This window comes from Delphinus delphis, chromosome 8 (genome assembly GCF_949987515.2).
Source record: "Delphinus delphis chromosome 8, mDelDel1.2, whole genome shotgun sequence".
Taxonomy (NCBI): Eukaryota; Metazoa; Chordata; class Mammalia; order Artiodactyla; family Delphinidae; genus Delphinus; species Delphinus delphis.
The window spans coordinates 78,768,040-78,912,218 of NC_082690.1; positions in this window are offsets into that span (position 1 = coordinate 78,768,040).

Genomic DNA, 144,179 nt, shown 5'->3' on the forward strand with positions numbered 1-144,179 from the left:
ATTGGAAAGGAAGGAACACAATTATCTCCATTCACGATGGCACGATCTTTTTTGAGGGAAATCTTAAGAAATACAGACACACAAACTAGACCTTTTAAATTTCAGTACACTGCTTACCATGATACAAGATAAATATGCTAAATTGAATTTCTATATGCTAGCAATTAAAAATAATTGAAATTAAAAATTCCATTTTCTATAGCATTAAAAAGAACAAATATTTAAGAATAAATTTAATTAAGGGAGACACTGAAAATAATAAAATACTGTTGAAATAAATTCATCTTTGTTTACTCCAGTCTTTTATCTATGAATGTTTTAATAAGTGTACAATGAAGTGGAATCTAGTAGCTAATTTTCCCCTACTCTTTCCATTTTATAGTCATTTTGCATGACTGTTGTGAAATAAGAATAAGATTAAAACATTGACTAATTCTAAGTTAACATTATTAGAAACTAAAGATCACCACTGTAATTAAGGAAAATCTGAAAGAGGAAATTATCTTACTGAATTAATCAACTAGTTACTACATTTCCCAGAAAAATTCTAAAGAGTTAAAGGGTTAACGATTTCTGCAATCCTTGTATGACCAAAAATAACATGCCTTGATCCTAAGCCAAATATTTTTCTTTCCAAATGTGAAATTGCAGAACACAGTTTCCCAGTTTTCCTTACTCTTATGCATCTCCTTGTGAAAACAGGTCAATTATAACTAACCTCAGGGACATATTTCCCTTTGGCCCACATCACATTTGTTTCTTAGTATTCTTTTCTCATGATCATTCTAATGCTTGTAACATATAAAATATCTGCTTACTGCCAGAAGTCAAGATACCCTCACTTTGAACTATCCTCCTACTCAAGCAGCCGTAAAGCTTTACCTTTTTCATCTGTTTTCTAGTGGTTTTACTTTAGGACTTTCAATAAAGAGAATGGTAGAGTATATCCTTTCATTCTGATGATCACAAAAGTCAAAAACAATTTTGGAATTCAGCCAGTGAGGGTGAAGGTCTTTTTAAGGTTAAATCTGTAAATGTTTACTATCTTCTTGTTGCTGTGAGAGTTAATCTTAAGAGTTTTATTTATTACTCAACATAGAAAAATTTAATGTATATCATGAGGTTTATAATGAAGTGACACCAGTCAAACATTTCTGCGATAGGAAACTGTATCCTTGATCTGGCTACATAATGTTTGTTTCAAGAAGATGTACTTTTACCTTTATGCTGTAAACACATTCATCATATTTCTTAAAATTTACCCAACACTAGCATGTGACCTATCATATAATTGGTCTACTGCTACATCTTTGCCCTCTTACCAGTCAGAAAACATCATTTCTCTCTCTTTTTTTTTTTTTTGCTTTACATTCTTCCCAGAGAATACTAGAATTTGAGTCCTTCTAGTACATTCCAGTCCAAACACTGAAACTCCATGTTTGCATGAAAACAGCAGCAGACCAACCGACATTAAGGGTTTTTTTAATTTAATTTAATTTTTTTTAATGCTTTATAGGGGTTAGGACTTTGATGGACTAGGTAGCCTCAGGGGCCACTGAAACTTTGACCTGCAATCCCTCTAATTATTATTTTATTATTATTATTTGCTACATTTAGTGTTTATATTCTAACAAGTGTCTGCACCTCCCCAATTAAGAACACTGTTATTAAGAACACGGAGAGTGGTGGTGGTGATGAGGCTAGTGGTAGTTGTGGTCTAGAAAGTTGATTCTCTAATATGTCTGCACATCAGAATTATCTAGGGTAGTTTTTAGACTCAAATTTTGATTGCATCAGACACGGCTTATTCTATGTGTCTCAGTTAAGGCTTAGGAATTTCTTTGTTTTAAAACATCCATGGGAATTTTTGTGAAGCGAGTATATGAACTAGCATTTAGGAACATATTGTCTAGATCTCACTAAACCAGGAGTCTCTGATTAACTTACTAAATACATTTTAGCACATTTTATTGTATACTTTTCAAAAGAATTGTGTACTCTGGGACTTCCCTGGTGGCACAGTGGTTAAGAATCCGCCTGCCAATGCAGGGAACACGGGTTCAAGCCCTGGTCCGTGAAGATCCCACATGCCAGGGAGCAACTAAGCCCGTGCGTCGCAACTACTGAGCCTGCACTCTAGAGCCCGCAAGCCACAACTACTGAGCCCGCGTGCCACAACTACTGAAGTCCACACACCTAGAGCCCGTACCCCGCGACAAGAGAAGCCACTGCGATGAGAAGCCCGCGCACCACAACGAAGAGTAGCCCCTGCTCGCTGCAACTAGAGAAAGCCCGCATGCAGCAGTGAAGACCCAATGCAGCCAAAAATATAAATAAATAAATAAATAAACTTATTACAAAAAAAATTGTGTACTCTGCTCATTAAAAGTTGAAATTCACTTAGAGCCTTTACTATGAAATACTTTCTAGCTAATCATGAGTGTAATAAAAGAAAGACTAAAAACAAGGACTGCATCACCCTTTGGGTATTTTTTTTTTTTTTTTACAACTTTTATGAATGAACTGGTCTTTTTCAGGACCAAGTTATAAAGTCAATATTAATCAATATTAAAAGTAAAAGTGATGATATAATTTTTAAAATAATGTCCACCCAGAATAATTTATACATCAGCAATGCAGTCCAGAGAGATTATATGACTTTTCCAAAGTCACAGTCCTTCATGGCTTAAGAATCAGAATTTAAACTCTTTTGAATTTCAGTTCAACACATTTCTTATTATACCATACTGTTTATTATACAATTTAAAAAATTATGGGATTTATTTCTTGAGATTTTTCTGTGATATCAAAAAATCTAGTAATTCCTTTCAAAATATAATTGTCATGAATATCCTATCCAAAAGGAACAGAACAGTTTGGGTATTCAACGAATCTGTAATAACTCAAGATTTCAACCTTCACTATTTAGTTAAGTAAGTTTCCTTCCCAACTCCCTCCTGACACAGTGTCCTCAGGCCCATCAACCCTATACTTTAAAGCTCCAGCATAATTTATTAACATTACTATGGAGTAACTGAACATTATCTTATGTCATTCTTATCCCTTCAGAAATGACTTGCCATTTTTAGCAAGTATTTATAAGAAATATAAGTTTCTCAAAAGTGGTTCATTCTGTCAAAAGTATACTTCTTTTGCCTTTTATAGCCTTTTTAAACTTTACTGAGTAGTACCAAAAAGAATAATTCACACAATTACCATGCTATAGTTTCAAGAAATGGCAAAATGCTTCAGTGATCCATAAATATCATGTTGACAGAAATTTCTAATATTTGTTCCTAGAGTCATCTTGTGAAACTGTATTTTCATAGTAAAAGTTCTCTAGACTAGAAATTCTGACAAATGATTGCTTCTTCTCTACGTAGCATCATAAGACACAGAGATGTTCATGGCACTTGATAACTGACAATATTTGAAAACAATTTTCATGCACTTGGCATTTATAGTAGGCAAACTGCCCTCTGTGTATTGTATTGATATCTGGGACTGTTCTTAGAAAAGATAATTTCATATTTTTTCTCGACATATTACTTTTAATATTCCTTGGAAAATTAGAACCTGGTCAATAGTAATTACATTTTACCTAGGTCACACTAAATGGAGTGTTTGCAGCTTGGAACAGATGGAATAGATCTAACAAATATTTCACCGGAAGAAAATAAATTGACCCTACATGGGCTCAAGAGACACAAGGGGAATTTCAGGGAGTTGGTTCGTGTATGTGAACAAAACACATTTATATATATGACTTTTATAACTTATGAAGATATATATACATATATCCTATTGCTAGTATTATTAAATAGCAAAAGAAATTTATTTTATGAGAAAAGTAGTTGTTTGGGAAACGGTCAGTATTTATTTTCAATCACTTTAGACAGCAAATCTTGAAGGTGTAAGTTGACCCATGTACCGGAAATCTTCTGTTGGTCTCTCCAAATAAACACTAACCATTTTTTTTTCTCTATTCTGTGTCTAAGGTAGTTGAACAATATGAAAATATCAGTGACTTCCTGGCTTCTGGTTTCTGTTTGGGTTTGACCAATGGAGAATGCTAATAATGGAAAAGAGAGAAAAGAAATAAGGCTAGTGTATTTGTTTCCCCAGGTTCCTTCCTGCAGGGCTGCCTGGGAAAGCTTGATCAAAGCTTGATCATCCTTTGAGCAAAGATCATAGAACCTTTCAGATGGTTTTCTCCACAAAGATCTGTCTCTGTGTTCAGATAATTGCTGACAGCCTTTAGCCATAGGGGTGGTGACCATGACCTGCTGTTAGGATCCACTTTGTACTTCACTGTTGCTTGTAGCTTATCTACAACCTATCCACCCCTGTATAAGTTGTTCCTTTACCATGAATTGGCCACAAATTACCCAAATTTGAGTATGCCATCTGTTTTTTGCCATGAAAGTGAATGATACAAGCTATGTTCTTTGCTTTGTTTAATCCCTAAGTGGCTCTCATCATGTTACCCATTTTCCTGCCCTTCCCTCCCATAACTGTTCCTCCTCTAATTCTCCCTATCTTATTGCTCAGTTATGCACACAATATCAAAGTCTGAAACTGGTGTCATCCTAGATTTTTCTATCCCTTTCTCTTCCGTCTAATACTTATGATCGATTGAGCAGATTCCTCATCTTGGAACATCTTTTCTCCTTGCTTTCTTGGAAATTTTCCATTCTCATTTAAAATACAAACTCAGGTAAAATGTCTTCCAGTGAGTTGACCCTGAAACAGTCACCCATGCCAAGTCTAACTATTGACCCCCATCCTGCTTCAGAACCCCACTCTTGCTTCTATTTGTTTTGGGCTGTATTTTATTTGTTTGCATAGCATGTTTCCTGAACCAGACACAGAGCTCCTTCAAGCAAAAAACATTTATTCATTCCCTATCTGAGAGGTTTATCAAAGTACTTGAGAAAGCATGAGTGCTTGATGAATGTTTATTAATGAAATTAGAGTTACTTTAGTATCTTTTTTTTTTTTTTTTTTTTTTTGCGGTACGCATGCCTCTCACTGCTGTGGCCTCTCCTGTTGCAGAGCACAGGCTCTGGACGCACAGGCTCAGCGGCCATGGCTCATAGGCCCAGCCGCTCCACGGCACGTGGGATCTTCCCGGACCGGGGCACAAACCCGTGTCCCCTGCATCGGCAGGCGGACTCTCAACCACTGCGCCACCAGGGAAGCCCTACTTTAGTATCTTGTTTGTTGTTTTTCATGCAACATACTCAAGATGTCAGAATTCACAGGCCCTAGCTTCGAAGAATGAGGATATGCACTTCTTACCTATGGGAAGTGGTGGGAAGGGGACAATGTTTACAAAAGAGACAAATGACAAAACATGGGGGGTGAAGGATTCTTCCAAACTCTCCAGTTGTGACAAAATCTGAGTGCTATAAGTAATGCTATGAACAATTCTTATAGTAATAAGAACTGTATTCTTATAGTAATGCTATGAGCAAATCTCACCCTAACTTCAGCACTTCAACACCACTAAATCAGTTTAGTAAGTTTAGTCTCAAAATAAAATTCTGGTACTTCAAATGATGAGCTACCTTTATGAATAAGGTACACTCAACTCTATAGACAATATCTTGTCCAGGTGTTTTCACTGGGTCCTACTTTACATACTATTTTCCTCAAGTATTACAGGTTAAGTTGGTTTCATATTTTGACACCACGATTTAATTTGGCAACACACACTCTCCTTTGATGCTTTGTTCTGGCAGGCTCTACTTGGATGACATGCTCATGGGAAACACAACATCTTACATACAGATTTAACAGCCCTTTTGAGGTTTTTAAATAAATAGTTCTAAATTTTAAACAGTGCTCTATTTTTAACAACTAAAGCAAACAGTTTGCCTATGACACTTTGGCATTCCAGAGCCACAGGCCTATCTAAAACATTCAAAATCATCCTGTCTAAACAGGGGTAGCAATCATCTCTGACCATCTGCCCTGACCCTGCCCCATTTTAATACCCAGGACTATGCATTTTAATGTTGGCCTACAGATCATTTAATCCTTCTGTTTTTGTTCAATTAAGTTAAAATGAAACTAGCAAAGAGAAGGACTTTCTATAAGCTCCCTACTTCACAGTTCTGACCTGTGATGAGATCAGAAGTAACTATTTAATATCTATAAATAATTTTTGAAAATGTTACAGTATCAAAAACTAAGAATGCTTATTCCAGAGCATATTTTTTCTTTTGTTATATGATCTCAAAGGAAACATTTCTCCTCACCACAGACAGCTTAAGTAGCAGTGTAATTTAAAATTATGTTTTATCACTTTTTTTCACATTAAAACTAACATAATTAGAAACTTCCTCATCTCCTGCATTCAGTGAAATGAATATGAGAATGATCAATTCAACGCTTATTGGAACAGAGAGACATGCTTTCAACTAAACTCTACACACTATCTCCACAAACACACATACCTTACTTTGTAAGTTGAAATAAATTTTACTGGAGCTCTTATCTGATTTTTCTGTATGTTCTCATTTGAAAAACTTGATGAATTCAGTTATAAGCTTCTATTCCTATACTGACTTTTCCCAAGGCTCTTCTTCCCCAGTCCTCTCTTCAGCTTTACTCTTCATAAAATCTTGTTTTGAAAAAAAAAAAATCTATAAAATAGTCCAAAATTTTCTTGTTGATGACCCCAGGCTTTCAAAAGCATAATTCTCTTTTGCATTTTCCAGAAAACAAATGCAGATATTCATTAATAAGTGTTCTTAAAGACTTCATGCATGACATCTATTATCTTTAAAATTCTAAAGAAAACACTTTTCTTCTAGGTTACAAAAAAATTCCAGGGATGAAAGCCAACAGGAGCAGCAAGAAGGTGGAGATTAGATAGATGGAGAGGTAGACAGAGATGATATAGGTACAGACATAGATGGATAGATACAGTATACACACACACACACACATACATTTCCATTATTTATTTCTGAAAGCCAAAAGGACTTTGAAAAAACAAGTATAGTGAGTATCACACCTAAGTACGATGCATTTAATGGATGTGTAAAAGGGAACAACTAACATTATTTGAAGGAACTCACCATTCCTTTTGATTTTAGCAACAAGCTAATTGAGTTTGCATCTAAAATGGGAGAAATGTCATAATTAACTCATGAAGCAAACACCAATTTCAAATTCAAAATGGTCATTTGCTAATGGAGCATTTAATAGAAAGCAACAACAATATTTTGGCTTTTACTGCCACTGATTAACACATTGAAAATATCCTTTCAGTTGTTATTTTGTTAATATTTTATTATTAACAAAATAACAAAATATTTGTTATTAACAAAATAACAAAATTTATTATTAAATAATTATTATTATTTTAATCCAGGAAGCTCATCAAAGGGAGTAACTAAGAAAGATTACTGATTTTATGTTGGAAAGAAATGTAGATAAAGCTTTCTGTCATTATCTCTGTGTGAACCATACTGTTACTAAACCATTCCTCTGATACTAATTAATCAAATAATTAGCTTAAAGTAAACATCATTTGATGCTCAAAATTTGAGATTCACGCAGATCTCCCTAAACTTTTTTTGGTTTTCTATCTAATTCTTTACAAAACAGCAATCAGGGGAATAGGGAAGAAATTTGTTACACAACGATACAGTTTTATTTCAAGTATAATTTACAGTGAAAAGGTATCTTTAAGAAAATAGATATATAAGCATATATGTATATACCTGTATGTATATACACACACCAACATATATATTAGTATATATTGTCAATGTGTATCTCTTTATACAATGAAAATATCTTTCAAATTATGATAGGCCATAAATAAAACTAAGAGAACCAGATGGTGGCAAGCCTGCACTACACAAAATAATACAGAAAGTTTCTCAGGGAAATTATATAAGATGGAAACTCAGATCTTCAGGAACAAATGAAAAGTGCTGAAATGGTAAATATATGTGGAAATAAAAGTTTATTTTCTCTGTTAATTTATTTAAAATAACATGCAATTAATTAAAGGGCAATTTTGACATTGAATTGTGGGTTTTTATAGCGTATGTAGCTGTAATGCATATAACAAATATGCTGCAAAGAACAGGGAGTGTACGAGTGGAACTATGCCTTTTCAAGGATTTTACATTTAAGATAAGGTGGTACTGTATTAACTTTAAGTAGGTTTCCAAATTTTAAGGAAATATATTTTAGTTACTAGAACAACCACTAAAATAAAACAAATTAAGTAAAATAAAAGAATGCAAAGAGTTATGGCTAAAAAGTAAATAGAAAAACTAAAATGGCATTCTAAATAATATTTACTTACCCCAGAGAGGATAAGAATGGTGGAGATGTAAGTAAGGGTCAGATTTTGACAGATTTTCTGTGCACTGAAACAAGGTTGGAATTAGCATGAAGACCAGGGAGAGTCCCTGCAGGGTCTTGATCTTGGTTCAGGTTTGATTTGCCCTTAGAAGGATCACTCTGGGTCCCATGTGGAAAGTAGTTTAATAGAACATTTAGATGAGAGGAACAAAGACAAATGGAATCATTATTATAGAATCCAAGTAAATATCAGTAGAGTCTGAATTATGGCAATGGCAATAAATGAAAAAGAAAGAAGCAAGGTAAATAATTATGCAGCAAGCGGAACTCACTGGATTTAGTACTGATTGGATTTAGGATTTAGGAGACAGCAGAATCTGAAATAACTTTCAGCATCCTGATATAGGTGGCTCACCTAAATTATAAAATCCTGTAATAAAATTTGTGAACTTTAGTGAGAAAGAATGTTTTCCTGAGGAGCTATGTAAAGATGCATATTCAGGGATTCCATTTTTATCTCGTGAAATTCTTGAAAATTCTGATTCAGGTTGAGGAATACTCTCCTAGAATTTTGAGATGACAATTATAGCCAATTTTCAAGTCCAATTTACAAATAGTTCCTGAACATGGAGTGTGATTCCAGGCTTGATTAAGCAATCATGGGATGGATTATTGCCTGCACTTTTTCAAAGACATACAACTACACTCACAGACTTTAGAACCCCGCCAAGAACATGGGTAAAAATGAAACCCTTAGGTAATTACAAAAGACAATAAGTAATTAAATGTCATAGTAAGTGACTGTAAATAATGAAATCTACTACTACCCCTGGCATAAATGGCCAAAATACAAATGATGAGGATGGTCCTCTCCAAATATATTTTCCTGGCCTACAGTTACTGAGGTCAACAAAATCCATGAAAATACTTTCACAGTCTTAACACCATTTATAGGCTATTTCTTTTTTTAAGGAAACAATACAAATTTTCCGAGTATATAAATATTGATTCCACTTTGTTTTATTTTTGTTTTACTTTCCAAAATGTATAAAACCTGCTAATTAGAAACAAACCCATGCCTACATTAAAATGAAGATTTATGTTCATCAATACCTGCTGTTTCTGAATGATATATCATCAAGATTTTATTCTTTTCATTTTTACTTTCAAATATAACAGGGCACTAATATTATTTAAAGAGTTGTTTTGTAGGTATTTCTGTGTATCATGTGGTAGCATTATAAATATGCACATCCTGTTAAAATTTAATAGGATAAATTAAACATATTAAAAATGGGTAACAGCATAATTAGTTTTGCTGGCAATCTAAATGGCATTCACAGAGAGACTTTTTCTTTTCTCTGTGAGTGCTGATGGGAATTTTGGTGTCAAACAAATGCCTGCTAGAATCAAAAGAGCATGTCAAAGCATAGACAGCAGAAGCAAGAAGTACTACAATTCTGCAGCCTGTGGAACAAAAACCACATTCACAGAAAGACAGACAAAATGAAAAGGCAGAGGACTATGCACCAGATGAAGGAACAAGGTAAAACCCCAGAAAAACAATTAAAGGAAGTAGAGATAGAAAACTTTCCAGAAAAAAATTCAGAATAATGATAGTGAAGGTGATCCAGGACCTCGGAAAAAGAATGGAGGCAAAGATCAAGAAGATGCAAGAAATGTTTAACAAAGACCTAGAAGAATTAAAGAGCAAGCAACTAGAAGAATTAAAGAACAAACAAACAGAGATGAACAATACAGTAACTGAAATGAAAAATACCCTAGAAGGAATCCATAGCAGAATAACTAAGGCCAAAGAACGGATAAGTGACCTGGAAGACAGAATGGTGGAACTGAATGCCACAGAACAGAATAAAGAAAAAAAAAAGGAAAAGAAATGAAGACAGTCTAAGTGACCTCTGGGACAACATTACACGCACCAACATTCACATTATCGGGGTCCCAGAAGGAGAAAAGAGAGAGAAAGGACCCGACAAAATATTTGAAGAGATTATAATCAAAAAGTTCCCTAACATGGGAAAGGAAATAGTCACCCAAGTCCAGGAAGTGCAGAGAGTCCCAAGCAGGATAAACCCAATGAGAAACACGCTGAGACACATGGTAATCAAATTGACAGAAAATAAAGACAAAGAAAAATTATTAAAAGCAACAAGGGAAAAAAGAAAAATAACATACAAGGGAACTTCCATAAGGTTAACAGCTGATTTCTCAGCAGAAACTCTACAAGCCAGAAGGGAGTGGCACAATATATTTAAAGTGATGAAAGGGAAGAAACTACAACCAAGATTACTCTACCCAGCAAGGATCTCATTCACATTTGACAGAGAAATCAAAAGCTTTACAGACAAACAAAACCTAAGAGAATTCAGCACCACCAAACCAGCTCTACAAAAAATGCTAAAGGAACTTCTCTAAGTGGGAAACACAGGAAAAGAAAAAGGACCTACAAAAACAAACCCATAACAATTAAGAAAATGGTTATAGGAACATACATATCGATAATCATCTTAAATGTGAATGGATTAAATGCTCCAACCCAAAGACATAGCTTGCTGAAAGGATACAAAAACAAGACCCATATATATGCTGTCTACAAGAGACCCACTTCAGACCTAGGGACACATACAGATGGAAAGTGAGGGGATGGAAAAAGATATTCCATGCAAATGGAAATCAAGAGAAAGCTGGAGTAGCAATACTCAAATCAGATAAAATACCCTTTAAAATAAAGAATGTTACAAGAGACAAGTAAGGACACTACATAATAATCAAGGGATCAATCCAAGAAAAAGATATAATAATTCTAAATATATATGCACCCAACATGGGAGCACCTCAATACAGAAGGCAACTGCTAACAGCTATAAAAGAGAAAATCAGCAGTATTGGGGTATTTTAAGATATCACTTACACCAACTGACAGATCATGCAGTCAGAAAATTAATAAGGAAACACAAGCTTTAAATGACACAATAGACCAGGTAGATTTAACTGTTATTTATAGGACATTCCACCTGAAAAGAGCAGATTACACTTTCTTCTCAAGTGCAGACGGAACATTCTCCAGGATAGATCACATCTTGGGTCACAAATCAAGCCTCGGTAAATCTGAGATGACTGAAACTATATCAAGCATCTTTTCTGACCACAACACTATGAGATTAGAAATCAATTACGGGGAGAAAAAATGTAAAAACACAAACACATGGAGGCTAAACAATATGTTACTAAATAACCAGAGATCACTGACAAAATCAGAGAGTAAATAAAAAAATACCTAGAGACAAATGACAATGAAAACATGAGGATCCAAACTTATGGGATGCAGCAAAAGCAGTTCTAAGAGGGAAGTTTATAGCAACACAATCCTACCTCAAGAAACAAGAAAAATCTCAAATAAACAATCTAACCTTACAACTAAAGGAACTAGAGAAAGAACAAACAAATCCAAAATTAGTAGAAGGAAAGAAATCATAAAGATCAGAGCAGAAATAAATGAAATAGAAACAAAGAAAACAATAGCAAAGATCAATAAAACTAAAACCTGGTTCCTTGAGAAGATAAACAAAATTGATAAACCTTTAGCCATATCATCAGGAAAAAGAGGGAGAGGACTCAAATAAATAAAATTAGAAATGAAAAAGGAGAAGCTACAACAGACACCACAGAAATACAAAGCATCCTAAGAGACTACTAAAAGCAGCTCTATGCCAATGAATTGGACAATCTGGAAGGAATGGACAAATTCTTAGAAAGGTATAATCCTACAAGAGTGAACCAGGAAGAAATAGAAAATATGAGCAGGCCAATCAGAAGTAACGAAATTGAAATGGTGATTAGAAATCTTCCAACAAACAAAAGTCCAGGACCAGCTGGCTTCACATGTGAATTTGATCAAACATTTAGAGAAGAGCTAACATCCATGCTTCTCAAACTCTTCCAGAAAACTGCAGAGGAAGGAACATACCCAAACTCATTCCATGAGATCAGCATCACCCTGATACCAAAACCAGACAGAGATACTACAAAAAAAGAAAGTTACATTCCAATATCACTGATGAATATAGATGAAAAATCCTCAACAGAATACTAGCAAACAGAATCCAACAACAGAGTAAAGAATTATACACCACGATCAAGTGGTATTTATTTCAGGGATGCAAGGATTCTTCAAAATATGCAAATCAATCAATGTGAAACACCATATTAACAAACTGAAGAATAAAAACCATATGATCATCTCAATAGATACAGAAAAAGCTTTTGACAAAATTCAACACCCATTTATGATAAAAACTCTCCAGAAAGTGTGCATAGAGGGAACCTACCTCAACATAATAAAGGCCATATATGACAAACCCACAGCAAACATCATTCTCAATGGTGAAAAAAAGAAAGCAATTCCTCTATGATCAGGAACAACACAAGGATGTCCACTCTCACAACTATTATTCAACATACGTCTGGAAGTTCTAGCCATAGCAATCAGAGAAGAAAAAGAAATAAAAGGAATAAAAATTGGAAAAGAAGAAGTAAAACTGTCACTGTTTTCAGATGACATGATACTATACATAGAAAATCCTCAAGATGCCACCAGAAAACTACTAGAGCTAATCAATGAATTTGGTAAAGTTGCAGGATACAAAATTAATGTACAGAAATCTCTGGCATTCCTATACACTAACAATGAAAGATCAGAAAGAGAAATTAAGGAACAATCCCATTCACCATTGCAACAAAAAGAATAAAATACCAAGGAATAAACCTACCTAAGGAGGTAAAAGAACTATACTCAGAAAATTATAAGACACTGATGAAAGAAATTTAAGATGACACAAACAGACGGAGAGATATACCATGTTCTTGGATTACAAGAATCAACCCTGTAAAAATGACTAAATTACCCAAAGCAATCTACAGATTCGATGAAATCCCTATCAAATTACCAATGTCATTTTTTACAGAACTAGAACAAAAAATCTTAAAATTTGTATGGAGACATAAAAGACCCCGAATAGCCAAACCAATCTTGAGAAAGAAAAATGGAGGTGGAGGAATTGGACTCCCTGACTTCAGACTATACTACAAAGCTACAGTAATCAAGACAATATGGTACTGGCACAAAAATAGAAATGTGGATCAGTGGAACAGGATAGAAAGCCCAGAGATAAATCCATGCACCTATTGTCAACTAATCTATGATAAAGGAGGCAAGGATATACAATGGAGAAAAGACAGTCTCTTCAATAAATGGTGCTGGGAAAACTGGACAGCTACGTTTGAAAGAATGAAGTTAGAACACTCCCTAACACCATACAGTAAAATAAACTCAAAATGGATTAAAGACCTAAATCTAAGACCGGACACTAGAACACTCTTAGAAGAAAACATAGGAAGAACACTCTTTGACATAAATCACAGCAAGGTCTTTTTTTGACCCACCTCCTAGAGGAATGGAAATAAAAACAAAAATAAACAAATGGGACCTAATGAAACTTAAAATCTTTTGCACAGCAAAGGAAACTATAAACAAGACGAAAAGACAACCCTCAGAATGGGAGAAAATATTTACAAATGAATCAACAGACAGAGGATTAACCTCCAAAATATATAAACAGCTCATGCAACTCAATATTAAAAAGACAAACAACCCAATCCAAAAAAGAGCAGAAGACTTCAGTAGACATTTCTCCAAAGATACACAGATGGCCAAGAGGCACATGAAAAGATGCTCAACATCACTAATTATCAGAGAAATGCAAATCAAAACTACAATGAGGTATCACCTCACACCAGTTAGAATAGGCATCATAAGAAAATCTACAAACAGCAAATACTGGAGAGGGTGTGGAGAAAAGGGAACCCTCTTGCACTGTTGGTGGGAATGTAAATTGATACAGCCACTATGGAGAACAATATGAAGGTTCCTTAAAAAACTAAAAATAGAGTTCCCATATGACCCAGCAATCCCACTACTGACCATATACCCAGAGAAAACCATAATTCAAAAAGACACATGCACCCTAGTGTTCATTGCAGCAGTATTTACAATAGCCAGGTCATGGAAGCAACCTAAGTGTCCATTGAGAGATGAATGGATAAAGAAGATGTGGTACATATATACAATGGAATATTACTCAGCCATAAAAAGGAATGAAATTGGGTCACTTGTAGACACATGGATGGACCTAGAGACTGTCACACAGAGTGAAGTAAGTCAGAAAGAGAAAAACAAATACCATATATTAACACATGTATGTGGAATCTAGAAAAATGGTACAGATGAACCGGTTTGCAAGGCAGAAATAGAGACACAGATGTAGAGAACAAACGTATGGACACCAAGGGGGGAAAGTGGGGGGGGGATGGTGGTGGGATGAACTGGGAGATTGGGAATGACATGTATACACTAATATGTATAAAATAGATAACTAATAAAAACCTGCTGTATAATAAATAAATTAATTAAATTAAATTTTAAGAAAAGAGCATTTCATCATTAGGATATTGTTATAGCTCCCTAGATAGCCAACTCATGTCTCATTAGAAACTAAGTGTCAGCATTGATGATGAAGTTCACCTTGCCCAGGAATTGTCCTTTCTGACAAGAAGTTAAATGCTATGTGACAGAAGCCTCACTCAGATACAATTCAGGTAGATTTGAGGTTTCATGAAGCTCTGAACTCTACAGGTCATTGCTATGAAAGAGGTGCTACAGAGGTGCTGGATTACTGAGAGAAGTCCCTTAGTTCAACTACTAGGCAAAAGAAAGGACTGTTAGGGGCCCCAGATAGGACTTTTAGGGGCTAAGTTGTGTCTTAAAAAAGTCATATCTTGAAGTCTATTTCCTAGTACGTCAGCATGCCACTATATTTGAAGATAAGACCTTTAAACAGGTAATTATGGCAAAATGAAGCTGGATGAGTGGGTCCTAATCCGACATGACTGGTGTCTATATAAGAAGAGATTAGGACACGGACATGCACACAGGAAAGACCATGTGAAGACAAAGAAAAGATGGTCATTTACAAGCTAAGGAGAGAGGTGCTCAGAGGAAACCAACCCTGCAGACACCTTGATCTCGGACTTCCAGCCTCTCTTGAGAAAATAAATTTTTGTTATTTAAACCATCCAGTCTGTGGTACTTTGTTATGGCATTCCTACCGAATTAACTCATGAGCATAAGCTCCAGCCCAAGTGCAACTTCATACTGTCATTTAACCAAGTCTTTATAGAGTGTGTCTGCCAAAACAGCAGAGACTTTATCCCTTGAATTACAGGAAATTTGGTGTGACTCATCTAACTAAAATCATATGTGAGTGTCCTTATACCTGTTTCTTTTGCCAACGCTGTCTAGGCAGGACTTAATGCCACCTCTTTTTGACATTCTAAACAGGAAGAACAGTCATTCTTTGACTTTAATTACAATTAGCACAATTACAGTGTCTTTTATGCTCAAGGAATGATCCTGTATATCTTGGCAACCAAACCAGTCTTGAAATTTAAGAATGAATTGCAGTACTGTTCCAAAACTGTACTTTCATCAAAAGCAAGTTCCCAAGAATATTAACCTCTTTTTGATGTATAAGCATACTGGAAAATATATCCTCTCATTATAATGACCAGTGTTTTTGAATCCCAAATTGAAATGCATGGTATGAAAAAGATTTTTTTAAAATACTAATTGTGTGTGAATTCAAATCGATGAAAAGTTTTACAACTGTATAAACATTAAGTCCACTTTTTTTGGTCCATTTAATGAGTTGTCATTGCCATAAAGAGGAAAATCCTAGAAAATTAGAATAACAGAGAAAACTCGATATACATTGGTCATGCCTCTAGGGAGAAGCTTCCTAGCTCAGATATACTGTGGGAGTTTTAAATAAGAAAAATAAACATGCTTGAAGAGAGTACAGAAAGCTCTCCCTCCAATTTATGATTGATTCATATGGACCAAGCAAGCCCCAAGAGTATCAGCTTCAGGCAAGGATGCAGGTTTTGACTAATGAAAAGGCCCAGCTGGTATAATGCAGGACAACTTATAAATGTTCCCCCCCCATATAAAAACAGCCTGTGATCGATTTGCAAGTTGGGAAGAAGGAGCCATAGAGTCTTTTCAGAAGAGAAAGAGGAAGCAGGCTTTAAGATACCTCTCCTACTCCTTGATGTGGTATATGATCACGGTAGAGAGAATGTATAAGACAGGTAAATCTTCCAGAAAAGTTGTTCAGATGAGAGATCTTGAATCTACTCTTAATGAACAAGAGAAAAATAAATAAATAAATAATAAAAGGGAGCTGGGTTTCTCACAAGACCTACTTACAAGTCATTTATTTGAGACCGAGTTATTTAAAAAAAAAAAAAGACTTTTAGCTGTGCTGTCTCACTAATATCCTTTAGGGGTCCTCAAGCGGAAAAACAACATTCTAGCTCAGAGTCAACTTTATGTAAGAACCCATGGGATACAGGAGAAAATCAGAGGGACAAGTACAATGCAAAGAGAACTTCACAGTATTCTGAACAGAAATCATTTTCCATGGCCAGCAAAGAGACTTTACTAGAACCTGGCAATGAGGTCATAAAGGTCTACTATATCCTTCTTACAGTAACATCTTTGTAACTGTCAACTTTATCATTGCTAATGTTTTGCACGTAACCTCACACCAAAATTGTAATCAATGATTTTTACAAATGCACTTGGAACCAATGTAAATATCAAGAGTTATAAACATGTCTAGATACTATTAGATGTATGTAACTAGGCAGGTTAAGCTGACATGTATATCAAGATTCTGGTGCCCAGAGTTGCTAACCTAGATAACAATGCTTTTTTTTTTTTTTTAAGAACATTTTGTTAAATGGGTTGCCTAAGCTATTTATTACAGATGAGTACATTAAGACCAGGGTCTGTGAAGGAAGGAGTCAAACAAAAGGGGAACCAGTAATTTTACGCTGTATTAGGAAACAGTTATTTCTAGTGAGCTGTGGGAAATTTGGGATTGATACATAGAGAAATAACAAATTCAGAGGGTGTTGCCAAATTTGTAGAATGAAGAGTAGGTACTAAGACACAGATGAGGAATCTAAAGTATGTTTAAGAAGAAGCAGGTCTCACAATGCAGTCAAAAGCAATGGTATATTTAAGGAAGAACACATAACTTTGCATTGTAGAAGTACACGGAGGCAGTTTAGAATAGAGAAGAAGGCTAAGGCTATGATATTGAGAAATGAGTACCAGGTAGGAACAGAACACTGAAGGATATTAAGTGGGAAAAGATTAGCATCTGATTCATAGTTCAGCTAGATCATTTGAGCCAACGGGACAACTGAAAATTGGTTCCGAAATAGTAAAATCAACCACCACAATAGTAGCTTCAATTTCTAACCTAAAATGCATTTCTATTTGCATCCCTCAGCTCTTTGAGAAGAGGGTAGATAATGATATTTTTTATAATATTACCATTATTATTTTAACATTATTGAAGTAATTTACATACAATTTTGTGTACAATTTATCGCAATCTATCAATGTGTCTACTTGCTCCTCCACCTTCCCTATTGCTGTGGTGTGGTGATTGGGAGCATGTTTCTTCTCCTTAAGATTGCATAGGACCTTTGAAGCTCCTCTGCTCTGGTACAGATGCAAAAACTGAAGCCCAGAGTGAGACAGGGACCCATCTAGGCATAAGGGGCACAGCTGTCCTGGACTCCTGGAGTTTAAAGAGACTTTGCCAGTGGTGAATTTGCACCAGACAGTTGCTTAACCACCAACACTAATATCAGGTGACAGACTATTTTCTGTCAAAGGATCTTGGCATGAGAAAGTCCTAGCAAATTTGAGTTTTAAACACTTAGAGAAACATGACTTAAAAAAAAAAATCACAAAGTTGCAGAATCACTTTTTAATGGCATTTCTACATTCTTTTTGTAGATCCAATTTTATATATGGACTTTTCTTTCTGTTGAACACCATTGTTTTTTTTTGTTTGTTGGTTGGTTGGTTGGTTGACATGGCTTCTATTATAGATGTGCTTGTAAAAATTCTCTTAGCTTTTGTTGTTGGAATATAAACCATTTTGCTGTCGATTTAGAAAAATATTTTCATGTGATATAGAATTCAAAGTAGACTTTTTCCACTCATTTTGTTAGGATTTTCAATGTGTTTTAGATTATGCTTTTTCTAATAAGTTATTCTTTATTCTTCATTCTTATTTTCGTTTAATAGAAAAAATTTTTTTTTTCTATTATTGATCTAAAATTTTGGTTGTGAGATTTCTATTTTGTGGTTATCTCTTTATTCTCGTTTGGATTCACTCAGTTTTTCAGACCATGTTTAATATTACTCAAAAAAGATGGATTTTCTCTGGCCATTATTCACTCAAATATCTTTTCTGTCCTTCATTTATCCCACTATTTTTTTTCTTATTCTGCAAATCACTATAAATATCATTTCTATTGTCTTCAAATTTACTCATTACATTTTTTCCTAGAGTCTAATTTGGTATAAGTACCATTTAGCAAATTTTTTACTTCAGACATTCTATTTTAACTTATAGAAATGTTACTTGTCCTTTTGTGTTACTATTTCTCTCTTCATTATGTTAAAGTTTTCCTTTACATATTTGCACATATTTTCATATCTCTACCAGATTCTTTTTCCTCTAATTGCATTATTTCTGTCATTAAGTATACCATTTTCCTGATGCTTTGTATGCCCAGTGATGTTTTATTTTATCCTGGACATTATAAATGCTACATTATTTTTTTTTTTTTTTTTTTTTTTGGCGGTACGCGGGCCTCTCACTGTTGTGGCCTCTCCCGTTGAGGAGCACAGGCTCTGGAGGCGCAGGCTCAGCGGCCATGGCTCACGGGCCCAGCCGCTCCGTGGCATGTGGGATCTTCCCGGACCGGGGCACGAACCCATATCCCCTGCATCGGCAGGCGGACCCTCAACCACTGAGCCACCAGGGAAGCCCTAAATGCTACATTTTTGAGTGTCTAGATTTTGTTGTCTTCCTTAAGAGAGTTTGGGGCATTATTCTGCCAGGCAGATCAGCTTGGTCCTTTCAAGGCTTTTTTTTTTTTTTTTTTTTTTTAAGGCTTATTTTTGTTGTGTGAATTTTTGCTTTCCAGCCTTATGTGAAGGGACTGAGGTGTTAAGTAGAAATTAACACCTTATTGTGGAAACCAAGTCTTGCTTTTAAGCTTTTTTATTATTGGGCTAGAGTAGCCTATATTCTCAGGTTAGAATTTTCTCACTCCTAAGGTGTGGTCTTTATTCAAATCCTAAATACCCAGAATTTTCCAAGAAATCTCACCATTAAGATTCGTTAAAACTTTAATATTTCTCAACGCTATAGGAGCTCTGGGAATCGTTACCTGTACTGAGCATTTTCCCCTCTAAGCTTGTTCTTTGTTCACTCTCACGTGTTCCACCCTATGTATGCTCAGCTTAATATTCAGGCAGTAGTCTAAAGTAGTCCTTATACTAATTTATAGAGTTATTTCTGCTACTAGCACCCTTTCAGTATTCTACATGCAATTTCCATTCATTCTGGACTACTTAATCTTTGATCTCTCCTTTCGCAGCTCAAAAATACAACGTATCTGTTTGAATTCCACATTTCCACACTGTGGTTCAATAAATGCCTTGAAGCCAAAAAATAGGGCAATGATGGAGATTACCATCTGGTTCCCATTCTCTCAGGGATAACGGCTCTGCATTGTCTATTGTCTAATACATAAACACAGTTGCTTCAGGAATTCTGTCTAGTTTTCTAGATGCATACAACTGGATGGCTAATTAAAAGTACTGAAATCATCATATTGAAAAGAGGAAGTTATTTATGATTTTTGAATTGACAATAATTTTATATAATTTGCCACTTGCCAAATATTTCCTAATCCTGAAAGGCTTACAAATATAAATGATTAAGCTTTTCTGGCATTCAATAACCTGCAATATTACAGATATAATATTATGGTGTACACTTAAGGATAATTCAAAGTAAGATTTGATGATTTTTGTAACAGAGAAACAAAAAGCTTTGGGTTAATGAACAAGGAAAAAAATTAATTCTGCCATTCATTAATTCTGATATGTGATGTTCTCATGGAACACGTTATGGAAGAATGAGATGGGATCTTTGGAAGTAGACATAGTAGAGTGGAGAGTATTCTAAATGTTAGTGCCAGAAGATTTAATAGTGTAGGAAAATAAAATTTATATTTAGAATGGAGTTCAGTGCTATTGAGTCCTTAATTTCCTGTATGAAAATGAAGATAACCAGAAAGGCAGGATAGGAAAAGATGGTGAAATATTCTGAATGCAAATTCAGACATATTTTCTGTATGTTCTGTAACATAACGTATTCGATATATTCAGTAAGTTGAGAGCCCCTGAAAAAAAAAAGCACTGTTTTAGGAAGAGCAGTCTGACAGCTCTCCAGATCAATGGCTTGAATGGGAATAAAGTTAAAAGTGAGGATGCTGTTTAAGAGGTTAGCGTCACAGTCCATAGCAGTGAATACTCAGTGCCACCACTTTGACACTGGGTCTTTAAATATGAGGGAATTGCTACAAGAGCTATTGTAGAGGGTGAAGTGATAGAACCTGGCAACCTACTGGATATGGGAGTTAAAGCAGGTTGAAGTGTTGAATAATATGCTTAAATTTTCAGTATATTTTTATAGGTGTCTAATTTCTCTTTGTATAATGTATATGGGAAGACCTAGAAAGGATAATGGTCTGATGTACTGATACTGAGCCTGGGTCCTCAGTGTTACAATTGAAATAGGTGAGCCGGAAGTAAAGGATGGATGAATACAAAAGTGGGTTAAAGAATAAAGGCCCAGAGTCATAACCACAGAAACCAAATATGTTGTTAGATCTGAGGGACAAGTGCTTGTTTGGAAAAAGATGATAAGTCATGATCTAAAGAGACAGGACTAACAGATAAGGTATAAAGGGAAGCATATAGTCAGTAGACCCATACTTGTGTCCCTGAAGGGGCCTTGAATATCAAGCACAGTAAGCACTGGGTCTACCTCTTTATGTGCATGTCATGGTCTGGTTAAAGGTACAGTTTTAAATAGAAAAACAAGTGAGAGACTCTGGATGGAAAAAATAACCAAATTGCTCAGCTTATAGGACACCTATCTGCCATATTCATTAAACATTATGTGTGTTAAAAATGTAATGAAAAACTGAACACACTATAATTAACTTTAGTTTCCTCCTACATGTGGCTGATGTGGTAGGAGTATAAGGAATAAAATACAAGGAAGAAAACAAAAACCTTCTCTCCACATAAAAGGCAACATGACTCTTTGCTATTTCTCTCTCTCTTTTCCATCTCTTCCTTTCATTAGCTAGGATGAGTAAGATGTCCCTTGGCATTTACCAGTATGAGAAAAAGCCCTGCCACTTTGCTCTCTTTCCAACAATCCTCTTCCTCTTAGGACTGAAATTATACATTGAACCAGGTCTTGCCTCCTGAACATGCTTGGCTGCCTATGGCTGCTCATTCCTTCTTTTTATCAAACACTCATGTGAAAGCACTAATTGCTTCAGGAGCTTTTAGCAAGGGATCAGTTGGAGGTTAATAAGTTATTACTGTTTGGATATAGGTTTAGGACTATAAAGAGTGCACTGAGAATTTTAGGCATGCTCACATCTGTACTGCTACAGAGTTCTGCCCTGGGATTTATGAAGCAAAAGCCTATGTAATAACAGAATGAGGTACTGTTACATATGTGCCATTATTCCCTGAGCCTATGACTTATTTTGAGACATCGAAGTAAAGCCAAGGTAGAATTAGGGCATCCCTAATCAGCATAACATAGCTGGGGGAAACACGCAAACATATCTTCTGGTTTCAGTTTACATTCTTGATCTCCAACATCAAGTGGGCCCACAATTTCTTTACATGACTACCCCATATTTTCCTAATTCTTGAACTCCATTAGTCTGCTAGGCATTATTTCTTATGTACTCCTCTCTCCCAACACCCCTAAATACCACCTCTCCATCCTCATTCTCTGCTTGTCACCTTGCTTCACCACATCTACCCACAGACTTGCACCTTTACCCACGTTTTCTGCCTAGTCTTCTGCTGTAGGTAAACATTTTGTGCTCCTAGCAGAGCCAGTCACATCACTTGTGCAGTGGATCCCATGCCCTCTTGCCTATGAAAGGGTATTGCTTTGGTAATTACACTTTCCTTTGCCTGTATCATCAATTCTCTTCTATTTGTTATTTGCTTAGCACACATACTAGATGCGGTTTCTCACATCCTTGAATAAACCCTCCTCTCACCCTCTATATCTTTCTTTATGACAAACAAAAAACCCACTTTCCTCAAAGAGCTGTCTATATTGTGTCTTTGCCCATTTTATGTTTGACCCATTTTAATCAAGACAGCTGCTCTATCAAAATAACAGTTCTCAAGATCCTCAGTGTGGTCCACTTTGCTATATCTGATCATAATCTCATCATTAGTTAATGACTCAGTTAATCCTTTTATCCTCCTTGAAACACTAACTTTCTGTCTTCCAAGCCACCATGTTCTCTTTGTTCTTTTGTCCTACCAGTATCACTTCTTCTCATTCCCCTTTACTGGTCCTTCTCATATTTCTGATGCCTTAACAAAGGAAATCCTTTCATCTATATTAACTTTAATGGTGATCTTATCCAGGCTCTTGCCTTCAAATTCCATATATAGACTGATGAAGACATGTATCTCCAGACTGAACTCCAGACTCTTATATCCAATTGCTTATTCAAATCAACTTAAATGTCTAATAGCCATCTTGATCTTAACATTTCCAAAACTGAACTCTTCATCTTCTCCCTAATTCTACAACGCATTTGATCTTCCCTGCTCACATAATGGCATCTCCTTCTTTTCAGTTGCCCAGGCCAAAGCATTCTGAATCATTCTTTAAATTATTGTTATTTATTTGGTTGCACTGGGTCTTAGTTGTGGCAGGCGGGCTCCTTAGTTGTGATATGAGAACTTAGTTGCTGCATGTGGGATCTAGTTCCCTGACCAGGGATCGAACCTGGGCCCCCTGCAATGGGAGCTCGGAGTCTTAACCACTGCACCACCAGGGAAGCCATTTTTAACTCCTCTTTTCCCCCCTCTAAGTTACTACATCAGTCCATCGGTGACATTCTTACCATCAAAATATATCTGTCACTCATCACATTTACAGCTAACATTTCGTACAAACCACCACCATCTTCATCTTGCTTACTGCCCTAGCCTCCTAAATGACCTCACTGCTTCTGCATTTAACGTGTGTGTGTATTTATTTCTCAAAAGGGTAGTAAGAATGATCCTCAAAGCCCACTATACCACTCAGAATAAAAGTCACAGTCATTACTAAAAGGCCTACAAAACGCTATTATCTGGCTCCTTGTTAACTTTCTGACTTCTTCTCCTAAGCTCCTTCTGGTACTCATTCTTCGTGGGCCACATTCTACCTTGCCGGCCTCAACACATTACTCATGTTGCTACACAAAGCATTTTTCATTTATTCTGCCTGGAAGGCTCTCCCCACCAAATATCTGCTTCTTACTACCTAAAATTTTTAGGATTTTACTCAAATATCACCTTCTCAGTGGAGACTTCCTTGACTACCCTATTTAAAATTAGAAACCCTACTCCTGAAATTCTATAGTCATTTCCTTATTCGTTTTTATTTGTACACTTAAAACTCTCTGGAAGAACATTTATTTCACTTACTTTGTTTTTACTCTTTCTCTTTCTCACTTTCCTGGAATCTTGTGACTCACAGTATGGTTCCTGATCAGACCAGCAGCACTATTACTCCTTGGGAGCTTCTTACTAATGTAGAAAACCAGACAATATGCCAACCCTACTGAATCTGGATCTGCATTTTAACAAGATCCCCAAGAGAATACTACGCTGGAATTCTCACAAGGAATAACATGTTCGTCTGCGTTTTTCTGGCATATAGACAATGCTCGTTCAACATCTGTTAAGTGAACGGACACATTCCTTAGCTTTAATAACAACTCTCACATTCTACTCTAATAGGAAGGATGGATTGAGAGGATGAGAAATGATGGTACTGGGTGAAGTAGGGACAACAGGAGAATTATGAATGTTGAGTTCTGTCAAGTTTGATGTGGTTTTTGCCTTTTGTAGATTGAAAGCAAAATTCCAAAGCACACCCTTCAAACTTTAAGATCAGCTCACACTGTTATACAGCCAATCCCACATTATTTCTCTGTGAAATAACTAAAATTGTAGGATTTATAAGGACATGAGCTGAGGTTCCAATTAAAAGAAAAGTTGAAACAGAAATAAAACATTCTATACTGAAGCCACTAAGCTCAAAGGCAGCTAACCTGCAAAAGGCAAAGAATGATCTGAAAATAGTTTGAACCTTGGGAGAAATGTATTGGTTTACATACTCAAAACTGAACCTAATTTTCTTATAAATAACCAAACATGTAAATACACACAGTGATCATCTTAGGCCAATAACAAAATGGTTGAAACATATTATAGTAAAAGAAAAAATATACCCTTATGCTTGTTTTCCAAAAGTCCAAAATATAAACTTGCATTTTTTATTCAATGAGATTTTTATGCTGTGTAGAAGTTATTATGCTTATCTCTATCAGGTCTGCTAATTTTATCTTGTTGATAATTTGCACATGATTTTGCTGACAATTTGGAAATTCTGCCTGTGTGGTTGACACAAAATTCTAATAATTGCTCCCTCTTAGCACAGCACTAGCTTCTACTGTGGATAAACTGTCATCATTTTCAAGTGGGTCAACAATGGGTGGAAAATGAGATATCCTAAATTGTTACCACAATTTACTGAATTAAAGTGAGATTTGCAATTTTCGTTTGCATCATTATTAAGAAGTACTATCTTTCAGAATTATAAGCATCTTCAACTACAGGAAAATTAAAGCAAAGGAAAGCCTGGTACTAACTTGCAAAATGTGTTGATTTTGGCTATACACTGTAATTGGTGGGAGACAGAGGAAACTGAAATTACTGATATCAAAATCTTTCAGTGTGCTGACACTTGAAATATTTATAATTATATTTTGGTTGGTGTTTATGTCATTCAGAATAACAATACAGCCTGAAAAAGGATTAAATATAGAGGAAATACTGGGCTTCCTTGGTGGCGCAGTGGTTGAGAGTCCGCCTGCCGATGCAGGGGACACGGGTTCGTGCCCCAGTCTGGGAAGTTCCCACATGCCGCGGAGCGGCTGGGCCCGTGAGCCATGGCCGCTGAGCCTGCGCGTCGGGAGCCTGTGCTCCGCAATGGGAGAGGCCACAACAGTGAGAGGCCCGCGTACCGCAAAAAAAAAAAAAAAAAAAAAAAAATGAGGCTACTTTTAGACTATCTGTTATTTTTGAGATGAATACTCTTCCCAGAGTATATATCCCAAATTCTTTTTCCTGAAAAGAGACACAATGAATATACTTCTTTTATCATCTTGCAATTTTTTCCCGTATTTCATAGTGATCTGAATACCAGAGAAAGGCCATTTGACAACTGAGGTAGACAGCATAGTAAATATAAGTGTTTTTTTTAGTATAGTTTTTTTTTAAAGTTTAGAGCAATTATTTCAAGTTTAGTTTACTATTGGTTTAAAATTGAAGTATTTTGCCTATAAGAAATTATGAAATACATTTCTTGGCACATTAAATGATTAACACTGCAACTTTCTATGGGGGCAAGCTTCTTTTGACCTAGCTTGAAATGCACATAATGTCACTTCCAGCACATTGTACTGACTAGACAAATTACTAAGGTGGGAAGAGATGCAAGGAGAGGAGAATTAAGCCCTATCTCTTAGGGATGTCAAATAATTTTTCTGCCATCTTGATCTATCATAATCATCAAACACAATAACTTTTTCATTTAACAGAGTAGTTATTTTATGTCCCAAAGCATTCCTACTATGGTCTATTTTGAAAGTAACCTAGCATTTCCCAAGACAAAAATAAGTCAGTGAAAAAACTTTGATGTCAGTGAAAATAAAAGAGAATCACAAAATTTTGGCATGGACTATTCAGTACTGCCTAGAAACTCAACCTTTGAAGAGAATGGGCACAGGGGAGTGACAAATAATCACACATGCAAACATCAATCATATCTTGAAGGGGAAAAGAAGCAAAAGCAATCAAGGGCTCACATGCCAAGCTGTTTATATTCCTGTTTATATTCTCATTGTACACTGGATTAGAACACAATGTCTAGACATATTGGCTTCCAGAATTTTAGCATCATGCATCCTGTTCTGGAATGGGAAAGAGTTTATACTGTGTCTGGGAAAAATTATATGCCATGGTAGTTGATAATGGCAAACTGCCCTACCATCCTTCACAGAGAGCAGTTACAGATTTGTGGGGCATCGTTTCAAAGCCGTAAATACACTCAGTAGTATAAGAGACTGTATCTCCTTTAAACGAATAAGTTCATGAGTAAGAGAAGAATGGAGTACCTATACTGTCCTCTAGTCAGGCTGCCTAACTAATCACTTTGAGTAAATTCCAAAAAGAATAATAGAACAACTACTTTAAACCGTACTCAATGCCTGTCTCCAAGGAGACAAAGGTGAAAAGTGAGAAAGTGTATGCAAGGTGCCTGATACAGGGCCAGGCACAGAGTGTTAGCTCAATGGGAGCTACTCTTTTAAAACATGTTTGAAAAGTTACTAATTTTAAGTAATGGAATCAAACTCCTATTCAGACAGACATCTGCACTATATCATGGAGATGCTTTGATACACCATGTACAGTAACACCACAGATAATAAAAGAGTTATATACCTTCTAAGAACATATCATCAAATCATATACATTAAAATAACAAAAACATAGATTTTTTTCCCCTCTTTATGTTGACTAACTGGAATAAATGGACAGCCACTAGGTATTACTGTGTAATTTCCTTGCAGCTAGCACTATTATTAACACTATGGATTCCAAAAGAACTATAAGGTACAGCTCAGGCTTACAAGGGATTTACACTCTAGTAGGGAAAGAAAATGTTCACAAGAGGAATTCTTAAAATCAGTTAGAATAGCTGAAAAGCAGAGAATCATGGAATAAGAAAACACCATAAATTAATTCATTCTTCTAGCAAGCATCTGGGAAATGGAAATGCAAATTTCAGACAGACATGGTTATGTTGAGAGACAAAGCTGCATGAACATTTTCATATTTCTGCACAGTCTGGGCTTTATGAGTGAATAACAAACATGCCTTGGAAGTTAGAGATAATATATTGCTCTGGAGGGACTTAAATTCATATTCCCCTTGGAGTCATTTGCTTCTTTCCCAGATAGAAAAGCTTTCTCTTCCCAGAGAGGCTTTATGTTCCAAGGCAAAGATGTCTCTTTCTCTGGAGGAGAGGAAAGGCAGATGTGCCAGTGCCCTAAGTAAGCTACTGAGTTTTATAATTTACGAGTTCCTCTCCTCCTGTGGTACCTCTGGACCTCCATGGGTCACCCTGGGGAAACTGGGAGTGGAGAAATGGTAGGAAGATGCTCTGTGAGTAAATGGTGTGTTCTTTAGTATATATAAGAATGTGTATACATATATATGTGTATGTATATATATATATGTGTGTGTGTATATACGTACATAATATGCATGCATATATACCTCACACACATGCATACACTATACACTCTGACAGGTTAATTGTTAGCTTGAAAATTGCAAGTAGGGTAAAGTATCAGAGTCTTCATAGCTTCAAACTTAACATGTTACCTTCTGCAAAGAGATTATAGTTTGGCGGGGCTTTCAGTAGCTAAATATGAATATCAAAGTAGCTAAAAACTGCACCAGCCTTCACTGTGAATTCTGATAAATTCCTTGACCTTAAAAAACACAAGGAGTATGGGAAGTCAAATAGGGAATATGCCAATAACTCTAGAAGTGATTAAAGTTTTTGTTTTTGGCAGTTTTTTTTTTTTTTCTGAAGATTAAAAAAGAAATGAGTGAAAAGCAATGGAAACGGAAGAAAGCTTTCCTAATAAAATGAAATAGCATGCATTAAAAGCAGGGAGGGAATGATTGTGCAGTTCATTCAGATAACACTAGATTACCAATTATGAAGCAGAAGCAATGTTTGCAAAAAGAAGGGAATTAATATTTCTTGAGCTCCTGTGTGCCATGTACTAGTTACTTTACATATATTAACTCCTTTAATCTTTGCTCTATCCCTGTTTGGGGGATTATTATTATCCACATTTTACAGATGAGGAACTTAAAATAACATGCCAAGTAATACATAATTAAGAAACAGTGGAACTAGCATTCAAACCCATGTCTGCCTGACTCCAAAATCTGTATTCTTTCCATTAGTCCATGGCACTGAGTTCTTAAATATTAATAAGATACACAAGATATTTCTAATAGCAGATGATTTCTATTTTATATTAACCGGATATTCATTTGTTTCCTCTTTGCCCACTCTGAGAAGACTTAACCATAGTTTTATTTTTTATCCATTAACGTCAAATTTTGAACATAGCTCAAATAGGGCATAAAAAATATGTAGTGACTCTAAGGTTAATTCACATGTTCATCTAATTTTTTTTAAATTTGAGGTGATTTATGTGAAAGGTCTTTTCCATTACCATGAAAAATCAAGGGTTAAATACGAATATCAAAGCAACTAAAGTACCACCAAAATACATTAATTAAATAATTACAAAAAGTTATAGTTACAATCACAAAAAAGATGATCTTTTTTCAAAGGATATTACTTGGTTAATATAAAACTGAATCATGTATGAATGGACAAAAAATGTGATATATCTGTTCAATTAGGAAGAAATTACATACTGATATATGCTACTACGTGGATGAACCTTGAAAATATATTATGCTAAGTGGAAGAAACAATACATAAAAGATAACATATTGTGATGTCAGTTATATGAAACGTCTAGAATAGGCAAATCCATTGAGACAGAAAGTAGATTAGTGGTTTCTAGATGATGGGAATAAGGGAGGAGTTGAGAGGCATGGGGTTTCTTTAAAGATGATGAAAATGTTCTGGAATTAGATACTGATGATGATTACACAGCACTGCAAACATACTAAAAGCCACTTAATTGTACACTTTAAAATGTGCAAAGTTAAAATGGTGAATTGTATGTTATGTGAATTTTACATTAATTTTTTAATGGAATATGTGACAACAAATATCTGGGGCAAAGGTTACAAATATTCTCTTCTATGTCCTTAGGAGACATCATTAAACTTTCCCAAAATTCTGTTTTCCTAAGCCTAACAGAGTCCATTTCAGTATAGTATTCCAGGCAGCTCAGTGAATCAATTAGAGAATCTGTCTCTGTATCTACCTATCATCCCTGGACTAATTTACTTCTAGAGTATCATTCAAACCAAACATATCTGAATGGCATTTATTTGTACTGAAGTTCCAAGGCACATATAACTACACAGCAAATATTTAAGATGACTATTGACCTGGACAATACAAGGTAATGGAGGAATTTCTCAATGCCAGAGTTTCCAGTTTATCATAAAATGCCCAAGACTATGCCAGGAACTGTGAGAGTATAAGAGAAGTGTATCATATGTCTTCATTTCTTTTATATCTTACAGTATTTTTGCAGTAAATCATCTGCTCCATTTTGTAGTTTTGAAAATATAAGAATTCACACATTCAAGATAGAAATGCAATGTAAATGTATTTCTACATGAGAGTATCCATCCAAGGGAAACTTATGGGAACACAGGGCAGCCATTCCAAGCATTTTCCTCAAAATAGTCTTTCTATATTAGCTTCATTTATAATTGCTTTTTCCAGAGGACATTTTAATATGCTGGGAATGCTTTGGCCTCTGTCACTCAGTTAAAATAGTTTTATTTACTTATTTTCTCACTAGTATATTTTTCTGCTATCTACATGCATTTCCAACTTTACCTCCTGTGTTTTGTTTTTATTATATTGATATTATCTCTATTTATCCTCAAGGTATTTGAGAGACAACACATAATATAACCACAGACTAATCTAAAGTAAAACATATTATATAAACAAAGACCTGAAGAAATGTCTTCTTGAGTTTTCAAAAGGAAAGGTGTTAGCACTTGGAAAATGTTCTGTGATAACTGTAGCTGGGTTATGTACTTTGCATTACAGAATCGTTTTCTACCTTCTGTATGGATTATTGAACCAAGGTCAGAATTACTGAAGGCTGCTATGAAAGCCAGGTGCTTCCATCTTCCCATTTTAAAATAGAAAACCAATCAAATTGCATGACATTTTGGTGAATCTAAATGAATCCTTTATTGTTAAAGACAACAGGGGGTACAAACTGCACAGATAAGATCTGGAGCATAAAAGCCTAGGAGACAATGTCATCATTCAAAAACACAATATTCAGGCTTCCCTGGTGGGGCAGTGGTTGAGAGTCCGCCTGCCGATGCAGGGGACACGGGTTCGTGCCCCGGTCCGGGAAGATCCCACATGCCGCGGAGCGGCTAGGCCCGTGAGCAACGGCCGGCCGCTGAGCCTGCGCGTCCGGAGCCTGTGCTCCGCAATGGGAGAGGCCACAACAGTGAGAGGCCCGCATACCGAAAAAAAAAAAAAGAAAGAAGAAAAAACAACACAATATTCACTGATAATATAAAATCATTAATAGCAACTCTGTAAAGCATGACTACTTGGCTGAGAAGAGTAAGGGCTGTTACATCTCTCAGGGGTTTTTTCCTCTGTGTCAAAAGCTAAGAGTTTTTGGGTTTTTTTGTCTGTCAAAGACCACCGACTCCTTTTGGTTACTTGCTTTAAAGTACTTCTTCAAAAGGAAGTACTTTAATTCATTTCATGTTACGGATCATCTACAATGTACACACCAGTGTGTCTGGCTATTAGGATTACCACTATAATGCCACTAAGACATTTACTGCCCTCAAGGAACTCAGATGTGTGTTTTTGGATGGGATGTGGGATTCCAGTATGTTCTAAACTATCCATAATGCAAGGCATGAACTTTCTCCTTATTTTCACCATAGAGTGAACCAGGCTTAATGGTCCTATGGCTTGTACCAGCTACCTTCTTCAAGGAAAACAATTTCTTTTTCTCTTAAAAAACAATAGCATTCAGGGTTTGCCTCAATTTATGATAACATATCTAAGCAAAATTCCCATCTTTGTTAATGCAAAGCCAACTTGAAATTGATTTACTTTCTGTGGTAGAGAAGGAGTGCATAATCTGCGCTAATGAATGGACCTGGATCAGTGCTGATGGTTGCTGACTTTCCTCCTGAGGGTTCCATCTGAGTCACTGCCTTCACACTGTTACTAATGCCAACAGATCAGTGTTTCCTGGAATGCCCGGGTTTGTCTTTCAAAACTTTATTATGTCTAATCTTCTGTAAGCTCTTCACAGCTCATCTTTTAAACTTATTGTTTTGCACATGACTATGTCTTTCATTAACTTGAGTTGCTTCTTCAGTTTCTCCACGAAAAATTGTTTGTGTGGGTTGTGATTATGAACAGCATGTAGAAAGGCAGCTGGCCTGTCAGAACGATGAATCCTTCAGGCACTGAAATCAGATTACACGTATTTGGCTGGACAGGGTGAATTCATTTTTCTTTTTATACAATGAGACCAAGAAAAAGGAATCAGGTACCCCTTCCATTTTTTTTCAATAATCGTGTGGGTTTTCCAGCATTTGAATCATCCTGGAAAACCAAATATCTGTCAAATTCATTGTCTTCATCCAATTCATGATGAGCAGAAATAAATACTGAAGCAGAGATATTTATTTATAGCCAAACTTTCAAATAACTTCATGTGCAGGTCCCTAAAATTACTAAACAAGGGAAAGCTGCATGATCATGCTACCTTACAGCGATACATTTACTATCACTGAGCCAGAGTTGCTGTTTTTCCTTCTTGTCCTCTCCACTAACCTAAACCTTAATGACTTGCAAGGCCTACTCAATTTCTATCCTGACAAGGAGTTATTCTGATCATTTCAGTTCTCATCAGAAGTAATGGGATTTATGGATTTGGTTCTAGAGGCAGACAGACCTGGACTGAAACCTTGAGTTCACGTGTCATTAGCTGTGTAATTTTGGCACGTTTATTTTAACATTTTTTATCTCAGTTTCCTCATACGAACAAGGAGAACTCTCTCAACATATTTTTCATAAGGTTAAGAGAACTGCATGTAAAGCACATAGGAGAGTGTATAGTTCACTCTAAATACTCTATTTATACTATAGTCATCATCATGATTATCACAGTGCTTAAATTCTGCCTAGATCACATACATCACTCTCTGGATCTTTCTGGCTTATTTAATTATGCATACATTTGAACCTTATTTCTGTAACTATTTTTAAAAGATTCTCAAAGGCAGGAATTGAATTATTACATGTATTTGTTATATAGAGGGTTTAAGCGATTGGGCAAAAAACAGGATCAGGAATCTTGTCACTGTGAAGAGAAGTCTCAGTGAAACTAAAAGTTACTCTATGAAAGAAAGGAAGGAAAGGAGGAGGGAGGGAGGAAGAGAGGGAGAGAGAGCACGCGAAATAGAGAAAAAGAAAGAGAAAGAAAGGAAGGTAGGAAGGCAAAGACAGAAGAGAAAGGAAGAGAAACAGAAAGGAAGAGAGAAGTAAAGAAAGAAAAAAGGAAGAAGGAAGGAAGGGAGAGAGGGAGGGCGGGAAAAACAGGCACTTACACGTACACACACACACAAGCAAAACAGAAAAAGCGACCACAAGTGTTGTATTTCCCTTCCTCAGCAAAACAGACTGATGACCACTGAGCTAGCTACAGGTTTCAGAATGTGTGAAGGAGATCATGCCATATGAAGGAATCTGAGAATAAAATTTAGCTTACAAATCTTAGAAGCAGAGGAGGAAAAGCAAATATGGAATTCACATTGGGTTGAGACAACGATTGCAAGCATCAAGGTAGTTAGATATCAACCTTTCCCTTATCTCAGAACAAGGTAGTCAGAATATTAATCTTTCCATTATCTCAGACCTTCTTACCCTTATTAATAATGTGTAGCTTGTAGAAAGGGATTTTATTATGTTTACACACCTCCTGAATTAATATTCTTTTAATAGGTCAAATGCATAAATGTAACTACTCTAAGATTACCAGTTTGCTAATTAGTTCATTAAGTAATTTCCAATGAAATCCTGGAGGTGGAGATTGTGTGCGTATGCATGTGTGTGTGTACGCTGTGGAGAGTCAGTGTTGAAACACCAACACTGTATTTTCCCATGATATTGATACACAAGAAATTCATGTTTTGTGCTCTCAGTTTAGTTTCCTTAAAACAACCAACCTGTAGGAGAAGAAACACAAAAGAGGCTCAGATTAAATTGCTCTTACAGTTTTCATTTCCACTTTGTGCCTTTGCAAGAAGGAACCATTTCAGCAATGGGATTATAGTCTCTTTTTCAGTCCAGAAGTTACTGCCATTTTTCAGTGAAAGAATACTCTCTTATCTTAGATGCCACTGCTGTGGATTTTTCTTTGTATACCTCTTATCCTTGTCTGAAAGACTTCCAGGATGCAACCATTAGCTTATTATCTGGTTAGTACTTGCTGTTTGGTGGAAAGGAAAGCTATCCAGTACTTCCATCATTCAACAAATATTAATTGAGAGCCTACTGTGAACCTTGCAATGTTTTCAGAGTTTAGATACATCAATGAACAAAGTACATAAGAATCCAGGTACTGATGGAGCTTACATTCTAGCAAGGGGGTTTACTGTTTATACACAATAAACAATAAAAATGATAAGCTACAGTATATATTAGAACTCAATAAATGCTATGGAAAAATAAAAGTAGAGTAAGTTAAGGGGCAGGGTTCAGTTGCAACTTTAAATGGGTAGTCAGAGAAGGACGTCATTGCAAAGTTTAAATTTGAGCTCAGACTTGAAGAACACTGGCGAGTGAGTGGGACGGATGTCTGGGCAAAAGCGTTCCTGGCAGAGGGGAACAACAGAGTAAAGGCTTAAAACAAAGCATACCTGGTATATTCAGAAGGCAGCAAGGAAGGCAGTGTGTCCAGGACAGATTCAAAGAGGGGTTACTCGGTAGAAAATGTGGACAAAGTAGTAAGGGGTTTGCCATGTTAGATTTGTAGACCACTGGAAAGAATCTGACTATCTATCTATACCAGGTCCTTGTTGATCCAATTACTTAATTTTAGTGGTGAGCTCCATTCCATGCTAAGAATTATATTAAATACATGAAGACTCAGTGTGGGTGTTAAACAGGGAAGGTGAAGTCTTAGAAGAGATAACAGTTTTCTTCCACAACGTTGATCAATCTTTTTCCTCCCCTGTGGTCTGTGCCTTAGAGGGATGCCTATCTTTAGCAGACTAAGTGGATTCAGGTTGCATCACGAGGGAGAGAAAGCACACTATCTTCTGCTGATGTTTGCTTAGAGGAAAAAAGGTTTTATCAAAGGAAGCAAAAGGAATTTCCGTTGCTTCTAAATGATTCATATAAGGGTAAATGGCCTCAGATACATTTGAGACAAATGAAGGAAAAAGGCATCATTTTGCTATCATAGCATACCCTATTATAACCTTCAAAAAACAAGGTAGATGAAGGATCCTGGCTTTGAATTCATCAAATATTTCTAGTTCCATGTCAACCTTAACAGCAAGGTTGCACGGCTTAGCCCTACAGCAATCTGTCCTCTCTAGGAGGTAATCACTGATGTCTCCCACTGAGATTTGATGTAAGATTGGGATAATGTTTGCTGCAAGACAAGGATAAGCTATTCAGGATGCCTAGCATAGAGTAGTTTGCTCACTAATGGCACAGGAAACTATTATTTTCATTGTTACTTTTTTTTAGAAGCTATTTCCAGATTCTACCTTCCAGGCCTATGCACAGCAATCAAAAGTGCCAATTCCCTAGATGGATTTCACTCCAGCCTGGGTAAGGACAACACTGTTCCTCCCCTATACACCCTCACCACAGCTCCGCCAAGGAAGCATAAAACTTATTTGAAATATAGTTACCTAAATAACTATTAAGTCAATTTGGTTAATTTAGATAGCCAAGTTAGAGGATGCTAGTTAAAGGAACACCAGATCCATTTTCATCAACTGCCAAGTTTGTATCTTGATATATCTGTAATTCTCTACTTGAGAATATTAAAATGACAATAAACACATATACTTGTTCATTTTTTATTCAGCAATGACTAGTTGAACATTTACTGGGTACCAGATATTGTTCTAGGTGTGGGACATATTAATGTACAAGTTAGACAAGGTCCCTGCTTCAAGGAGTTTCCTTCTGGTACTGAGTAGAGGATAATAAACAAGTAAATTAATATTCAGCATTGACAGGTGCCATGAAGAAAATACACCAGTGACTTAGCAGGTAGTGCCTGGAGTTGGGAGGGGACATAGTGGGATTCTTTAGATGTGGTTTCTCAGCAAGAGGTGGTTTCTGTGCATATCCTGATCTTAAGGACATAGAAGATCCAGTCACATGGAGAACTGGGGAAACAGTAATCCAGACAAAAAGAAGAGTAAGAATAAGGCAGATACCTTGAGATGGAAGAGCCCTTAGTGTATTTGCGGAAGTGACTGAATATCGGTTTAGCAGGCTTGGCTAGAAGTGGTTAGGTAAAGGAGTAGTGATGAAGAGAGAGAGAAAACGAGGGTTTAGATCATAGAGCATATGGTAATATAGTTTCCCTATAGAAATGTTACACGTATTTTATATATGAAACAGAGGAAAGAGAAATAAAAGAAACAAGCAATTATACCAATAAGGTAACTATTAGTAATTCAGCATATAGTCATCCAGTCTGTTTCTGAATAATTTTGTCTTCTCTAATTCAAATTATTTTTCTGTTTCTCTCTACCTCTTCCCCCGTACGTACTTTGGGGATCACAGGTTCTTCAACTGTTCTCTCTCATAATTTACTTTTTCTCTGCTTCTACATTTCGCATGTCAATGGGACATAGAACTTAATTAATTCTGCTTCATGATCCCCTAGTTAAAGCTCTAAGTATGGTAACCAGCCATGAGCTAATTAGTATGGTAACCAGGCCTGAGCTCTAAGTATGGTAACCAGGCCTGAGCTAATTAGCCTGGGCCATAAAAAGGTGTAAGACACCATCACTGCTCTAAGAAGCCTGATGTCTAGTTATTTATCTCTTTCTTTCAGGCATAGCCCTTACTATCAGGCATAAGCCTTACTTACCAATTCTGGCACGAGCCAATGCCTGGGCTTCACATCCCCCCTCATTTCAGCCTAAAGCAGCGGTCCCCAACCTTTTTGGCACCAGGGACCAGTTTGGTGGAAGACAATTTTTCCATGGACGGGGCAGGGATGGGGGAGGGACGGGGGAGGATGGAATGGTTCAGGGGTAATGTGAGCCATGGGGAGTCGCTCACCTCCTGCTGTGTGGCCCCCGTTCCTAAGAGGCTGAGGACCCATACCGGTCCTCAGCTCAGGGGGTTGGAGACCACTGGCCTAAAGGACAGAACCAGATGGTATTGGCTTTATTGGATCATTAAGATCCTTAATTATATAGCCAGGGTTTTGAGTGAGGAATCCTCACATGACATTCAAATAAAATATTAAGATTATAAAAATAAAATGAGACTTGTTTATGAAGAGTGTTTTTCTCCTGAGTAATAGTTATTATAGAGCCAGAGCAGTAGAATACAACAGGAAAAGATTGAAGGAGTTTTTATATATCAGGTTAAAAATTTGGAGACTACATACTCTGCTTTCCAGATCCTAACCATTTTGATCTTACAGAGAGAATACAGCATTCAACCTCCTTTAAATTGAAGGTTGTACAACTCCTTACTCCATCCCCACTTTCAGCATTGTAAGACCGTCTAAGTAATAAAAAGTGAAATGACAGAATCATAAATTCTAAGATGTAGAAAGACTATTAAAGGTTGCCTTGTCCTAGATTTTATGTGTTGGATGAGTATCTTCTGTACTACAAAAGTTCAACAAAGTTGACTGAATGTTGGCAAAGAATTTGTGATCCAGTTTCACTCTTGCAACGTGTGCTAAAAGTAAGGCATTAGACAAACGGCTAAGGGTAGTTTTAAATTTTACCCTTTCGGTTTTACTGCCTTTTAAACATTTTAAGCACAGTTAATAAGGCAGCTCTATCAGAAGAGCTTCTGGAATCATGGAAGCACTCAGCATGCTCTAGGAATTTTGTACTCCAACATTCCCACAGATCTTTCAAATATCTGGCATTCTGTCATGATGTGTTATTTATTCAAATAGGTGCAGCAATGCTGCACATGGAAATACCAAGTGAACCTATTTTTTAAAACTCTTACAAATGGTTTGTAATTACCAAATACAGAGAAAATGTCTACCTTTAATCTCCCACACTTGGTGTTAAATTTTGAAAGTTAAATGAATGCAAAATGTTTAGTTAACATAAGAAAGGCAGATACTAAATACAGACAGTTAAAATGTTCACCTTTAAGAATGACAACGTTTATAATAGTACATGTCAGATCAAAAAACTGTAAAAATGCATATGGGGGCATTCCTTTTACACTAACAAATTGTAAACATTATAATTATTGTACCCATTGCTAGCAAGATGCAGTAAAACTGGAGCATAACTATGCTACTTTTGCATTGTAAAGCAGTATAAACTTTTTGAAAAAACAAGGTAATATGTGGCAATAGTTCTAATTATTTCATAATCTGTCCTGGGGAATTTATTCAACAAGTATAGCTCAACAGGAGCAGAAAGTTTAAGGCACAGAAAGGCTCATTACGGAATCATTTATTATTTTTAAAAAGACTATGAAAAATTGAATTGAACAATAGTATTAAAATCATACCTCAATACAACTGACATTGCATATGTATTAAATTACAGTTACTATAAAAAATAAAGAGAACCATGAGGGAAAAGCTTTTGTAATGTTTATATGAAATTATAATATAAAGTTCTATTTGTGTGCTAATTACAGTTGTATGTGCATATATATATATATATATATATACATATTTCTGTGCCTCCCTGTCCCCATCAGAAGAATGGAGATAAAATAATTACCTCAAATTTGTTGTAAAGATCAAATGTTAATTCAAACAAAGTGCTCAGCACTTTTTAGCTTACAATAAGGATTCTAGAGATGCAGTCTATTATTTTTGTCTGTTATAAACTGATATAAGCCAATTTGAACTTCAACACTGTGGGTTGTTTTGGGTAGATGTAGCAGACAGCCTCTAAAACCATATAAACTAAGCGACAGATACTAAAATGTTAATTTTATTTCATTTATATTTAAGTGACTGAATGTGGCTAGCTTCTATCAAATTGGATTGCACAGCTCTGCACAGGTGGTGGGTGGGATGCAGGACCAAACTGGAATCCTAGGTTAAGAGCTCCACTTGGGAGAATTGGCTACTACGCTCACCAGATTTTTATATTCTTAATAATATCAGAGTATACAATGTTTCTAACTAATTCCCGTATCTTAATACCATTTATTTCATCAATGCAAAAATGTTTATCATCATTTATAATTAGCAAACAGTCTAATGAAGATCACATAACCATATTAAAACTTTTGTAGAACAGCACCACTGGAGACTACACTGCTGATTAGAGAGCTTCCAAAATTTACTGTCCCAAGGTGGACATGAGAACTAACAGACACAGGTATCTCACCTCACTTATACTGAAGTGGCTTAAAGCAAATTACAAACAACACAATTAACAAATTAGTGTTATCACTTAAAATTTTATTTCACATGAAAGATTAGAAATAAGAAATACTATAAAATTCTAGGCTGTTGCAGTGAGAAGGATGGGAGCCTTATTATAACAGACAAAGTAATAGTATCAATAACTTCTGCACAAAATAAGATCATTTTATGGAGATAATTGTATTTAGACGTGATCCTCCTACTAACAATTAGCCTCTGTTACCTCTCCCAGAGCTGCTGAGCTGCAGAGCAGGTGCTCCAGGTGCGTGACAGGCATTTTTGAAGAAGAGTAGATTCTACTAAGTTTATGCTTTATTGAACCTGCACAGTAGCTAACAGGGACCAGACTAGACAAATCAATATAAGAGCCAACAGAGACCTTGACTGAGCTACTATACACAGAAAGACTGAGATCTCTTTATAAACAATATAGATACTCGAGGATAAAAAATAGCCATTTTCAATGCAAAAGTATGTGTCTGAAGATCAATGGATGACACAAGATTATGATGCATTAGAAAAGTAAGGGATATGGGTAGCTTTAGATCTGTGCTATTTTCCTTTGTTGTTACAGCTGCATAATGGTCTCAGCGATTACCCAGCGAGATGGCACTTAATATTAATATGAGGACTTACTAAACCGTATATTTAAAATTGAAGGTCTCTCTACACACACATGGACATACACACATACAAACAAGCATGCTTATGTTTGAATTAATGCAAAGGTATATAATATAAGCATATATATAATCACTGTATATGCTTTTATATGTTTGTATTAATTCTAATTCCATATTGGGGGATTCAATTATTCTTAATTGCCTGTTCCAATGATTTCATGTAACATTGAGCTTTTTGGTGTTGTTAAACATATGTTTAATCTACTGCCCATCAAAGCAGCAACACTGTTCTATTTGTGTCTGATTTCCTCATCTGTGAATTGAGGATAATAATAGTGCCTACTTTATAAGGTTTTCATTAGGAATAAATGAGATAGTATGTGTAAATTGCTTAAAACACAGTAATTACAATACTTTGTGAAAAATAGTTTATTACTTGACTAAATTGAAAATATGTTCAGTAAATATTTTATTTTCTAATATGAATACTTTGTTTTAAATATACATATACTTTATTTTCCATCGTAACTGTGATGTCTGTATAACATAATCTCTGCTTATTTTGACCACAGACTATTGAGAAATGTTATGGCACAACTTATCAAAGCTGATCACCTTTACGACTTGGCAGTAAAATGCTGAATAATAAATAAAGCATTTCATTTCACCTAAATTTATTTCATTAGAGGTAGTTAACTTGTAATATTCAACATTAATAAAATAAGGGAGTTAATTTCATGAAGATAAATGACTTTCTGGTGCTATGCAAATAAAAACAGCAACATTTAAAATTATTTTCTAAAATATGCATTAGTGTAAATTAAACATACAGGGTCAAAAACTGAGTAAAATATTTTCAACCCTGTTCTTGAATTGGTAAAATGTACGCCTTTTGTTAGTGCAACTTCAAAGCAGAGATATGATAATATTAAGCAGTCAATCATTTTGTAACATGTAGAGGAAATCAGGGCAACCAAATTGTAGAAGGAAGATTAAATAAAGTTACTGGGTCTCACTACCTCATTAGCTTTCATACAGTCTCACAATTCATAAACCATGCCTCTGTTCAGCAACTGTGGAAAATATGAGGCTAAATTCATTTTCTATTTCAAACATAATGTGTAAGTATGATTACATATATGTTTAGTATTTACACCTAATTTTCTCCCAATCAAAATAATTTGGAGCAGCTTACAGGGAAAACAAAATGTAAGATAGGGCAATCAGGGATATAAATCCACAAAGATTATTGAAATTGAGCTAAGAAGTCAGGAGGAGTGTCTAAGTGGCTAGTACCTTCTCCCAGGGGAAATTCATGACAGCTTAGCACAGGGAACCCACCTCACACTTTCCAGGATGATAAAGAAAAATAGGTGGAATTGTAGTATATTGTTTGTACTGCTTAACTAACTCATATTGTCTGAATAATTTTAGATAGAGAAAAGCCAAAAATTGATTAGAGAAAGGTTTGGCATGGAGGATATGGACTAACCACCCAAACTCACCTGCCTTCCACAGACTAGTCTGAAATTCTTCCCACTTTTAAGGCTTTATAAATGGGATATTGTTGTCATAACCATGTACTGAGCACCTACTTTTTGCCAGCCATTTGGGGGTGGCCAATTGCTGTGCAGGTTGTATAGGACACAACTCTTGGAGACACCATTCACTTGGTGATCATAAAAATTATTTATTATAACAATTTATGGGCACATGGCAGTAAAGTGTATTGAGGGAGAGGAGGCTTCTTTTGAACCACACAAAGTACTACATAGGATATCAGTTCCTAGAGCTGTGCTTAAATATTGTATATGTTATCATTTTACCTTTAAAATGCCCTTATTATAAAGAAATAGTTACTGAATTTTTCAGATTAGGAAACTAAGGCTTAGAAAAGTACATATTCCCTCAAGATAATAGTTGTTTACTTGACAGAGCCAGGATTTGAGATCAAGGTACTGCAGTTCCAAAACCCATACTTTCAACCAAAGTTCTACATTGAAAGGATGAATATGGAGGGTCTCAGCCATAAATATTTTAGTGTGAAGAAACAGTCTAGGATTATATTTAGAATATATGTGGTAGCATGTAGCTAGGTAGTTGACACACAGAGAAATTGGGAGGAGCATCAGCTATGTTGAAATACAGTGGTATGTCATTCCATATAAGAAAGAAAATCCACCAACAAGGTGGGCTCCCTCTCTGGAGAAATAGGTTGCTCCAAATAAATTATACTGAAGACATCATATTGTGAGAAGAAGTCACTGTGTGACTGCACATCACATTTACTTCCCCAATATGATTATTTGTTCCTAACCTATAAACATGGATTAATCCAAATGGGCTTTTGATAAATGTAATAATCAGTTTATGTAAGGAACATTTTTTTAAATAAAAAGACTCACTGATGGAAAAATATCATTTCGAATGACTTTCTTGCAGTTTCCAAAGTTCTTTTTTGAATGCATCTGCATTTTTACACCTTGCATCTGTAATTGACTATTTCATTCAAAATCCGCTAACTCCCAAACTACTGAAGTCTCAGGTAGCCAAAATGCTTCTGTAAGCATAAAGTGTACATTTGAACACTAAATGTACCCTATAATGTTCAAATCACATTGTAAAGAGCTGGAATATCTAATTCTCAGTTATATTGATTCAACTCAAGAATGTACTGTACTTGGGACTTCCAGAACACATTTATCTCTCATATTCATTATCTGATGTTCTTTATTACAGAATGATGAACAATTAAACTAATGTAATGAACCATATTACCTGAAAAACATGATTAAACCTTTTAAAATATTACTAGATATAATAATTTACAGCCTCCACTAAGTAAGTCCACTAAGTACTCTACCAGATTTATTCCTTTCAGAGGTCACAATAAAACTAGGTTTGGCTACAATTATTAATATTTAATTATAAGGAAATTAAGACAAAGAGGAACGCATGACATATTTAAGATCCCAAAGCTATCAAGTGCTGGAGTCAGGAAACAAATATGAGCCTTTATTACTTCATGGCCCTTGCTATTTAACATTATTCTATAATGTTAATTCATATTTGCTTTCTATTTTGTCTTTTTATCAAACATCAAATCACATAGAAACAAGTTATGAAATGTAATTTACGCTTCTGTTGTTTCATCAGTTCCCATATTAACCACTTTGTTTTAGGCCAGCATGATTCTTGCAGAAATGCAGCTTCTTCTCCACACTTTCCAAAACATGGTCAATGGGTTATTCTTCTGAAAACACAGCTCTAATCACACATAATTCCCTTGCTCAAAAGAATATCTCCCTATTCTCTCGTTAATAAAACTAGCATCCCTAACTCCATGGTTTCAATCCTTCATTGTCGAAATATTAGCTGAATGCTTATGGGAAACGTAAGACACATTCTTAGAAGTTTTGTTAAAGAACTTGTATTTTTAAATAACACTTTAAGGAATACTGCTCTAGTCTGGGATTCATTAATTGTGAGCTAAACATCTCTATGTCACAAACCAACTACTCCTTCCTTTAATTATATACTTTTTACTTTGTCCTGGGCTTCTAGGAGACAACACTCAAAAAAGACAAGAAGAATAACCCTCCCAGAATTCAGACAATACTACTAAGCTACAGTAAACAAAACAGCATGTCACTGGCACAAAAACAGACATATGAATCAATGGAACAGAATAGAGAGTCCAGAAATAAACCCACACACCAAAGGATAATTAATCTTCAACAAAGGAGGCAATACTGCAATGGGGAAAAACAGTTTCTTCAGCAAGTGGTATTGGAAAGTTGGACAGCGCATGTAAATCAATGAAGTTAGAACACACCCTCACACCATATGCAAAAATAATCTCAAAATGGCTTAAAGACATACAGATGGCGAATAGGCACATGAAAAGATACTCATCATCATTAATTATTAGAGAAATGCAAATCAAAACTACAATCAGATATCACCTCACACCAGTCAGAATGGCCATCATTATAAAGTCTACAAATAACAAATGCTGGAGAGGGTGTGGAGAAAAGGAAACTCTCCTACAGTGTTGGTGGGAATGTAAATTGTAGCAGCCACTATGGAAAACAATATGGAGGTTCCTCAAAAAACTAAAAATAGAGTTTCCATATGATCCAGCAATTCCTCTCCTGGGCATATATCCAGACAAAACTCTAATTCAAAAAGATACATGAAACCCTATGTTCACAGCAGCACTATTCACAATAGCCAAGACATGGAAGCAACCTAAATGTCTGTCAACAGATAAATGGATAAAGATGTGGTACATATATACAATGGAATACTACTTAGCCATAAAAAAGGAATGAAATAATGTCATTCACAGCAACATGGATGGACCTAGAGGTTTTCAAACTAAGTGAAGTAAGTCAGAAAGAGAAAGACAAATACCATATGATATCATCTATATGTAGAATCTAAAATGTGACATAAATGAACTTATCTATGAAACAGAAACAGACTCAGAGACATAGAGAACAGACTTGTGGTTGCCAAGGGGAGGGGGAGGGGGGATGGAGTGGGAGTTTGGCATTAGCAGATGCAAACTAGTATATACAGAATGGATAAACAACAAAGTCCTACTGTATAGCACAGGGAACTATATTCAATAACCTGTGATAAACCATAATGGAAAAGAATATAAAAACATATGTATATGTATAACTAAATCACTTTGCTGTACAGCAGAAATTAACACATTGTAAATCAACCATACTTCAATAAAAAAAAAAGGCAGAGCTCTAAATTCAGTGTCAGCCAGACTCAGACAAATACACCCACTCTAATACTAGCTCTATTTCCTTCAATATATACTCTGTAGCTTTCTTTTTTGCATAGATTTGGATAATATTTGTTTTCCTCTGCTAACTAAACATGCACATACCAAAGGGCTAATAATTTGTGCAAAACCCTTAATTCCACAGCCTCATGGCAGCCTGTTGTCCTAACCCATACTTTCCTGTTTTAATGGTACTCCATTCAGACTCCACAGTGTCCAGTGGTCTTCTGATTTCTAAATTCAGTTCTCACAATGACTCCACCATGCAACAGCTCCCCTAAAATGATGACCCTATCAATTTTTTCCTAGATTAGTGCCCTTTTTTCTCATGTTCAAGCCCAAGTCCCTATCTCATCATCATCTTTCAAATCACTTAGGCCTTCAGAGGATGTCATAAAACAACCTCCCACATTCATTACTTTTCTAATTTTTTGTGTGAATGTCTACAAGCTTTCAGATAAATCTCTTCTCTTGCTGGAATTTTACCCTCTCCCTAAAGAATTTGTCAAATCATAGTTGCCACCTGCATATGATTTTTTCTACAAAGGTAAATGTCACTGGCTTCCTCTCTTGCTCATATATTGTTACTAGAGTGAGGGGAGGGTGAGTCTCAGGGTCTGTAGTCTCCCAGGTAAGAGAGGGGAGTGTTGGTGGAGCTAATGGAGTTTGGGGATGAGGGTCAAGTTTTGAGGAAAATACGCTGAATCTGTCATTCTCACTGTCTTGCTATTTTTTACTGCTCACTTGCAGTATAATACTATTAAACCACAATGATTAATTTAGTTCTAAAATCTCACAGTACTCCAACATCAAGCATATTTGAGAAATTCATATCTTCTTTTCAAATAAATTTTGACTTCATATGGATCTATATACTATATGTGTCTTGCCCTAGCTACTTCACAAAACTTTTGCTTATTTGAAACTGGAGACACATGGACTTTGATATCCAAGGTTAAGTGTATTTTAATAGCCCTTTAAAATATTATCATATATAATGACAATGAAAACAAGGCAACCCAAAACCTCTGAAACAAGAAACATCTCAAATAAACAACCTTACAACTAAAGGACCTAGAGAAAGAAGAACAAAGAAAACCCAAAGTCAATAGAAGGAAAGAAATCATAAAGATCAGAGCAGAAATTAATGGTATAGAACTGAAGAAAACAATAGCAAAGATCAATAAAACTAAAAGCTGGTCCTTTGAGAAGATAAACAAAATTGAAAAACCATTAGCCAGACTCGTCAAGAAAAAAAGGGAGAGGACTAAAATCAATAAAATTAGAAATGAAAAAGGAGAAGTTACAACGGACACAGCAGAAATAGAAAGGATCGTAAGAGACAACTACAAGCAACTGCACGCCAATAAAATGGACAATCTGGAAGAAATGGACAAACTCTTAGAAAGGTACAACCTTCCGAGACTGAAACAGGAAGAAATAGAATATACGAACAGACCAATCACAAGTAATGAAATTAAAACTGTGGTTAAAAATCTTTCAACAAACAAAAGTCCAGGATCAGATGGCTTCACAGGCGAATTCTACCAAGCATTTAGAGAAGACCTAACACCTATCCTTCTCAAACTCTTCCAAAAAATGGCAGATGAAGGAACATTCCCAAGCTCATTCGATGAGGCCACCATCACCCTCATACCAAAAACAAAGATACTGCAAAAAAAGGAAATTACAGGCCAATATCACTGATGAACATAGATGCAAAAATCCTCAACAAAATACTAGCAAACAGAATCCACAACACATTAAAAGGATCATACACCATGATCAAGTGGGATTTATCCCAGGGATGCCAGCATTCTTCAGTATATGCAAAACAATCAATGTGATACACCATACTAACAAACAAGAATAAAAACCACATGATCATCTCAATAGATGCAGAAAAAGCTTTTGACAAAATTCAATACCCATTTATGACTAAAACTCTCCAGAAAGTGGGCATAGAGGGAACCTAACTCAACATAATAAAGGCCATATATGACAAACCCACAGGAAACATCATTCTCAATGGTGAAAAACTGAAAGCATTTCTTCTAAGATCAGGAACAAGACAAGGAGATGTCCACTCTCACCACTATTATTCAACATAGTTTTGCAAGTCCTAGCCATGACTATCAGAGAAGAAAAAGAAATAAAAGGAATACAAACTGGAAAAGAAGAAGTAAAACTGTCACTGTTTGCAGATGACATGATACTATACATAGAAAATCCTAAAGATGCCACCAGAAAACTACTAGAGCTAATCAATGAATTTGGTAAAGCTGTAGGATACAAAATTAATACACAGAAATCGCTTGCATCCCTATACACTAACAATGAAAGATCAGAAAGAGAAATTAAGGAAACAATCCCATTTACCATCGCAACAGAAAGAATAAAATACATAGGAATAAACCTACCTAAGGAGACAAAAGATCTGTACTCAGAAAACTATAGGATACTGATGAAAGTAATCAAAGACGACACAAACAGATGGAGAGATATACCATGTTCTTGAACTGGAAGAATCAATATTGTGAAAGTGATCTACAGATTCAATGCAATCTCTATCAAATAAGCAGTGGCCTTTTTCAAAGAACTAGAACAAAAAAATTTACAATTTGTATGGAAACACAAAAGACCCCGAATAGCCAAAGCAATTTTAAGAAAGAAAAATGGAGCTGGAGGAATCAGGCTTCCTGACTTCAGACTATACTACAAAGCTACAGTAGTCAAGACAGTGTGGTAGCTGCACAAAAAACAGAAATATACATCAATGGAACAGGATAGAAAGCCCAGAGATAAACCCACACACCTATGGTCAACTAATCTATGACAAAGGAGGCAAGGATATTCAATGGAGAAAAGACAGCCTCTTCAATAAGTGGTGCTGTGAAAACTGGACAGCTACATGTAAAAGAATGAAATTAGAACACTCCTTAACACCATACACAAAAATAAACTCAAAGTGGATTAGAGACCTAAATGTAAGACTGGACACTATAAAACTCTTGAAGGAAAACATAGGCAGAACACTGTGACATAAATCTCAGCAAGGTCTTTTTTGACCCACCTCCTAGAATAACGGAAATAAGATAAAAAATAAACAAATGGGACCTGATGAAACTTAAAAGCTTTTGCACAGCAAAGGAAACCATGAACAAAACAAAAAGACAACCCTCAGAATGGGAGAAAATATTTGCAAATGAAGCAACTGACAAGGGATTAATCTCCAAAATGTACAAACAGCTCATGCAGCTCAATATTAAAAAAGAAACAGGCAACCCAATGAAAAAATGGGCAGAAGACCTAAATAGACATTTCTCCAAAGAAGACATACAGATGGCCAACAAACACATGAAAAGACGCTCAACATCACTAATTATTAGAGAAATGCAAATCAAAACTACAATGAGGTAACACCTCACACCAGTCAGAATGGCCCTCACCAAAAAATTCTACGAACAATAAATGCTGCAGAGGATGTAAAGAACAGGGAACCCTCCTATACTGTTGGTGGGAATGTAAATTGGTACAGCCACTATGGAGAACAGTATGGAGGTTCCTTAAGCAACTAAAAATAGAATTACCATATGTCCCAGCAATCCCACTCCTGGGCATATACTCAGAGAAAACCATAATTCAAAAAGATACATGCACCTCAATATTCACTGCAGCACTATTTACAATAGCCAGGGCATGGGTGCAACCTAATGTCCATCAACAGAGGAATGGATAAAGAAGATGTGGTATATGTGTATGTGTGTGTGTGTGTGTGTGTGTGTGTGTGTGTGTGTATATATATATATATACACACATATATATATACATACAATGGAATATTAGCCATAAAAAGCAACAAAATAGTGCCATTTGCAGAGACATGGATAGACATAGAGGCTGTCATACAGAGTGAAGTAAGTCAGAAAGAAACAAAACAAATATCATATAATATCACTTACATGTGGAATCTGGAAAAATGGTACAGATGAACTTACTTGCAAAGCAGAAAAATAGAGACACAGATGTATAGAACAAACTTAGGGATACCAAGGGGGGAAGGCGGGATGGGATGAATTGGGAGATTGGGATTGACATACATACACTACTATGTATACAACAGATAACTAATGAGAACCTACTGCATAGCACAGGGAACTCTACTCAATGTTCTGTGGTGACCCAAATGGGAAGGAAACCTAAAAAAGAGTGGGTATATGTATAACTGATTCACTTTGCTGTACAGTAGAAACTAAGACAACATTGTAAAGCAACTATACTCCAATAAACATTTTAAAAAATAAAATATTTTCCTATAAAGTCACATTTTTTAAACCTTTGTAGACAATCCTCATTACTTTAATTAGCTACATAGTTTAGGACACATAAATATATTTCAAACATCATTATTGCCTATTTTGGGGAGGGGGCTCTAAAATAGTGTATCTTCCAACTAATTTCCATTTTTTCAGATAAAGTATTAGAGATAAAAAAATAGTCACAGAGTAAACTTTTCACATGAAATTCTTTATCCCCTTCTTTCCTTCCATCTTTCCTGTCACATTTGTAGTATCTTATTATGTACTGTCTATATTTAGATGAGTCAAGATTAGGAAGCCAAGGACCATAGAAGGAGAAAGAAATTTATGCTATTAATAAACAGTTACACAGAGATATGGAAATATTCCTTTCCCTGAAGCCAGTCTTTCATCTATTGAACACTCATTATGCTTTCTCAATCCACTCATATTATATCTATAATAACAACGTATGAAATTGTGCTTTCTAATATATAGAATATATTACGTTAATAGTACAGGTACACATTAATAACTCTGGCTACAGACCAAGGCTACCAATATTTGCTGTGGTGCTATGTCCCAACACATAATTTTGTCAAAACTGAAATCCATGGTATGGTAAAGGTAAACTGGTTCCCTGGTTAGACATGGCATAATTTTATCTATTTTTCCTTAAAATATAAGTTAAATATTTTTCTCCATGAACACAATTTATATTGGTCTTCTTAGAGTATTTACCAGTCATGTGAAGAATAACTTATGAGTATAGGTTCTGATGAATAGAATCTTTCATGATTAGTGCTTTTTTAAAATGAGTAAACCATCTTCTCAAAACAGTTTGCAGGCTTGGTACTGTCTTCCTTCCTTCCTGTGTTCTTTCTCCTTTCTCTCTCTATGTTCTAGTTCTCTCTCTCTCTCTCCCTCCCTCTCTCCCTCCTTCCCTCCCATAGAGATTTGGAAGGCATCATAAGTGTTTATGGGAACTCTACTTTGAAATTAGGGTAGACTGGATGCAAATCCTAGACCTGACATGAAGCTTTATGGCACTGATTACATTAGTTTTTACTGCTGTGTGATGATTTACCACAAATTATAAGTTTAAGACAACATCTATTTTTTAATCTCACAGTTTCCACACACTGGAAGTCTAGGCATGGCATAGACCTCTGCTCATGGTCTCACAAAGCTGAATTTTAAGATGTCAGCCAGAGCTGAAGTCCCATCTAAGACTAGGGGTCCACTTCCAAGCTTCTGTTGTTTTTAGAAGAATTAATTTTCTTGCACCTGTAGAACTCATGGAGGATGCGTTTCGAAAAGAAAACCTCTTTGACCTCTAGACTTCCTATTAAGAACTCACTTCATTAGGTCAGGGACACCAGATAATATAAAACTTGATTATCAAAACTGATTAAGGACCTTAATTCCATCTGTAAAATTTCCTTTTACCATATAGCATAACATAATCACAAGACTGATATTCCCTTACGTTCAAAGGTCTTATTTGCACTAAAATGGAGGGTATTATATCAGGCTGTGGGTCACTGGGAATTATATTAGAATCTGCCTTCCACCCTAAGTAAACTGTATAATTAATTTGTGTTTTTAGCTTCCTGACAATCTGAAAGGTTACTGAAAGAATTGAAAACTGTAATTCATATAAGCCACCCTGCATATTGCTGCCTTATCTGCAGTAATGATCTCTTATTTGAAAATAATGATTTTCAAAACTAGTATCTCCACTGTAGATTTATAAAAGTCAGACGAGAACATAAAGACTATAACAATTTGACTCTTTGTTTTAATTTGAATATCCCCTTCCCCTGGGCAACAAGCCTCAAGTTTAGGTTTAAGTAAGTAGAAGAAAAATTAGTAATAAAAAAGTAAAAATAAACTGAGTAATATCACTAATACTATGCATCAAAAGTAACAATTTATAAGACAGAGAAAAAGAAAAAATGATTGGACTTGGAAAATATATACTGCCTAATTTATAATTTTTTGCACATTTGTGTTAGGGTTTGCTCAAAGAAGGAGAATCACTATAAATATTATGGAAATAATGGATTCATATGAGAATTAGATCTTATACACACATGGGAGTTGATAGGGAAGGGACGTTATGGTAGAGAGTTGGAGGATTATGGAAAGAGTCCTTAATTTGTCCATCTGAAACAGTGGCTTGAGTGGACAAGTTGGAGCATGCAAGGAAATCTGAAAAAGAGAAGTACATCTGTCTAATAAAATGAAATCACAAAGGAGGAGTTTGTGTATAAGTCTGTGAGAAGCTGTTCCCCCTCTGCAAGTGCTGCCTCTGTGAGACTCTAGCCAAGCATCTGGTGGTACACCTGGGGTTGTTATTCCTGAAGATGAGAAAATGAGTTGGATACAAAGTCAGGAACATGAGTGCAAATGGAACCCAGTGAGCTCCTCTGTGATAGTCAGTCCTGCATCTAACTGCGATGGCCTTCCAAGTGCAATGATTCAGTTTCACCTCTGCCTTGCAAATCTCATGGAAGTTCCTTTTTTGGCCAACCTAACTTGGAGCCATAAGGCAAAACTGGTACCAGGAACATAGTTCCCAGCTTCACAAATCAACATTGTAGAATCCATCAAAACATCAGCTTAATAGAAATTAATCATGAACGAAAGTAACACTAACCATAAAATCAGTAAAATCAGTAAATTATAGTCAACTATTTAGAGGTCTATGATATGGAAGGACTATGGATTTATTTTTATCATTTAAGAAGAAACTGTCAAAGGAAAATAGTATATATTGAATCTTACAATAGATAAGTTAATATACTAGGAGATCTGCATATACTGTCTCCTTCAAATCTAAAAACAAACTTCCACAATTTGATATTAATATATTTTTTAGAAGATCTCAAAACTGAGCCTAATAATCACATATGAATTTTGATTTAATATTGTTTGCTGCAAGATAGGCAAAAAAAAAAAAAAAGTTTGAGAACAGAATTGCATATCAGTAGATTACTGTGGATCCTCCGTACTGAAATAAGGACAATAGAAATAGAATTGTTGTAAAGCTTGTCCGTTATATAATTCAATGCTCTTATGTAAAATCCTCCTACAATTTTCTCCCCAGTGGATAAAAACTCAAACATCATGACAACAAAATACTCTGAATTTGGAACCTGTTTTTGGCCTTTAGATACTGATGATCTTGGATAAGTACCATAAACCTTTATAAATCTCTATGTTCCTGTCTGTATGAAAAAGATATTACACCTCACATTTGTCATGAGAATTAAATGAGGATGATTATTTCTCACAATATCCAGGCAATGTTAAACATCCAGATAATGCCAGCCACTATGAGTAAAATGAAAATATGAAAACTTTATTAGTCTATATCTACCCATCCACCCATCCATCTTTGACTGCCAAGTAGCTTAGCAGACGTAAATGTAAAGCCATACTGCAGTTATCACATCAGCCCAGCCGTTTTTGGATCAACAACACCCATATATCCTCTATGTCATTTTGTTTTATTTCCATCTCATCAATACTACTCCACATAACTTTTATGACAACTTCTTCGAAAAGTTTTAGAAAGAAGAATGGTAATAACTCAATAATTAAAGAAATACCATTAGCCTTGTCTCTAGTGGGCAATGACTTTGCCCACTGAATATGCCATTACTACTATTTTTAATTTGGAATACTTATTATGCTTGGGGTATTACCTTACAATCAAAATGTTAGAAGCCTTCATAACTCTCTGAACCATATAAAACCCAATGAAGAATTTCTCATAATGGCAAGGACAATTTTTTGTGAATCTCCACTAAACTGGCTTAGAAATACTTTGCCTGCCTTCTGAGAGCTGATCTAAACAGTCTGTGCATATCAAAACTTTGAATTGTGAGTCACTGGAACAATGTAAAAAGTCAGCAATCTATGCAATGATGCCAACAGCCCTTTAAGCAAATTCAACTAAATCAGGAAGAAAACTCAGATGATCTACTAGTGATGGTGGGAATTGCTTTTCATTAAATTTAGTATCAGACAAGATTGATCTTATTCATAATCATTAAATAGACTTATTTTCTATAGTTTTCTAGTAACATTACATACTGGGGACCCTTGTCCTTTAATGAAGCAACGGTCTGGAAAAACTAGTCATACTATTTCATGGCTCAGTGCTACAAAACTGCTGTACCTAATAGAGTAGTAATTGAGGCAAGCCGATATACAAAACTAACAGCTGGGAATGGTCCCAGGACACCTGAGAAGTTATGTGGCATTACATTTTAGATTTTTGGAAAGTGTGCATACAATTCCCTTAAGAGTTGTTGTCACACTATTTCAAGCTGCTCCCTTAGAATAAAAATGCTGACAAACATCTAAAGGCAATCGAGAGCTCCTAGAAACAGAAGTTCCTCTGGCCTTAACAGAGCCAACAGAGTACAAAGGGACTCTTTCGGCAAGATAATTTTTTCCTTTAATCTATGGATGAAACATGTCCTTCTAATTGCTTTCTATGGCATATGTTGTAAACAAGCTACTTCCTTGATCATCTCTTGAATGCTCCGTATTAGAGTTATTTTTCTCTTGTATAAAATGAGAATAAGAAAGGATAATCTAGAAATTTATGTCAACAATTAAGTAAGCTAAAACTGATTAATGTCAACTTTTCATAGGTGCTCAGTAAATAGTCATTATTTTAGCTGGACTTTTTTTAAAGACTGTTTTAAATCAAAAGATCAAGGTGTTTTGATTTTTGTTTGTTTTTCCTATCAGTGACTCCAGGCAAACTAAGGAGAACTCTGGAGACAAATTTGGCAATTAGTTGGAGAAAGCAGAACAAATAATATATCTTTCTTTATGTAAGGAATTTTCAACAAACTGATATTATAGCAATGTAAAATAAAACTCAGATTCTAAATTGTTTTTTCCGCCGAGTCAAAACCGAGCAAACTCAGGAAACGTAACTAGAATACTTTCTGATTATCAACTATTATACTGCCTATTCAAATGTTATGTCAATTTGTACTTAGTGTTTTCATATACTTTATTACATCATTAAAACTGTATTCAGTACAGCCTTAATTTTAAATTAATTCTGTAAAAAATTATATAGCCCCAATTTTCTTGTGTTTAAGTTCTCCAACATTTTGAGATCATCTTTTCCTTTAAATTTTTTTTTGTTTTTTTTTTTGTTTTTTTGTTTTTTTTTTTGCGGTATGCGGGCCTCTCACTGCTGTGGCCTCTCCCGTTGTGGAGCACAGGCTCTGGACACACAGGCTCAGCGGCCATGGCTCACGGGCCCAGCCACTCCGTGGCATGTGGGATCTTCCAGGACCGGAGCGCGAATCCGTGTCCCCTGCATCGGCAGGCGGACTCTCAACCACTGCGCCACCAGGGAAGCCCCTCCTTTAATTTTTAAACAGAACAAAGCTGTGGAGAACTGCTTCCACATTTATTGTTAATTCCAGGTCTTTCTGTAAGTTCCCAGAGAGAATCCATTGGATAAATCTCACTCTAATTCTGTGCTCTTTTTGAATTTGGGGAATTATTTTTTTCTCAACTACTCCCCATGTTCTCTTTTCTCTGCCTAATATTAATGCAAATGTGGGCTTTTTTAATGATCCCCAAAAGCTCATCAACTCAACAGATTTGTGCATAGTGTATTTTACTGAAGGTTTGAAATCATGATGGAATTGGGAGAGATATATTATTAAATCATTTTCATAAGAGTATATAACAGATCAACAAGAATTTATGTAGTTATATAGGCACAGATATATGAGTGTGTGTATGTTCATCCTAAAGACACTCCTGTCATGAAAATTTCTCATTTGTAAACTTTTTCCAACATATCTCCTAGGACTCCCTTATTACTATGATTGTAATTCCCCTACTCTCCTCATACTAGTAAATACTGACTACACAATGCTGCAAGGAAGTACATTCTATCGTGCAAGTCTGTTCATATAATGCTTGTTCAAAATGTTTTCATGTTCCTCATTGCTTTCAGAATAAAATCTATATCTTGCCTAACACAAAAAAAAAATCCTGAATAATTCTGCTTATGATAACTATTTCAATCCCAGTAACTCTACTATCAAAATTAAGTTTCTGGGCTTCCCTGGTGGCGCAGTGGTTGAGAGTCCGCCTGTCAATGCAGGGGACACGGGTTCGTGCCCCGGTCCGGGAGGATCCCGCATGCTGCGGGGCGGCTGGGCCCGTGGGCCATGGCCGCTGAGCCTGCGCGTCCGGAGCCTGTGCTCTGCAACGGGAGAGGCCACAGCAGCGAGAGGCCCGCGAACCGCAAAAAAAAAAGAAAAAAAAGAAAAAAAATTAAGTTTCTTTCAATTAATACTTTTATCTAAACCTAAAAACAATATCTTACGAGTTATGTTATATATTGAACACAGAATTTTAAGTAAGTGCATCATAGATTCTTTGCAGTACTTAGGACTTGGGCTCTGTGCCTGCCTCTGACCTACAACAGAGGCAGCAGCAGAGCTTGGCCACAACAAAATGCATGGATTCCGGGCTTCCCTGGCGGCGCAGTGGTTGAGAGTCTGCCTGCCGATGCAGGGGACGCGGGTTTGTGCCCCGGTCCGGAAAGATCCCACATGCCGCGGAGCGGCTAGGCCCGTGAGCCATGGCCGCTGGGCCTGAGCGTCCGGAGCCTGTGCTCCGCAATGGGAGAGGCCACAACAGTGAGATGCCCACGTACCGCAAAAAAAAAAAAAAAAAAAAAAAAAAAAAAGCATGGATTCCAAAAGGAATATTCCATTATAGAAATTTAAACAGAATCCTTCTTTTAATACCAAGGAGCAAAGTGACCCACAGTCATAAATGAGTTATTAGCGTTAGTTGCTAAAAGTTAGGATGAGAGCAGCTGTTCATAATATATAATAAGGAAATATGACAGTTAAATGTGTCAAACTGACTATGATATTAAGATGATTATTCTTAAATGTATTAAACTAACACAAAACTGTCATTAGTTATTTATAACTAATGACAAGTTAATAGCAATCTAGTAATATCTATGCTCATTTTATCAAGTGATATAACATTTTATCTTCTTGATATTTTATAAGTAGAAATTGCATGCAGTCCAGATAGGAGTACACGAGTGCAAACATTATACTGTAGGGTAGGAATAGTTCACGTGGCTTTTGAAGATAACTAAAAACTACCCACTTGCATAGTGCCGTGTACATCAAACAACGATGTAATGACTAATCATCCTTCTTAAGCACTTCAATACTAGGAAAGGAGAGTTCATTTTTAAGGTCATCTCAGTCACTGAAAGGGAATATCCTTTCATTTTTTGTTAACATATTTATTGAGGTTTAATTACACAATATATTGTACGTAAAAAGTACACAACTAAACATCTTGACATATGTATATGTCCATGAATCTATCACCACAATCAAGAAAATGAGCATACATGTCACTCCAAAAGTTTCCCTGTGCCCCTTGTAATCCACTTGTTCTGCACCCATCTGGACTTTCAGCTCCACATTCTCAATTCAGGGAGTCCACTGACCACACCTGGGCTCCCATTTCCTAAACACTGACCTGGAAATGTTCTCCAGACAGAAATATGAAAATATTTTTTAGAGATTTATTCATTTGTTTCCCACTTCTTAGGGATCACTGATGTCCAGTATCATGAAAACTATTGTTTCACTTATTCTATATGTTTTGTTGCTGTTGTTATTATTGCTTCAGATGGGAGCTTAAATACAGTCTGTTACTTTAGCTTGTCCAGAAGACTATGCTTTTATTTTTAATTATATAGCCTTTTTGGTTTTTGAACAACTCATGTTACACAGGAGCAGAAACATTCTTGTTACTCAAGAAATTACAAAGGTATATATAGCAGTTACCTCCCAAGAGCCTGGGACAAAGGCTAGCCAAATTCATTATTACATAATAGCCATATTAATTTATGTTTTCCTGACAGTAAATATGACGTTTTTGGATCAGAGGCAGATCAGCTATTTGCATACAGAATACCTTAGTGCCAGGTCCCATGCCCCATTTCCTCCTTGTCATAACACAGTGTGTATCATACAGACCTTGCACATATAGGGGAACAATCCCAAAATCATGAACCTCAAAGCTTATACAGGAGTTAATCCATCTCCCCTTCTTCCTCTTCAGAGAAAAGGAGAGAGAGCTTGGAATGTGAATAAATCTCTTGGGGGAAGAGGGATGGTCTCTACCCTAAAATGTAAGCAATTTGGCTCCAGGGGAGGTAAAAAATGTATTAGTAATCTGTTTTAGTCTGCTCAATCTAGTATAACAAAATCCCATAAAACGTGTGGCTTAAGCAACAGGGACTCCTCTATACAAACACCTCTGTATGTACAAGGTCTGTCTGGCATGCACTGTGTTTGAGCTGCAAACATGGTTTTATAGCACCATATGTTGACTGCTTACTCTGTAACTGGCACGGTGTTGTACATCCCGCAACACGTACATGTGCATGCACACATACTGATATACACTCACACATAAGCATTCCAGTGCAAGGAGACCCTTCCTGCCTTTTTTCACTGGGAACTGACCATATCACAGTTACTGATCCTGATAATTAGGATTTTATTCTAACTTAATCATGACATAGGGTTATCTGTAATGTCAATAATGACCTTAATCGAGTTGGTTACAAGTTATTGACATACGGTGTATATTTTAAAGACATATGTATAAACTATGTATACTATGGAATATATTTGTGAGTGCAGTAACATTCGATTTCTGCATTCTAAAGTGGCAATTAAAGTATTTTACCAGTGTTGTCAAGAGACTTGAACCTTTATGCCTGCTCTATGTTCTCATTCTTCTAGTTTTTACAGATGTTCTCTTGGCTTTCTCACGATTCTTGTTCTACATTATTCTGTGCTAGAATTCTTAATATTTTAATTCTTAAAATCTAGTTCTATTTGTAATCATTTTTAATCTGTAAATTGGTAAACGCTCAAAATTCAGTTAAATAAAGGATTAACTGGTATTTTTAGAAATGTTGCTTTTTTCAAATATACGCAGCTCTTCTGTATTCCTAAGAATAACTCCTGTCTTTAATCTGAACATTATATGTTGGGAAAAAAATGTAAATAATTTCTACATGATCATGGCTTTAAGAGCAATGGAAATTGACTTGCACTTACACATCACTGGCCAGAATCTGGCCGCATAGCCACGTCTAGAAGTAAGACGACTGAAAAATCAGGAAATATGACTCATGGTAGACTCAGACCAACCATGATCCAAGACATAAGAAAGACACATTGGAGAGGGAAGCGGGTATTGTGCAGGTCCCTAATTGGATACTCCTAAGTATTTTGCAGAATTGCTGAGAAAATTAAATGAGAATGTATGCAAGTACCTATATCAAGGGGAATATTTAATAAATACTAGTTCTAAAATATTAGATATAGTTGTTGTTCCTAGTACTATTCATGTATATATTCTTTGAGAGCAGGAACTCCTTTAAATTCACTTTTTGATATGTCTCACAACCAAGGGAACCTGATATTAACACCTTAGCAATTAGTACATTTACTTTTTTTTTCATTTTAATTCAACTGTCATTGTTCATCACGTTACTATTTATTGAAAAATCCAAAATTAGATTGTAATACAAACTTAATGAGACCTGGTACCATTTTTTTAAAAAATTCCTGAGTAAATTCTTCATAAACGTCTTCAACCTGTTTCTGAATAAAATGTCAAATCAAGTGGGCAGGTATGTCTTAACACTCAACATAATTTATGTTTGGCATCTTTAAACAGAATATCAGGTTGATTGACTAGATTTCCCAAAGTTGTTTTGATGAACTCATAGCTTTTGATTTCTTATTTGCAGTATAGAAGGTCTACCACGACTTTCTAGTTCATACTTCTAAGATATTCTTTATATACACTTCTTCTGACCTTTAAAGAAAAACATCCTCTACCTAACACACAATGGAAGAATTATAAACTAAAAAAAGACATTTCCCTAGAGATCTTCAAATTGATTATGAATTGCCATTGGATTGCTAATATTTTTGATCAAGATGAAATCCTAGTAGATGAAGCACACATAATCATAGACTCTGTATTATAAGATGGATATTGTGAAAGGAATTCTTGGAACAGAAGGACATAGACAACTTGCAAGATAGATCTCTCTTGACAACAAAAAATTATTTGTCATGACTAGCTTTTCTAAAAACTTTCTAACAAAAGACATCTTGAATGCCATTTAAAAAGGGATCTTGAGGCCCATCAAGTCTGGGAAAATTGGGTGACAAATTTGTTTATTGAAAGGTTCTTAAAAAATTATTACTCTAATATAAATGACAATGTGGAACCCCAGGATGACTGGAAAAATATAGTTAAATGAAATTACTTCCTGAGGTGTTATGGGTTATTTTTTGTCAGTTATGCTTCAACATTTTACACTTAAGAAATACATCAGACACAATTATAGAAAAACTAAAATCATAACCCATACAGATATTTTTCCAGTGACTGCTAATGATTGCTAATATAACAACCATATAATACACTTCTTATGATTTCAATTCTTTTAAACTTGTTGAGATTCGTTATATAGCTCAGCATATATATTTTAATAAATGTATCATTAGTATTTAATGATACATTTAATAAATGTATCATTATACGTTTAATAAATGTATCATTAGTATTTTTTTTTTTTTTTTTTTTGCAGTACGCGGGCCTCTCACTGTTGTGGCCTCTCCCGTTGCAGAGCACAGGCTCCGGACGCGCAGGCTCAGCGGCCATGGCTCACGGGCCTAGCCGCTCCGCGGCATGTGGGATCTTCCCGGACCGGGGCATGAACCCCTGCATCGGGGTTTTTGCACGAACCCGTGCAAAAGTCCCCTGCATCGGCAGGCGGACTCTCAACCACTGCACCACCAGGGAAGCCCTATAATTAGTATTTTTAAAGAATGTGTATTCTTCTGTTTTTGTGTGGAAGTTCTATAATTTTCAACTAGGTCAAGTTGCTTTATGTTTTCTACTTTCTTTTCTATTCATACTGAATTCTGTATACTTTTCCTACAGTACTGAGAAAGGAGTTTGCAGTCTCCAACTAAAATGGAATATTTGTCTGTTTCTCCCTTCAGTTAGGTGAGTTTTGCTTACCTCTATTACAGCTCTTTTATTAAGTTCATGTTCATGTAAGGTTGTTCTATCTCACATTGAATTGACCTTATCATTTGATATGTATCTTTTTATCATAAAGAATATGATTTAATTTGAAGTATACTTTGTATGATATTAATATACCTCTGCATTTATCTTTGGTTTATATTTTATCTAGTCTGACGATCTCTGATCTTTTTTTTTTTAATCTGATCACCAGTCTTGTCACCATAAACTACAAAGCTTCATCTCTTCACCTATGTGGACCACTGGAGTGATTTCAAAAATACATTTAGATAAAATTCCTCTCTGATGTGACTGTAGGTCACATTTTGGCAATTATGCTGGAATAATCTTTTAATTTAAAAGTATACCAAACATATAATTTCAGAAAATAATAAAACCATGACCAAGATGTAGTACTTTTAATATTTTGCCCTTTGCTATAGACTTTTTCAGATTTTTTTAAATTTTAGAGAAATAGGTAAATTTCCCACCACACAATCCTTTTCTTCTTCCTTCTGTGTTGCAATATCTACCATTCTGAAGGGTATGAGAAATAGAAAAGTTGAAAGCTAGTTCTATAGCCGGAAACTGCTGGTTTCCATGATCTCTTTTGAGTACTCTCAGAAGTATAAAGTCATGGGCCTATGTTCTGTTAACCAACTTGAGAGGCCATACTAAGTTTGATCTAGTGTGATGCAATGTATCTGGACCAATCCTGTAATTTTAAAGAGGAAACAGACCAAGAGAGGAGAATTTACTCACTCAATGCCATCCAAACAGTGACATACTAGAGACTAGACCTCAAGTGTCATGAGAACTAGTCTATGTTCATTGCTCTGACTACCATAGATCTGTGTGTTAAGGGTAATAATATCCCAAGTAGCATTCTTTCTTATTCTCCTTACAGCAAAAAGTAGGCATTATAGTTGGGGATTTATTTTCTTCTCCTCCCTAAAGAAACATGGAAAACTTTAGAGTTTGGTGTCCTAGAGGGTTGAACTTATAAGCAGGTTGGATTTATAAGCCCTGGGGAGACAGTGCTATGGTAGGAATTTGGCATCCTTATATCCAGACATCAAAAACCAGCCTGGGATCTCTGTTCTGGGTCAGATTTTGCTTGGTGGGTCAGCAGATAGCAACAATTCCAGTTTTCCCAGGTTTTCGTATTACATATATGATGGCTGTGTTCATGTAACTGCTCCTCCTTAAAAGTTTCTTCTTCCTCATTTGCATCCCTCTGAGCTCTTGCCTAAATCCTTATTTATGAAAAAATAAATAAGAGATACAGCAAATGTCAGCTAACCAAAGGCATATTTTTCCTCTTACTACATCCTTGAGTCCATGAAGTGAACAAATTTTATATTAAATGCTATCTGGATGTCAGGAGATAGTGGCAAAGATCTGACATATTGTGAGTAATGACACAGGAATTACAGAGGATAAGTAGTTGAATACAGACTGGTCTTCGTGAAGTAGAAAGAACTTGAAATGAATGTTGAAGAAATGAGGGAGAAAAGGAGAAAGGGCAGTATAAGGTAAAAGCACAGTGCAAATCTCCCCGAGCTCTGGTTGCTTGTCTCATAAGCACCTTTGGTCATTTCAGGAGTTCCAGCTTTCAGCCCTCCTTACCATCCCAACCACTGCACTTCTTGTTGATCCTGATGTCCCTAACCACACATTTCTTACTGGTATAAGGAGGATCCTCTGAGCCTTCCCATGGAACACAGTCCTCTGGTGGTTTTTCTTACATAATATCAAATTTAATAAGCCCATTTCTATGAGCATTTTAATCTTTTCTTCCACCATCTACCACGACAACTTGGCATTTTGCCTCATTAGTGTGGGCCATTGCTTTTTCTACATTTTTTGGAGCCACCATAGCATCATATCTCTATCATCTCCCAGGGGTCATGGTGCTGAAGTCTGTAATCCATGTGAGTACTCCTATATTGATAAAATTTATTTTATCTAAATCTATGTTTCACCTTAGTTGGTCCATCATCCTCAGAATCCAGTTTCATGTGCACTTCCCTCAGCTCTTGACAGTGTACTTTGGCTAAGTCGCTTAGAGCCTTGGGTTGGTTAGCCATTAGATAAGGGCTACCTTTAGAAGTGGTGGTGTCAGCACATGACCACCATACGGCTTTAGTGTCAGCTTCATACAAAGCAGTGCAGTAATTAAACAGAAGCGGAATAGGTAGATCAATATAAACATACGATGAAGACCATGCTCGTGCTACCAAACAGATTGAAATTTATTTATAATATAAAAGGCCTAATAAAATGTATAGACATTTCAATACAAAATGATATAAAAATCAGGAGCCTGAGGATGCATGGAATTAAGGAAAAGTTAGAGGAGAAATAATAAGTGTATGATCAGCTTTTGCTGTTTCCCTTAACCTCATCCCCCGACAGCCTCACCAATTTCCTAAGGAGAAGGTACAAGATGGTAATTTCAGAACTTTACTGCACTTAAAATGTAGTCTCTTTTTTCTCCCCTTTTACATATACGTGTGTGTATGTGTATGTGTGTGCCTATGTTCATATCATTTAAATATATGCTTGCATTAACTCAAATTCTATAGAGGGGCTTGTTATTCTCCTAGTTCAGTCTAGAGATTTTACATAATACTGAATTAAAAACCCTGTTTTAATACAGTTGAAGATTTATATTAAAATTGCTGATCACCAATATTCTGATGCCTCCAGTGACAGAAGAGTCAACCCTGCTTCATCCAATTCAACTCACCCCTTGCAGAGTGTTGCTCCATCAGCAATATTCCTCTTTGGTTTGTCTCTTATTATAAGACCATGAAAATAAGATTAGAACACTGGCCTCCAATTGGCCAGTGAAGAGAGTTTAATCTCCATTGCCTGTGGAGCTTTTTAGAACTGCACATGTCTTGTCTTCTTCCCTCCCCTTCCCAAGGATCAGGTACATCACTCCATCCCTAGTAGGGTGGAGGCAAGGGTGAGATTATCATTAGAATCTCAGCGTCCATGTAGAAAACTTTAGATTATGAAAGTATGAGCTCTTACCCTACAGCTTTGATGTGTTTTTTTTTTCTTAAGACAATTTTTATTTTTCTAAAATGTAAAGACAATAATATTATTAAAAGTTATATAACTGCAAGAGTAGGTAATCCTTACTCAGAAAAATGCTTTGCTTCCAACTACATGAGGTTGTAAATGATTTTATTCTTTAGATTGATGATACCTTAACTAAAAGGCAACAGAATTCTTAAATTTGAGGAAACTGGCATCAACTTTGGTGTTGAAGACCTTTGGATTGAAATCTGGGTTCTTTAACTTACTAGCTATGTGACATGGGGAGAAATTACTCTTCATGCCTCTGTTCCCTTATCTGTAAATTAGAGATAATGTCTGCCACATGGGACTACTATGGATGAAATGAGATACTGTACGTCATTGTTGGTATATAGTGATCCCTTTGTAAATTATAGCTTTACTAGTATTTTGAGTAAATTTAAAATATCTTACAAGTCTAATACAATCATTGTAATGACAATCATTGATGCTCTGTCAAACATGTGGCACTGCATCTCCAATAACAAAGTGGAGATATATCAACAGACATTTTTTTCATATAAAATTTTCAGAAAAGATTACAATCTTAATAGGGATCAATTTGAGAATGCATGACTCATTTTCTTATAAAACAAAGGTACTTATTGCTAAATTACATATAAAAATCATTCCTACTGAGCTGAAATGGCAAATTATTTTAATTCAAGGATATGCTGGTAGATAAAATAATTTCAACTAATTTTTGATGCCAGCCTGGAGTTCCCAAATGTTCACTTGTGAATATGTCTACATTTTCATATCTTACATCCATTACTGACCATTTTCTTCTGAAAGTCTGCTGAGTCCTGGACAATTGAGGACTCCATTTCTTCTCTAAGCATAAAGTATACACTGAAAACCTGGAAAATGTCCCCTAATAGATTTAATCCAGTTTTTCTGCATCTCAAATATCTAATTCTCAACCACAGTAATGTGACTGCAGAATGTATATACTTGGGAATGCATTTAAATATCACACCAAACCAAGTAATTGGGCTTTATAACCACTGTTTTGAGGAAAACAAAATTAAGAAAGGTACATAACCTATTCAAGATCACACAGCTATTACACACGGAGTCAGATAACTAACCCAAGTCTTCCTAAAATCAGAGTTTTTTTCCCCCCAAAGCCCTTTTTAGGTTACCTCCTCAAATTTGTTTTCTTTCATTCTTGGCCCAAATCAACTACCAAGTAATATAGAATCAAGTTCCAAAATGTAATCTTTCACCTATGTGCTAACATCCATTCCTATAGTAACTGTTCTAGTTCAGGTCAACATCATCCTTCCCTGAACCATATACATGGCCTCCTGAATGGTGTCCTTGCTTCTGTTTCCTTCCCCTTCCAACTCTCCTAAAAATAACCAACGATTATTCTTTCTAAGGTATAGTTCTTATCATGTCACACTCCTGCTCAAGAAGTCTGACTTCCCAATGCCTACTAAATAAAGTCAATTGTCCCTGGAATAAAATCCAGAACCTCTTACTATGGCTTTCACAGTCCTTCTTGAGCTGGCCTGTTCCTACCACTAGAGCCTTCCTTAATAGGGTTGGTATTCCCCAACCTTCTCTAAGTAATACTCAAGTTTGTTTTCATCCATAAATGGCTCATCCTCCCAAAGTAAATGTCACTTGACCATTGACTGCCATTAAGCTGAGGGAGGGGCTGCTTGGTATTGGATTCCTTAGGGTGGGAATAAAACGCTGGTGGAGATTGGGTGCAAGCCTGGGCTTTTAAGAAATAATGCTAGCTTTCCCTCCTGTGTGGGTGTTTTCCTCATATTCAGTACCTAAATGAAAACAGAAATGTACTGCAAGGAACATTTGTTTTCTGAACTCTTCACCTTCATCTCTTATTTTTTTCTCAATTAGGTATTCATAGTCCTACTATTAAAGAAACTTTGACTGTATTTCCTGTGAATTAACATCTTAATCAATATTTAATATGCTAAGAATGAGAACTATCTCTCCTGACTCTGAGTTACATTACAAAGCTGAGGATGCTCCCTTTGGCCTCTATTATTGAAGAGATCATATACATCGCAATAGTTCTTTAAAATGTAGGTACCTGTTAACATCTTCCTCTGGCCATTTTCATGTCGGGCAGTACCAGAAAAGTATCCCCAAAAGTCATCAATAAAACCAAATAAACTTTAATGTGTATTTTTTTGTTGTTGCTATTTTTTGGTTTGGTAAAATACTCAAGTAAATTACCTCTGAGCAAGGGGAGACAAAAATGAGTGACAGAACATATATTTCACATGGAATTTCATTTCTTTCCCCTGTTACATATGTGCCCTTATGTCATTTTGCACATTGTTTATTTTTGCAAGAGTCAGAACAGGGATCGAGGGCTGAAAAGGGTGAAGAGAAATTTGTTCTATTATGAAAGATCCCATCGCCATACAGAAAGCCTCTTTCCCTAAAGCTAACCTTTCTGATAGTGAATATTTATGTTTGCCAAGCTATTCAGGCAACACTTTATAATACTTTAGGACAACACATTTTCCTAATATACAGAAAGACATATAACTTTAGGACAATGTTAATTTATTAGTAACTCTCAATGCCTAGGGTATAGAAAAGGATTTACTATTGATGGTGGAGACTGTTTGTCATTACATTTAATATAGACAATATTGACTCTGACAATTATAATTGATAAGACATAGAGTCTATATTTTCTTGTTACACGTGCAAAGGGTCCCCTTGTTCTTTACTGAAACTACAGAATGAGACATCTAGTCATATCATTTCATGACTGAGTGCTACAAAACTGGTGCAACTAATGACATGTTGATGAGGCAAATAGAAATATATACAAAGAGTTTGGAGTATTCCCTGGACATTGTGGAAGTTTCCCTTGATCATTTTTTTAAATACTGTTAGAACTCAATTTTTCCATCTAAAAGAAGAGAATAACAAACCCTACTCTATAAGGTTTATGGGAAGTTTAATGCTATCAAAATTAATAATTGGCATTCAGTAGCTGCTCAGTAAATGATCACTATAATTATTTCATCTGGTTATCCCTCCATATCATAGCTCCAGAGTCACTGTCTTTCTACCAGAGGCTTAATGCACACTTAGCCAGGTTTAGAGACATAGCAGGGAATTATATAAAGAAAGAGGGACACATACCATGTTCATCTTCTGTGTTCTCATAGCTTTTAGGAAGTAACCATTTTGTAGTATTTATAATCATAACACTTTGGAATATAAAAGATATGTAAAATGAGACAGTCTAATTTGTCCCAAGTTCTACACTGAACAAGCATCACAGAACTAGAACTCATGTCTGATTCCCAACATATTACACACATTATTTTGAGAATCTCATAGTTCGTACAAAGCTTTTTCCTGAAAAATTCTTTCAAATTATTCTTAAAATTGTAACTTAAATAGCTCTAGTTTGTATGTCCACATGTTAGCTAGGATTTGGGGATCACTATCTTCCTAATATTTAGGGAAAAAAATAGAAAGCTAAGGGGAGCTCCTCCCATATACGATGATAAATCCAGGACCTCACCCATAGTTCTGTGAACTCTCCAAGAGTCTCTTGGTCAACTCCCACTTCCAATGTCCTACTCCTTTTGACTTCTTAGAAGGATTCCATCTTGACTCATGGATAGTCTCTTCTCTCTTCTCCATGTCAACCCAAATGCCAATAACTCAAGGCAGTGGTGCATTGCATATTTTATACAGATAGCAATGGGTAATGATGGAATGCCATTCCATCTCATATTGGAATTCCAGTATTCCAATATCATTCCAATCTCATAATGGAATTATGAGATTATGTGAATCAGAGAAAGGAATAGAAAAAAATGTAGTTGATTGCTAAAAATCATTTGCCTCAAGTTTCCCAGTCACTTCTGTCACCAGCAATTCCTTACTCGTCAGTTTCCCACTTGTGATGGTTATTTTTATGTGTCAACTTGACAGGATAATGGGGTACCCAGATATTCGGCTAAACCTTATTTCCGGGTTTGTGTAAGGGTGTTTCTGGGTGAAATTAACACTGGAATCCATAGACTCAGTAAACTGGTTTGCCATCCCCAATGTGGGTGGGCACAATCCAATCCAATAAGGGCCTGAATAGAACAAACAGGCAGAAGATGAAAATTCAGCTTTTTTTGCTTCACTGCTTGAGCTGGAATACCTATCTTCTGCTCTCAGTGCTCCTGGATCTCAGGACTTCAAACCCAGACTACAATCTATATCATTGGCTCCCCTGTTTCTTGGGCTTTTGGACTTGGACTAGTTACACCACCAGCCTTCCAGGATCTCCAGTTTGCAAATGGTGGAACTTCTCAGCCTCCATAATTTCATGAGCCAATTTCTTTTAATAAATATCTTTCTATATACATCCTATTGGACCTGTTTCTCTAGAGAATCTTAATACACCCCTTCCAAACTTGTCCCAGGATTCCCTCGATGCTGTGATTCTGTGTTCACATTAGTTATTCACCAGATCATTGCAACAGACACTTACCCTTTGCTTTCTCCTCTCATCACTTCCAAATTTTACTCTGTATTTCTGCTATGTGCCCTTTCTAAAATATAAGCATGTCAGAAAGGTTCAGTGGCCTCCTTTGCTTCCAGGACAACATCTGCGTTTTCTGAATAATACGTGAAACACTCCTGCTATTTGATCTTTATCAGTTAAAGTCACTGCCCTCTCAAACACTCATACATATTTTATCTAGAAATAACATACACCCCATGAGGTATCTTATATTAATATACTGAATACAAATTTTAAGTAATACTATCTTACTTATCTTCAGTAGACTGAGATGTGAACTCCATAATTGACTCAAGTATATAAAAGGGAGCCTGGTTCCCAAAAGGCTAATTCATTAAAGCAACACATATATGTGATTCCCAGTCACAAGTAATTATATTTATCACTAAAGTTTAAACGAGATGTGAGCAGATGTCAATGGAAATTAACCTAACCCACACCCACAGAATAGTGAAGAGATATAACAGCAAAATGCAGTAAATTGGCTATAAGCCAAGGAAAACATAGTTATACATATATGAAGCTATAATACAAAGAAGGTAAAATATAATAAGTTATAGCTTGATCACAACCGTTAATAATAATTAGGTCCAGGCTATGACCAAATAAACTGTATGCCATATTTATGTATTAAAATTTTCATCAAAAGAGAGGTTTCATGAAATTTTCATCAAAGCAAAGCATCCCTGGGATTGAGATATCGAAACTGGTGTGCGGTGGAGTAGGAATGGCTCATATGGCTTTCTCAGAATCCAGGCAAAACATTCTACCTTCTTCTGGTATATTTATAAAATGATATTCTGGTTGTTAGTGGGATTTCCAGATTTTTAAAGAACTCAAACATTTCAGTTACTGAAAAGGAAAAACACTGACTCCTTTGTTCTCCCATCGTCATGTTCCCTTGATTCAAATACTTTGAAATGACTGAGGAAAACTATCCTCAATCCTGAAGGCTGAGAAACAGATTTGTATTATAGTGAATCAATTAATGTTCTGACCCAAGAAAGTTCTGCATGAATAGACAGCTACCAAAAATGACCTCTTATTTCCCTCCTCTTCCTCAATGTCCTTTCAGGGGCTTATTTGATTTGTTCTTTCAACTTATCGGCAGAGCCCTTAGAAAGCCTTTGGAAACGATGGAACATTGTTCACGCCTGTTCATGAGGATGTGAATGGTGTTGCTATGCAGCAGTAAACTAATGATAGTTCATTGCATTGAGAATCATGCAATTAATTCTCCTAAGAAAACGGAGGAGCCCGTCTGAAATCTTCCACAAGTGTCAGAAATCAAATCACATGCATGTTAGCTTATGTTTTCAGTATACTTTTTAGGAAATAGTGAACATTCAAAACTCTTCCTTACATTTTTTAGAGTTACTGATATTAAACTTCTCTTAACTAGTCAACAGATGCTATCCTCACATACCTGTTCTTTCACACATTTAACAAATAGCTACCAAACAACCCTTGTCCTCAGGGCAAAAGTTGAAGCTTGAAGATTTAGTGTGAATGGTTAAAAGAAGTGCTGCTGAGTTTCCGTTAAAAACTAGCACTGAATGGTGTTATATAGAGTTAGTCATGACAATAAAGCAAAAGGAGAAAAATTTCTGGAATACATACCAATCCAGATGCGACTCTCTCAAATATACCAGTACGTGGCGCACTTTTCCATCGAAGAGCCTCAGAGAATAGAATGAGGACTGCAGGAGGGAACAGAGACAAAATGGCTTGATCATGAAGATTAAGAAGTCACTTCTCGGTGAATGGAAAAGTTAGCATCTTGTTAAATGCATTACAGAGAAGCATTTATAGAAACTAACTGATCAAGTCAGATCCGAAAGTAAATTTTGAGCATTTGCAAATTATCAGATTTTGTGCAATTTGCAGAGAAATATAAATAAGGATATTGCAAATCCTTCACAGTTGATGTGGGAAAAGAATTGTAAGCTATCCAGAAGAGCGTCAGCACACACTGAAAGGAGAGGACTTTGACCAGACAAAAATATTGGCTAAAAAATGTATTCACTTCTAAGAAATGAAGAAGCTACAAGCTTCTGTACAGATAGTATGTATCCCTATATTAATGTATAAAACAGGTACCCCGCATTTTTAACTAACTTAAGTACAACTCAACCTATTTGATTAACTGAAAGGGGATTTCAGATCACCCCAAGTCACAGTTAGTTTGGAACAAATTCAAAGTTATGAGAGGCAGATTGATTGTGACACAGTGACTTTCCCAGCCCTGGTTATGCATAGAGAGCAAATGCCTAAATTTAGCTGAATCTCTTATATGCACACGGCGGTACTGGCAGGTGTTGGGTGGGAAAACAATATATTGTCTATTACAAACACTCCATAAATGGTAGTTATAGAAAATATACTTGAAGCTCATTCTGTAACTATAGAATCATATGACCTATGGATGAAAATTCTATCTATCCTCAAGTCTTTATTTTCTAATTCACATTCTGATGCTAATATTACACTTAAAATTTTCTACTTTAGGCTATTTTACTGAATTGAAAGCTCGTCCAATTTTTTATTCTATAAAAAATGTCTCAAACCCTCCCAAACACAAGTATTGGTGAAGAGAGATGCTATAACATTCAATTCCTTGAATTTTTTTCAAATTTTGTATTGACTTAAAAAAATTAAGACCTTATATAGAGTAATTTTAGGTTTACAACAAAATTGACAGGGAGGTATAGAGATTTCCCAGATACCCCTTGCCCCCGCACATGCATAGTCTCCCCCATCATCAACATCACTCACTAGAATGGTGACTTTTTTTAAACAAGTATGAACCCACACTGACACATCATAATCACCCAAAGTCCATAGTTTACCTTAAGGTTCACTCTTGGTATTGTACATCCTATGGGTTTGGAGAAATGTATAATGACATATGTCCATCATCATAATATCATGCAGCATATCTTCACTGAGCTAAAAATCCTGTGCTCGGCCTATTGCAGCCTTCCCACCCCTAGAAATCACTGATCTTTTCAATGTTTCCAAAGTTTTGCATTTTCAAAAATGTCATAGAGTTGGAATCAAACAGTACGTGTCCTCTTCAAAATACTTTTACTTAGTAATGTATTTAGGGTTTCTGTGTGTTTTTCATGCCTTGATAGCTCATTTCTTTTTAGTGCCGATGAATAAATTTTTTAGTAGAAAAATAATCTCAGATATCCATAAGGTAACTAGAGACAGTCCCTGACTTACAATGGTTCGAGTTATGATTTTCTGACTTCAGGGTAGAGCAAAAGCAATAAGCATTCTGTAGAAACCAAACTTTGAATTTTGATCTTTTCCTGGGCTATCAATATGTGGTCCCATCTTGTGATGGGGGGTAGCAGTAGAGAACCGAAATTCCCAGTCAGCCGTGCAGTCATAAGGGTAACTAAGTGATACACTTAGAAACATTTTGCACCCATTCAACCATTCTGTGTTTCACTTTAAGTATTCAATACATTTCATGAGATATTAAGCACTTTTTTATAAAGTTGGCTTTGTGTTAGATGATTTTGCCCACTTATAAGCTAATGTATGTATTCTGAGCATATTTAAAGTAGGCTAGGCTAAGCTATGATGGTTAGGTGCATTAAATGTATTTTTGACTCACAATATCCTCAACTTACAATGGGTTTATTAAGATGTAACCACACCACACTGTAAGTTAAGGAAGATTGGTAAATACAAATAAAATGAATAATCTTAATGAAAGGGAACGGGAGAGGGAAAAAAAAAACAAAAAAATTAAAAAAACAAAAACGTTGTAAGGCTTGCTGAGAATTGTAGAAAGCTGACTCAAACAAAATAAGGTTTTCAACAATTACATCAACAGAGCCCTTTTAAACTCAAAGAAAAATCACAGATCCACACAGATCCATGATGGGAATGACCTGAGGTCATACAATCTATTCTTCAGCTATTATAGACGGCTTTACTTTGCTTCACAATTTATTTTGCTCATCTGGCTTACCAAGTCAATATGAACAGACACAGGGTAAAACGGCCTTCACTGAGCACAGTCAGCAACACACCAGTGCTCAGCCTCACCAAGGCTGGCTCAGGGACAAGCTCACACAAATTGTCAGCAAATCATTCACTGGCTGCAGAGAAGTCAGAGAGATAGTGTCCAAAGAGATGTCCAGTTGTCTTCATAGATAGGAGATGATTTTTCACCATCATTTTAAAGAAGCTTAGATAAGAGTATTCACTAAGCAAAGAAAATCTTTAATTTTGGCAAAATAAATTTAAAGAGATCGAAGTACACCCAGCTTGAGCACTTCTTTACCTCATCCCTAATCTTTAGTAACACTTTTTTTTTTAAGTGTCCCAGATTTCTGGATAATACTGGACCTCAGTAATGTCTTCTAATGACAATAATTTTCTCAATATTAGCAGTGGAATTTTCCCATGGGATGATCTTGCCATTCTATTTCTGTGAAATCCTCCTTGATCTCCTGGATGAACTGTTGTTATATCCTCTTAAAATACAGTATATGTGATGGGATAAGTATGGATTTTAGACTCAGCTCAAATCTTAGCTCCCTCATTTATTTTCGTGTCACCTTGCATCACTTACTGTCTCTAGACCTTAGTTCTCCCTTTACCCTCCTACAAAAACATATTAATTAGAAACATGTTCAGCTGCATGTAACAAGAAGCTATCACTGATGTAAGCAAACAGAGGTCAATTTTCTCACAAGAAATCCAGATATAAGGCACTGCACCTGTTGACTGAGCTTCTTTTTAGTACAAGCAGAAATTCAAACCGTTTTTGTGTTCCTACCCTATCATCCTCAGTGTGCTGAATTTTATCCTGTTTGTGGTTTCAAGGTCTGCCACTCCACATTTTATTATTAGAGTTCAAGGCAGGAAGCAGAGAAGGAGAGATAGTGCCAAGTGTGTCTGTTTGGAATTCCCTTTATTAGAAAAGCAGAAGTTTTGTAAAATTCTCCCTACTACCCAGAAGTTTTCCTCTTAGTTATTACTGTCCAGAAGTGAAACATGTGAAACAGCCCCTGGCTTCAAGGAAGCCTCAGAAATCACAGACCATGATCGTCTTGACTGGCTATGACTAATCATGGTACATCACAAGACTGGACAGACTGGAAGAAGGAACTTATGTATGGGTTAGTAGCAGTATATGCCACTTACAGACTTTGATGATTTGTTGTGAGGATTAAATGAAAATGTAAATACCAATCCAAAATAAATACTAAATAAATGTTAGTCCCATAGTATTACTTATAGTTGTGTATCTGCCTTGTTCTACCATATCTTAGGGTATTAATTGCTCTCTGAGGACAAATATCATATTTAATTCATCCACAGACACCACACACTACCAAAAATAGTAAATCTGGAAGCAACATCTTGGGAATTACTATATTTACAATTAAGCCTTTAACTTCTGTGGCTATTATTATATATCACTCTATGTCAACTTCTGTTTGAAAACATTCAAATTAGACTTAAGCTTTGTGAAGCCTGGGACTACAGGATTTCTTTTGTCAGCTTTCCAGATTATGAATCTTTATGTCTATTTGAATAAAATATTAAGAATATGACCAGTCATGTCTTATAATCAATTCTAAATTATAGAATTTATGTCTTGTCATGACTAGACTTAAAAAAAATCTGTATATACACATAACCTTTTGTTTCTTGCTGGATCAATAATGCACTGGTTCCTCACTTCCAATATCATCTTCATATGACCTTTGAGATACTTAAGGAAAAATGATTCTGTATCTGACACAGCTATTAATGTAATGAATTAAAATTAAGTGACTTTTTATATCTTCAGGATAAATACTACCACTGTTTCTAAATATTTTTATCCAAGAATAAATTCTAATAGCAAGTAGTAAGCAAAATCATAACTTGCCTGAAATAGAAACAAAACTATGAAAGGTACCTGGGTTGAAAAAGAAATGACAAGCATCAAAAAAAGTGAAATGACTCTATGACAAACAAAATACCAGTCATGAGCATTTTCGAAAGTCCATTCCACTGAAAATGTTTGAGATGTCATTCATGTTACATTAAAAATGTATTCTGCTTAATGAATTCTAGGAAAAATTGGTTGGGACAACAAAGATTTTTGAGTTTGTTATTACTGTTTTGCTTTTGCATGACTCCTAGAACCTTTAATACATTAATACACTGTGAGTCTCAGGAGGAAGAGATGCCATACAGTGTCTCCCAGAGTGATTCTGTCAAAGAACTCCTGTACAAATGCTGCACAGGCCTAGTGCATAGAGGAACACACTTTGGATATTAATGGCTAAATAACTCTGTACAGAAATACTACTACCTGAGAGACCGTTCACCTTATTGAGCAAAAGGGGTACATTTTTAATTATAGCTCTAAGCAAAAGGGGTGCTTCTAGACAAAAAGGGGACATTTAATCCCATTGTGTGGACCAAGAAAATGGAATCAACTAGCACCAGAACAGAAACATCTGATCCCGTAGAGAAAATGCAGTTTCTGGAACTTAAGGAGATTACTTTTCTGGCATAGGGCAGAAACTGCAGCAACATGGTACTGTTACCAGGGGTAATAAATAGTGAGAATTGTCAGCAGTAAGATCCCTAAAGTGAGGAACAGGCCTTCGAATATAGAGCAGAACATAAGAGACAAGACTACACAGTCTGTGTGTGTCGGGTACACAGGCACAGGTTTAGACTGAACCAAAACTAACTCTTTATCCATAACCAGACATGCTGGAGACATAGCAGAGTCCACTATGTGCTGTTGTCATTTTAGTTTGTTATATATTATTTGAATACCATTATATCTATACACATATATATATATTCTTAATACAAAATGTGGATTCAAATATTCTTATAAATTCTTTGGCTATTTTCATACAATATAAATAATCCTCTAGAAATTGCCATAATACACAGGTGCTGGACTGTTTCAATCTTACTTGGTTATTAGATGTAAGAATCTTGAAATCTAATGTGCAAAACCTAAGAGCTTCCCACAGGATTCTGTCTGTATTCCTAAACATTGCAAAATCCCTACTTAGATTACAATTTCTCACTAGAAAAAAATGTATAAATGTTTAGGTGACTCTGACGTTTCTTTCCCCCTATAATCCATGAAATTCACTAGGATAGTGTGGACTATGAACAATAAAATGGAGTCACTTACGTCAAAGGGATCTACAATGGAAAAAGGAGGCCACTGGGGACACAGCACTTACACACAACCACACCCAAATGCAGTATGAACTTTGGACCAGGCCATCCACAGGCCACCTGGAACTCATTTTCTTCACTCCCTGGAAACTACAGGTTAGCAAGCAATCAGTTGCTGACAAGTGACTGAATGCCTGCCAGCACCAACCACAGCTGTGTAAAACAACCTATGTAACTTCTCTAGAATGTCTTTGTCTGTGGTCTTTGTAACCCCCCACTATTTTCTATTTTCCTCAGAGCACGTTTAAGTTGCTACTCAAATCCATGCCTCCTGAATTGCAACTCCTAAGATACCAAATAAACTCTTCTCTTACTTGCAGCCTTCTTTATTTTTTCTTTTTGGTAGACAGTAGAAACTGCATGAGGTCATGGATCTTTACTGTGCTCACTAACTCTGCTCTAAGTAATTCCAAGAAACCAGAACAGAGGTGTTCATTAAGTTTTTTTCAAACAGATAAGGTGATAAAATTTCAATCACTGCTTAATAGCAAGTTAAAGAGACATGCACACCCGTACATTCACATAACTGAGAAATCCCTGCTTTTTAAGATCCCTATATTCTAGGTTTCCAAATACGCACACGCAGTGAGTAAACCTACATTAAATACTGTCACACACACAAATATTTCGCAATTTGGGAAAAGTGTGTTGAAGAGGAAAAAATTTTCCTCTATCCTTCTAGGTTCTTCTGGCTGGTCTAAAACGTAAATTGACATGAGACAGATTAACAGGAGAAAATCAAACTAAAGCTTAGTAACAGGTATACCTGGGAGAAACCCAGGAAAACTAAGTAACTCACCAAAAGGACAAAACCCTCACCTTAAGTACCACTTTCAGCTAAAGACTAAAGAGGATGTTGGGAGTAGTGGTTTGGGACTTCAAAGGGGGAGGAAGGCAATTGACATAGAGATGGAAAAGCAACTGTTTGGTAAACCAATGTTTGCTGGGACTAGCAGAGGAAATGGGACACAGAGTGGACTCTGATCTCTAGGCCCTGCCTAGTTTCCCCCCTCAAATATCACCTCCCTGGTGAAAGCTCTATTCCAGAAAAAGGCCCTCTATCTAAATTCTTTCAGGCAGTTAGAAGTAAGGTCAAAGTTTCTTCCTGAGTCTTCTGGGCCTTGATTGTTTTCAACTTGAAATGACCCACATGCCAAAGAGACATTTTGGGGTGGCAAATTTTGCTCCCTTACAAGTGCCAACTCCAATTTATGAAAAAAAAAAAAAAAAAGCAATTGTTTCCAGAGAAAGACCTTTCATATTTAAGCAAGTAAACATTAAAAATTTAGGTAACTGTCTACGATGTATAAAATAGATAACAAATGAGAAACTGTTGTATAGCACAGAGAACTCTGCTCAATGCTCTATGGTGACCTAAATGGGAAGGAAATACAAAAAAAAGGGGCTACAGGTATACATATAGTTGATTCACTTTGCTGTACAGCAGAAACTAACACAGCATTGTAAGGCAACTATACCCCAATTTTTAAAAAATGCAATGGCAATTAGAGGAAAATATGGGGCAAAGGAATGATAACATTTGGGCTCTTGCTGTAATCCATACTGCTACCTGAGAAATTTTATTCATTATACGTTTTTCAGAGAGAGAAGAATGTATAGTTGTTAGGGTAAGGGCTTTGAAAGTAGACAGCTGGGCCAGATCTTGCACAAGACACTTAACCATCCTAAAACTCAGGCTCTTTATCTGTCATTTATATATCATGTCTACCTCACAGTTTCTTGTAAGAATGTGTGTGGAACATTTAGCACAGACCCTGATAAACAGCAAATGCTCAATAAAGTTTGCTTCTCTCTTTTATTAAAAAAAAAACTTAGGTGTCTTGTGAATACTAAAGGCAATTAAAAATGTTAATGAATTAATGACAATAATTACACAAGGCAGGAAACTCTTAATGTAAATAAATTCAATACTCTCCAGGAGATTTAAAGAAGTGATCTCTAGAGCTATCAATTCAAAATAAGTTGTGAGAGAAAAACATGAGATTTCAGATAATTAATGAGTTAGCAATTCTCATTCTTGGCCTGGCCTTAGACTAACTTAGAACATCAATCCCAATATATGCTTGAATTCTGACTCAGACAGATGAGTCACTGGATCTCCATTTAAACACTGCTTGAAAGGTTACTGAGTCAGATATTACTTTTCTTGGACTGGACTGGACTCTTAAAGTCAACCCCAAAGATGAAAAGATTCTATAGGAAAGCTACCTGATAAAATTATTTCTGCTTGTGCTACAAATAATGTAACCACTGTCAACAAAAGAATCTGTCAATCTAAGAAAGAAATGAAAAATTTTATTCAAGCTAAATTTGAGGATGATACCCTGGGAAGAGCATCCAGAAAGCTCTGAGAACTGTTCTGCCAGTCAGAAGTCAAGGCAGTTATATAAGTTTTTTGACACAGAAGGCTGTACATGAAATGATGTATTATTGACAGTTTCCACAATCCAGATCTAAGTGGCCCCTTACAAGATCAAGAAGGAAGGTTAGGGGCTCGGCGGAAGATGGCGGAAGAGTAAGACGCGGAGATCACCTTCCTCCCCACAGATACACCAGAAATACAGCTACACGTGGAACAACTCCTACAGAACACCTACTGAAGGCTGGCAGAAGACCTCAGACCTCCCAAAAGGCAAGAAACTCCCCACGTACCTGGGTAGGGCAAAAGAAAAAAAGAAAAAACAGAGACAAAAGAATAGGGACGGCACCTGCACCAGTGGGAGGAGCTGTGAAGGAGGAAAAGTTTCCACACACTAGGAAGCCCCTTCGCGGCCGGAGACTGCGGGAGGCGGAGGGGGGAGCTTCGAAGCCGCGGAGGAGAGCACAGCAACGGGTGCGGAGGGCAAAGCGCGGAGATTCCCGCACAGAGGATCGGTGCCGACCGGCACTCACCAGCCCGAGAGGCTTGTCTGCTCACCCGCCGGGGCGGGCGGGGCTGCGAGCTGAGGCTCTGAGGCTCGGGTTTCGGTTTCCGACGGAGCGCAGGGAGAGGACTGGGGTTGGCGGCTTGAACATAGCCTGAAGGGGTTAGTGCACCACAGCTAGCCTGGAGGGAGTCCAGGGAAAAGTCTGCACCTGCCGAAGAGGCAGGATACTTTTCCTTCCCTCTTTGTTTCCTGGGGCGTGAGGAGAGGGGTTTAAGAACGCTGCTTAAAGGAACTCCAGTGACGGGCGCGAGCCGCGGCTGAAAGCGCGGACCCCAGAGACGGGCGCGAGCCGCGGCTGAAAGCGCGGAATCCAGAGACGGGCGCAAGCCGTGGCTAAAAGCACGGACCCCAGAGGCGGGCGGGAGACGCTAAGGCTGCTGCTGCCGCCACCAAGGGGCCTGTGTGCAAGCACACGTCACTCTCCACACCCCTCTTCCGCGGAGCCTGTGCAGCCCGCCACTGCCAGGTTCCCGGGATCCAGGGACAACTTACCCGGGAGAACACACAGCACGCCTCAGGCTGGTGCAAAGTCACGCCGGCCTTTGCCGCCGCAGGCCCGCCCCGCACTCCGTGCCCCTCCGTCCCCGCCGGCCTGAGTGCGCCAGAGCCCCCGAATCAGCAGCTCTTTTAACCCCATCCTGTCTGAGCAAAAAAACAGACGCCCTCCAGCGACCTACACGCAGTGGCAGGGCCAAATCCAAAGCTGAGCCCTGGGAGCTGTGAGAACAAAGAAGAGAAAGGGAAATCTCTCCCAGCAGCCTCAGAAGCAGTGGATTAAAGCTCCACAATCAACTTGATATACCCTGCATCTGTGGAATACCTGAATAGACAACCAATCATCCCAAATTAAGGAAGTGGACTTTAGGAGCAAGATCTATGATTTTTTCCCTTTTCCTCTTTTTGTGAATGTGTATGTGTATGCTTCTGTGTGAGATCTTGTCTGTATAGTCTTGCTTCCACCATTTGTCCTAGGGTTCTATCCGTCCATCTTTCTTTTTAAATTTTTTTTCTTAATAATTAATTTTAATAACGTTATTATACTTTACCTTCATTCTTTCTTTCTTTCTTTCCTTCCTTCCTTCCCTCCTTTAGACAACGAATCATCCCAAATTGAGGAGGTGGTCTCTGACAGCAAGATTTATGATTTTTCCCCATTTACCTCTTTTAGTGAGGGTGTATGTGTATGCTTCTGTGTAAGATTTTGTCTGTATAGCTTTGCTTCCAACATTTGTCCTAAGGTTCTATCCGTCCCTTTTTTTTTCTAAATAAGAATTTTTTAATTCAATAACTTTATTATACTTTATTTTATTTTTACTGTATCTTCTTTCTTTCTGTCTTTTTTCCTTCTTTCCCTCCTTCTTTCCTTCCTCCCTCCCTCCTTTCTTTCCTTCTTGCCTTCTTTCCTTCTTTGCTTCTTTCTTTCTTTCTTCCTTCCTTCCTACCCTCCTTTCCTTCTTTCTTTCCTCATACTTCTACTAATTCCCTCTACTTTTTCTCCCTTTTATCCTGAGCCGTGTGGATGAAAAGCTCTTGGTGCTCCAGCCAGGAGGCAGGGCTCTGCCTCTGAGGTAGGAGAGCCAACTTCAGGACACTGGTCAACAAGAGACCTCCCAGCTCCACATAATATCAAACGGCGAAAATCTCCCAGAGACCTCCATCTTAACACCAGCACCCAGCTTCACTCAACGACCAGCAAGCCACAGTGCTGGAAAACCTATACCAAACAACTAGCAAAACAGGAACACAAGCCCACCCATTAGCAGAGAGGCTGCCTAAAATCATAATAAGGCCACAGACACCCCAAAACACACCACCAGACGTGAACCTGCCCACTAGAGAGACAAGATCCAGCCTCATCCACCACAACACAGGCACTAGTCCCCTCCACCAGGAAGCCTACACAACCCACTGAACCAACCTTAGCCACTGGAGACAGACATCAAAAACAGGAGGAACTACGAACCTGTAGCCTGCAAAAAGGAGACCCCAAACACAGTAAGATAAGCAAAATGAGAAGACAGAAAAACACACAGCAGATAAAGGAGCAAGATAAAAATGCACCAGACCTAACAAATGAAGAGGAAATAGGCAGTCTACCTGAAAAAGAATTCAGAATAATGATAGTAAGGTTGATCCGAAATCTTGGAGATAGAATGGACAATAGAATGGACAAAATGCAAGAATCAGTTAACAAGGACCTAGAAGAACTAAAGATGAAACAAGCAACGATGAACAACACAATAAATGAAATTAAAAGTACTCTAGATGGGATCAATAGCAGAATAACTGAGGCAGAAGAACGGATAAGTGACCTGGAAGATACAATAGTGGAAATAACTACTGCAGAGCAGAATAAAGAAAAAAGAATGAAAAGAACTGAGGACAGTCTCAGAGACCTCTGGGACAACATTAAACGCATCAACATTCGAATTATAGGGGTTCCAGAAGAAGAAGAGAAAAAGAAAGGGACTGAGAAAATATTTGAAGAGATTATAGTTGAAAACTTCCCTAATATGGGAAAGGAAATAGTTAATCAAGTCCAGGAAGCACAGAGAGTCCCATACAGGATAAATACAAGGAGAAATACGCCAAGACACATATTAATCAAACTGTCAAAAATTAAATACAAAGAAAGCATATTAAAAGCAGCAAGGGAAAGACAACAAATAACACATAAGGGAATCCCCATAAGGTTAACAGCTGATCTCTCAGCAGAAACCCTACAAGCCAGAAGGGAGTGGCAGGACATACTGAAAGTGATGAAGGAGAAAAACCTGCAGCCAAGACTACTCTACCCAGCAAGGATCTCATTCAGATTTGATGGAGAAATTAAAACATTTACAGACAAGCAAAAGCTGAGAGAGTTCAGCACCACCAAACCAGCTTTACAACAAATGCTAAAGGATCTTCTCTAGGCAAGAGAAGGAAAAGAATATAATAATGAACCCAAAACAATTTAGAAAATGGGAATAGGAACATACATATCGAAAATTACCTTAAATGTAAATGGACTAAATGCTCCCACCAAAAGACACAGATTAGCTGAATGGATACAAAAACAAGACCCTTATATATGCTGTCTACAAGAGACCCAGGTCAGACCTAGAGACACATACAGACTGAAAGTAAGGGGATGGAAAAAGATATTCCATGCAAATGGAAACCAAAAGAAAGCTGGCGTAGCAATTCTCATATCAGACAAAATAGACTTTAAAATACGGACTATTAAAAGAGACAAAGAAGGACACTACATAATGATCAAGGGATCGATGCAAGAAGAAGATATAACAATTGTAAATATTTATGCACCCAACATAGGAGCACCTCAATACATAAGGCAAATACTAACAGCCATAAAAGGGGAAATCGACAGTAACACATTCATAGTAGGGGACTTAAACACCCCACTTTCACCCATGGACAGATCATCCAAAATGAAAATAAATAAGGAAACACAAGCTTTAAATGATACATTAAACAAGATGGACTTAATTGATATTTATAGGACACTCCATCCAAGAACAACAGAATACACATTTTTCTCAAGTGCTCATGGAACATTCTCCAGGATAGATCATATCTTAGGTCACAAATCAAGCCTTGGTAAATTTAAGAAAATTGAAATTGTATCAAGTATCTTTTCTGACCACAACGCCATGAGACTAGATATCAATTACAGGAAAAGATCTGTAAAAAATACAAACACATGGAGGCTAAACAATACACTACTTAATAATGAGGTGATCACTGAAGAAATCAAAGAGGAAATCAAAAAATACCTAGAAACAAATGACAATGGAGACACAACGACCCAAAACCTGTGGGATGCAGCAAAAGCAGTTCTAAGGGGGAAGTTTATAGCAATACAAGCCCACCTTAAGAAGCAGGAAACATCTCGAATAAACAACCTAACCTTGCACCTCAAGCAATTAGAGAAAGAAGAACAAAAAACCCCAAAGCTAGCAGAAGGAAAGAAATCATAAAAATCAGATCAGAAATAAATGAAAAAGAAATGAAGGAAACAGTAGCAAAGATCAATAAGACTAAAAGCTGGTTCTTTGAGAAGATAAACAAAATAGATAAACCACTAGCCAGACTCATCAAGAAAAAAAGGAAGAAGACTCAAATCAATAGAATTAGAAATGAAAAAGGAGAGGTAAGAACTGACACTGCAGAAATAAAAGAGATCATGAGAGATTACTACAAGCAACTCTATGTCAATAAAATGGACAACCTGGAAGAAATGGACAAATTCTTAGAAAGGCACAACCTGCCAAGACTGAATCAGGAAGAAATAGAAAATATGAACAGACCAATCACAAGCACTGAAATTGAAACTGTGATTAAAAATCTTCCAACAAAGAAAAGCCCAGGACCAGATGGCTTCACAGGCGAATTCTATCAAACATTTAGAGAAGAGCTAACACCTATCCTTCTCAAACTCTTCCAAAATATAGCAGAGGGAGGAACACTCCCGAACTCCTTCTACGAGGCCACCATCACCTTGATACCAAAACCAGACAAGGATGTCACAAAGAAAGAAAACTACAGGCCAATATCACTGATGAACATAGATGCAAAAATCCTCAACAAAATACTAGCAAACAGAATCCAACAGCACATTAAAAGGATCATACACCATGATCAAGTGGGGTTTATTCCAGGAATGCAAGGATTCTTCAATATACACAAATCTATCAATGTGATAAACCATATTAACAAATTGAAGGAGAAAAACCATATGATCATCTCAATAGATGCAGAGAAAGCTTTTGACAAAATTCAACACCCATTTATGATAAAAACCCTGCAGAAAGTAGGCATAGAGGGAACTTTTCTCAACGTAATAAAGGCCATATATGACAAGCCCACAGCAAACATCATCCTCCATGGTGAAAAACTGAAAGCATTTCCACTAAGATCAGGAACAAGACAAGGTTGCCCACTCTCACTACTCTTATTCAACATAGTTTTGGAAGTTTTAGCCACAGCAATCAGAGAAGAAAAGGAAATAAAAGGAATCCAAATCGGAAAAGAAGTAAAGCTGTCACTCTTTGCAGATGACATGATCCTATACATAGAGAACCCTAAAGATGCTACCAGAAAACTACTAGAGCTAATCAGTGAATTTGGTAAAGTGGCAGGATACAAAATTAATGCGCAGAAATCTCTGGCATTCCTATATACTAATGATGAAAAATCTGAAAGTGAAATCAAGAAAACACTCCCATTTACCATTGCAACAAAAAGAATAAAATATCTAGGAATAAACCTACCTAAGGAGACAAAAGACCTGTATGCAGAAAATTATAAGACACTGATGAAAGAAATTAAAGATGATACAAATAGATGGAGAGATATACCATGTTCTTGGATTGGAAGAATCAACATTGTGAAAATGACTCTACTACCCAAAGCAATCTATAGATTCAATGCAATCCCTATCAAACTACCACTGGCATTTTTCACAGAACTAGAACAAAAAATTTTGCAATTTGTATGGAAACACAAAAGACCCCGAATAGCCAAAGCAATCTTGAGAACAAAAGAAGGAACTGGCGGAATCAGGCTCCCTGACTTCAGACTATACTACAAAGCTACAGTTATCAAGACAGTATGGTAATGGCACAAAAACAGAAATATAGATCAATGGAACAGGATAGAAAGCCCAGAAATAAACCCATGCACATATGGACACCTTATCTTTGATAAAGGTGGCAGTAATGTACAGTGGAAAAAGGACAGCCTCTTCAATAAGTGGTGCTGGGAAAACTGGACAGGTACATGTAAAAGTATGAGATTAGATCACTCCCTAACACCATACACAAAAATAAGCTCAAAATGGATAAAGACCTAAATGTAAGGCCAGAAACTATCAAACTCTTAGAGGAAAACATAGGCAGAACACTCTATGACATAAATCACAGCAAGATCCTTTCTGACCCACCTCCTAGAGTAATGGAAATAAAAACAAAAATAAACAAATGGGACCTAATGAAACTTCAAAGCGTTTGCACAGCAAAGGAAACCATAAACAAGACCAAAAGACAACCCTCAGAATGGGAGAAAATATTTGCAAATGAAGCAACCGACAAAGGATTAATCTCCAAAATTTACAAGCAGCTCATGCAGCTCAATAACAAGAAAACAAACAACCCAATCCAAAAATGGGCAGAAGACCTAAATAGACATTTCTCCAAAGAAGATATACAGACTGCCAACAAACACATGAAAGAATGCTCAACATCATTAATCATTAGAGAAATGCAAATCAAAACTACAATGAGATATCCTCTCACACCAGTCAGAATGGCCATCATCAAAAAATCTAGAAACAATAAATGCTGGAGAGGGTGTGGAGAAAAGGGAACACTCTTGCACTGCTGGTGGGAATGTGAATTGGTTCAGCCACTATGGAGAACAGTATGGAGGTTCCTTAAAAAACTACAAATAGAACTACCATATGACCCAGCAATCCCACTACTGGGCATATACCCTGAGAAAACCAAAATTCAAAAAGAGTCATGTACTAAAATGTTCATTGCAGCTCTATTTACAATAGCCCGGAGATGGAAACAACCTAAGTGCCCATCATCGGATGAATGGATAAAGAAGATGTGGCACATATATACAATGGAATATTACTCAGCCATAAAAAGAAACGAAATTGAGCTATTTGTAATGAGGTGGATGGACCTAGAGTCTGTCATACAGAGTGAAGTAAGTCAGAAAGAAAAAAACAAATACCGTATGCTAACAATATATATGGAATTTAAGAAAAAAAATGTTATGAAGAACCTAGGGGTAAGACAGGAATAAAGACGCAGACCTCCTAGAGAACGGACTTGAGGTTATGGGGAGGGGGAAGGGTGAGCTGTGACAGGGCGAGAGAGAGTCATGGGCATATACACACTAACAAACGTAGTAAGGTAGATAGCTAGTGGGAAGCAGCCGCATGGCACAGGGATATTGGCTCGGTGCTTTGCGACAGCCTGGAGGGGTGGGATACGGAGGGTGGGAGGGAGGGAGACGCAGGAGGGAAGACATATGGAACATATGTTTATGTATGACTGATTCACTTTGTTATGGGGCAGAAACTAGCACTCCATTGTAAAGCAATTATACCCCAATAAAGATGTTAAAAAAATAAAAAATAAAAAAAATAAAATATAGATGTTGAAAAAAAAAAGAAGGAATGTTATCTTTAAGGAGCTGTCTTGTTGATGCTAGGAGAATGTTGCTCTTTAAGGCTGAGCAGGTATTTCTGCCAATGCGGGAGGTTTGGTCAATGTATAATGTAGATATACAATGCACAATAGGGGGGAGAGAGGAGGCCATAGGGCAGAGAAAATTTCTTATGTTTAAATTTTTCTTGTCTTGCCATAAAATATGAATTTTATTTCATACCACATACATAAACATGTTTTTCCCCTCTCAGGATACAACAATTAGATGATTTTATAAGATTTATTTTTTGCATCAGTTATAAATTATTCTGATGAGTATGGAAGCCAAATAATGGGGGGGGGGAAGAAAACAGAAGCTTTTACTTCTAAGAGACTGTTGGTCACCAAAGGAGTCCAGACAGACCATAAATCAAAGGCTTTAGCCCTTCCTATATAAACCCTTAAGTTGCTGGGATAAGTGCCAAAGATAATTCAGAATAGTCGTATTTACTCTGCTGCAAACATACTTCAAATTTTCATATTTTTAGCTTAAGTAGTCACTAGTAATAACCATTATTCTCCAAAAGGAAACTGAGCAGGACCCTTTGAGGCCCTCTCAGGTAGAGAAGCCTTTCCCTGTCCCCTGTTTCTCATTTGTAGAAAAGGGCTTTAGTCTCCCAGGGCTTCCCTGAGTTCCAAAGAGCAGGTTCAAGCACAAGCAGTTAACCAATTAGGGAAGTGAGGGAGCACAGAAACAAAGGAAAAGCAGTCAGGAGACAATAGTTCAGCAATAAAACAGAGTCTTAGTTCCTCTTCAAGGGAAATACATAACAATCTGATATATATCTTTGAGTCTGTCTGCAGGAACTAAGGCCCCCACCCAAGTGTAGGATGGTAACTACATGCTGAGACCCCAGAATGGGTGGAACCAGAAGTCTGATAATTGAGATTCCTGGAACACCACCCTGTTACCTCACCACCAACCAATCAGAAGAAAGTCATGTGCCCTGCAGCCCTCACCCCAAATGTTGCCTTTAAAAACATCTTCCCTTTAAAAACTTCTCCTTTTGAGCATGAGCCACCCATTCTCCTTGCTTGGCCCTGCAATAAACCTCTCTCTGCTTCAAACTCTGATGTTTCAGTTTCTTTGGCCTCACTGCGTATTGGGCACACAAACTTGGGTTCAAGAAAAAGAAACTCACACACATGGAGACAATAAATACTAATTGAAAATAAAATTAAAAATAATAAAATTAAGTAACTAAACACTAATTGATGAAATATGGCAATCAAAGAAGTCAGGAATCTCTTAATGAAAAGCAAAGATACCAAAGTTCTTTAAAATCCTGAGCTATTTATAAGAAGAAAATCACTAAATTACGGAATCTCATGATTGAAAGGGCCCATGGATATGATCCAGTCTACCTTTAATAAAATGTTTAAAGCCTGCCTCTAATCTACCTGATGGATGATCATCTAGCCTTTTTTTTTAAATAAACACTCAACATCTATTTTGCACTGATAAGATGATCCAAAAACACAATCAAGAAAGAGGCAAAATGCATGTTAAAGACGCATCAAAGGTGAAAGGCAGTGAATCTAGGATGGCAGAGCAAAGGGAGAGTGTAATACAAGTTTTTTCAGAGGCTTTTACTTAAGAAATTTACCTAACAATTATTTTTAATGTTTAAGACTAGCTTTCAATTCTCAGTGTTCATTTGAACATAGAAAATAAGTGAATATGTTTCAGAAGATTCTTTGTAGGATGAGGTACTAATATATTCTTTTACTATTACTAGCTTACTTTCTTTAGAAACTATTTTCAAGTAAAACTGATCTTCAAAGCAGCTAGAAGGATGTTGCATAAAGCCCATCAGAGAATATATTGCAAATTGAAGTGACACGTCTTAAATTTGCTTCCTGAGCCATGAAAGCATCTGGCCATACACACACATGACCAGTGTATTTTGACAATTCTACAGGATAATAGGACCGACCATATAGTTAAGAGGGAAATTAAAAACACTCTATAAAAACTACCACTTAAAACAGTTGTGACAAGTACTAAAAACATTAAAGGATAATTATTCATGACCTTTTCCTTCATCCTATGACTTCTAGTCAAATACCCTTTGGGTGTGTCTGTGTGTGTGTGTGGGGGGCACTTGTGCTTACTTGCTCCTGGGTCATTTTAAAGTAACAATATGTGTTAAAGGTAAAGAAACAAAGCAAAAGAAAAATGCAGAAAAATTTAAAAGTATATAAAACAAAAAATGCATTACTAGATAGGCAGACTAAAGAACAAAAAGATGGTATATATACATATATATGCATATATATATGTAGAGAGAGATATGCATGCATATATACATAAATTAGTTGTTACATATATACATTATTATATATTTGTATATATCTAGCAATTTTATGTAGGATTTTTTTTTTTTTTGCTTATTTTAATTCTCTTTACCCATTAACACTTACCTTTAAGATGACCCAAGAACAAAAAAGCAGGAAAAAAAAAAAAAAAAAAGGTGTGGTATTTGACTAGAAGTCAGAGAATCAAGGAAAAGGCCATGGATATTATACTTAAAAGTTTTCAGTATCTGTCATAACTGTTTTACATGGTAGTGTCTATAGAGTATATAGTATCTACCTACTTACCTACCTTGAGTTAGTCACAGAAAGAGGTAACAGAATAGTGAGAAATTACCACAAGAAAGATAAAGAACAAAAATCCAGAAGGACAGGTATTGAATTTGAGGCTACATTTGTCCTGGGTGTTCCTTTGCCAGTGTGAGAAAGATAGTTCAAGGCTGAGCATTGCTTCTGACAGCATTGTTTCTGACAGTCTCAAGGATACAGGGGAACAAAATTTTGAACTCAGTACAGGAGCCTGCATTACATTCCTTCCCCACAGTTTGAGGTGAAACACAAGAGGTTGAATCCCAGAAGTTAGGGCAAAACTGATGGAAAAAAACTATCCCTTACAAGGAATGCAGTCCAACCTAGTGGCAAGAGATTGGCTCAGAAAAGCTCAGTTCTTAAAACTGGAGTAATGTTAACCTGCCTTGCTAGTGCCTAGAGTCACCTAGAGTCACGGGCAGAAGTAAGTGAAAATCCTCTCTGGCGTAAGTTATAAATATCCTTGGTCTTGAGTTATTTCCACATACAATCTGTAAATATCATTTCATGACATTTATTCAAAGATAACCTAGTAAACAAGGGTACAGGACAAGCCAGACACATCATTAAGTAATTAATTTTCCTAGTTGACTCCAATTAATCAATTCCATTTTTGTTTCTTACAAATCCATATTTCCATATCCCTCCTGACACAATGTACCTTGTTTGATACTGTGCATTAAAATGTTAATCAAATGCAGCTTGTTTGGGAGAGTAAAGAGCACTTATGTTATTATATGAGGGGAGACAGAGCACCCAGGTAAACTCTTTTTTTTTTTTTTTTTTTTTTGCAGTACGCGGGCCTCTCACTGTTGTGGCCTCTCCCGTTGCGGAGCACAGGCTCCGGACGCGCAGGCCCAGCAGCCATGGCTCACAGGCCCAGCCGCTCCGCGGCACGTGGGATCTTCCCGGACCGGGACACGAACCCGCGTCCCCTGCATCGGCAGGTGGACTCTCAACCACTGCGCCACCAGGGAAGCCCCAGGTAAACTCTTAACTGGGGCTTAGAGGTAGGTGGGCAGTGGCTTATTTACAGGTTACAATTCATTTTGTAATTCTTCACATCAACAGGGATAGTATAAAATAAGTCTTCCTCTTGCCACAATTTACAGAAATACTAGAACTCAATGCAAAGAGAACAGAATACTCAGTTTGAGGATAAATCGTATGCATCAAGCAAACAGCTAGAGAGGCATCAATGAGAATTTATCAGCACGTACTGTAAGGAAACACAATCCTTAAAAATGTCTTACACACACATTATACTTATAGAGGATGAAGAAAAAAATCAAAGACTGAAGTTCACAAAGAAGATTCCAGACTAGACAAGAAGAGAAAATTCCCTAGCCACAGTGGATATTTTTTACAAAATTTTATTGATAAAAATATCATAAGTCTACATCTTTAATTTTCAAAAAGTTCTTAGAGTTAATATCAATATCAAATTACTTCTGGAAAAATATAGAAAACTTGCAGCAATATATTTCTGCTGTCACCCATCATTTATATATTTGCTCTCATATATTACATATATGTACATTATAAACCCAACAATATAATCAAGGAAGCTATAAAGACTAAATGAGGATACAACTCAAAATCAAAAACACAAACAACCCAATTAAAAAGCAAGCAAAGGACTTGAATAGCATTTTTCCAAAGAAGATACAAATGACTACTAAGCACATAAAAGATTATAATCATGAGGAAAAATATAAATCAAAACCACAATGAGGGACTTCCCTGGTGGTCCAGTGGTTAAGAGTCCGCCTTCCAATGAAGGGTACATGGGTTCAATTCTTGGTCAGGGAACTAAGATCCCACATGCCACGGGGCAACTAAGCCCGCACGCTGCAACTACTAAGCCCGCAAGCTCTGCAGCCTGCACGCCACAACTGTTGAGCCAGCACACTGCAACTAAGACCTGACACAGCCAAATAAATTAATTAAAACAAACAAATAAAACCACAATGAGATAACCACTTCACACCCCTTAAAACAGCTACTATAGGAAGGAAGGGAGGGACTGAGGGAGGGAGAAAAAAGAAAATAACCAGTGTTGGCAAGATTGGAGAAAATGGAACCCTTGTACATTGCTGCTGGGAATGTAAAATGGCAAAGCCACTATGAAAAAAAGTATGGCAGTTCCTCAAAAAATAAAAAAAATTACTATCATATGACCCAACAATTCCACTTCCGGATATACAGCCAAAAGAACTGAAACCAGAGACTTGAAGAGATATTTGTACAGCCATGTTCACAATAGCCAAGGGGTGGAAACAACCCAAGTGGTCATCGACAGATGAATGGATAAATAAAATATTATATGTATGTATGTGTGTGTGTGTGTATATATACACATACACACACACACACACATATATGTACATACATACACACAAAGAAAATGGAGAATGGAGTACTGGAGTATTATTTAGCCTTAAAATGAAAGGAAATTCTGACACATGCTATAACATGGATGGACCTCCCTGAGGATATTATGTTGAGTTACATAAGCTAGTCACAAAGAGACAAATACTGTATGATTTGACTTATATGAGGTACCTAAAGTAATAAAACTCGTATAAACCAAAAACAGAATAGTGAAATGGGGAGTTACTGTAGTTTAAAGGGTAGAGTTTTAGTTTTGCAAGATGATGAGTTCTGAAGACGAACCATGGTAATGGTTGCGCAATAGCGTGAATGTACTTAATGTCACTGAACTGTACACTTAAAATTGTTAAAATTCTAAATTCTATGACGTGTTTTATATTTTTTTTAAAGAGGGAATGAGCACATACGTGAAGATTAAATTGGGGATTTCATAGCAGGCAAATATCTGCTCTGATGCAACTTGATGTAGAAGACATTCTATTCCCTACTACCAGTTAGTTGTGCAGCATGTAACACATCCATGTGAGGCATCCTAGGAAACACTGAGATCTATATATGGTTACTTCAAATTCATTTTTCCATTAGCAGGAAACACTTCTGACTCACAATACTGTCTCCACTAGAATGCATTTGTTCCGAACTGTTTTTAATTGACTCACTGCAGAAGTTAAACACCTGCTAGAACCCTTCTCACTGAAATATTTTCCCTACTTTGGGAATCTACACATTTATGCCTATTCTGATATTCCTGTCAGGGTGGCTATATTTCCTTCAAATAAGAAATATCTTTTGAATTCAAAATTTACAAAAGCATTTTCTGAGTATATTCAAGAGAAATAAAAAATAGAAAATTTTAGAAGTAAGCAGGAGACATCTCTGTAACTTAATAATTTTTTTGAATCATGCCATAACATTTTTGAATGATAATTAAAAAGATGAATTCATATTAAAATGGTATGACTATTTCTTCCTTCTGGAAAGCAATAACAAGGGGAAAATATTATGATCTTATTCTCAAATAAAAAGGAAATTTAAACTAATTTTATTATTTTCATTATCAGAACTTTAAGCACTTAAAATCATAAAACAGTGATAAATAATAAAACTTATGCATCTTTTTGCATTCTTTTTGACACCTTGCTTTCAAAAATCAATCACAGCTTGAGCAATGAAGATGATTAAATACTGCATCTAGAATCATGAGTTTATCACAGACACCAGCCACGCACAGATATTGTAAAATAGTCTCCAGGCAGAGAACAGCCAGGGCAAAACACCTGAGGTGGAGATAAGCCAGTCCCATTTCAGTTACAGAAAGAAAGTCAGTGTGACAGCACATAGGAGCAGAGGGTCAAAGTGAAGCCAGAGATAGAGACAGAGGTCAAATAACGTCACCATAAAGGTTTGTTGCTTGAGAATCTGGGCTATGTAATAATAAAATAATGGACCTCTTAGCAGTGGCACCTAAGGTTAAAAAGTCCCTCTATCATGTGTTTTTATGAGGAACCATGTGCAAACACTCCAAATAATAAGCAGAGGGAGATGATCAGCAGACTAAGGAAAAAAGACTGAACACTAGTGAGAATTAAAGACACTGTGAAATGTAAACCATGTTACAAATGAAGGACAGGGCATAAGCAGCATGTCTCTAGATCTACCCTGAGTCCTGCCCAATTCTGTTTCCCAGTTCTAATAATGTGGGTCCTTATGAGAACAAATATTTGCTTTCCTGATTTAAGATGAATAAATACGTAAGGAAGGACAGAGCGTATAAGACAGGAGTAGGAAGGAGCCTTTCGATACTTAGTGTTTGGCAGAGGCTGAGGAGAAAACGACAATGGCTGAGTATAAAACTGTCAGAGAGAAAACTGAAGAGGTTTTGCCATGAAACCAAGAAAAAACAATATTACCAAAATAAATAAAGACATAGATTATTAAATAAACACCTAAAGCTCCTATCAGGAGTAACAACAACAACCACAAAATGGAGGTAGAATATGCCAAAAATGAGATAAAAATCAATCACCAGAGAGAAAATACTAAAGGAGAGATATTTACACCACAGCCTGCAATGAACAGATGCAGTGGACTGTGGATGACCATTCATAAGCATCCTTCTGTGTGAGTTGAGAAGATGGAGAAGAGAGAGTCTACTATTTATTGATCACATACTTTGGACCATATATTTTGCACTGAAGCCTAGTTAAGGACGCAGATCTGGAGCCTGATTTACCAGCTGTGTGTCCTTGGGCAATTTACTTCCATCCTGTGCTTCAGTTTCCTCACTATAACCTGGGGTTTCAGTACCTGACTCACAGGATTGTGGTGTTTTACTGTGTTTAACATGATACCTGACACACAGTGAGTACCGCCTAAGTGTCAACCATTTTATATATATATATACTTTCTTAATCTTCACTGTAACCCATGAGGTAAGTAGTATCATCTTGATTTTAGAGATGAGGAAAAGGAAGTTCAAGAAATCTGGTCTGACGTGCTGATTTTATACAAGTGCATAGTAGCTCAAAGATTAATGTCTAGGTCTTCCAGTTCAGTAGCCCATGATTTTCTCACTCAGACTTGCTTCCTAAGAGCTTCTCCTGTGCACTGAGTTGGTATGTAGACACAGTTCCAAGACGATATGAAAATTTTCAAAGGAAACTGCCAAGAATTGTTCCAAGTGGCAATTCCACATACTACTAAGTAAGCCTATTAAATGCACAGCTTTGTTTCAGAGCCTGGGTTGGGGATATAAAGAAATACCCAAAATAATAACCCGATAGATTAAATGTTAAGGCTAAAGTTGGAGGGGAGAAGAGAATTACTCTCTTCCAAGAGGCATCACGGCAGTGAACTTACTGCATTTCAAAGTCTGTCCCATAGCCTCAACTTTTGTCAATATCTCAAAAGGAAATCTCCATTTCGGACAAACTAACATTGACCAAGATTTTGAAAACACATTAAAATCTATCCAACCCTCAAAGGAAATATCTTTGAAATATTAAATGCACTTACACCAAATTCTCCTTAATCCTTTATATCAGATTCTTAAGTCAGAGCAAGAAAAATGCAGTTGTTATGAATTTTACATCATAACTCATTAATGCCTTCAACAGAAGGAAGATATTTTCAAGCTTAATGAAAACATCTGGATAGCTAAACGAGGCCCTTACAATTTTAATTTGCACTAATACTTTATGTATCAGGAGATTATGTAAAAAACTCTTTACAGAAGGTCAGCTATATATAATTTTCTTTTAAAAAAAAAAGCAAAACCTCGACATGACCAAAAAATCTTAAGAATTCTATTAAATGATTGTAGAGGAAACAACCACACGTTAAAAATTTAGGCACATGATCACAAAATAAAATCTTTAATGAAGAAATCAAAAATCATGTGTCCAATAACATTTGGTTGGGGACTTAGTACAGAAGGAAGCCAAAGAACAAAACGATCACATGGCAATTAATTTTGTACAAAATGTTAATGATCCAATTAGTTAAATGCAGAAACCATTTTGGAAATCCTGTCATGATTTAAAAATCGAGGAGCTAGTCATTAAAAAACCCTTGCTAGGTGATAGGCTGTTTCTGGCAGAAAGCAAAAAGTATCACACATAGCATTACATCATGAGTTACCAATCATCATTAAAGAACACACATGTACAAATATTTTCATGGCTATAGGAACGGAACAGAGATCAGCCTAAACACTTTCACTTTTTAGAGGTGAGCGGTGGAGAAAGAAAGGAATACTAACCTTTTCAATATCTACCTTGAACTAAGCGATAAATTCTTTAAATATCCTATTTTTAATATGTTGGATATTTGAAAGTTTTAATGGAAGGAGAACCTACCTCATATACACTTCTAAAATGAGATGTAATTAAACATATAATTATTTAATTCAGTACAGGTTATATGATAATTTACAGTCTGAACTATGAAAGGTTATATTTTCTTCTAAAATGTTTATTGACTGCTTTGGGCATCAGCTAAAACCTTATTTTCCTGGAAAGACTGCATTTCTGGCAGTTGATTAGAAAGGAAAAAAAAAAAAAAAAGGAAGGCGCATCTGAATATCAGAAGGTCCTAAAACTCTGCTCTAGGCTATTAATCCAAATAATCATTCACAAAATTAAATTATAATAGGCTATATAGAATAAACCTGTATTTTCTAATTTATCTGTTTCACTGGATTCTGTTAGTTGAAAATTCAGTTAAAAAAAAAAAAAGCTGATCTTTAAACTCCGTTTCCAAATATTACACCTACGTAGTTGTAATGTGCATGGATCTGCTGCCTTTTTCTTCTATATTGAAATATACATCTTGGAGTTCTCTGGCAATAAAATGTTTCCAAAGCAAAACACAATCTATAAAATTCAAACATCATTTACGGTTATTTTAGACAGATTAAAATCACAGAAAAGGGAAATTTTTTCCAATATATTAGTTAAGAAATCCTATGATTTCCTAGCATCTAACCGTAACATGTTCCTGGTTTATACTTTATATGCATACCCAGGTTTTTAAAAGTCTCATCTTTTTAGTTCAACAGCTAATGAGGCATGTATAGACAGAAAAGAGTGAAAAATTAGAGACATAGCCTAGTAGTGTCATGAGAAAAATTAACATGGCTTCTACATGTCTGAAGCCAATATAAGTCCACAGGATATAAGGCGCATTCACCTTTGCCTTGTCCTATACTGATTTACATTTTCTAAAATAGTTCATTATCCTCTGCCTGATAAGCCTAATGCAACTTTAAGACTCAGTTCAAACTACTATCCTCACTTGTGTTGACTTCTCTGTGCTTGTTTTTCCTTCCTACTATAATGCCACATCACTTAATATAAACCTCTACCATGTCTATAATCATTTTTATAACAATTATGTCAAAACCACCATTCCCCTCAACTATTTTACCTGGGGATAGAGATCATCTTCACTGACTAGCAAAGATGTCGCATATCTCATGACCGAGAACTATTTCTTTTAACCATACAGAGAATTCAGTCACAAGTGAGCATTAGGTTCAAAATTATTTTTGAGACTCATGTAAGGTCATGTTCACTAGCAGAGAGGGAAAATGCCTCTTAATTCACCTTTAGTTATTTAGTCCCCTTCTCTGAACCACTGCATGTCTTATGGTCGTCCTTCATTCTTAGGCCATCCCTTTTGCACAAAGTCAAGATAAGAAATAGTGTATCATTACTCATGAGCTCATTTCCAAAACCACAAATAGTGAATTTCCTAACCTTGAAAGAACAGAAGAAACAATGGCCCATCAAATGTGACAGAATGTGAAACACAGCATTAAGTAACAAGAACCATAGATACTGTGGAAACAATTGTTTTGTCTCACGAAAATATAAATTTTTTAAATCTTAGAGTTTTTGATATATAAAATGAGTTAATTTTGTGAGGAGAAGATTTTTTGTACAGAAATTTATCTAATATTCCTAGGCATTCATGTGTCAGTGGAGGCTGATTTATTTTATCATTACTATCCTTACTGTTCACTACAATTTCTTGCATTGTTGAGTTTGCTTAGACCGTAAAACATTGCAGGGTTGGGTTCAAGGATACTGTCTCCTGGAAGCCTTTATGGCTTCATGGTTAATGGCAGTGACTTTGAGTGAATCCTTACTGCTGGCTACCAGGTTTTGCATCATTGAGCTTGCTTAGACCATGTAAGTAAAAAACTTATGAATGGGACCCCACAGGGTATAGATATTACTGTGGGGTCCAACAACTGTTTTCAGGATAGTTTGGCCAGGAGGTCCCACACTACTTCCTCCAAGATGGGGTCTGCTCAGCCCAGGAGTTTTCAGTAAAAGCCCTCTCTTTGCAGGTGCTGGTTTTGAGAAAACCTGAGGGCCTGAGCAACTCTCCTTTGGTGATCTCCCCAACTTTCCTTATTGGGGGCAATTTCTTAGCCTACCACAATTTCACTGTTGAATAAATAGTGTTGAGAAAATTGACTAACCATTTGGGAAAAAAATTAGATAACTGACTTAAACACTACATGAATTTGGAGTTATAAAGCCCCACTGAGAATGTGCTGAAGCCAATGGACCTTCTCCCCAGAAGGTATAAAGGAATTTGGTTGTTGAATGAATGAATGAACAGAACACAGATTAGATGGACTTCAGTAACTCTCATCACTGCTTAAGTACTTAGTCTTGCTCTCAAGCTCAAGCCCTGCTGACTGAGTGTGCCAGATTTACAGTCAGTAATTCTTGCCCACAATCATATCTTTTTTTCTCCAAGATGGAAGACTGGAACTTCCCGGCCATACTATCCTAAAATCAATTCCAGGACCCCACAGTAATATCTATACCCTTTATATATCAAAAACTCTGTAAGTTAATTATATAATGATTATGTAATTTATATTTCTTTGTGCAGATGAAGAAAATGAGACACAAGTAATGTATCCAAATAATAATGGCCTCTCCCAGGCTTTTGATTGTATCTGTTTTCCTTGCCCAGAACGTCCTTCCTCTTCCTCTCTGATTATCCAAATCTAAAACACCTTAGTGCCTTAGATTTAAGTAAGCAGAAGTGAATTATATAATGATTATATAATTTATATTCCTTTTTACAGATGAAGAAAATGAGACACAAAGAAGTAAGTTATCCAAAAAATAATGGCTAACAGAAGGGCTTTCAAAGCATAACTGCCCGAAGGAACCAAAAACAATTCATAATCGACTCTTACTTCATAGATGAGTGGCATGAAATGGGCCAACTTTGCCACCATACAGAAGTGGGTTCAAAACATATCTTTCAGTTCCTTGAGATTCAGGAAAGAAATTTAAAATACACTTTCCTAAATTTCAAGAGGGTAATATCACCTACCTTTTAGAGTGGAGAAGATTTATTTCGAATTTATGTTAAATACTTGTAAACTCAAGCTTTTCAAGAAACAACTGTTTCTTCCTTCAAAGTTGTTGTCATTACAATAGTTCCATGAGGTGAAATAATAACCTGTCTTAACATGAACTCAAATTTTCATTAATATTCAAAGATGTTAACATGATGTCAAGAGGGGAATGCAAGAAGTGGTAACAAATCTCTTAAATTCTACTACCTTACATTTCAATAATGGATGTGTACTAGCATTTTACTTGACTGCCAATTTATTCTAAATAGAAAACAGAGGTAATCATCACTCACATTTATGCAGCTACAGAATAGAACTGAGACCTAAAGTAAACTTTAGAGTTAATGTCCTACTTATACAGATGAGGATACTGAAGCCCAAAGAGGTTAACAGAGTTCCCTAAAATCTTACAGCTGATTAGCAATTGAGCCAGGATTTGACTTAGTTTTATGTCAGGAATGTACACTGGAAAAATATTGTCTTTGGAATATAACTAATAGCAACATAAGAGGGATAAAAAACACAAAGAAAAAGTACAAAACAAAAAACTTTTAAATGTGGAAATTTTTAGAGTGGGGTAAGAATAACCCATTTGCTCCAGGGTGCAAAGTCTTAAATAAAAGTTATTATTTATTTATTTATTTATTTTGCGGTACGCAGGCCTCTCACTGCTGTGGCCTCTCCCGTTGCGGAGCACAGGCTCCGGACGCGCAGGCTCAGCAGCCATGGCTCACGGGCCCAGCCGCTCCGTGGCATGTGGGATCTTCCCGGACCGGGGCACAAACCCGTGTCCCCTGAATCGGCAGGCAGACTCTCAACCACTGCGCCACCAGGGAAGCCCATAAAAGTTATTTTATTCATCACTGTCCTATAGTTCAGTCACTTCATATATAGAAATAATAATAATGTTGTATGCTAATTTGGAAGAAACAAATCTAGTCAGCAGCCTAGCAGAGTCTTAATTCCATACCTACTTAAATGTGGTGAGAGAAAGGAGGGAAGAGAAAGGAGGAAAAGAGAGGAAGACGGAGGGAAGGAGGGAGACAGAGAGACAGAATATTTCTGTGAGTGCACGGAGTGGATAATTAATTTCTCTAAACTACTCACCATTCCAGAAACATAGTATATATTTATGCACAAGTCCCACGGTACATAACGTTCCATTGCCAGGATGTCAAACTATTTCAGAGAGAGTTGTTCCTAGTTGTCCTTCCATATCCAGCTTAAACTCCCCTCTATGTGATACTACTTACCCTTAAACTCCCAGATGAACACAAAGACTACTGGCCTTTTATAATTAAGCTTAAAGTTCCCTATACCTCTGGCCTGGTTTGTCTAAATGTGAGAAACCAAAAACCTTTCTAAAGTTAACATGCAATCAGCAATATATTTTGTTTTTAGGGTGAAACTGAATATATTAAGCATATACATCACTGATAATCTATTTGGTTATGACTGCCTGAAAGGTCAGGATAGACCCAAGGATTCTAGAACTAAACAGAGCAGCTGCAGAATGCAAAAAACGGAGCTCTGTGTTGAAGATAGGTAGAAGGCTAACTTGAGTGTTCTTCCAAATACACTTGTTTTACGTGACAACTTCAATTCATGAAAATTCAAAGTCTTGAGTTTCTGTTCTACAACCATTTCTAAGCTCTCACTTCTAAGAAGCACATTTACCCACTATTCTCTATAAATACTTCATATTCCATTCCTAGAAGGAAGAAAGTATGTCACTTGCTTCAATCTCAGCCACTGCCTGCACTAAAGAACCAGATAATTTGCTTATCTTTAAGACACTATTTTTCATAGTATGTACTTTCCCATTAAAGGAGAATTATCTCTGTAGAAATTACAAAAAATTAAAAAAACAAACCATGGATTAGGGAGGAAAATATGAAGACTAATTCTACCTTAAAAATCAAGAAATAGTTTATGGTTATGCAGTATTCTTTTATCTTTCAAAAATGAGTTGTTACATTCATTCAGTTAAATTTTTTGAGCACTAGAATAGAAAACCTCTGGGATTCTACAGTTTAGTTTCAATAAAACACTCATAGCTTGCTTTATTGGAAAAGCAGTGCTCATGAATGTATTTCAGATATGTAAATATTATCTAAAACCATAGGATGCCATTTTCACAGCAGTTTGGTGGAATAATATGCAATTTGGATATCAGTAACAGTCCCTAATTAATGTCGGAGTTGCCTTACCAAAGTTTCTCTTGACTCCACTTTATTATTAATGGCTTATGGTATATGAGCCACAGGGCAAAGAGCCTTTTAAAAGATTTAGCTTCTTGTTGAAGAAGAATAAACTGATGTAGTCCTATTTAAAACAAACTACTTGACGTTCATAACAGTCCCCTGAAGAATAATAACACACACACACACACATATATATACAAAGTATCCAATTATTTTTTTCTATTTTAAAGGAGACCTGCCTGAATATTCTCTTTATGAGGAAAATGATTTAGGCCAAGGAGCAGTATAATATTAACATTTTATTTTTAATAACCGATAAGGATTTTGCCAGAGAAAAAGCTACTTGTCACTAATAATAAAATTAGGTTGTCTAAATAGTCACAACTTCTCAGAGCTAGAAGGCATCTTACATATTAATTCAAACAACTGATTACTTTTATTGTCAAGGAAACTGAGGACCACGGAGTTAAGAAATTTGCTGAGTTAGGCTATAGCAACATTAATCTCTCATATCCCACAGGAAAAAAACACTTTCAATTATGGTAATGCTTTTCTACCATTTTTAGTGGGTGCTACGCCATACGTCTTCAGCCAGTGATGTGTTTAATCTGCAGAGCATGAGCCATGAGTATTTTTCCTTTTTTTTTTTTTAACTTAAATAAAAATAAGGTTTGAAATTAGAGTCAAAAAATTTTATTCATATTTTTCTTGATTTATTCAAAGAGATAACCCCTCAATTACCTATCAAATGTAGGCTGAGTTATTCTGAAGAAGAGTTTTCTCTTAATGTCTTCCTTCCAAATAACATTTGTTTTTATGGTTTCCAGTTAAAAATGGATAAATTAGTGTCACACACATACCGTTTTCTCAGCTGCAATTTTCAAAGAAATTGGTTCCATAAAAATCATTCCCAAAACGAATGTATTTCTTAAAGTCAGCCTACATATAGTTTTTAAAATACACTATTGAATTATTACCTGTCTCTTCATTGGTTCACAACCAGAGTGACATTTATAGGATCTCCCACTTATTAAACCTTCACTCTCTAGCAATTTTAGGCTCCTCTGTGTGGAACTATAGTGATTAATGGCTTCATTCTGACATGACCCTCAATCACAATGGAACAAAGTTCATTGGTTGCAAGATTGTGCTCTAAGTTTTCAAATCAGTACAGAAATAGAATTAAAGTATCTTTCAAACAAACTTTTAAAATATATAAAGTTTTATTACATGCAAAATCTAGGGGAACATTAGTCAACTCTATGGCAGCTAAGCTACTTAAAAGAAACATGGTACTTGGAATAATAAATTCTATCTTCAGATAACATTTGTGCCACTTGCAATCTTTTGACCACGTACAATTCCTTTGCTGCCTATAAATTTCAGGTTTCTTAAGTACATCAACATTCCAATGTAATATATACAATTAAATGATATAATTAATGCAATATAAATGTCTTCAAACTATATAAAACCCACCCAGCAAATGAAAATTGCACAATAAATAAAACCTCATTAACCAGCAAGGATCACATAATATATATGAAATTACTCATTCATCCATGAATGTCTAAAAAACTACCTTTGTCCTCAGGGGACTAATTTATTAACAAATTCTCAATAAATAATAATTGTTTTAAGCTAATGAGATAATACCTCACATCTTATGGAATCAATATTCCAAAACACAAGGGTAGAAATAATTATGAAGAGAACAAGATGTAAATGAGAGAAAAAGGTTAGAAAGACAGAGAGAGGGAGACGCATAGCAAATGAAGAGTAGATATTTCCACTGTGGTAAAAGAGAACAGAAAGTAGTAGGGACAAAATCTCATAACCTTGTGAAATAAATCCTGGAGTAGTAGGCATTGACAGCTGGCACTTGTGTCAGGTGAATGTCAGGTTAGAGCAATATGGCAGATTAGCTCTGGCATGATAATACCATGATGAGAACTATAGCTACACACACACACACACACACGCATATGGTGTGGGACAGGATGAGATTTGGAATTGTAATTTTCAGACAGAAAGAGAGCTCATTCATTTAGACTTGGGAAATGTGATAAATTCCTGCATAAAATTCTTAACTCAGTACTCCCCAAAATAAATACACTCTATGGAAAACATATTCCATCCTAACAGTTAATGGGCTCAACCAAGTGGCTGGTCTGGCTTCATGATGGGAAGTGTGTGCATTCCCTGTTTAGCTTGAAACATGCCCTTTTGACTTGTTTTGGTTAATGAGATAGTAGCAGATATGAAAAAACAGTATTGTGTTTGTGTGGATGGACATGTTCAGAATACCTCCTTCAACATTATGAGCAGAGCTTCCCCTGTGTACTGCTGACCATCTGCCAGCCAAGAAGAGAGTCCTTACTAGGAAATGAATCCCCCAGAACCTTGATCTTGGATTTCTAGCCTCCAGAACTGTGAAAAAATAAATGTGTTGCTTAAGCCACCCAGTCTATGCAATTTTGTGATGGCAGCCTTGACAGACTTGTACATAGGGAAACAGGATCATGTAAGGATATGCGTCCAGTGAAGATCTGGGTTTCCTAGCAGAGAAAACAAACAAAAAATATGCTGAGCTGTTGGGAATGGGTAAGCTTAATATGAAATGGGTGGTAGAAAAAAGCAGCATTAAGTCTGCCTCCTTGTAGCTGTCAATGAAGCAGCTATGCTTTATGTTAATTTTTAATTCCTTTTACCCATTATCCTCTATGAAAATTACTGAAGGTGCCTCACTTTTAAATTTAAATTCATCTAGCAGTATAAAAACATATATGCCATCTCTCCAATACTCTCCTCCTTATCAAAGAGACACTCCCAGGTAAAGAAAGAAGGAATGTGCACAATTCTAATCTCTTTTCAAGAGTATAAGACCTTCTGCTAAACAGAATGATATTTTCTAGGAGGAGAGTGCATATCTATGAAATTATCTTAGCAGGATGTCCCTAATTACAATTGTTTATGGGAAGCAAACGTGGGGTACATGGATTTATGGGGCTTGGCATCCTTAGCAGTGTCATAAAAAATAGTGACCATCTGAGGTATAGAACAGAGATGCTCCATAAACTAAAAGTTACCCAGGTTATTTCATTAATAAAGAAGAACCTAGGATGTCCCTGAATGTGCCAGACATTTTCCTGTTTAGACTAAGTCTCTTGATTGATTTCAAGGATGCAAACATCAGGAAAATCTAACACCAGATACAATCTGATTTGTGTGAATCTCATTTGATAATCTGATCTTGTGTTACCTCACCCATTTTCAACACCTTCTTTATCCCACTCTGTAATCTAGGAGACGTATCTCCACAGACAGCATCTATATCCCTTGGTTGGCCAAAGGATGACAATGACGGGGTTCGGGAGTTTAGGGCTGGGAAAAAGTTGGGATATTGATACTCACACCTGCTACTGCCACTGTCTGCCTGCCTCGCTGTGGGTCTGACAATGGCTATGTTCTAAGGTACCACGTCTGTGAGATGGCACCTCTCCCATGGTTTATGTTCATTGCCCTTACTTCCTCCTCTTGCTTTTTAAGCCTAGACGAGGTAACAATTTCTTGATAGGGTTCACCTATGGCTGCCTCACATTTTTTGGTTGGATTCTTTACCCCGTTTATACCTCAGCAAGTTGCCCTACATCAAATCTTTGAGTGTGACCTCTTTTCTGTCAGGACCCCAACTCTTACATTCATCAATGAAGTTTAATAAACAAGATTTCTTCCTAGTAATATTATTTTATTTAGTCTCTAATTTTTAGACAGACAAAAATTTCCTTCAGAGAGAGATTTTCAGTCTGTGATTTAGGAACGATTTTTAAGCTTTCATTTTCGAATATATATCCAGTTATGAGATAATTTATTTAAACTATGAAGGTCGTGAAAACTGAGAGTGAATCTGAGAGTCGTGGAACTGTGGACAATGGAGCTAGGGAAGCCTGGGGGATCTCTGATTTCCTCAGAGGAATTATCCTCCTTAACATTCTACTTTTTATACTTTTGTAAATAGCATCCTTGAATTGCTTCAATTTTTCTAAGTTACAGATTTATAGATTATTAGAACAGGAAGGGGCCTTAGAGATAATCCTGTCAATTCCTTCAGCTGGCATGCAAGGAAACTCTGACCAGGGCAGAGAAGTAATTCGCTTCAAATACTCATTAGCAGCAAAGCCAGGTCTGGTTCCCTTTCTCCCAACATACCATGTGTATTAATGGCAGCAAAGTCATATAAATTCTTGACAATAAATTGCCCCATACATAAAATTATTTTACCTTGTCATGGTTGTATAGGATAGTAAATATAAGGCTTGGAGAACTAGAGCTGGCATATGGTAAGTAATCAAAAGTGTTTATTGTTGGCATGATAACATAGCCAAACCCCTTGAAAAATAGGGCACACTTGCTCGATTTATATATTATTTGGCATTGAACTATGCTCATTCAAACATAGGGTTCTCAGAATGTTAAGATAAATCAAAGAGATAGTCTTTGCCCCCACAAATCTTGTAAGGTTTTAATAGTGTTTGCATGTATTAAATATATGGCAGAATCCTAAATAATCTGGTATGGACTACAAAAGCAACTAGGATTTCTGGAAGGAGGGAAATTGTGTGAAGAAGCCATGAGGATGTCTGATGTAAGCTGAATGTTTAATTATGCTTAGAAATTGGGAAGATGTAGAGGGGAAGGTAGGAGGAAGACCATGGATAAAGGAACACATTTTCATTTATCCATCCATTCATCTATTCACTCCAGATATTATGAACCTACAATATGATACACACAATTCTAAGTAGGAAGATATATCAGTGAACAAAAGTCTCCCATTATAGAATGATATTCTACTGGAAGAAACAGTCAAGAAACGTACAATTAAATAAATGTCAGATGAGAATTACTATAGAGAAAATAACACAATATAATAGCATATGAAATATGTTGGGTGGGTTGTTATACTGGGTGGTCAGAGATGGCTTCACTGATATAGCTACATTTGAGGAGAAGCCAGAAGAAATGAGAGGGACCCAAAGAATTTCTGGGTAAAGACTGTGGCAGTGACAAAGTGTCCAGGTCTGCAGAGCCAGTTCTGTGTTTTCATGGGTACTGTCCTAAGGAGTCCAGAATGGAACAATTCTAAACTTTTAATGGTTTTGATAGGGTATAATTCTTTTTATTTCAAATTTCTTCTTGTTCCTATTCCTTTTTAAAATGACTTTAGTGGTTTCTGTTTTATTCTTTCAATCCTAACTGATACAGTATTTGAAAGCAGAACTGCAGACCCACAAAGATGAAAATAGGAGATCAGTTATTTGACCAGTTAAACCTGTTTGGTTAAGATATCGGCATTGGTAGAATATGGATACAATTGGTCATCTTCATGATATGGCAAAAGAGTGGTAAATGGTCACTCAAATAATCAGCCTATGATGATCTAGAATAAAATGAATAATGAAGGCAAGTCTTTGTGACAGGTGGTACTGAGTCTGCCGATCTTTTATGAAGCCAAAATAAATATAAGAATTAGGGCAGGATTGGTGGCCGAATTGCTAATTCTGACATCACTGGGATCTTAAAAGAAAATACAAATCTGAGTTTAATTCACTGCTCAGAAGGCATGGTGAAAAAAATCAGAGATTTTATGACCAGGCTAAAAAGAATGCTGATCTCCTGTAGCCATACAGGATGATGTATCTGAAAAAAGTCAGCTGAACATTATCGTTGGATTCTACATGTTGTTGTACTACAATAAGTTAAATTAATAACATCACCGAATGCCTCATTTGAAAGTTGGGGAAATATAAGGAAACAGTAAGATTCTGAACATTGAAATTGAAGAAAACTGAGTAAATTTGAATATTATGAATGAAATTCTCTGATGGTTGCCAGCAGAAGTAACCATCCTATTTTGTGTAATGAGGCTGGTCCTGCCTTATTTAAGGATCACCTGAAGCAGGTAACCAACTGAAAAACAGCGATTTTCTTCATTCCTCAAGATCACTACCCTCACTTCCTCCAGATTATTACTGTACTGTAATACTAGCCTTTCTCAAGTGGGGAAATAATTCAAAGTCTGACCCAAGAATAGAGAGATTAATGTGAAAAATAAATTACAAGAGCTTACTAATTTATCTGGGGAATATATGGTGTGATATATTCTAGCTCTGTTAAACAAGAAGAGAACATAGCATCAGACTGAGAAATATTTACAAATATGAGTGAATTTAATAAGAGTCTGGGTCCTGGATCCACTGTGTTAGTTCAACTAACTGTGGATGCACCTAACATTTTTCTGGGAGTTGTCTGAAACATATACTGAGAAGGACCCTAAAATAAACTGAGACATTAGAAATTTCTATAAAAACAACTTGAAAACAAGTGGACGTGACCAATTTGATTTAATAAGAAACAAGAGCCAACTATATGTTAACTATAATAAACCAACCTTAAAAGATACCTGAAGTAAATGTAAATGTATGAGAAATATATATCATGCTTGCAAGCTGTCAAAAAAAAAGGCGAGAAGTGGCTACAGTAATATCAGACATACCAGTATTAGACAAAGAATACTACCGAAAATAAAAGTTTCATCTTACAGTGATCAAAGGGTCAGTCCATCAAGAGAATATGTTTATGTATTTAACAAAACTTCAATATTCAAATGGAAACTGAGAAATTAAATAGAAATATGCACAATTATATTTGGAGATTTAAACATTACACTCTCAGTAATTTTTAGAATAGAAAGAAAATCAGTAAGAGCGTAGAAAGTTTGAACAATATGATCAACCACATTTATCTAATTGATATTTACAGAATACTCCAACCATCAATAGCAAAATATGCATTTTTTCACCTTCACATAAAACATTTACCAAGATAAACTATATCTTATTCTGTGCCACAAAACAGTTACAATGTGTTAAGCAACTGAAGTCACACAAATATGTTCTTTTACCACAACAGAATCAAGTTAGAACTTAAAAATGGAAAAATATCTGGAAAAGGCCACATATGTGGAAATTAAACAACACTCTTCTAAGTATACCATGGGTCAAATAAATCATAAGGAAAATTAGAAAATATTTAGAGTTAAATGAAAATAACATATCAAAATTTGCAGGATGCACATAAGGCAGTGCTACAAGGCAAACATATAGCATTAACTAGGAATCAAGAGAGGTTGGAGACTAAGAAACAAGCATTATTTTCATTTAAAAAAACATGTAACAAAAATAAACAAATGGGACCTAATGAAACTTGAAAGCTTTTGCACAGCAAAGGAAACCATAAACAAGACCGAAAGACAACCCTCAGAATGGGAGAAAATATTTGCAAATAAAGCAACTGACAAAGGATTAATCTCCAAAATTTACAAGCAGCTCATGCAGCTCAATAACAAAAAAACAAACAACCCAATCCAAAAATGGGCAGAAGACCTAAACAGACATTTCTCCAAAGAAGATATACAGACCGCCAACAAACACATGAAAGAATGCTCAACATCATTAATCATTAGAGAAATGAAAATCAAAACTACAATGAGATATCATCTCACACCAGTCAGAATGGTCATCATCAAAAAATCTAGAAACAATAAATGCTGGAGAGGGTGTGGAGAAAAGGGAACACTCTTGCACTGCTGGTAGAAATGTGAATTGGTTCAGCCACTATGGAGAACAGTATGGAGGTTCCTTAAAAAACTACAAATAGAATTACCATATGACCCAGCAATCCCACTACTGGGCATATACCCTGAGAAAACCAAAATTCAAAAAGAGTCATGTACCAAAATGTTCATTGCAGCTCTATTTACAATAGCCAGGAGATGGAAACAACCTAAGTGCCCATCATCAGATGAATGCATAAAGAAGATGTGGCACATATATACAATGGAATATTACTCAGCCATAAAAAGAAACGAAATTGAGTTATTTGTAGTGAGGTGGATGGACCTAGAGTCTGTCATACAGAGTGAAGTAAGTCAGAAAGAGAGAGACAAATACCGTATGCTAACACACATGTATGGAATCTAAGGGAAAAAAAATGTCATGAAGAACCTAGGGGTAAGACAGGAATAAAGACATAGACCTACTAGAGAATGGACTTGAGGTTATGGGGAGGGGGAAGGGTAAGCTGTGACAAAGCGAGAGTGTGGCATGGACATATATACACTACCAAACGTAAAATAGATAGCTAGTAGGAAGCAGCCGCATAGCACAGGGAGATCAGCTCAGTGCTTTGTGACCACCTAGAGAGGTGGGATAGGGAGGGTGGGAGGGAGGGAGATGCAAGAGGGAAGAGATATGGGAACATATGTATATGTATAACTGATTCACTTTGTTATAAAGCAGAAACTAACACACCATTGTAAAGCAATTATATACGAATAAAGATGTAAAAAAAAATGTAGTTAAGAACCATTTGCTTGGAAAGGCAATATTTTGAGTCCATGTTTCTGAAATATTACCATTGTGTACCAAATGGCTGTCTTATTAGAAAGTGCAGATTTATCACTATTTTGATTTTTTTTAATCAGAAATTCAATAATAGAAGAGAAAAAGAAGTTAACTGAAACAGAGTATGTCTAATTAAGGCAATGCTTCTCATTCCAGTTGATGTGGCTGATGGTAAGTGTGTTGGACTAAGAGTCAGTCCTCCTGAAACTGATGTCCCCTAACTGACAGCATCTCTGGGCAAGTCACACTCCCTCTCTGAAATTTAGTTCCTTCATGTATACAGTGAACAAGTTACATTTATTGAAATATGCAGTCCAATGTATCCTGAAAATTGTATATTTTTATTGGACAAATATCATTAAGCTCCTGATAATGTATTTTGCAAAGTGCTGAAGGAAATACAGAGGTTTTTATTGTTCCTTTTCTCAAATTGCTTATAATCTATTGCCCAAAATACATCTTACACAAGTAACAGAAATGCAGATTCATCTGTGAAAGAGGCTAAATCTAAGCATAATCCAAATCCTACGAGGATCCAGAAGAAAGAGCTAACATTTTCTTAGCGTAGGTCACAGAATTATGGATATCTGCATTTGCATATCATTGACTTGGTGAGCTCCTTACCTAGCATAGCTTCTCTTCATATTCTCCATATCAACAAATTGACCCCCAATCTTTAGATGTCCACAAGATTTATGGTAAGAAAATAAAATGTGTCACATTATCACATGCTCCAAGGTCAGGTATTATACAGGATAGCTATCTAATAGGCAAAACAGCCAACTGGTTTTCAAAAATGTGAAAACTACTTACCACCTCTGCAACATTTAGAGGCACGACTGCTTCCTTTTAAAAAAATACCACGGTAACGGAAAGGTTTTATATGAAGTAACCTCTTCAGATTGTTTGATGTAATGCAGCCAGAGCGATGTTTCTAAGTGTGTTCTCTGGGTCAAATTGGCTTAGAAAAAATTAAAATGCTTATGTCAAGAATTCAAAGCCTGGGCTTCCCTGGTAGCGCAGTGGTTGAAAGTCCGCCTGCCGATGCAGGGGACACGGGTTAGTGCCCCGGTCCGGGAAGATCCCACATGCCCCGGAGCGGCTGGGCCCCGTGAGCCATGGCCGCTGAGCCTACGCATCCGGAGCCTGTGCTCCGCAACGGGAGAGGCCACAACAGTGACAGGCCCGCATACTGCAAAAAAAAAAAAAAAAAAAAAAAAAAAAAAAAATTCAAAGCCTGCAATGGTGACACACATGATAACTACTGGGAATAGGGCAAATGAGGGCTTCACAAGAAAATCACGTTTAATTTGTAAGCCCTGACATAATTTTCTCTTTGCTCCAGGACTTCACTTTTACACATTTTTCTTTTGTTACTGTCCCTAGGCAATGACTTGCTGTGGACTAACTCCCCGGGGAAGGAATGTGCATGTGAACAAAACTGCAGGAAACCGAGCAAAGCCTCCCAGGGCCATTTTTTCTTTCCTTTCCCTCAGCCCATTATGACAAAATGAATATTGGCTACATTTAGGAGTTGAAGACATGTTTACATTGATCACTAAGTCTTAACCCCTAAATGAAAATTAAAATAAAATGCGCAATTTCTTTAATTCTTACCATTCTGTTAAACAATATGAAGCACAGTTTCAAGCTGCAGGAAAATGGGATGGATCGGGTATAGCCCTTATTTTCTCTATGTGACTCCAATATTATCCTTTAAGAAAAGCTGCTGAAAATAACCAGTCATTTTAAAGTAATTTAAACATATCCCAAACTGAAAATTCAATATGCCCCTGAGCTCTCCATGATCCATTTCAAGTTTTCTAAGTCTGTTTTCAATAAAAACTACCAGAGAATCCAAAGGCCATTTTCTAAATGGCCCCACCAGATTGCAGAAAATATACAGTATGTGGAATGAACCCAAGATGATATCTTATGATAAGCATGGCCTCTGAGGCAAACCTCAGCTCTTGAAGTTCAGAAGTGTAGGAATTGTACAGCAGTTTTCTGAGAAGTTACTGATATACTGATAAGGACACTTATGATTTTAACATTTGTTAAAATACTGTGTATTTAATATTTATTATTAGTGACCTCTCAAATCAATAATTTATTAAGGTCAACATTTCTCAAAGTTTGAAAACCACTGACAGCAGACACGTAAGTGGCATCGTTACAAGCTCACCATGTATTTACAATTCACCCTAAAATTTCAGAACATTAGTCTACATTATATGCATGAGGAAGCCAACACTCAGAATAATAGCCACTTGTCAAAAGGACAAGCAAATTAAGGATTCTAAGTCTATTTAATTCAAGGTTTTCTCCCCTATGTAACTCAGTCTCATGCCTGACCAACAAAAATCAAAATGCGACTCCTTTGCTTTTAATTCACTAAAATATCAAGGGTGCTCCTATCAGCTTTCACTGTAGTCTCTCATGGCGACTGGATCCTGGAGTTGAAAGTTTTTATTACCTAGTCCTTATGTTACCTACCCCGCACAGCCCCAGTGCTTTGACTATGAATTAATTTTTTTTCTTTATTCAATAATATAATTTACTACCTCTACATGGGACTCCTATTTCTAGGTGCTTCTCAAAAACAGCTACTTTTATATTTAATTGAAACGTTCTCCCTGTTGCTATTTCCACTGGCTGTTACACTCTGCTGTGAAGGTGGATCATAATACAGTTTGGCAATACCACGTCTATTTAAACTGATCTTATCATCTAACCTCACCAGGGTATTGAATCTCCAGCAGCCAGCACTGTTACTGACACATGACACTTAACTAATTGTATTGAATTAATCCATGAGTGTCCACTGCTAAGTAATAATTCATACAATGCCTTTTTTTTTTTTTTTTTTTTTTTGCGGTACACGGGCCTCTCACTTGGAGAGGCCCTTGGAGTGGCTGGGCCCGTGAGCCATGGCCACTGAGCCTGCACGTCTGGAGCCTGTGCTCCACAATGGGAGAGACCACAGCACTGAGAGGCCCGCGTACCGCAAAAAAAAAAAAAGAAAACTGCCAGCTTAAAATAAACTACCACCACAACATTAATACTCATGTTGGAGCATTTTAGTCTTCGAAAACTAAATTTCTTCAGCAAGACTTTTTCTCTATTGCACAGAAGTCAGCATCACTGCAAATGGCATGATGAGAAAGCTAAAGATCTCTTGCTTTGTAAGAGAAACAAGTGTGTTCTGTGACTATCACAGCAAAGCACTGAAATGGCTCGAGATAAAACACCTGTGGTCAAGTCCTGGCTCCATCATTTCTAATGTGAGGCTTTAGACACCTGGCATAATTTAGGCATCTGTTTCCTTATCTGTAAAATGGGGATGATGGTACAATTTATATCCTGGGGTTGTGTGAGGCTCAAAGGAGATCATGTAGTACACTTTGTTTTCAAGCTTGGTTGCAAAGTGGAATCATTTTGAGACCTCTGTATTTATGCCTGTATTCATCACCAGGCATCAAGGCTTAACAGTTCTAGCAGTGTGATCTGGGATTTGGAGATTGAAGGAGATCTCCAGGTGATCCTAATAAACACATAGGTGTGGGAACTACTGGTCTATTACCATCCTGATAAGCACTGTGTCTCAACATATAATGTTCTATTACTATTACAGGTAACACCAGGTATGCAACCTTGGGCACGCCGATTAGCCTGACTGAGATGAGTTTTGTTGTACGTAAGGTCAAAATTTAAACAAGATTATATTAACTAGGTTGATGTGAGATGCCCAGCAAAATGCCTAGGTAGAAGCACATAGAAAAAAAATGTTTTCCCTCAAATTACCTTGTAGCTCTCCTTCTACAGCACTGTGAATATTAATAAATTAAGGACCAATATGAATATGGTACTCTGGGCTCTATGCAAAACATAGCACTAACCTACTCTCAGACAATTCGTTCTTGCTATACTGAAAGAATTACCCCTACCTGCTCTAAAATCTCCTGCCTCTTCACATTTGCTTACATAATCAAAGACCTATCCTTTTTTAAAATACAGCTCAAATTTTCCTTCTTGCCAGAAGCCTTCCTTACCTCCTGTTACCCCACTTTTAAAATTATTCCCTCCTCTGAACCTATAGATCAGGTTTTACCTCTCCCTGACATTGCTAAGTTCGACCTTGTACTATATTTGCATATGCCTTTAACCTCTAAGATTTGAGAGGAAGATTGTTGAGCAATTTACTTTTTCTTGGATCTCAACTAGTACAGAAAGGGAGCTAAATCTATTTTATTTCTTCTTATTATAGGCTCCAGCCTGATTTTATTTAAAGCACAAACAGTTTCGAACAGCAAGTTTCCAATTTTGTCAATCGTGTCGAAGACAGAGTTTGAGTATATCCAGTACTCATTGACATTTGCTGTTGTCCAAGCAAAATTTATCCATAAGCTTAATTCTCTCAAAGCCCTAGAACTATAACTTTACCATGTTTCTGAGGTGGGACAAAGCACTGGGCACAGCTTCACATGTTACAATCATCTGCTATTATAACTAAAGGTATAAATCTCACTTCCCTCAACATGATGCTTCAGTAGTCCAGGTTTTATTACTTCCTGGAGAGAATACTATAGAAGCACTTACTGACTTCTTTTTCCAACAATATTCCACGTAGTGATTATGGGAATAGCAGGTTGCTAAACCTGCTAAACCCTAAATCCCAGTTCCAAAATCTTAATGAGAAACCCATGTACTTCTAACAGAGTCAATTTGCTTACACTTGATGAGAAGAATTGAAAGGTTGTATATCATATATAAATAGTTTTAGAGTGGCATAAAGTACCATTTAAAATTATGAAATCTCTGTTTTTTTGTTAAGTGCCATTAGACCCTTGTTAAATTAATTTTATACCTTGAGAATCCCACTACCAGGAACTTGGATTTTCTTCCTTTGTTGACTAAACTTGAAGGGGTCTCTGTGTTTTGGGTCACTGGGATACTTAGAATAATGGCCCTCCAAAAGTAGGCACACTTTAATCCCTGGGATCTGTGAATAGCTTACTTTAAACTGTCAATAGCATTTTTCACATGTGATTAAGGTAATTAGTCTGGATCACCCAGGTGGGCCCAATCTATTCATAGGTATCCTTAAAATGAGAGGATTATTTCTGACTGGGGCCAAAGGGATGAAATGATAGAAAAGGAGGTAGCAGAGATTCCAAATGTGAGACATTCTATCTTCCTTTGCTGGCTTTGAAGATGGAGGGAGAGTTACCAAGAGCGAAGAAACAGAGGTGACCTTTAGAAGCTAAGAACGGCCCTGAGCAGACAGACAGCAAGGATACAGGCCCTCTGCCCTACAAGCACATGGAACTCAATTCTTCCGACAAAATGAACGAAGGGAATGGATTTTTCCCCTAAGAATCTCCAGAAAGGAACATGGTCTCCTTGCCATTTTGATTTCAGCCAATGAGACCCTAGTCAGATTTCTGGCCTACAGTACTATATAATGATACCTGTTTTAAGCTGCTGTTTGTACTAGCATTAGAATGTTAATACAGACACTTTGCTGAGGCTCCGGAAAGAAGAAAAAAAATGAAAAGATAGTATTACCGAACCAGGTCCATTTGTCCAACAGGCGAGCCGAACGCTGAGACGCCAACGAGGTTTGCGGGAGAGAACGAGCTTATTCACAAGGTAGCCGAGCCAGGAGATCCGAGAACAAGCCTCAAACCCACCTCCTCAAGGCGAGGGGAGTTGGGTATTTATGGGATACTCAGGGTGGTCTTAGGTGTGGGGTAAGGTTTGGAGGTAGGGAAAAAGGTACGGTAATCAGTGTTCTACGCAGGCGCAAATGGACTCCCTTAGCAAACTGGGAGGGTGGGCTTTCCGGAGCCCTGACCTTAAAAGGCCATTCATCAGCACCTGCGCTGGCCCAATTTTAGGGCGGGTGGTCCCAACCAGCGCCAGCTGCCTATCACCGGGCAGGAGCTGACTACAAGTTCCTGTAAAACAACGGGGTTAAGTGAAGCTGGGAAGGTGTGCAATTAAATGGGGGGCGGGGCAGGGGGGAGGAGGTGGGGGGAGAAAAAGCGAGCTTAAACAGTGAAGGCAGTTTAAGATTCATGCATTTCATTGTATGTAAATTATACCTCAATAAAGTTCATTTGTAAAAAATGGTTACCTTCTCAAAATATTTTTCTTTTGTAGGAAATGATCTGGTCGAGAAGGACAAATCTAAGAAAGCCGGAAGAAAGAGGTCAGTTGCAGGAGGGATGTCCTTGAGTAGGAAGTAGGGGTGGATCCAGAAAGTTAAGTGAAGCTGTTGACTTTTTTTTTTTAACATCTTTATTGGGGTATAATTGCTTTACAATGGTGTGTTAGTTTCTGCTTTATAACAAAGTGAATCAGTTATACATATGTTCCCATATCTCTTCCCTCTTGCGTCTCCCTCCCTCCCACCCTCCAGGGGGTCACAAAGCCCCGAGCTGATATCCCTGTGCTATGCGGCTGCTTCCCACTAGCTATCTACCTTACGTTTGTTAGTGTAAATATGTCCATGCCGCTCTCTCGCTTTGGAAGCCGTTGACTTTTAAGAAATGCAGGTAAAGTTTATGTGTTTTAACATGATGAATGCCAGAGTAAATAGTCACAGATTCTGGTAAAATGGTGCATTTTCATCTGTTTTCTCATTTAAACATGAGTGAAGCTAGCAAATGAGAGTGAAGAAGTACAGAGGTATTGGATGTTTGAACAAAGTTTTTTTTTTTTTTTTTTTTTAAGTGTGAAACAACATTTCATAGAGTGGGAGAATAAACTAGCCTTAGCTCTGTGGCTCACCCATTCCCTCTGCTCTTCACCTTAGGCTTCCTTTTACTGTGATTCTTTCCCTCATCATTGGGGTGTCTTGTATGAGCAGCGGTGGTTGCAGAGGCTGCAGTGTCAGTTTCACAATCTTTGTTTATAGGTTGATCATCACCAAGGAATCTCAGAGTGAGACTTTGGAGGCACAGGGAAGGAATCTACAGGGTGGAGCTGGAGTATGCCCACCACACAGTGCACATAACACTTCTCAGAGAAGATTTCTGCTTGGCTTCTCAGATTCCTTGCAGATCCCAGGGCCCTGTGAATTTAAGAGAGCAACGGGCTCCCAGCAGCCAGTGGCAACTGGAGCCACTGGGACTGGGGTGGGAATGCAGGGGGAGCTCATGAGAGGAACTTCCAGGGCTAGAGTAACAAGAGAGGGGTCAGCGGGTGCAAGTGTCCCATTTTGACAGGAACTGATGAGACGGGCCTGGCTGACTCAGGTGAAAGGTAAACGTCCAGGTTTCTGGGCTCTAAAACCATGCAGAAGTCTTGATGATGAGAGACAGCTCCCTAGCCCTGTTCCATCATTGGGCTTCTTCCTTTTAGCATTCTTCAGCGTTAGCTCTAGAGAGGGGTCTGTTTAGACCTAGGCACCATTTCTGAGCTCTCACAATCTCAGCACTTTGTCTTCTACACTATCCACTCCCTACACGAAAAGCTCTTTACTGGAATCTCTGTGGTGACACACCTGTTGCTCAGGGCCTTTGGATCTGAGTTTTTCTAGGGCCACAAAGAAAAACACAAAGCCAAGAAATCTGAACTTTAAGAAGAGCTCCTGTTCTGGTTCATTTATGTTCACTGAAGGAGAAAGGAGCTGGAGAAAGAGGTATTAAACTCCATGGGTCATGAAGAAAGGCTCTAAAAAAATAAAATTATGATAAAGCAAGGGCGATGATAACAAAATTATTGAGACATGTACAAAATATAGTGAATGACCTTCATTATAAGTTCTGAGTAGATCAGATCCTTATTGGTGGTTTGCAAACTCAGTAGTTTCCTGGATGAAATCTTCAACTGGCCCCTGCACTTGGAGGGCAAGGAGAGACCAAAGAAAGAGGCAGACATTTCAGGACTGTTAGGTGGCAGGCAGTTTTTATAAGCAAGGGAACTTCCATATGAAGTTTGGTAAACACCCAATACACGTAGAACCTTTCTGTACCCGTACAACCATTCTTTCATTTTCTGTACTGTATTCAATAAATTATATAAGATATTCAACACTGTATTATAAAGTAGGCTTTGTGTTAGATGATGTTGCCCAACTGTAGGCTAATGTGTTTTGAGCACGTTTAAGGTAGGCTAGGCTAAGCTGTGATGTTCAGTATGTTAGGTGTATTACTGTGAAGGTTTCAACTTATGATAGGTTTATCATATGTCAAGAAAGATTTGTATATTTTCTTATATATATTTGAATATATATACATATTTATACATGCCTGTAAATATACATACATGCACTTACATACATGCACACATATATACACGTTCAAAAGCACCATGTGTAAACTCATTTTAGAATTTCTATGTTATCTGAACAGGTAGATATTTAATGCTGAACACCAGTCCCTATTTCTGTGTCCCTTGTCATCTTGGTTGTCTAAAGGTTTTTTTTTCTCCCCCTTGTAAATTTCTCAGGAAAAGCACATAGTTACAATATTCTGTGAATGGTGAATGTTTGTTGATAAATGTGTATGTGCCTTTATATTTCACAGTCAAGTATATTTTAACCATCCTCCTTTAACAGAGATTTTGGAATAATTTTTAAAAGAAAAATTGTAATAGTAGAGAGTTCCAAATATTCTTCACCCAGCTTCTACTATTGTTAATATCCTACATCACCATGGTACACTTATCAAAACTAAGAAATCAACATCGGTCCATTGCTCTGAACTAAACTTCTGATTTTATTTTATTTATTTATTTATTTATTTTTGCGGTACACGGGCCTCTCACTGTTGTGGCCTCTCCCGTTGCGGAGCACAGGCTCCAGACGCGCAGGCTCAGCAGCCATGGCTCACGGGCCCAGCCGCTCTGCGGCATGTCGGATCTTCCTGGACTGGGGCACAAATCTGTGTCCCCTGCATCGGCAGGCGGACTCTCAACCACTGCGCCACCAGGGAAGCCCAGGTTTTATTTACATTTTACTAGTTTTACCTTTTCCTGTTCCAGGATTCAGACCAGGATGCCACATTGCATTTAATCATCATGTCTTCTTAATCTTTTTTTTTTTTTGATGACATTCACAGAATTTCCTTATTTTTGATGACCTCGATAACAATTTGGAGGAGTGCTGGTCAGGTATTTTGTAGAATGTCCCTCAGTTGGGATTTGTCTGACATGTAATTTTCATGATTAGACTTGGGTTATGTGGTTTTCGAGGAAGACCACAAAGGTGAAGTGTCACTCTTACCACATCACTTCAAGGTTACAGGTATCAGCATGGCTTCTCATGATGTTAGCCTTGCTTACCTGGCTGAGACAGCGCTTGTAAGGTTTCTCCACTGTAAAGTTACATTTTTTCCTCCTACCACACTGTATTATTTAGAAGTAAGTCATTAAGTTCAGTCCCTTTCACAACAAGCCTCTATATTCTGTTTTTTGGGCACGTCCTTACTTTCTGACATTACAAGACTTTTTGTTTAGGTAAAAATAAGTTTTTATTTAAAAAAATTCTTGAATGTTAGGAGACATTTACATGTAATTCACAGATTCTTTACAAAATAATTGCCAATCTTTGTCCAATTGTAATTTTTTTCTATACAGTCTTGGAAATTTTGCAGTGACATAGTATTTGCAAAATATGTTTTTTAGAAAGCATCACAATGCTAAATTTTGGCAAAATGATGTTTAAAACTAAAATTTTTACATGCAAGTCAGCTCTCAAACGCCCATATTCTTTATTCCAGTGACAGGTAATGGAAGAATGAACGTTAAACTGACTTACTGAGGAAATAATGAATAAATACTCTGTAAACTTCTCAAACTTACTCAAATTTTTAAATTACTTTCAGAAGCAGCGCCATTACAAAGTATCAACAGTCACACTAGGTACTCAAGTAAAATGAGTGTTAATCAAATTAACACTCAAAAAATGGAAATATTGTTGCAAAGAGGCACCTTAGTTGTAAGATTTGTTAAAGAAGTCTTTATTACAATGAAGGCTTATGGTACAGGGCATACATCCTAGAGAAGACAATTTCTTCACACAGGATAATGATAATTCATCCCTTCTGAAAGTTAATAACATCTCTTTAATAGCATTGCTGGGATAAAAAAAAAGATAGAAGTTCGAAATATGATGGCAACATATGAAAGTGGCTGAAAAATAGCCTCTACTTTTCTTCTCTCCCAGCCATAGAAGCATCTGTTTTGCCAAATAATACCGCTTCCTTTTATTGAAAAATGGCATTTAGAAATCAATATCTAAGTATCAGCTGTGCTTATTGCTGCTGTGTTGTCACTTTAAGCTTCACTTTTAAGAGCTTTAGAATAATAGTTATCCCTTTCACATACAATTAAGTAAATACATTCAAATATTTTAGGGCTTCCCTGGTGGCGCAGTGGTTCAGAGTCCGCCTGCTGACGCAGGGGACGTGGGTTCGTGCCCCGGTCCAGGAAGATCCCACATGCCATGGAGCGGCTGGGCCCGTGAGCCATGGCTGCTGAGCCTGCGCGTCCAGAGCCTGTGCTCCGCAACGAGAGAGGCCACAACAGTGAGAGGCCCGTGTACCGCAAAAAAAAAAAAAAAACAAAAAAAAAACAAATATTTTAAACTGCATTTAAAATTCAATACGTTCAATTTTGTTTTCAATATTTAAGTTACGTGACTGAAAATAAATCCTAAAGGATGTTTTCTTTTTTTCTGCTGAAAACAAAGGGAGCCTGTAAACCACATAAGTTTATTCTCAATGATAAATCTATAGACCCTCTGCACCTAGTCATGCTATAGAAAGAGGCTCAACAGGAGATTAGTATGAATTACAAGCTTCTGATGTGTACAAAGACAAGACAGACAGAAACTGGTCATGTTTCAGAAATTGGTGTTTTGAGGGGAAGGGATAAATTGGAAGATTGGGATTGACATATACACACTAATATATATAAAACAGATAATTAATAAGGACCTACAGCACAAGGAGCTCTACTCAATACTCTGTAATGGCCTATATGGGAAAAGAACCTAAAAAAGAGTCGATATACAATATGTATATGTATAACAGATTCACTTTGCTGTACACCTGAAACTAACACAACATTGTAAATCAACTATACTCCAATAAAAGTTTAAAAATTAAAAAAAAAAAAAAAAAGAAATTGGTGGTTTTACAACCAACCCCAGGAAGAGGGACTCACCAAGACCTTCCAGAGATAGGCCCTCTAAGCCACCAGTGGTCTTTTGGCCCCGTCATTGAAATAGACCAGGTCTTATATATCCCTTACTGGATGTACTGACCTGGGATGTCTTTCATTTCTGATAAATGGAAGCGGGCCTGAAGTTGATCCTGTATAATTTTATGGTTCCCACCTGGCCCTTGGGCATGTCTAAGGTGATCACTACAAAATATACTTCAAAATGGAGCCCTGAGGCCCTTGACGAATGAATGAAAGCAGTCTCACCTGTTCTATGCGATGACTGCTCAAGCTGTGCCTTGTGCCAAATACACACAGACTTGCAAACAAATGCCCAGCCTGGTCCCTTATGAGAAAGATGCCAAGCCACGCTGATACATTTGGATCAACTTCTCCCCTGAGGGGATTTTATGGACATCTGCCACTTCTTCAACTTTAATACAACTTGCTTGTACCTTATCCTTAAGAGACTTTACCTGAGTTACACCTGGAATATGAAGCATCTCATCACTACTGCTATGCTTAGCCATGTCCATTCTTCTACTTCAGTTTTGAGATTTCTGTATTTAGATACAGTATCATAAATAAAGATCACCTCACAGTGTAGCCTAACGAGGAATTGCTTAATTTTTTATTATTTCTAGTATATAATTTGAGTGCTAATTTAAATGTAATGCTTTTAACTCAGACTTTTACTATTACGTTTTTATAAGCTCCCTAAAAACTTTAATAGACCATTAAGGTTATGAACTAACCCCCTAGGGGAGTCTGGAGTCTATTTAAACACCCCAGGTTCTTGACACAGGAAAGTTATCTTGCCCAGGATCACAGGAGCAAGTAAACAACAGAAGTTATAGCTAAACTTGGTGTGCTCCTTACCAGCACTATGCTGAGCACCTGACATGAACTATCTCATTTAATCCACACAACAACCATAGAAGGTGGACATTATCATAAACTCTCTAACAGGATGAGGGAGACCAAAGCATAATCAAGGTTACATAGCCCGTACATGGCAAAACCAGTACTAGAAATCAGGCATCCGCTTCCAAATTCCACCTATTAACCAGACAAGTCCGACACAACACAGGCCCCGCTTTCTTCACGAATGAGTTCAGCTCACCAGTGACTCTCTTTTCTCACTTCGGAAACAGGAGGAAGGCAAGTTCAATGTGCATGAAGGAACATGGCCACATAACCCCAAATTTCTCTTTGATGTCAGTGATGTACAGAAGTATTGGATGAAATCAAGGTTGAAAAAAAGGTAACTTACGTTGCAGAGAATCTCCCCAAGAGCCACAGAAGTCACCTCAGTCCCCTCAGTCTCAGGGAGAGAAGCAGTTGCGTTGAGCACTTGCAGCCTTATATGGTCACTCTTCCTTGACAGGAAGAGGCAGATGATCACAGGAAGCAGCATCACTGGTGTATTTGTGAAGGGGACGTGCCAGCAGCCCATGTGTTTCACAGCTTCTATATCCTTGTGTATTCAGTGAGACAGTTCCTATTATTATTAATAAAGTTATTAATTTATTATAACTATAAATTATTGTTATTAATAAAGTATTCAGAATATCTCAGAATCTAAGTAGCATGTTTTAATATCTTTGAATTTTAGCAACACAACTGCATTTTGATTACACAAATGAGAAAGCTAAGTGTCAATGGGGTTAAATAATCTGCCCAAGGTCACATGCCTAGTAAGTGGTGGTTCCAAGACTGTAATGTAAGTCTCTTTGACTCCAAAACATGTTACTTTAACCACATTTTCTTTCATGGCAAAACAGGAATGAAAGAGTTATTAGGCCAGAGTCACAACGATGCTGTAAGGATTAGAATATCATTGACTGAAAAATGTCTGTTCCACTCCTTCTCCCTATTGAAATCTATTTTTCCTGTGCCTCTCATGTCTGAACTTCACTGTTTAATTTAATGGAACTAGGAAGAGAAAATCTTTTGGGTAATTCTAAGAATACTGTTCTCCACAATCTAGAATAATGATATATTCTATTTTATTTATATGTGGTTGTGAAATTATCATTTCAATCTACTAAAAAGTAGACTTAACATCTAATAATTGTTAATCATTTGGTAGGCTACTACTGACATCATGTTTGCACCTAGTACAGTTAGATGCTAAACCCCCAAAGACACCAATTTTTCCTAATATGTTCCACCCTATGCATCCTACTATAATCTTTATTACCCTTGTAAGTAGCTTTTTATAAGGTAATATTTCCCAAACTTTATCCATTTACATACCACATTCATAATGTTATCTGCATACTGTTTGTTTAATATATCTCTTTAAATTCAAAAATTCAAATTTTTGACTCATCTACTTATATTTCTTTAATATGTATTTAAAATAGATATATAACTTAAAATTTAAAGTTACTCTATATATTAACAAAAACCAATTTGTGTTATACAGAAACACAGGTGTGGACCTTGGAGAAAATACCAAATTGGAAGTGATAGAGTTTTTATTAAAAAAAAAAAAAGGCCAATTTTGATGTCCAGTGCCCCACACCAGCAGCATGAGTTGCTGTATCTATATCCTGTGTGTCAGGGGGTCAATTAATTAACCTTTAAAAGGAAGTATGTAATCATTTCCCAGTTCTTTGAGACAGCCTTTAACACTGTTAGACATATAATAGATATTGAATAAATGATGTTAGATTGTTTTTTATCACCTAACTGAATTATAGAAACTTTCTTGGGAATACCTTTTGAGAATCACACTTAATTTTCCAACCAGTTAATAATCATCCATGATAGATAAAAATGTATTTGCTAAAATGAATTATACCCAAACCTGTTCTTTTTATCGTTATTCTATTATACTATAGATAGCATGAAAAGGGACTGGCATTATAAGGGATTCTTTGGAACACTGTTTCTGACAGTTCATTTCAAATTGCAGCCTATAGAGGAGTTACCAAAGCCACAGCGATTTCAGTAAATTGGTGCAATTTTAATGCCCATCTTGCCTGATTGTTTTTCAAGAAATCAATAACAAAACACAGTCCTTGACAAATGACTCTAAAGCTTAGTTACCATACTACAGCACAGTTCTCACAGGGTGCTTGTAAATCTGTGGATTCCGGGACTGAGACACCTAAAGTTTCAGAGTTGGAGAGTAAACGAGAATTGTTTAGCCCGGTTCTCAGTAGCTGAAGCTTCACATGCAAGGCCAAGGTATTCTTCTCGTAGATACCGCCAGATATCACGCACAAAAACCGTATCCCAGAAGTATTATCTAAATGGTTTCTTTGCTCTCCGATTTCTATTTGGTTTTGACCAATGATAAATACTAGAAAGAGACTGAAGAGTGGGATAAAAAGAGAGGCTCTCTACTTTCAGGGCTCTAGGCTGGCAGTGAATAATTTCCTCTGTTAAAATTTCCTCTCTTGACTGGTGGTTCTTATCTACAGCTGGATTGCTCTCAGGTTCTGCTAGTAACCCTCACCTTCTGTCCCCTTAAAATCGTAGGTAGTAATTACTTAACTCAGCTGCTAGCCCAGGGTGCTTCATCAATCCTTGGTAGTTTTCTTTAACTGTCCATATTCTCATATTCGTCCTTCTATTAAACGGTATTTAATAACCCCTTTTGAGCCTGCACTTATTTTCTTGCTGGGACCCTTGATACAATGATACCAGGAGGGGATCCAAGAGATTCTCAAAACGGGAATACGGGATCGGATTTTTCATATATTTGACAAATGCATGAATATTCTGGTGAGAATGGGACCCTGATAGCATATGACTTGCAATGACATCATGATTATACAATTTACAGTGATAGGGTATGCAAAGTAGTGCAAATGGAGTGTAAGATGTGAGAGTTGGAGTATCTTTGACAACTTAGAATGACAAGGAAGAATAAAGAAAAAGTGTGGCTTAAGATGCTACTTCTGAGAAAACTAGAGGCTACACAGAAAAATGGACAAAGTATATGCTTTTAAAGCCCAATTCAGGACAGGAGAGAAAAGAACTATTTACCAGTTGTAATGATTGTGGAACAATCTCTGGGTCTGAATATACAGGTTGTAAAGTTGCCAAATCCACTGTCTTCAATTCATCCTTTTTTTTTTTGGCAAAACTGCACAGCTTGTGGGATCTTAGTTCCCTGCAAGGGATTGAACCTGGGCCCTTGGCACTGAAAGCGAGGAGTCTCGACCACTGGACCACCAGGGAATTCCCCATCCAATTTTCCCATAGTGTAGGGAAAAGACTGAGACTCTGAGATATAGGATGGGAACACCTGATCCGATGTAGCCAAGGAAAAGGACTTGAGCATCTAAATCACACAGAACTTTCTTGCTAAAGAGAACATATTTCTACCTTCCCTCATGACCTCTAAGCACATACTGAGAGGTAGCTGCCAACATGGCTGGCACAAAAAACAAAGCCTGGCCCAAGAGGAGTTAGCCTACACAACAGAAAAATTACAAGATCTTGCCAATTTGAATCAGAAGAATCATGGGTACATGTATGATTTTTTTTTTTTTTAATTTGTCAACACGAATGCACTCACTTGAGATTTAAAGTAGTGGCTTGCATTAGCTTTCCAATCTCAATCCCATGATCAGGATAAAGCTCTTTTGATAGAACCACGGAAAAAACTGTTGAAAGTTCAGTTAGAGCAACAGCTAGGAGAAAACACCCTGTAAACACGTGGTTCGCACTAAAGGGTGTAGTACATGCTCTAGAGCAGTAAGTAACATAAGGTGAAGTCTCCCTTGTAGATGCATTACATGCAGCCGGGGATTAAAATATAGAAGTGAAAGTGGCTCTTGACACTATTTCACTTAATAATTCCCTTGAGAAATTTTTGCTTCCTGTCCCTTTTTCTTTTGGTTCAGTAAGTTGAGAAGCCTTGTACCCAAATGGGAAATTGCCTCAATGTGGGAATACAGCCATACAACATTCTCATCTTCATGTGGACTCCTCAGGCCATTAAACTGTGAGGCAGAAAAGAGAGTCACTATACTAGCCCAGGTTCTTAATAATGATTATACAACAGAAATTATTGGTAGGAGCAAAGGCTATATCTGAAACCACTGAATACACTGGGGAGCTCTTAACCCTATTCAAGCCTCTGTAAACCTTCCATTCAGTAAACACTTGTTTTGGAGTGTGTCATCTCTTTCTTTTAGGGGTCAGGAATTATATGATGATTAATGTAAGACTTACTGAAATGTGAGCTATCTAGGAATTATGATATCCAATAATTTTTCCATCCTTCGAAAACACAAGTCAGATTATTTCACTCCCTGAGCTAAAAGTATTCAAAGTTCCTACAAGGCCATGCATTATTTAGCTGCTGCTTCCTTCTCTGACGTCAATTCCTATCATCTCCACCCCCCACCCTTGCTCTTTCTGGTCTCATTACCCCTGTCTTGCAATTCTTGGAACATGCTAAGCTCATCTCTACCAAGGGCCTCAACCTAGAACATCTGCCCTTAGGGCTTCTCAGGACTTTCTACTTCACATCCCTTGGATAGCGCTTAAATTTCACATCTCAGGAAAGCTTTCATGGCTAAACTATATAAAATATGAGTGCTTCCCTCATTATGACCTATCCCCTCTTCCAGATTTATTTATGCCACAGCACTTATCATTCTGAAAGTTATGCGAGTTATTTATTGGGTGACTTCTTTATGGCCCATCTTCCCCAGGGGAGGAAAAAAAAAAAAAAACCTCTGAAATCAACAACTTTGTTTGCCTCCCTGACTTTTATACCTTGAACCTCTAGGACAGTGTCTGGCACTTCACAGACACTAAGTGTTATCATTATGAACATTTTACGGACCCTACAGTTTCATGAGACTTTCCTTATCTCTGTGTGTCTTGGCCCAGTACATTAATTCTTCTATAGCCTATTTCCTCATCTATAAAAATTGGAAAAATTAATATATTCCCTGGCTATCTGTGATGATGAACGTGAACGTGAATACATATTAAAAGTCCTGCTTTATAATTCTCAACTTCCTCTCTCCACTCCTAGTCCTTGAGCCGTGGTTAAACCACAGTATGCATCACTTCAGGCACGTTATCTAATCCACACTTTTTTTTATAAGTAGTCAGCACTGTTTTTGATATAAGTGCTGAATTGTGTTTAAGTCTAGTGTTTATGCTATGTAGAAATTCAAATATCCTATTAAAATTGCAAATGGAAGTTATAAAATATTCTCTGCCCTCCTCAGTCTATTTCTTCACTGCTTTGTTTTATATGATTTGCAGTCATAGATGTTCTTAGGGAAAAGTGTATTATATCTAACAGTGAATTGTTAAATTCTATTGTTCTTGGACAATGCTATAGTATATTGATTACTAAGGAATTAGGGTTAGACACACTGTAGATTCATAAACTTTCTGAGAGTAATTATAATACAACCATAACTCAGGTAACCATTGTAATCAATTATATTTTGATTACATATATAAATAGGATTAGTTAAGAAGAGTTTTAAAGGAAACTCTAATTTAAACAAGGCCTATATTTGCAATCACTTTAAACCAAAATGTTAAAACTATGTTATACCCTGGCCTACTAATTAGTGTAGATCGCTACACATATGAGGAAAACAACGGTTTGGAGATTAGACAAAAGTGACATTTGTTAAATGCCTATTATATATGTGCTGATGTCCAGCTCAATCTACATAATCACCTTCAAATCTCCACAAGAATCCGATGATGTAGATATTACTATCCACAATTGGAAGGAATAGGAACTGCATCGCAACCTTCTCAAGGGGCCAAATCTATAGGAAGAAGAGCATCTCTCTGACTCTGGAAACCAACTATATCTTCTTCTAAGCTGACTTCCAGACTCTCTCCACTACTGTTTCCACGTTAGACAAAGATGCCAGTGATTAATTCACTTGTTTTTGGAAGGAGAGCCTTGTGATCCTTTTTAGCACTCCTGTCTTCATTCTCACTGTGCATTCTCCCAGGAATACAGAGATATCTATCTTCACAGCATATATTAAGGCACTGATGTGGCAAGCCTTCCCTCACCTTCTTATTCTGCTATTCAACAAACTGTATAATGGATTTAGGCTGCATTGTCACTCTTCTTCATCAGCATCTGGTATCAAATCATGATATTTACTGGCAGAAAATCTCTTTACTTAATATCTGCTATTCAGTAAAGTTAATGTTTTCTATTTTATCAGGCATAAATTAGCATTGCATTATTGTACTATTTTCCTTTCAAAGTTTTCCTATTTTCTTTTCAATATAGAGAATGCTGTCTGAGTGCCTTATGAATGGATAATCATTATATGTAATATTTGCATGGTACTTTATGAGTCAGAAAACAGTTTTACCAGATTATCTCATGTTATTTCCACATATTACTGTTTACATTCAGGAAATACTTATTGAGAATTATAACATCTCTGCCCTTAAGGTTCTCAAACAAGGTGGGAAAAACAAAGAAAGTAGGAAAAAGCAATTGAATTATAGTGTGATTCAGGTTGTTAACACTGATTTCCATAGTAGCACAGAGGAGCTTGGGGTGGGAGAATTCAGGGAAATATTTCTAAAAAGAGCTTACACCTGTAGAGAACCTTGAAAAGTGACTGGGAATTACTTTAGGGAAAGATACAAGAAAAACATTTCTGGCAGACCTAGATCAAGCCAAAGTTTCAGAGACTGGAATTCAGGACAGTAAACTTTAAGACTACAGTTCTGGACCAGATAATCTGGGCTCATGGAACAGCTCTCACCCGTTATTAGTTGTATAAATTGGAGCAAATTACCTACCCCTCTGTGCCCTGGTTTACTAATCTGTCAAATGTGGATTATCATAGCACGAACCTCATAGAAATGTTATAAGGATTAAAAGGGTTAATGTTATCACAAGAAGTGTGCCCAACACACAAGTGAGGCCAAACAAACTGAAATGTCGGAGTCGAGCAGAGAAAGGTTTATTGCAAGGCCATGCAAGGAGATGGCTGGCTCATGCCCTAAAAGCCCCAAACTCCCTGAAGGGTTTTAGCAAAGCACTTTGAAAAGCCAGGTAAGGGAGGTGGGGTTGCGGGGTATGTGACCAGCTTGTGCACAATTCTCTGATTGGCTGATGGTGAGGTAGCAGGGTGGTGTCACAGGGGTTAACATTATCAGTCCTTAGGCTCCAAGAGGTCTGGGGCTATGTGCTCCCGGTCATCAAGTAGTTAACATGCTCCATTTGTTGGAGAGGGTTTTTTTTAACATCTGCAAAACAACTCAGGAAATGTGCATCAAATACTGGAGCTAAAGCAGAGGATATGGGGGAAGGCCCCCACAGGGTCCTGCTTGGTTACATTAACACACGTAAAACACATAAAAGACTTCTTTACACACAATAATCACTCAGTAAAGTTCAGTTTTGTGTTGTCATGAACGGATTGTGAGGAGACATTAAGGTAGCGGAGAGAGAGATGAGCCTCCAAGCATGGCAGACATTGCCTCCGCTTTACACATGTAGAAGCTAAAGCTCACAAAATCATAAGTAGAAGACATGTAATTCATTCTCTCTTCGATACCCTTAACTGCTACCTATACTACTTTCTTCTCAAACATAATACAGGAAGACATCTTTTTAACATGATGATTTTCTGAGGAGAAGCTACCTGTTAAACAGCACTTTAGTGCAAAAAGTCTTTTGTGGTAAAAACAATGCTTATAGTCTCCCTGGAATCTGCTTGACAATGAATACAAATGCAGTTCAGTCTCATCCCTAATCACTTCCTCTAGCAGTCATAGGCTTTTCTAGGCAGGATGTAAGCATCACCAAAATAATGCAAACATCCCAGAATTCTGTTCCCTTATAATGAGTACTGAAGCAAAGTTCTCCAATGGCAAGTTTCAGCTTCCCGAGTAACCCTTTAAAGATGGAAAGCACTGTTTATTCAGAGCTTCAACATGAACAAAAATGCATCCTTTTTTTTTTTTTGGCCATGCCACACAGCTTGTGGGATCTTAGTTCCCCGACCAGGGATCAAACCTGGGTCCATGGCAGTTGGACAGCTAGGGAATTCCCCAGAAATGCATTTTTTAATGCTGCCATTGACTCTCATTTTAAATCAGAGGAACTTTTGTTCTAGGCTTCCCACCTGATCTTATCTATCTATCTCTTCTCCTTATCTAATTTCCTCAGAGATAACCACTTTTAAAAATCTGGAGTTCTAAGGTGCATACAACTACTAAAAACATAATTGTGATATTATCCCAGTCAATATGAGGCTGTGGAAGAATTCCCCAATGCGAAAATTTCCAGAGTGCTTAGAAGGTAGTCAGGGCTACACCTGGCAAACAGAGAATACAAGTGTCATGTGTGTCATTCAATATGGCTCCTGTTTTTTTAAGGTCGGTCACCGAGGGCTACTGTGAGAGTACTGAACCTCCACATCTTGAATGGAGATCAAATAAGAATAGAAAATCAAATAAGCTGCATGGTATCGTGGTGAAACAAACTAATTCCTTACTGTTAACTGAAAACAAAGGGCATGGTTATAAGTACACAGACAAGATAAGATTCTGCAACATAAAGATAAGGAGACTATCTTCAAACATCAGTAGCCACAGGTCATCTTAAAGCTTAAATAGCAGTATGGCAACACACAGTTATTTGGCTGGACTAGATGAAGACCATTGCAACTGTTCCATGTTTTCTCTTCTGTAGAAGAATTTGAGACATCTAGGCCTGTAGATGTGACCACCAATTTTTCTCTGTATGGGTCTTCATTCTTCACAGGGAAAATAATTTAATTCATTTCATGTTTAGTGAGTACTTAGAACATGTGTACCATTGTGGAGCAACATTGTGCCATACTACAAAGATGACTAAGACAGTTACCTCCCTGTAGGAACCCCAGATGTGAAGGTATGTGTATGTGCACATGCAAAACTAAAGATCCCTCATGCTGTAACTAAAGATCCCACATGCAGCAATGAAGATCCCGACTGCTGCAACTAAGACCCGGCGCAGCCAAAAAAATACATACATATATATATAAAAAAAGAATGCATACTGTGACTCATTTTAGAGAACAACTTCAGTTTTTCTTTTTCTTTACGAAAACCCAAACCCAAAAACACAGCAACATAGTATTTGGTTTTGCCAAACTATCTTTTTCTTTTTTTAAGGTCTCCATCTTTGGTAATGCCAAGAAGCCACCATGAAAATAGGTTTATTTTATTTTATTTTATTTTTTTGATTTTAAGGGGCTTCTTTTTTTTTAAGATCTTTATTAGAGTATAATTGCTTCACAATATTGCTTTAGTTTCTGTTGTACACTAAAGTGAATCAGCCATATGCATACATATGTCCCCATATCCCCTCCCTCTTGAGCTTCCCTCCCACCCTCACTATCCCACCCATCTAGGTCATTGCAAAGCACCGAGCTGATCTCCCTGTGCTATGCTGCTGCTCCCCATTAGCTATCTATTTTACATTTGGTAGTGTATATATGTTGATGCTACTCTCACTTCGCTCCAGCTTCCCCCCACTCCCAACCCCATGTCCTCAAGTCCATTCTCTATGTCTACATCTTTATTCCTGCCCTGCAACTAGGTTCATCAGAACCTTTTTTTTTTTTTAGATTCCATATATATGTGTTAGCGTACATTATTTGTTTTTCTCTTTCTGACTTACTTCACTTTGTATGACAGACTCTGGGTCCATCCACTTCACTACAAATAACTGAATTTCATTTCTTTTTATGGCTGAGTAATATTCCATTGTATATATGTGCCACATCTTCTTTATCCATTCATCTGTCGATGGACACTTAGGTTGGTTCCAGGTCCTGGCTATTGTAAATAGTGCTGCAATGAACATTGTGGTACATGTTTCTTTCTGAATTATGGTTTTCTCAGGGTATATGCCCAGTAGTGGGATTCCTGGGTCATATGGTAATTCTATGTTTAGTTTTTTAAGGAACCTCCATATTGTTTTCCATAGTGGCTGTATCAATTTACACTCCCACCAACAGTGCAGGAGGGTTCCCTTCACACCACACCCTTTCCAGCATTTATTGTTTCTAGATTTTTGAATTTTTATTTTTTTGCTGTACGCGGGCCTCCCACTGTTGCGGCCTCTCCCATTGAGGAGCACAGGCTCCGGACACACAGGCTCAGCAGCCATGGCTCACGGGCCTAGCCACTCCGTGGCACGTGGGATCCTCCCAGACCAGGGCACGAACCTGCGTCCCCTGCATCGGCAGGCGGACTCTCAACCACTGCGCCACCAGGGAAGCCCTAGATTTTTTAATAATGGCCTTTCTGACCAGTGTGAGGTGATACCTTATTGCAGTTTTAATTTGCATTTCTCTACTAATTAGTGATGTTGAGCATCTTATCATGTGCCTCTTGGCTATCTGTATGTCTTCTTTGGTGAAATGTCTATTTAGGTCTTCTGCCTAATTTTTAATTGGATTGTTTGTTTTTTTTGATATTGAGCTCCATGAGCTGTTTGTATATTTTGGAGATTAATCCTTTGTCGGTTCTTTCATTTGCAAATATTGTCTCCCATTCTGAGGGTTGTCTTTTTGTCTTGTTTATGGTTACCTTTGCTGTGCAAAAGCTTTTAAGTTTCGTTAAGTCCCATTTGTTTATTTTTTTTCCGTTATTCTAGGAGGTGGGTCAAAAAATATCTTGCTGTGGTTTATGTCAAAGAGTGTTTTTCCTATGTTTTCCTCTAAGAGTTTTATAGTGTCTGGTCTTAAATTTAGGTCTTTAATCCAATTTGAGTTTATTTTTGTGTACAGTGTTAGGGAGTGTTCTCATTTCATTCTTTTACATGTAGCTGCCCAGTTTTCCGAGCACCACTTATTAAAGAGACAGTCTTTTCTCCACTGTATGTCCTTGCCTCCTTTGTCATAAATTAGGTGACCATATGTGCATAGGTTTATCTCTGGGCATTCTATCCTGTATCATTGATCTATATTTCTGTTTTTGTGTCCGTACCATACTGTCTTGATTACTGTAGCTTTGTGGTATAGTTTGAAGTCTGGGAGCCTGATTCCTCCAGCTCCGTTTTTCTTTCTCAAGCTTGCTTTGGTTATTCGGGGTCTTTTGTGTTTCCATACAAATTGTAAAATTTTTTGTTCTAATTTTGTGAAGAATGCCATTGGTAGCTTGACAGGGATTGCACTGAATCTGTAGATTACTTTGGGTAGTATAGTCAGTTTCACAATATTGATTCTTCCAATCCAAGAACGTGGTATATTTTTCCATCTGTTTATGTCATCTTTGATTTCTTTCATCAGGGTTTTATAATTTTCTGAGTACAAGTCTTTCACCTCCTTAGGCAGCTTTATTCCTAGGTATTTTATTCTTTTTGTTGCGATGGTAAATGGGATTGTTTCCTTAATTTCTCTTTCTGTTTTTTCATTGTTGGTGTACAGGAATGCAAGAGATCTCTGTGTGTTAATTTTGTATGCTGCAACCTTACCAAATTCATTGATTAGTTCTAGTAGTTTTCTGGAGGCATATTTAGGATTATCTATATACAGTATCATGTCATCTGCAAACAATGGCAATTTTACTTCTTTCCCAATTTGTATTCCTTTCATTTATTTTTCTTCTCTGATTGCCATGGCTAGGGCTTCCAAAACTATGTTGAATAGCAGTGGCAAGAGTGGACATCCTTGTCTTGTTCCTGATCTTAGTGGAAATGCTTTCAGTTTTTCACCATTGAGTATGATGCTTGCTGTGGGTTTGTCATATGTGGCTTTTATTATGTTGAGGTAGGTTCTTTCTATGCCCATTTTCTGCAGAGTTTTTATCATAAATGGTGTTGAATTTTGTCAAAAGCTTCTTCTGCATCTATTGAGATGATCATATGGTTTTTATTCCTTAATTTATTAAAATTATGTGTCACATTGATTGATTTGCATATATTGATGAATCCTTGCATCCCTGAGATAAATCCCACTTGATCATGGTGTATAATCCTTTTAATGTGTTGTTGGATTCTGTTTGCCAGTATTTTGTTCAGGATTTTTGCATCTATGTTGATCAGTGACATTGGTCTATAATTTTCTTTTTTTGTGATATCTTTTTCTGGTTTTGGTATCAGGGTGATGGTGGCTTCGTAGAATAAATTTGGAAGTGTTCCTTCCTCTGCAATTTTTTAGAAGACTTTGGGAAGGATCAGTGTTAGCTCTTCTCTAAATGTTTGATAGAATTCACCTGTGAAGCCATCTGGTCCTGGACTTTTGTTTGTTGGAAGATTTTTTTTTTTTTTTTTTTTGCGGTACGCGGGCCTTTCCCTGTTGTGGCCTCTCCCATTGTGGAGCACAGGCTCAGCAGCCATGGCTCACGGGCCTAGCCGCTCCGTGGCATGTGGGATCTTCCTGGACCGGGGCACAAACCCGTGTCCCCTGCATCGGCAGGCAGACTCTCAACCACTGCACCACCAGGGAAGCCCCTGTTGGAAGATTTTTAATTACGGTTTCAATTTCATTACTTGTGATAGGTTTGTTTATATTTTCTAATTCTTCCTGGTTCAGTCTTGGAAAATTGTACCTTTCCAAAAATTTGTCCATTTCTTCGTGGTTGTCCATTTTATTGGCATGTAGTTGCTTGCAGTAGTTTCTTATAATCTTTTGTATTTCTGCAGTGTCAGTTGTGATTTCTCCTTTTTTTATTTCCAATTTTATTGATTTGCATCCTCTCCCTTTTTCTCTTGATGAGTCTGGCTGAGGGTTTATCAATTTTGTTTATCTTCTCAAAGAACCAGCTTTTAGTTTCATTGATCTTTGCTATTGTTTTCTTCATTTCTATTTCATTTATTTCTGCTCTGATCTTTATGCTTTCTTTCCTTCTACTGACTTTGGGTTTTCTTTGTCCATCTTTCTCTAGTTGTTTTTAGTGTAGGGTTAGATTGCTTATTTGAGATTTTTCTTGTTTCTTGAGGTGAGATTGAATTGTTATAAACTTCCCTCTTAGAATTGCTTTTGCTGTGTCCCATAGGTTTTGGGTTGTCGTGTTTCCATTGTCAATTGTTTCTTTTTTTTTTTTTTTTTTTTCTTCTTTGATTTCTTCAGTGATCTCTTGGTTATTTAGTAGCACACTGATCAGCCTCTGTGTATTTGTGTTTTTTACAGTATTTTTCCTGTAATTGATTTCCAATCTCATAGCATTGTGCTCAGAAAAGATGCTTGATACGATTTCAATTTTTAAAAATTTTCCAAGGCTTAATTTGTGACCCAAGATGTGATCCATCTTGGAGAATGTTCTGTGTGCACTTGAGAAGAAAGTGTATTCTGCCACTTTTGAGTGGAATGTTCTATAGGTTTATTTTTTGAGATAGACATAGAAGTGATATATCTCCTTCTATAAACAGACCTGAGGCAGATGCTGATTGTTGCTAGGTTTCCTTCTGAGAGGTCCATCTGGGCTGCCTCCTGTATTGGATTAGTAATGGAAACAAATCACTGACATACTGAATGTCAGGGTTTGGATTCCAAAGCTTTATCATTTCTTGTCTTTCACAAGCTGTTTTATTACTTATGTCTTGACACTTATTGCAATAGTATTTTGTGAACAAGTCATGATATTATTCAGTAATCTGACTTGTTTTTAGTGTTTGCCACAAACATTTTTATCTGCATTGGATGGGATTATACACGAGGTGTGGAAATGCATCTGTCCTGAAAGAAGGCTCAATCTTTCAGTACTAAATATGAGGCTTCCTGTGTTACACTAAACTGAAAACATTTATTTATCTTTTTGCATTTATTCAATGAGTGATAAAGAAAGGAATGTTTCCAGATTCTTTCACTTCTGAAGCTTTTCTAGATGGTATGTTCTGAATCAACCTGAAGAGCCTAATATCTTTCAAATCCATTCTGTCCTCATTTCAAATCATGATTAGTAACAGTGAATATTACGCAAATATTTAAAGTCAAATTCTCTTCTCACATTTTCAACAATCTCTGAAAATACTTGCCAAGGTAAGACTGATAACTACTAAGATACAGAGGTAATATATTTCCTTCCCTAATGCTGCATTAGATTTATTTCTTTTTTCTCTCCCTTTTTCTCTCCATCAATCTAAAATTTAAATGACTTTCAGGGTCATCTCAGGTTCTACCTCCTGCAGGGTACTTTGCAGCAGAAACAATGTGATTTAAAAATTGGCTCAGACGGCTTCCCTGGTGGCGCAGTGGTTGAGAGTCCGCCTGCCGATGCCGGGGACACGGGTTCGTGCTCCGGTCTGGGAAGATCCCACATGCCGCGGAGCGGCTGCGTCCGTGAGCCACGGCCGCCGAGCCTGTGCATCCGAAGCCTGGGCTCCACAACGGGAGAGGCCACAACAGTGAGAGGCCCGTGTATCGCAAAAAAAAAAAAAATTGGCTCAGAGGTTCCTTTGTTCTAACTCATGCAATTAACCTCAGGAGTCAGACAGATCTGTACTGAAATCTTGACTTCATTTATCACTAGCTGTGTGATGTGAGCAAGTTACTCAACTTCTCTTGTCTCACCTGAAATGTTGACCCTCAGAAGCTTTCTGATAAGGTTTTATGAGACTTTTATGCAAAGCATATAGGACAGTGTGTATCCTGTTTACTAACTGCTCAATATACCTTAGGGGTCACCATTATTATTATCACTATCACTATTCTTAAATTCTAACTCTATCTCTTATTATTTCTACCACTCTTTGGTTATTCCTTGCATTGTTTAATTCTCTGTACATGCCTGTCTTTTCTCTTCAACAAAAGTATAACACCTTTGATAACAGGAACTGGATTTTTATATTGTTACATGTGATGAATATAGAAAAAATAATATAAACAAGTAAAAGTCTGAGAAGTCACTAGGAGAAGAGGCTTCAAATGAATATAAAAGTTTCTCTTCGTTTAAGACAAGAAATTTGCAAGTGCATGTGCATCCACCTGTATATCTGAGAGAGAGAGAGCTAAAGGCAGGCAGTGGGATACAGCAACTGTTGAATTATTCTCCCTGGCTAAATGGATGTTATGACAGAGAAAAACAATCTGTACTGTAGGGGACAGTTTAAGGAAAGAGAAATAAATATATTCATGATAAATTTTAAAGATGGGTGCTGATGATGTTGACAAAATAGACTGAGGCCAAAATATGTGGTTGTAGTCGGGTGTGTTGTGGTGGACTGAAATGAGATGGTCACTGAATGCTTCAAAGAAGATCATTCACAATTCAGTTTGGGACTACAGGCTAATTTCTGAGTGGATATTCAATCTGTCCATTACCATTGTGGAAATATCAATTAATTTTAATATGATAGGTATGAACCTGAAACACAGAGCCATCACTTATTAGCTGTATCATCTTCATTTAATTATTTAACTTTCTGAAATCTTATTTTTCTTAACTCTACATTAAGCCAGGTATATTACTTACCTCCTATGATTTCGGTGAGGATGAAATAAAATTCAGGATTTGAAAGTATTTTTTAAAACTAATATACAGGCTTTCAACATGTTTATAGCATTGTTATTATCTTTTGGTGCTGTCAATGCTGTTATTAAAAGACAACCCACAGGGCTTCCCTGGTGGCACAGTGGTTGAGAGTCTGCCTGCCGATGCAGGGGACACAGGTTCCTGCCCCGGTCCAGGAAGATCCTACATGCCGCGGAGCAGCTGGGCCTGTTAGCCATGGCCGCTGAGCCTGCGCGTCCGGAGCCTGTGCTCCGCAATGGGAGAGGCCACAACAGTAAGAGGCCCGTGTACCGCAAAAAAAAAAAAAAAAGACAACCCATAGAATGGGAGAAAATATTTGCAAACGATATGACTGACAAGGGATTAATCTCCAAAATTTACAAATAGCTCATGTAGCTCAATTAAAAAGAAAAAAAAAAAAACCAACCCAATCAAAAAATGGGCAGAAGACCTAAACAGACATTTCTACAAAGAAGACATACAGATGGCCAAGAGGCACATGAAAAACTGCTCAACATCACTGATTATTAGAGAAATGCAAATCAAACCTACAATGAGATATCACCTCACACCAGTCAGAATGTCCATCACCAAAAAGTCTACAAACAATAAATGCTGGAGAGGGTATGGAGAAAAGGCAACACTCCTGCACTGTAGGTGGGAATGTAAATTGATACAGCCACTATGAAGAACAGCATGGAGGTTCCTTAAAAAACTAAAAATAGAGCCACCGTATGATCCAGCAATCCCATTCCTGGGGATATATCCAGAGAAAAACATGGTTTGAAAGGTTACATTCATCCCAATGTTCATTGCAGCACTGTTTACAATAGCCAGAACATGGAAGAAACCTAAATGTCCATCGACAGATGAATGGATAAAGAAGATGTAGTACATACATACAATGCAATATTACTCAGCCATAAAAAGAATGAAACAATCTCATTTGCAGCAACATGGAAGGGATCAAAGATTATCGTACTAAGTGAAGTAAGTCAGACAGAGAAAGACAAATCTGATATGATATTGCTTATATGCAGAATCTCAAAAAAATGATACAAATGAACTTATTTACAAAACAGAAACAGACTCACAGACTTAGAAAACAAACTTACGTTTACCAAAGGAGAAAAGTGGCGGGGGGGGGGGGGTAGGAATAAATTGGAGTTTGGGATTGACATATACACACGACTATAGTTAAAATATATAACAAACAGAGACTTACTGTACAGCACAGGGAACTCTGCTCAATATTCTGTAATAACCTAAACATGAAAAGAACTTGTAAAAGAAGAGATATGTATATGTATAACTGAATCACTTTGCTGTACACCTGAAACTAACACAACATTATAAATCAATTACAGACCAATATAAAATAAAAATTTTAAAAAAGACCCTTATAATTAATCTGAGAATGAGTTAAAAGATATGTTGGAGAGGATAGTAAATGGAGACAGAAAATCTGAAAGGACACTGTTGGAGCTTTGTAAATGTGAAGAAATAACAGCATTGATTGAGTTATTGAACCTTGAAGTAGCTAGCTTGCAATTACAATACACTCCAACCATATGCCCCGGAGATCAAAGGGTCTGAAAGACACTAGTCTCATTTATTATTAGCATATCTAAATCAAAAATCTACTTCTAAGAAACCAGTTAATATTTCCAGAGTGTTTAGTATAATATCAATCCGAAAACTTTGCAAGTAGTTAAACAAACGCAAATTAATACAGGAGTATTAATTTAGTTCTTACTCTATTCAACAAATATTTATTGAACACTTGGTCTAGTTACTCTTTGCCAAGCTCTGATAGGTTCTGCAGTAAAATATACAGCAAATGTCACTATCCTTGATCATAAAAAACCTAGAATGTATTGGAAAATACACATATTAAATAGCTATGCAAGTACAAAAATTCAAACTATGATAAGTTACAGAAGGAAAAGATACAGTGTGTTAAGAAAGCATATGGCATTCATGGCATAAACATGACATGAATGGGAGGCCTGTTGAGATATGAAGGATGAATAGGAGATGACTAGATGAAGAAGGCAGAGAGAACAGCCTGTTGAGTCATGGTCTAGAAAGGAAAAGGATGTGTTCAAGGAATTTAAAGAAGGTCATTGGAGCAGTAAAGAAAGTAGACAGTCATATAGTGGAATAATAGTGGAATTATGGAATAATTATACTCTTGCATTGCAAAAGGAAAAAGGAACAGATGTGAACCAACTCCTTTCTTTCTCTTTTTCTCTGAAGATTGTTCTGAAGAAGTGCACCATTTCCTATGCTCCTCCATGCTACAAATTTCACAAGACAGCTTTCAATGTGTTTGACCTGCCATTATATAACAGCACATTATGAAGTGGTTAAGCCTAATTTTGGAATAAAAATATTTGTAAACTCACTTGGCTAACAGATCCAAGCCATCCATGAAAATCTAGGCATTAGCAATAATAAAGGTGATACTGTAATTTCTTTTCTATTTACCTAGTCTCTCTCCAAATTGTTTTGAATCTCAGCTGAAGAAAAAAAGTGGTGTTATGTATCGATCACTCAAATTAAAATATAGATATAAATCAGACCCAGTGCATGTTGGATCTTTTAGGCCATGGTAGAAATGTCAGTCAATTATATTTGTAATGAAAACTGTTGAAGGTTTGTAAGAAAAAAAATGACATGATAAGTTGTACAAATATTAATGTTTCCTCTGGCTGATCTGTGGAGAACAGTTTCAGGACAAAACAGAATCAGTAACATTATGGGGTTATTAAAACAATTTGGTAAGATATATTTGAAGATATGTAAGAAGATAAGGGGAAGGCGGTGGAGTAGAAGGACATGCCCTCACTCCCTCTTGCGAGAGAGCTATAATCACAACTAACTGCTGAACGATCATTGACAGGAAGACACTGGAACTCACCAAAAAAGATACCCGATATCCAAAGACAAAGGAGAAGCCACAATGAGATTGTAGGAGGGGCGCAATCACAATAAAATAAAATCCCGTAACTGCTGGGTGGGTGACTCACAAACCAGAGAACACTTATACCACAGAAGCCCACCCACTGGAGTGAAGGTTCTGAGCACCACGTCAGGCTTCCCAACCTGGGGCTCTGGCAATGGGAGGAGGAATCCCTAGACAATCAGACATTGAAGGCTAGAGGGATTTGACTGCACGACTTTGACAGGACTAGGAGAAACAGAGACTCCACTCTTGGAGGGCACACATAAAGTAGTGTGTGCATCGGGACCCAGGGGAAGGAGAAGTGATCCCATAGGAGACTGAAACAGACCTACCTGCTAGTGTTGGAGGGTCTCCTGCAGAGGCGGCAGTGGCTGTGTTTCACAGTGAGGACAAGGACACTGGCAGCAGAAGTTCTGTGAAGCACTCCTTGGCATGAGCCCTCCCAGAGTCTGCCACTAGCCCCACCAAAGAGCCTGCACAGGCTCCAGTGTTGGGTCGCCTCAGGCCAAACAACCAACAGGGAGGGAACCCAGCCTCACCCATGAGCAGAGAAGCAGATTAAAGTTTTACTGAACTCTGCCCACCAGAGCAACAGCCAGCTCTACCCACCACCAGCCCCTCCCATCAGGAAACATGCACAAGCCTATTAGATAGCCTCATCCACCAGTGGGCAGACAGCAGAAGCAAGAAGAACTACAATCCTGCAGCCTGTGGAACTAAAACCACATTCACAGAAAAATAGATGAGATGAAAAGGCAGAGGACTACATACCAGATGAAGGAACAAGATAAAACCCCAGAAAAACAACAAAATGAAGTGGAGATAGGCAACTTTCCAGAAAAAGAATTCAGAATAATGATAGTGAAATTATCCAGGACCTCAGAAAAAGAATGGAGGCAAAGATCGAGAAGGTGCAAGAAATGTTTAACAAAGACTTAGAAGAATTAGAGAACAAACAAACAGAGATGAACAATACAATAACTGAAATGAAAAATATACTAGAAGGAATCAATAGCAGAATAACTGAGGCAGAAGAATGGATAAGTGACCTGGAAGACAAAATGGTGGAATTCACTGCTGTGGAACAGAATAAAGAAAAAAAAAAAGAAAAGAAATGAAGACAGCCTATGAGACCTCTGAGACAACATTAAACGCAACAACATTCACATTATATGGGTTCCAGAAGGAGAAGAGAGAAAGAAAGTACTCAAGAAAATATCTGAAGGGATTATAGTCGAAAACTTCGCTAACATGGGAAAGAAAATAACCACCCAAGTCCAGGAAGCGCAGAGAGTCCCATACAGGATAAACCCAAGGAGAAACACACCAAGACACAAAGTAATCAAATTGGCAAAAATTAAAGACAAAGAAAAATTATTGAAAGCAGCAAGGGAAAAACGACAAATAACATACAAGGGAACTCCCATAAGGTTAACAGCTGATTTCTCAGCAGAAATTCTACAAGCCAGAAGGGAGTGCCATGACATATTTAAAGTGATGAAAGGAAAGACCCTACAACAAAGATCACTCTACCTGGCAAGGATCTCATTCAGATTCCATGGAGAAATCAAAAGCTTTACAAACAAGCGAAAGCTAAGAGAATTCAGCACCACCAAACCAGCTCTACAACAAATGCTAAAGGAACTTCTCTAAGTGGGAAACACAAGAGAAGAAAAGTACCTACAAAAACAAACCCAAAACAATTTAAAAAATGGTCATAGGAACATACATATCAATAATTACCTTAAATGTGAATGAATTAAATGCTCCAACCAAAAGACACAAGCTCGCTGAATGGATACAAACACAAGACCCATATATATGCTGTCTACAAGAGACCCACTTCAAACCTAGGGACACATACAGATGAAAGTGAGGGGATGGAAAAAGATATTCCATGCAAATGGAAATCAAAAGAAAGCTGGAGTAGCAATACTCATATCAGATATAATAGACTTTAAAATAAAGAATGTTACAAGAGACAAGGAAGGACACTACATAATGATCAAGGGATTAATCCAAGTAGACTATATAACAATTATAAATATATATGTACCCAAAATAGGAGCACCTCAATACATAAGGCAACTGCTAACAGCTATAAAAGAGGAAATTGATGGTAACACAATAGTGGGGGATATAACACCTCACTTACACCAATGGACAGATCATCCAAACAGAAAATTAATATGGAAACACAAACTTTAAATGACACAATAGTCTTGATAGATTTAATTGATATTTATAGGACATTCCATCCAAAAACAGCAGATTACACTTTCTTCTCAAGTGCACATAGAACATTCTCCAGGATAGATCACATCTTGGGTCATAAATTAAGCCTCAGTAAATTTGAGAAAACTAAAATCATATCAAGCATCTTTTATGACTGCAATGCTATGAGATTAGAAATCAATTACAGGGAAAAAAACATAAGAAACAAAACCACATGGAGGCTAAACAATACTTACTAAGTAACCAAGAGATCACTGAGGAAATCAAAAAATACCTAGAGACAAATGACAATGAAAACATGATGATCCAAAATCTATGGGATGCAGCAAAAGCAGTTCTAAGAGGGAAGTTTATAGCAATACAATCCTACCTCAAGAAACAGCAAACATCTCAAATAAAAAATCTAACCCTACACCTAAAGGAACTAGAGAAAGAAGAACAAACAAAACCTAACGTTAGCAAAAGGAAAGAAATCATAAAGATCAGAGCAGAAATAAATGAAATAGAAACAAAGAAAGCAATAACAAAGATCAATAAAACTAAAAGCTGGTTCTTTGAGAAGATAAACAAAATTGATAAACCATTAGCCAGACTCATCAAGAAAATGAGGGAGAGGACTCAAATCAATAAAATGAGAAATGAAAAAGAAGTTACAACAGACACCACAGAACTATAAAGCATCCTAACAGACTACTACAAGCAACTCTATGCCAATAAAATGGAAAACCTGGAAGAAATGGACAAATCCTTAGAAAGGTATAGCCTTCCAAGACTGAACCATGTGATTAAAAATCTTCCAACAAACGGAAGTCCAGGAGCAAATGGCTTCACAGGTGAATTCTATCATACATTTAGAGAAGAGCTAACACCCATCCTTCTCAAACTCTTCCAAAAAATTGCAGAAGAAGGAACACTCCCAAAATCATTTTACAAGGCCACCTTCACCCTGATACCAAAACCAGACAAAGATACTACAAAAAAAGAAAACGACAGACCAATATCACTGATGAATATAGATGCAAAAATCCCCAGCAAAATACTAGCAAACAGAATCCAACAACACATTAAAAGGATCATACACCATGATCAAGTGGGATTTATCCCAGGGATGCAGGGATTCTTCAATATATGCAAGTCAATAAATGTGATACACCATATTAACAAACTGAAGAATAAAAACCATATGATGATCTCAATAGATGCAGAAAAAGCTTTTGACTAAATTCAACACCCATTTATTATAAAAGCTCTCCAGAAAGTGGGCAGAGAGGGAACCTACCTGAACATAATAAAGACCATATACAACAAACCCACAGCAAACATCATTCTCAGTAGTGAAAAACTGAAAGCATATCCTCTAAGATCAGAAAAAAGACAAGGATGTCCACTCTCACCACTATTATTCAACATAGTTTTGGAAGTCCTACCCATGGCAATCAGAGAAGAAAAAAATAAATAAAAGGAATACAAATTGGAAAAGAAGAAGTAAAACTGTCACCGTCTGCAGATGACATGATACTATACATAGAGAATCCTAAAGATGCCACCAGAAAACTACCAGAGATAATCAATGAATTTGCTAAGTTGCAGGATACAAAAGTAATGCACAGAAATCTCTTGCATTCCTATACAGTAATGATGAAAACTCTGAAAGAGAAATTAAGGATACAATCCCTTTCACCACTGCAACAAAAAGAATAAAATATGTAGGAATAAACCTACCTAGGGAGACAAAAGACCTGTATGCAGAAACTATAAGACACTGATGAAAGACATTAAAGATGATACAAACAGATGGAGAGATACACCATGTTCTTGGATTTGAAGACTGAATATTTTGAAAATGACTATACTACCCAAAGCAATCTACAGATTCGATGCAATCCCTATCAAATTACCAATGGCAATTTTTACGGAACTAGAACAAAAAATCTTAAAATTTGTATGGAGACACAAAAGACCCCAAAAAGCCAAAGTGGTCTTGAGGGAAAAAAACGGAGCTGGAGGAATAAGGCTCCCTGACTTCAGACTATACTACAAAGCTACAGTAGTCATGACAATATGGTACTGGCACAAAAACAGAAACATAGAGCAATGGAACAGGACAGAAAGCCCAGAGATAAACCCACGTACCTATGGTCAACTAATCTATGACAAAGGAGGCAAGGATATACAATGGAGAAAAGACAGTCTCTTCAATAAGTGGTGCTGGGAAAACTGGACAGCTACATACAAAAGTATGAATTTAGAACACTCCCTAACACCATACATAAAAATAAACTCAAAATGGATTTGAGATCTAAATGTAAGACCGGACACTATAAAAGTCTTAGAGGAAAACATAGGAAGAACACTCTTTGACATATATCACAGCAAGATCTTTTTTGATCCATCTCCTAGAGTAATGGAAATAAAAACAAAATTAACAAATGGGACCTTATGAAACTTAAAAGCTTTTGCACAGCAAAGGAAACTACAAACAAGACGAAAAGACAACCCTCAGAATGGGAGGGGTTTCCCTGGTGGCACAGTGGTTGAGGGTCCGGCTGCCGATGCAGGGGACACAGGTTCGTGCCCTGGTCTGGGAAGATCCCACATGCCGCGGAGCGGCTGAACCTGTGAGCCATGGCTGCTGAGCCTGCACGTCTGGAGCCTTTGCTCCGCAACGGGAGAGGCCACAACAGTGAGAGGCCCACATACCGCAGAAAAAAAAAAAAAAAAAGAATGGTTGAAAATATTTGCAAACGAATCAACAGACAAAGGATTAATCTCCAAAATATATAAACAGCTCATGCAGCACAATATTAAAAAAACAAACAACCCAGTCCAAAAATGGGCAGAAGACCTAAATAGACATTTCTCCAAAGAAGATATACTGATGGCCAAGAAGCACATAAAAAGCTGCTCAACATCACTAATTATTAGAGAAATGCAAATCCAACCTACAATGAGGTATCATCTCACAACAGTTAGAATGGGCATCATCAGAAAATCTACAAACAACAAATGCTGGAGAGGGTGTGGAGAAAAGGGAACCCTCTTGCACTGTTGGTGGGAATGTAAATTGATACAGCCACTATGGAGAACAGTATGGAGGTTCCTTAGAAAAACTAAAAATAGAATTACCATATGACCCAGCAATCCCACTACTGGGCATATAGCCAGAGAAAACCCTAATTTAAAAAGACACATGCACCCCAATGTTCATTGCAGCATCATTTACAATAGCCAGGACATGGAAGCAACCTAAATGCCCATTGACAGAAGAATGAGTAAAGAAGATGTGGCACATATATACAATGGAATATTACTCAGCCATAAAAAGGAATGAAATTGGGTCATTTGTAGAGACGTGGATGGATCTAGAGACTGTCATACAGAGTGAAGTAAGTCAGAGAGAAAAACAACTATCGTATATTAACACATATATGTGGAACCTAGAAAAATGGTACAGATCAACTGGTTTGCAGGGCAGAAATTGAGACACAGATGTAGAGAACAAATGTATGGACACTTAGTGGAGAAAGCGGTGGCGGGTGGTGGTGGTGGGATGAATTGGGAGATTGGGATTGACATGTATACACTAATAGGTATAAAATGGGTAACTAATGAGAACCTACTCTATAATAAAATAAATAAAATAAAATTTTTAAAAAAAGAAGAAATATAAGAACAATAATATTCTATGATTTAAGATTAAATATATATATTATATATATATACATATATATATATAAATATATATATAAGAGTTGCCTGTAACTATCATGTTTACCCATAAGGCATTTTA